The sequence below is a fragment of the Humulus lupulus genome, chromosome 7 (assembly GCF_963169125.1).
Source record: "Humulus lupulus chromosome 7, drHumLupu1.1, whole genome shotgun sequence".
NCBI classification, from domain to species: domain Eukaryota; kingdom Viridiplantae; phylum Streptophyta; class Magnoliopsida; order Rosales; family Cannabaceae; genus Humulus; species Humulus lupulus.
Window position 1 is genome coordinate 208,723,374 of NC_084799.1, and position 144,179 is coordinate 208,867,552.

General features: G+C 36.2%; 8 protein-coding genes and 1 long non-coding RNA gene across 11 annotated transcripts; 5 read left to right on the forward strand and 4 right to left on the reverse strand.

Annotated features, from left to right (window-relative positions):
• The first annotated feature begins 4,700 nt into the window (after positions 1-4,700).
• LOC133792700 (probable linoleate 9S-lipoxygenase 5) lies at positions 4,701-12,732 on the forward strand. Its single transcript, XM_062230603.1, has 8 exons — positions 4,701-4,715; positions 9,553-9,793; positions 10,048-10,413; positions 10,501-10,586; positions 10,673-10,780; positions 10,896-11,287; positions 11,390-11,653; positions 11,822-12,732. The coding sequence occupies exons 1-8, from the start codon at positions 4,701-4,703 to the stop codon at positions 12,573-12,575; spliced, it is 2,226 nt and encodes a 741-aa protein (XP_062086587.1). The 3' UTR covers positions 12,576-12,732.
• A 6,171-nt stretch (positions 12,733-18,903) lies between these two features.
• LOC133792701 (uncharacterized) lies at positions 18,904-20,070 on the reverse strand. The gene has a single exon (XM_062230604.1). It carries the CDS (start codon positions 20,068-20,070, stop codon positions 18,904-18,906), a length of 1,167 nt encoding a protein of 388 aa, XP_062086588.1.
• Positions 20,071-26,365: 6,295 nt separating this feature from the next.
• LOC133789343 (agglutinin-1-like) lies at positions 26,366-28,810 on the reverse strand. The gene is made up of 2 exons (XM_062227198.1): positions 28,700-28,810; positions 26,366-27,362 (listed from the first exon to the last, which is right to left on the reverse strand). Exon 2 carries the CDS (start codon positions 27,335-27,337, stop codon positions 26,546-26,548), a length of 792 nt encoding a protein of 263 aa, XP_062083182.1. The 5' UTR covers positions 27,338-27,362; positions 28,700-28,810; the 3' UTR covers positions 26,366-26,545.
• A 2,574-nt stretch (positions 28,811-31,384) lies between these two features.
• On the forward strand, positions 31,385-35,382 carry LOC133792702 (uncharacterized). The gene is made up of 7 exons (XM_062230605.1): positions 31,385-31,843; positions 33,535-33,983; positions 34,051-34,192; positions 34,272-34,487; positions 34,553-34,645; positions 34,728-34,832; positions 34,911-35,382. Exons 2-7 carry the CDS (start codon positions 33,550-33,552, stop codon positions 35,253-35,255), a joined length of 1,335 nt encoding a protein of 444 aa, XP_062086589.1. The 5' UTR covers positions 31,385-31,843; positions 33,535-33,549; the 3' UTR covers positions 35,256-35,382.
• Positions 35,383-45,707: 10,325 nt separating this feature from the next.
• Positions 45,708-46,493, forward strand: LOC133792703 (ribosome-inactivating protein gelonin-like). Its single transcript, XM_062230606.1, has one exon. The coding sequence runs from the start codon at positions 45,708-45,710 to the stop codon at positions 46,491-46,493; it is 786 nt and encodes a 261-aa protein (XP_062086590.1).
• A 1,520-nt stretch (positions 46,494-48,013) lies between these two features.
• LOC133789344 (thionin-like) lies at positions 48,014-48,986 on the reverse strand. The gene is made up of 3 exons (XM_062227199.1): positions 48,591-48,986; positions 48,420-48,497; positions 48,014-48,290 (listed from the first exon to the last, which is right to left on the reverse strand). Exons 1-3 carry the CDS (start codon positions 48,814-48,816, stop codon positions 48,199-48,201), a joined length of 396 nt encoding a protein of 131 aa, XP_062083183.1. The 5' UTR covers positions 48,817-48,986; the 3' UTR covers positions 48,014-48,198.
• A 37,194-nt stretch (positions 48,987-86,180) lies between these two features.
• LOC133792705 (ribosome-inactivating protein gelonin-like) lies at positions 86,181-86,969 on the forward strand. Its single transcript, XM_062230607.1, has one exon. It carries the CDS (start codon positions 86,181-86,183, stop codon positions 86,967-86,969), a length of 789 nt encoding a protein of 262 aa, XP_062086591.1.
• A 7,646-nt stretch (positions 86,970-94,615) lies between these two features.
• On the reverse strand, positions 94,616-97,000 carry LOC133790188 (uncharacterized). Of its 3 annotated transcripts, none has more exons than XR_009873948.1 (4): positions 96,849-96,996; positions 95,333-95,386; positions 94,956-95,180; positions 94,616-94,869 (listed from the first exon to the last, which is right to left on the reverse strand). It is a non-coding gene; the product is annotated as an uncharacterized LOC133790188 (long non-coding RNA). The 3 variants fall into 3 exon arrangements; XR_009873949.1 differs by lacking the exon at positions 95,333-95,386 and adding an exon at positions 95,606-95,648; XR_009873947.1 differs by lacking the exon at positions 95,333-95,386 and having other exon boundaries at positions 96,849-97,000.
• Positions 97,001-131,882: 34,882 nt separating this feature from the next.
• LOC133792706 (ATP-dependent 6-phosphofructokinase 5, chloroplastic-like) lies at positions 131,883-142,607 on the forward strand. The gene is made up of 9 exons (XM_062230608.1): positions 131,883-132,234; positions 132,322-132,409; positions 132,487-132,690; positions 138,166-138,215; positions 141,200-141,341; positions 141,426-141,500; positions 141,943-142,083; positions 142,217-142,333; positions 142,406-142,607. Exons 1-9 carry the CDS (start codon positions 131,909-131,911, stop codon positions 142,541-142,543), a joined length of 1,281 nt encoding a protein of 426 aa, XP_062086592.1. The 5' UTR covers positions 131,883-131,908; the 3' UTR covers positions 142,544-142,607.
• The last annotated feature ends 1,572 nt before the right edge of the window (positions 142,608-144,179 follow it).

Sequence of the window (144,179 nt, forward strand, 5' to 3'; positions counted from 1 at the left end):
CGATCACTCTCTCAATCTCAAGCTCTCATCGGCATGGGTATGTACTTCGAATCTTCACTTTTGCGATCTCCACTCATATTTTTTCCCAATTATAACCCTAATTCTCACTCTACTTATCATCTTTCCTTCAATTTCTCTTTCTGTTTTGTTTATCACTGAATCATTGATTTCGTTTCATTAGTTTTATCATTGCAAATATGATAATAATAATATGTGATATGGTGTGTTTCAGAATAAAAATGAGTAGGCTATTGATATTGTGGTTTGAGTATTTATTTTTTTATTTGAGCAGTAATCTAATTTGATTTGAATCAATAATTTTTGTGCTCTGTCTTGTTACATTGCCTTATTTAAGCTCTGTTTTCTTATAATCATAATTCTGTTTCATCAGCTTTTTTATGTGATATGGTGTGCTTAACCTATGCATAATAACTGTTTTGATTTCTTATTATTTTTCTTGACCCTGTTATTATTTTTGTTACCTTTTGGGGAACTGAGGCATTTATAAAGGGATCTTATATTTTCATCTCAGCTAGGTTTGGTTCATTTGGCTATTTTTTCACTTTCAAGGTATTCATTATTGTAGAGAAAATGCTCAAGATAGAACAAACTTTCATGGATTCTTTCTATGTGTGTTGTGTCTGCTTTTCTTTTTATTGTTGGTTTTATTTCAAACTGTTGCATTATTGTTGGCCTTTGCTATTAGTTTTTTTGCTTCTTTTGCTGCCTCTTGTCGTTGTATTTAAGATTTTTGTTGTTCTTTTTATATTGTGAGCTCTAGTTTCCAAGGACTCTATAGTGGGTTTGGATAGTTTCTTGGTTGTAAGAGTTGTAATTTTTTTTAATGATGACTCCTAATTAAAGGTCGAATGATGTTGATAGTTTATTAATTGGTATGTAATTTTTCTTTCATTTTAGTGGCTTCATTGGATTTCAAATTGGAGGGAACTTTATTTGCAGCATTTTGCAAGAGGTATGTTATCTTTTATTTTTGTTAAAATACTTTGCAAATGTTAGAGGAGTTTGAATATCTTAGATATTCATCCATAGTGAAGTAGGTTCTGAGATTATTATTATTGTGTGCTGCGGTGATAACGGAAGGTTGAGAACTTGTGTGTATTAGTGAAGTAGGTTCTGAGAAATTTGTGTGCTGCGGTGAGATAAGGAAGAAAACTTGTGTGTTGTTTGAATATTTTGAATTGATAATGATTGATGGTTGATTAATAAATATGGTTGGAATGTTTTCTGATTTTCTGTTAGTTATTTGATGTATATCTAATAAACTTCAAAAGATTAGTATCCCTTTTGTATACACCTATAAAAGATTAGAGGATCAATATTATTACCCTATGTTAATTATCCATTTTCTTAAACCTCTGTAAACATGAAAGATTTAATGTAATATGCTTCATAAGATGTAATGTAATAACCAATATTCACGAGTTCATGAGTAGGTGACAAGCCAAAAACATCAAACAGTGCAAATAAATCTTCTAAAGTACCTGTATACGTAGTTTATCAACTTCAATCATTAACAGAGATCCTAAATTCCCAGTGAGAATTTCTAAAGCATCCACATACTTTGCTTGTTGCTCCAATATAGAAATGTATACCATCGTAAAAGCAATGTATGATCTCCCTCATTCTACAACTATTTCGTTGATCAATAAATGTTGTGTTTGTGTCCTAGGTAGGCATGTTCATTCCTCAAATACATATTGCTGGATACATGCATATATGGACTTTGTGTTGAAAACATATACCCACAAATACAAATACTTTACATTTATAGCACATTCCTAAAGGTGTTTGATATACAAATGTATGCCTTTTTGGGCAAAAGATAGTCCTCCTCAGTGGCCGCTTGAACCTCTGGTCCTTCATATTGCTCATCAAAGTCTTCATAATCAATAACATCTTCAGCCTTCTCATCATAATCTATGTGTGAGATAAACACAATGAACATAATCAGAAAGTTTGACAAAATGAAATGAGCTAAACCATAGACTTTAGAAAACATATTATTTATACATTATTTTATTTTGTTTAATAAGAACTAGACCCTACTATTGTCAAAAACAAAATATAAAGGAGATGAAAAGTCCATTGAAATCCAAATAACAAAAAATGCTCAATCTCTTGATAAACCAAAAATACAATTCCTGAATTCTTTTTAAACAAATCACTGAGATGCCTACTTTAGCCCAAATAATATCAATCTCTTTTTCAATATTAAAAAATTTATCTTGTCCCTTTCTAAGCACAATGACCAACAAATAGCCATCACAGCAGAATCCCACAGCTACTTTCTATTTTTGTTACCCACTCCTAAAAATTGAAACTTAACAAATTTACAGAGTACTGTAAAGTAATCCAAAAAGCCTCCAACTATAAATAGTTTTACATTTATCCACAATCTTTCAGAAAAAGGCAATGAATAAATAAATGATTGACTGTCTCATTGCTGGTTTTGTGCAAAACACCAGCTTTGAGATAGAGCTGAATGATCCTTTCCAATAGACATAGTGAGTTCCATTCATGTAGAAAGTAAACAGCTAAAATCTTAGAATTTAAAGTTGTCCTTTAAAAGTACTTCCTCAATTTCACAATCGTCCCAAAATCCAAGTCTTTCTTCTATTTCTATCTTAACCCTCACCTGAATATGCAAATATTGTACAGTGAAGAATCATGTTGCTTCTAGGTTCTCCAAGCAAGAGTTTTCTATGACAGCTATTGTGATGTAATACTAGTGATCTACTTATGGGTTCAAATCAAACCATTACACTAAAGAAACTGAGAAATGCCAGGGTCCTCCAAAAGTATAAAGAAACTCTTCAAGAGGAGTATAGCAATTTGGCATTCTATACTTGTTAGATATACACTTATAGGAACCAAAAATTCTACAAAGAAGTACATAGGATATGTAAAGCTACCTCACATATATATATATATTCTCTTAGTCACTAAGTAGACTAAGTGCTGGCACTAAGAATATTCTCTTAGTTAACTTATGTCTTTTATTTATTTATTTTTTGCTGGTAGTGGCTACTAAAACAGTCGTATGTAATGTAAAAATTCTACATTTTTATGGAGTGGAAAAAGTAAATATAAAATAATATGAGGATAAAACTGGCAAAAATGGACCAAGAGATGCTTATTCGCTCTTTTACTATTAGTATGACACTTTGAATTTTTATTTCTTTGATGCCAAGAATGACTGTTTATTTCTGACTTTTATTATAAGTTTTTTTTGTGATAATTGATAATATGTTGTTATATATGATTTTTGTAACTCATCAAAATTCGTACTAATTATAGAAACGGTTGATCAGAAACTAGTCAAAGAGTTTGCCAAGTACAAGATATGTCATCTCCATCTACAAAAGGAAAGAGGCCAAAACACATATCTACAGGAAAATTAGTTAAACTCAATGAAAGGAGGAAGAGCTTTAGACTAAATTTGGAAATGGATAAGGTTGTCGAAGAGAGATATGGAGCAAGTGCACAGAGGATGATGAATTGAAGGATGGAGCAAGTTTCACGCATGGTTTACTTTTGTGTATCTTGTAATTTTTCTATTTTTCATTTTTGAAGTAAAAATTGTTCAAGATTATAAAACTTTATTATATTATGCTTTCAAACTTAAGTTAGAACTAAGATCTCGTGAAGTAGACACATTCATGGTTTGAATTAGTTATTGTTTAATGTAATACTTATGGTTTATCAATCTATTGAGAATTACATTTTATGATTAATTTTAAAAAATTTTTTATCAAAATACAATAATGAAAATCTTTTAATTAAAAAAAAACCATATAAGTATACTTATCAAAATAAAATTTAAAATTTTATTACTATATGTTATGATTTAAAAACATATTATAAGCGTAAAAAATCGTTATGGTTTATATAATATAACAAACTAAAAATGTTATCAAAACAATCAAATGTAACAGTTGAAAAGTGTTATGAAAAAAGTACAAGATTAAATTTCAAATTTATAACCAAAAACTCTATCTAAATGTTATTATTTGAATATTATAGCACCTAAAAATGTGTCATTGAATAGTTTAAGATAACACCGAACATAACATTCAAAAACTGTTATAGAAAAGACTGGACTTTTAATAACAGGGGCTATGTTAGCATTTTCAAAAGTGCTATCAATAGTCCCGGTTAGCAGTTTTTAAGTGTTATGAATACTGTTTTTTCTTGTAGTGTTATATTTTATAGTGGGTTTCTATACTTAGAAAAACAAGTCATCTTTATTTTCTAAGTGTGTTTCTAATCATCCTATATGACTTAATTCTCAGGCTTGAAACTTATCTTTGTTCCAAAGTTAACCATATTGAGGGAGGGCTGGGATTAGTAAAATCGTTCCCACTACTATGGCCCACTAACTCTCAATAAGGAAACTTGGTTCATTGATTTGTATCCACCCTCACCGAACTTAGTCATTATTCATTTTATTTATTACTTATTATGATTGCGAAAAATAGAATCAAACTCATACATGAAAATAAAATAGCATGTTATTCATTTGGAAAAAAAACAATTTTCACTTATTACAATCATAAAAAGAGTAAATAAAACAAACAATAAAAACTATTAATCTAAAAATCAGGATCTTCTACATCCGATCCATCATCTAACATATCATCATCTATCTCCTCATAATCATCATTATCATGAGCATCAAAATGCCCTCTAGGAAGGTTTGTAAGAATTCTATGGTTTTGCTCATTTGTGAACTGAAACTCGAATTTTGCGGTGAACCTAACTAAGAGGAAATAATATCTCATTGCAAATGGTAGTCCATCTTCATCATTCATATTTTCCCATATTTCTTCTAAGGCTGCTATTACAGTATGAAAATCTTTAAATAGCCTTATTACTAGTACATATTGTTCCGTTGATCTTAACATTATTTGCTTAGCCTCTTGAAGGCCACCTATCTCTTGGTGAAACAAGAGCAATCTTCGAGTGCTCCTACGGTGTTTCTTGGCTCCCTTATTCTTTTTAAGGCCTTAATGGCTCGGATATCTTGGTAGGTTAAAGCTCCGTTCATACTTAACTGAAAACATAAACACTAAGGTTGTTAGCTATACACATAAGCAAAATAACTTGTAACTTAAACACTTACTTGGCGGTTAGATTCGGAGCTTTGAGCGTGTGTATCTAGGAGAACTTCATGCGAAGGAACCGTTTTCTCTGATACCAACTGTAATGACCCACTACTCTAGACTCTTGGACCATTAACGAAACTATAAATACAAATTCTTGCTAAAACTTACATTTGCGAGAATACCATAGTTTTATTAGAAAACTTATAGAAAATGAGAGTTACTTACAAAATAAATACCAAGAAGGATATGGGATCCCATTGTCTTAAAAACAAAACATAATTTAAAATAAAAAGACATTACATAAATAGTGCGGAAAATACATGTAAAAAGACATAAACAAAACTACATCCTCGAATCGAATAACGCTCGGCTCCTTGACTTCATTCACCATCGATACACAATCCCAAGCATCCACGAACCTGATCGCCTCTAAAGCTATTTTCCTGCACATAAAACAAAAAGGAATGAGCCTAATGCCCAGCAAGGAAAATCTAACACATAGTCATAAACATAAATTTCATAATAAACATAAAGACATATCATAACACTTATTACATACACTTATTATAATGGCCATTATTACTTGGGGTCCCATAGACTAAACAAGTCATATGCCCAAGAGATTAATGGGGTCCTACTAGCTAAGTAGGTCATATGCCCATAATCTATTTGGGGTCTTGTTAGCCTTATGGGTCATATGCCCAAGCCTACAAACATACATATTCATAACATATTTCATAACATAACACATAAGATAACATAAGCATAAAACATATAGATTCTATCCTATTTTCCTTACCAAAGTTACCGGGATAAGAGGACAGCGTTGGGACTTTTTGGAACACTCCTAAAACCATATATAACAGGGTGAGTCTAATGAAGAAAAAGAGATGAAATGAAAGGAATGGAAAGACTAAACCATTGAAAGTCACAATTACCAAAACTTATGTGCTCAAGAACTTAGATTCCCTAACCAAAATAAGAATGAGGTTAGAAGACTGAGTAGAAGACTAAGAGAAGGGAAACATAACATTAAACCAATGAACTAGAGTGTTTTGAATACCTTGAGGACTTGTAGATCAATCTAACCCTCGAACCGAAATACTATGAAATCTTACTTCCCAAAGTGTTTGATAAGCTTAAGATGATTAAGCTTATGATTTCCCCACCCAAGTGTTTAACTCTCACACTCTCCTAGCACTTGCAGCTTCTGAAGTTAGAGTAAAAGGTGAATAATGGCTGGGTACTAGGTCCTATTTATAGAGTTTGGGAATGAAGGAATCTTAATTTTACTTGAATAAAAATAATAGCTTTTTAGGTGAAAATAATTTGAATAATCGTTCAGCAGAGGCTGAAGACTCGTTCAAAAGATGTTGGATTTATGAAGAAGTTGAATGGCTGAAAGGAAAAAGAATTCAAAAACATTTGAATTATGCTGAAGGAGGTGATATATTGCCCCCTGTAGGCGATATATCGCCTGAGCCAGTATGCCCGAGGCGACCGTTCATCGTTTCGTGTTTTCCGTATCTACGTGCTGCGATATATCGGCACACGCTGAATATTTGAACACGAAATTACACATTTTTAGCTAAGTTTGAATGGAGTAAACAGCCTTGACTAAGCCCTCAGCGTATTCAAAGCTGCTGACTGACCCTATTGCATTCAAACTTTACTCCTTATTAAATTAAATCCTCAAAATACTTAATCCTTAATCACCCATTCATAACATGTGCTTAAAATCCTATTGGTCCTCATCTAAACCTTATAGTATAACAAATATTATCCTTAATATCAGTCATATAATCAAACCTTAGGTTATACTTAATATTCTTAAACTATAGGTTAAACTTAGAAAATCTATAAGTACTACTATGAGTGTCCAAATAATTCTCGGTCTGAACCAAAAATCCACAGTTACCAAGATAACACTATACATACTATAATACTACTAAATAATTAGCTAAGTAAAGTTCTTGGACTCTACAGTCACCGTCGGAGCGCCGGCGAGAGCTTTGGCTACCACTAAATTTTCTAAAAATTAAAAACAAAACTTTTCAGGACTCACAATGCGGGCTCTAAAATCATTCTTTTAGGGCTCGCAACGTGATTCCTAAAAAACCTATTTTTCAAGCTCTAAAATAGAGAGCTCATGCCTCACGAGTCCTAAAACTTTGCGAGCCCTAAAAAAACATTTTTTGTAGTAGTGAGTGAGACTCTGTGAAAACATTGAACATTTTCGCCACCAAAATCCCAAATAATAATAATAGTCGTCTCTACCCTTTGTGAACTAATAATATAGAACTGCGCCAAGGTTATGCGATATTTTTTTTATTTTAGTTTGTATACCGAGAACACTATACCCTATACCAACATGTTTTCGGTATAAGTCGTCAACATAATTAAAAAAGCTGAACCTTCTTCTTCCTCCAGCAAAAACGAAAAATACCCACTTCTCTCTAAAAAACTCCATTTTCTCCAACTTTTCTCTAAAACTCTCCCACTCTACCATTATAAATAACCAATTTAAGCCCGATTTATGCTCTCCCATGAGTTGATTTTGAGTCTCCACATCTGTTTTTGAGGTATTTTTGTATTTTCCATGGTATTTATTTTTTAATTTTTTGGGTTTAGTTTAATCCGAAATTATTGTTTTTTTTTTCTATGAAGATCTTGGCTTGATTTAGTGTCTAGAAGCATATATTTGAGGTTACACAGCTTCTATTTGTAAGGTTTTTATTTTTTTCTATTTTACCCATTTTTTTAAATGGGTTTTCCTCCATTTTTGTAGCTGCCATAGCCTTAACCGCCCTTCTGCTCACCTTAGCCTCGATTCCGTTGGTGTCTCTATTGCTCGGTATATATATGTATGATGGCCATTGTAATAGATGTTTTTGTAGCCATATGTTTTATAGTGTATGCTTATGATATATGCTATATGTTTTAGATAGTCTTATGTTCTTTTATAGTATTTGATATAGTCTTATGCTTATGTTTACGATGTACATTTTTTTTTTAGTAGATTTTCCTTGCTGAGCATTAGGCTCATTCCTTTATTTTAGTGTGATGCAGGAAAATGATTATGGAGGCGGAAGGATTCTTGGTAGCATGACATGTGTGTTGAGGATGAATGGAATGGATGGACTGCGTGTCGATCAAGGATGACATTTATTTTAGTCTTTTGAAATATGTCTCTTTTGTAATTCCGCATTCAATTTTTTTTTAACTTGTTTTTAAAGATATGTCTTATGTTTTGTAAACAATGGGATCCTTGTTGGGGTTTTATGCCCTAATTAAAACCCAAATTCTTTGTAATCTCATTTTATTATCAATAAAAGAATAGAAATCATTTTTTGACTTGGTCAATCACTTTGCTCACATGTTTTATTTTCATGATTATTTGTTTAATATAAACTTCTATTAAATCCCGAGCATATAGCTGATCTTATTTATAGTGACGTAATCATAGTGGAATATAAATATGATTATATGTTCAAAATAAGTTAGTCCTAAGATTAGTCAGTGCACAGGATTTACACTGACTTGCCAATCTAAGATATGATCTACTTACACATTATAGTATTATGTTATTTCCAGAATATTAGAAAAGTAGATAAGATCGGATGTATATGTTACATCGGACTAGACCGATATTGACAGTTGATAAGATAAGTAAATATACTATTATTATCTATTCTAGTCATATCATATAGTTTACCATAGGTCCATTCAATCTCAATTCTGAGTGGTTAGTATTCTAACTGATTGTATTATTTGAGTTCTTTGACTTGTTCGTTACCAGCTTACCCTACAGACTAGCCCATACTTACATCTTGGGAACTCGGTAATATAATTGAGTGGGAGTGTTAATCATAGATATGAACATCTATAGCTTCTGATGAAGAAGTGAAACGATGGTTTCCTTTTAGTTTGGTTCAAGGTGTTAAATGATAGAGATCTCATTTTAGTAATTAAATTAGTTTACTGAAATATCATTTACAAGGAACTAAGTGTTTTAAGGATAAAATACAATGAGGGGTAAAACAGTATTTTAGTCCTATCTCATTGTAGACCGTCTATAGAGGATTGATTGAAAATTATGGTTGTAACAATGGATAATTAATAGCGTATCTATATTTGTTATAGAGCGTTCTATGAATTCAAGAGTGCAATTCTGAGTCTATAGTGGAGTCACGAGGAATTAATAAGTTAATAAATTTATTTGTTAGATTTATGATAACTTATTGGAGCTCGATTTCATAGGCCCATGGTCCCCATTGTACCTTGGATAAAATCATCTAGATAGTCTCAATTAATTGATTTAATCATCAATTAGAATTATCAAAGTTGATCAGGTACCCTGTAATTTGAAATTGTACACATTTGGTAGTAAATCACCTTCAAATTTGATTGGGATTATGCTTTGTAGTCATATCTTCCAAGTGAAACACCAGCACCATTGCTTAAGTACAGAAGGGAAGAGCTTGAGAATTTGAGAGGAAATGGAAAAGGAGAGCGGAATGAGTGGGACAGAGTTTATGACTATGATGTCTACAACGATTTGGGCGAACCTGACAGAGGCTTGTCCTTTGCTCGTAAAATTCTCGGAAGGAATAGTGAATTCCCTTACCCTCGCAGAGGAAGAACTGGTAGACCACCCACCAAAACAGGTGATGATGCATTTGTGTTTGTAAGCTATGTACTTACGATTTGTTCACTTGAAGACGTGAAACTCGTTTTGATCAGACTCAAAACGAGTTTCACAACTTCAAAGACATACGTGATTTGTATGAAAGAGGATTAAAGCTACCAGCACTAGTAGTTGATGATGCTATGTACTTACGAATTGCAGATTTGGGATTTAGGGTCTTCTCTTTCAAACACTAATTATTATTTTTTTTCTTTCTTAAATTATGCTTCATAGATTCTAGAAGTGAGAGTAGGCTGAAAAAAGTGAATCTTTCGAAACCACTGGATCTTGTCGAATCTTTAGACATTTACGTTCCACGAGATGAACGATTTGGTCACTTGAAGAAGTCAGATTTTGTTGGGTATGCAATTAAGTCTTTATCTCATGCCGTATTACCTGCTCTACAAATTTTCTTTGATCAGACTCAAAGCGAGTTTCACAAGTTCAAAGAAATACATGATTTGTATGAAAGAGGATTAAAGCTACCAGCACTAGCAGTTGATTTTATCAGAAAAGTTGTTCCTAACGACATTTTAAAGGAATTATTCCGATTAGACGGTGAAAAATTCGTTCGATTCCCCAAACCAGATGTTATTAAAGGTATTGGACATATTTTATCAAACAATCATACAGTAACTATTTTATTACATTTAATATCTTCATATATTTAATTTTAATGACTTGTAGATAATAAATCTGCATGGAGGACTGATGAAGAATTCGGAAGAGAAATGGTCGCGGGTGTTCATCCTATCCTCATTCGTCGCCTCCAAGTAATTTTGTTATTGTTGCAAGTGATTTCAAATAAATAGTTTTGTTTCATCTTTACTCATATAGTTTGGCCTAATTTTGCCTATAGGAATTCCCACCGGCCAGTAAGCTAGACCCTAAATTGTATGGTGATCAAACTAGCAAAATTACTGAAGAGCACATTCAAAAAAACCTGGAGGGGCTGGATGTCGTTATGGTAAGGTTCTTTGCAAGATTATGTTTTATACAATAAGACTGCAAACGTAGCTTGTTATAAATTAATATATCTTCTCAACTAATTTTATATAAATGTTGAACAACCTCATATATAGGCAGTCAATCAAAAGAAATTATTTATATTGGATCACCATGATTCATTTATGCCATACCTAAGGAGGATAAACGAAACTGATGCAAACGAAGCCAATAAAAATAAATCATTCTTATTGGAAATCAAAGATTCAATTGCACAACGCCTGAAGAAGAAAAAAGCACCTGATAGAAAGGCATATGCAACTCGAACTCTCCTGTTTTTGACTAATGACGGCAGTTTGAAGCCTGTTGCCATCGAATTAAGCCTACCCCATCCAGATGGTGATGAGTATGGTGCAGTTAGTAAAGTATATACTCCAGCTGAAGAAGGTGTTGAAGGAACCATTTGGCAACTGGCTAAAGCTTATGTAGCTGTAAATGATTCTGGCTACCACCAGGTCAATAGTCATTGGTATGAAACTATAAAAGATTTTTACTCAAATAATTATGCTTGATTCATTTTAAAGTATATATGTTCATAATAATAATGCCTTGAATTTCGGTTTTTCTAAAGGTTGAATACACATGCTGTGATGGAGCCTTTTGTGATAGCAACAAACAGGCAGCTAAGTGTACTCCACCCAATTTACAAGCTTTTGCAGCCCCATTATCGTGATACTATGAACATTAATGCACTTGCTAGGCAGACTCTTGTGAATGTTGATGGCCTTATAGAGCAAACATTTTTTCAAGGAAAGTATGCTTTGGAATCATCATCATTAATTTATAAGGATTGGGTTTTTACTGAGCAAGCACTCCCAGAAGATCTCCTTAAAAGGCAAGTATATTTAGCATAGGACGTTGAGAAAATTGTTTTAATTTGACATAATGGGAAAGATATTAAGTTGGTTCAAGAGTAGTTTAGAAAATGTTTTTTGATAATCAAACATTATTGTGATACATTCATTTATTTTAGAAGTATAATATTCTATGGCTCTATATGTAGAGGAGTAGCAGAAAAAGATCAGAATTCTCCTCACGGGCTTCGATTGCTGATAGAGGACTATCCTTATGCTGTTGATGGACTAGACATCTGGTCTGCAATTTATTCCTGGGTTGAAGAATACTGCTCTTTCTATTACAAGACTGACGCCACCGTCCAAAATGATACAGAGCTTCAAGCATGGTGGAAGGAAGTTAGGGAAGTGGGTCATGGTGACAAGAAAGACGAAGCTTGGTGGCCGAAAATGCAAACTTGCGAGGAGCTAGTTGAATCATGCACCATAATCATATGGATATCTTCTGCACTTCATGCAGCTGTCAACTTTGGCCAATACTCTTTTGCAGGATACCCTCTAAACCGCCCCACAATCAGCCGACGGTTCATGCCAGAAAAGGGTACTCCAGAATATGAGCAGCTTGAATCTGATCCTGAAAAGGGTTTCTTATTGACTATCACTCCAAAATTGCAGAGTCTTATTGGAATTTCCCTTGTTGAAATTTTGTCTAGACATGCTTCTGATGAGATCTATCTTGGTCAAAGAGAAAATCCTGACTGGACATCAGATTCGGAGCCCTTGCTGGCTTTCGAAAGATTTGGAAGAAAACTTGCTCAAATTGAAGACAAAATTACAAGTAGGAATAAAGATAAGAATAGGAGGAACCGTGTTGGGCCGGTCAATTTCCCATATTCTTTCCTCATGCCTACGGGGGAAAAAGGGCTCGCTGCCAGGGGAATTCCAAACAGCATCTCAATCTAAAACATATTTCATTGTGTTGTTGCTTTTCTAGTCTTTTTGTCTTTTATTTCCCGTCTTTCCTAGAATTGTGTGACCAATTGTCTTGTATTTGTGTGTTCGTATGAAATAATTTTTTAGCATAGTGTCTCTTCTTGGACGGAGGAATTAATTGTTGGTAGCAGGGCTTTGTGAATTTATAGCACTAACTCCGAATTAAATATGTTAGACAATTGGATATATACTATATTATATAATATAATATTCTCCCACTTAAATTAAATAATTATTTTTTTAATACTTATTTAATTAATCAAACATTATATTAAAATATAATATTAAAAATTGATATAATATTAATAAAATAATTAAGAGAAGATACGTACATACCTCTGTCAATGCTCGATAATGTACAACAAGTCAATCCACAACCTAAATTAATATTAAATTCAATACCAAAACATGCATATCAGTCACTATTAATATTGTTATAGTGGTAGTAGTGCATGGAGAATATATGGCAGCTATCTTAAATAAAATTTAATTAAATTTAATCTCATTTATTAGAATAATATAATATTAAACATATAATATAATTTATTGTGAATTAACAACAATTTTTTTTTAAAAAAAAAACTAGTAAAAACTTAAATATAAAATCTACTTACAATATTTAATATTACATCAAATATGTAATATATAATCTCTTGTTGTCACTCCTAAATTAAAAAACTAAAACAAACATAAATTTAAACAAAAATAAATAAATTATTTATTTAAGATAAAATATTTATTTAAAAAATTATATGATATTCATATAAATTTAATAAAATTAATTAATATATTCTATAAATAAAAAAACATGCAGTATCTAGTATATATATATATATCTGTCACAAAATTTATATTTGAAGTTGCAATATTTTTGCTATAAATAAATACGTAACAAACAAATACATTAATAAGTGAATCAAGAATATATTTTTCATTCACGTGTAGTAGTTGAAATGTGTTCAGGATGATGTGAGAAATAGATCATTCTGTTGGTGTCATCAAAAAGTATTTATTATATACCTATATTCTAATAGTGACATTTGATAAGATTCATTTGCAGTACTGTTGTGTTGCACGTGGAAGTATAGCTTTGGTTATCTGCACAGAAAGTCTATGGATCCACACTTAATACATATATATATATATATATATAAATATCCAAGCTACCTACCGTACGCAATGGGCCCAGCTGTACCGTTCGTACGAAAAAGTGATGGTTTATTGTCAAATTGGTAAAAAATATGTTCTCTTTTGGATTAATTCAACCTTAGGGTAACATATACAACCTTATGTAATAAGATTAGGGCCTAAGCCCATATTAAACATATACAAAATTAGCCCATATACAAGAATTTCTTAATACTCCCTCAAGTTGGAGCATGGAGATCACAAATGCTCAACTTGCGAAGTAAATACAAAAACTTGCATTTTCCTAACACTACAGGAAAAACAGTTATTACCGGCGGAGAAAATCGCCGGCAATAGTCAGGAAAGCCGCCGGTAATACTTTTACCGGCGGGCTTCGCCAGCAAAAATCCGCTGGTAAAATCCGGTCGGTAAAGGTCGTTATTGCCGGCGAAACTAGCCTCCCGGCGGCAATAATATTATTACCGGCGGATAATTACCGGTAGAGCCCGCCGGCAATAATTTGGTCAGGATTCACGTCTGACACATTATTACCGGCGGTTTCCACCGGTAATAATCCGCCGGTAATTGTAAAACATATTTAAAAAAATAATTAATTTTTATAAATTATATATAATTAATATTAAATAACTAAACTTATAATTAAAAAAAACATTAATAAAATTTAGAAATAAAATCAATATTATTTAAATTAATATCCAAATTAAAAATACAACTTTAAAATACTAAAATTGTCTTTTCAAAATAAAAAAACATACACTTAAATTTAATAATAAATAATAAAACCAAAACTAATTATTATTGTCTTCATCAAAAGATTCATTTAAAAAATCTTCAACATTCGTGCTTCGACTCAAACCTTCATGAGACTGTGGTACTGGCGGCGAAGGATAATATGGCCGAGGCTGTGGGCGAATCAAAGGAGACTGCTGCTGTTATTGATTCGGAGAAGTGTAGTACTGCTGATTATAAACGGGCTGCTGTGTCGATCCTCCATAATGAGGATATACCGGTTGTTGCTGCATGAACGACCCAAATTGACCATACATAGGTTGTTGTTGTTGCTGCTGCGGTAATCCTCCAAACTGACTTCCCATAGGTTGTGTCTGAGGAAACTAGGAAGAAAGTCCAAACATATAATTAAAAAGTGGCGACTGAGAGGAACCACCAGATATGTTTTGAGAATTTTGTTGTGGTGGTTGTGGCATCGACGACGTCCCCGGGCTTTGATTAGATGTACTACCTTGTTGTTGAGAAGGTAAGAACTGCTGCAATAAACTTTCATAGCGTGGGTCATGGAGGGAAGAATCAGTCTGAAAATTTCCTGACTCAACCTTATCACGCATCTTAACCCACATCTCAGCCAAAACTCCCATCATCTCTGGAGTCACATTAGTAAGAACTTGTGACTGAGTTTGGCTTGGACTTTGACTTGTGGAGCTAGATGCTGATTTCTTCCCTTTGCATTTAGGCCTGTATCCCACTCCTATTTGATAATCAGACCTCGAGCCAAGAACTTTATCCATAACCTGATACTGTATTGATTTAGCAGTAGAAATTTCACTAGAAGCAGATTCAGAACCTGACCGACTACTTTGAATATTTTGCCTCTCCATCTCTTGGGCCATTTGATCCTGCCAAAAGAAAATGTTAAAAAACCAATATTACTATAATTTAAGATCAATAAAGAAAGAAAAAACTTTAACTTACATGTAGTTCTTTGCAAGTTTCGCTAACCCAAGTCTTCGTAGATTTTTTTATATGAGTATCTCTCCAAGCATCAATAGCATGCTCATCAGGTTCATCCTACAAAATAATAGTGTTAGTTTAATTAATAATATAATAATATCAAATAAAGTTAAGTATTTTACTTACATATTCGTTACGGATTGCTGCCATTGATTTAGAGCCTTGCGTCGACAAATACTTCATTTCCTTTCTATTTTTCTTGTTCTGCGTGGATCGCGCTATAAACTTTGGGCTCAGAAACAAATCAACGATTTCTTTCCTGCTCTCCTTCGAGCACAAGTCAGGAATAGCATTGAGAGCACTATCCAAATCATTCGGATTTCCATAATAATATTTTAGGAAATGAGTATGCCTAATATTCTTTCTCTCTGAATATCTTTTGCGCATCTCCGTATACAGAGTTCCCATAACTCTTTCAGGTTCTAGATGCCCATCGATATTATAGTAATGATAAAAAAAAATTGTTAGTTTATATTTTTATAGACTAAAATGTATAATATAAAAAAATTAGATATTTTTTTTACCTTCATCTTTTGAACGACCTGGTCCTTATATTGCTGAGGAACATCTTTAAAATCTAAATAATGTCCCGGCAATAGTAATGTAACTTCAGTACTCAATTGACGAACAAAAGCTTGGTGCTCAGTACCAACCACTTTGTCTGTCGCCAGATCAAGTTGCAATTCAAGTGGTTTGCCAGCATCCCGCCTTTGTTTTTCAATATTAATATTACTGGCAGGGCCACGTCCCCTCCTTACAGGACGATCTATTAATTTGTTTAATACATAAAAATAAAAATATTAGTAAATCTTAAACATTTAAACAGATTACGATTAAAATATATCACATAACTAAAATTTAGATATTAACCTGACTCGCAAGTTGAGGGTATCCTGCTAGGATCTGTGGGGTCTTGACCACCACCATCTCCACCGTGATATGATACTATATCAGCTGACATTTCTCTTGTATTCATAAATATTTAAGATTTAATAATAAGAATAGAAATCCAATTTAAGATTTAATACCATCAAATTTAATTAAGTAATGAAATAATATTAAACAAAATCAATATCAACATAAATTGGAAAATACAAATCAAATTCAAATTTTTGTGTTTGTTACAAAGGTAATCATTACATAAAACTAATAATCACTATCACTTTCATCATTAACTAAATTAGCATTAACATCATCTTCACAAAAATCAATTAATAAATCATCTTCTTCATCTAATTCTTCATCTGCTTCTTCATCGCCTAACTCATGATCCTCTTGACTAACATTTAAATTTTGTACTGTACTAATGTCAATTGAATTTTGAGTAGGTAGCATAACCAACTCGCCGAGATCCACAGTCAGCACAAAATTTGATGAGCTAATATCATGTACCACATCAACGTCTGAATTAGCTTCACAGTTCTCGACGTCCCAAATTTGTCGATGGTTTACACCCTCAACAACTTTCCACTGATTTCCTCTAAGTAAATCATCGAGATAAAATACTTGATTCGCTTGATTTGCAAGTAGATATGGGTCATCCTTGTACCATTCCCCGCTAGTGTTTATACTAGTAATATTATTCTCTATAATTATTTTTTTCCTTCTTGGATCTGTATTAAACCACTTACACTTGAACAATGTCACAGAATATGAGCCAGTAAATGTTAACTTTAATACTTCTTCAAGTATTCCATAATAGTTAAAATCTTCTGTTCCAGCAACAAATACTCCACTGTTTTGAGTGCTCCTCTTTAAATCTCGTTTGGTTGACATAAATCAAACACCATTCAATATACAACCTTCGTAATAAGGTCCTAAATGATCTGATCCAGGTGCTAAAGCTAGCAACTCGTCACCATTATCTAACGATCCAAGCTTATGTAAGTCGTATATCTAAAAGAATAAATAAAATTATTAGAGAATTGAAAAAAATACTTAAAAGGATGAAAGAATATAGGGTAGGTTTTTTTTTTCACCTTCTTATGAAACCATCGCTGAAAATATTTCTTATGTAAAATGTTATGATCTCCATCCTGATATTTCTGTTTGATTTCTTCTAGTGTTCACTATAAATAAGAACAAAAATTTTGAATCAGTTGAAAGCATTTTCAATGAAATAAAAGCAACTTTTTGGGAAGAAACTTACTCCAAATATTTCTGAATTTCAGGTGAATTGTTGTATATGTACCACTCTGCTTGTTCACGAGTCGCACGATCAAGAGGCTTTAGAGTTTCTTTTGTTATAGGTCGACATTGCGATTGAAATACAAAAAGATTTCTTGGTGTCACCTCATCCTCATTGCGATCAAGACAATTAAATCTTGTTTCAACACCTTTGAAATACATCGAACAAAATGTCAAAGCCTCATCTGCAACATAACCCTCGACTATCGACCCTTCAGGACGAGCTTTATTACCAACGTAATTCTTCAATTTTTTCATGTATCTTTCAAAAGGATACATCCAACGCATAAATACCGGTCCACCCAGAATTGCTTCTTCAGGCAAATGTAAAATCAAATGCACCATTATATCAAAAAAGGCTGGAGGAAATATGAGTTCCATTTTACATAATATTAGAATAAGATTTTTTTGTGCTTCCTCCATATCGCTAACCTTTATAGTTCTTGCACAAATTTGCCTGAAAAAGTTACATAACTCAGAAATGGTAGTCGATATACTCTTTGAAAGAAACTTGTGAACACCCACTGATAGTAATCGTTGCATTATTACATGACTGTCGTGGGACTTTAAACCGCTGATATTTGTTAAATCAGCATTTACTTTCTTCTTTAAATTGGAACAAAATTATTTGGAAATTTCACATCTCGAATAAATTTACAAAACTGCATTCTTTGATCAGATGTGAGAACATAAGGGGCATGAGGCTTCATTAACTTTCTGCTGTCATCTTCATATATCCAAATAATTCCCTTACTCCAAACTTTTTCAAATCATGTCTTGCATTAGTGGTGTCCTTGGATTTATCATTATCCAAAATTGTGCCTAACAAACTATCACACACATTCTTCTCCACATGCATGACATCAATGTTGTGTTTTAAAGTGTTCGAAGACCAATAATCAAGCTCATAAAATATGCTTTTCTTCCTCCAATTTTGATCTTCTGCAATACACCTACGTTTGACACCTCCAAACATCTCGTGTTTTCCAGGAACTTGTGGTACAAGTTTGTTTACTTGTTCTAATATTTCCTCACAAGTAAAACGTCTTGGTGGACGTCTTCTCTCGATTTGTCTGTCAAACTGAGTGTCTCTTCTCATTCGATGGTTACTTGGAAGGAATCTTCTATGACCAATGTAGGATGTCTTACCGATCACTCGAACAGAAGTTGTGTCTTCATTACACGTCGGACAAGCTTTGTATCCCTGACCACTCCATCAAGATAAATAGCTACGAGCAGGAAAATCGTTAATTGTCCACAATAAGGCTGCACGCAACTTGAACATAGTGTTGGTTATACTATCTCTTGTATCGACACCATTAACCCACAACTCCTTTAACTCATCCACTAATGGTCTCAAGAATATATCCATGTCCTTTCCCGGTGATTTTGGTCCAGGAATAAGAATGGGTAATATGAAATTATTATCTTTCATACACATCCAAGGTGGAAGATTGTAGTTAGCCAACACCACAGGCCACATACTATATGCTTGACTCATGTTGCCAAACGGATTGAAACCATCTGCAGCTAAACCTAAACGAACATTCCGAGGTTCACTAGCAAAATCAGGATGTTTGGCATCGAAATCCTTCCACGCTAACCCATCCACTGGGTGTCTCATTATCCCATCGTCTTTTGATTTCCCAGTATAGTGCCATAACATTTGCTTTGCTGTAAGTCTTGAACTGTACAGTATTTTTAATCGAGGAGTTAATGGAAAGTAACACATCACCTTATGTGGTACCTTTTTTCTATCAATTTTTTCAGGAGAAATCCATCTACTACTTCCGCAAATTGGACAAGTCTCTTTAGTTGAATGCTCTTTGTAAAACAAACAACAATCATGTTCACATACATGAATTGACTCGTACCCTAACCCTAATTTCTGTAATCTTTTTTTAGCCTCGTAGTACGTTGATGGAATTTTATTTCCCTTCGGAAATGCAAACTTTAGTAATTTCAGTAATTCATCGAAGATTTTATTGGGAATCTTGCCTCTAACTTTCAAATGCAATAATTTTGCCAAAAAGTTAAGAGAAGATATCCAATTACAACCAGGATATAACTCAACCTCAATCTCGTCAAACAGATCGTCATAAAATTGTCCCGCCGCAGGATTATTTTCTACTTCTTTGGTTGTAGGTAGAAGGAAGTCTTCGACCATCGGAATCATCTCATCAACATCATCATCGTTGGCATCCACCACATTGGCAACATCTGCTTCTGCTTCACCGTGATATATCCACTTCTCATAACCTCGATGAAAACCCCAATCGAATACGTGTGCTTTCACCATAGGTAAAGTTTCAAGCCTATTATTTATGCATCTAACACACGGACACCTAATTCTACCAGAGGAATCCTTATATTCCGACGCCATCATCAAAAAAGCTTGTAGACCGTTCCAATATTCTCGACAAGCACGATTTCTCAATGTCGCCCAAGTCTTGTCGATCGCCTTCTAAAGTCTTATAGAAGTATATAAGTTTACGATATGAGAATAGTCTTATATTTTAAAATGATTTATAATATAATTGTTATATCATATTATAAACATTTAATAGTTTTAAACTACTTTAAAATGTTTTATAATATAAACAATTATAATTGTTATATTATATCATAAAACATTTAATAGTTTTATGCTACTTTATAATGCTTTTATAATATAATTGTTATATTATATTATAAAACATTTAATAATTTTATATTATATTATAACACATTTAATAATTTTATGCTATTTTATGTTTTATCATAATATTTTATGCTATTTTATCTAATTTATCCTAAAATTATTTATTTGTTTATTTAATTAGTAAATAATTAATTATTTAATTAAGTACTTATCTATCATCTAATTTTTCCTTTACTAAAATATTAATTATTTAATTAATACTTAATTGTTTATTTATTTATTTAATTATTTATCATATTATTAATTTAAATGTTTACTTATTATTTAATTAATTAGTTAATTATTATCTAATTTTTCCTTTATTTAAATAAATTATTAAATTAAGTTCTTTTAGTCGTTGAAAAAACCAATTAAGTTCTTTTAGCCAATTTTTTGACAAAATTCTAAATTTTTATGTATATTTTTCACCTTTAAAGAATTTTACACGTATAATGAAATATATAAAAAAACTAAATTAGTGAAGATATTTAAGAATTTTTAGGGACTGGATTATTAAATAGGAAAAAGCTCAAGAAATATTTATACTAAACATTATTTTTAGTATTATTATTGTTGTTTTGTTGTTTATTATTGTAATTTAATTTAAGTGTATGTACGGACATTATGAATGTAAATTTCAATTATTATTCTTTAAAACTAAATGAACAAAATAAAAATGTATGAAATAGAAAATTAATTACCTGCTGTACAACAATAGCAAGATTCAGTACTCCCAATGAAAGCCCTGAAATATATACATATATATATATTAGTTATAAATTAATGGAATAATTAAATTCAATATATAATTAAGAAAATAAATATTACCTTGGCCAGCACCAGAAGTGCTCGAAAATATGGATGCCAAAGCGAAGGGGATACTGTAAGTAACCTATACATAAAAAGATAAATTGTTCATAACCAAATATTAACTCAACCGTACATATCAGAACCAGACCTTCTTATTATATATGTATTTGATGAAAAATACTGTTAGCAAAGAAATTATGAAAAGAAATAGATGAATTTATTCATGAAACAGAGCATGATAGTAGAAACATGATGCATAGAAGAACAAAGATTATAATCAGAACCCAACTCTAAAATATTACTCAAACAACAATCCCATCAGAAAAAACTAATTGATTACAACAAAAATAGATCAACAATTGTATATTATATATTTATATTAGCATATAACTACATACCCAAAAACTGGTTTTGATGAAACAAAGTTGACTACCGGCCCAGAAAGCTTTTGAAAAGTGACTAAATATTATTGCGTCTGGTTTGCGTGAGGGAGATTTGGACATGAACGGTCGCGCAAGGGAGAAGAGGAATGGGGTTGAAGATATAGATTATTATTGCCGGTGGAGGTCCGCCAGTAATAGTATATAACGGTTATATTTAATTATTATTACCGGCAGAGCCCCCCGGTAATAATCGAAATATTAATTGGGCGGCAAGAAACACAATCCAACTAGTAAGAGACCGACGAGTCAAATGACAGGTGACCTAATCAGAATCACACCAACCTATCAGAAATAACTTACAATTAGTCCGAAGAAGCATTCCTTGACCCAGACATCCTTTTAAGTAGCAAATTTACGAAGCGCTGCATCCCAAATGATCTTGACGAGGTTGTTGCCACTACAACAAAAAAGGTCATTTGCGTCAGTTTCTAACTGCCACAATTGGGTTTTTGCGTCAGTTTTATATGTGACGCGGAATCCCATGACGCAAACCAGGCTGGCGTTTGCATCAGTGGGGCACTGCCACAAATGCCAATTTGTGACAGTGCCCCCCTTATGCAAATGCTAGCATGGCTTGCATCAGTGTGGCATTGCCACAAATGTTAGAAAACAAGTATTTTTTGCGTCAGTTGGGAACTGTCACATAAGGTATTAACTAGGGAAATTGCAAATGTTTATGCCAATTTCCCTGGCCTATTTTGATAAAAGAAAAACAACAACAGAAATAGAAAAATAGCAGCAGAAACAGAAAAACAGCAGTATAAACAGAAAAACAACAGTATATATTTTTTAAACATTTATCTAAAGTTAACATTTATGATCAAACCTACAAAAGTAATTCAGATTTCAAAGTTAATCTATGTATATAGGTACTCTTGTGTTCTAAAATTTCTAAGTGTTAAACCTACTTAAACTAAATTTTCTTCACCGACTTGCTCATTTGCTAACTGAGATACGCTATAATTGATTCAGTCCACTCATCCTGTATCTCGTTGATTTCGTGAGCCGAATATGGTGTCGTATTCGTAAACTAATTAGAAAATATGTAAAATGATATGTTAGAAATCATGTGAATAAAATCATGAACGATAGTGTAAATTAAAATTAAAAGGTAAAACAATACCTCGTTTTTCAACTCTCTAGCAAACTTCATAATGTAAAAGCCACACTTGGTTGGCCCAGTTTGTTTTTGACACTATTACAACATAGTTATCCAAATTTAAGTATTATATTTAGCAAGTTATTATAATATGACAAAAACTTGAATACGATAAGTAATATAATTTACTTACCTTTGGAACACAAACTTTTAGATTGATTGAATCTTTTTATCTTCGATGTGTATCATATTGATCCAATGCCATGCAGAAAATATTAATATTTACCGAGTTATGAGTTTGAAATGAAATCATGAATTAATTAAGTAATATGTATAACTTACATGATAATTATCTCCTTGATTTCTGGACGAAAATGTGAGTTTACATGATCCAAAAAAGCTACCGAATGACTGTGTGGATGAATTATTACTAACATCCAATGATATCTATAATAGAAAAACTTGTGTAAGATATTTATCAATAAACAAAATATATTAATATAAAATTAAATTGACTTGTTGTTCCAATGACAAATTAGAAACTGTGTCTCTAGCTCCATCTGTAGAAACCGATCAAAGATATTTTTAGCACAAATTTCATTGGTTCTTGCATTAGTGGACACTAAAGTGGGATGCTTGAAAGTGGAGGGGCACGGGTGTGGAGGGCTCGGGTGGAGGGGCTCTGATGGGGGTGTCTTGGGTTTGGAGGGGCTCGGGAGAGGGGTACCGTGGGTGTGGAGGGGCTCGGGTGGGGGGGTTTCATGGATGTGGAGGGGCTCAGGTGTAAGAGGGTGGGTAGATGATGGAGAATGGGGAGAAGAACAGGGACTCGGGGGCAGAGAAGACAGAGAGAAATGGAAGAAATGGGAAAAGGGAAACTGATGAAAAAAGTGTCGAGATCTTTTATATAGAAGATTATTAGAGGCGGGGGTCCGCCGCTAATAATGGGTTCCCCCCGCTATTAAAAAAATGGTCAGAATTACACATTATTAGTAGCGGAAAGTCCGCCGCTAATAATGTGTTGGACCCTCCGTTTTAATGTATTAGTGGCGGGCAGTCCGCCGGTAATAATTTGGGGGTCCACCGCTAATACGCATTCAAATGAATGCCAGGGAAAATTGCCGCACTTTTCTTCTTTTTTATAAGTGGTGGACCCTCCGCTGCTAATATTTTTTTGTCTGCCGCTAATGCTTTTTTTAAATAAAAAAAATTAAAAAAATCTTTATTAGCGGTCGACTACTGGGTCCGCTGCTAATAGCCCTCTTATTGGAGGCGGATTCAGGCCCGCCTCTAATTCATCCACCCCTGGCCTAATATTGACATTTCTTGTAGTGATTGCAACAACCTTGTTGTACTTCTCTTTTTTAATCTTGTTTTGTTGAAACACTGACTTTGGTCTTGAACTCCCTTTAAAGGTTAGTCAGTGCTCTTCTCTTCTCATAGTGAGTCTTGGATAAATATCTTCTCGACTCCTTTGGGTTTAACTTCGCTCTTACACACATTATGCTCCAATTCAAATTTTGTGTGCTTGTGAGTTGATATAAGTATATAAAACATACCCGCTTTTGGATCTATCAGATGTCCCAATTTCTTAAGACAATTCATACGTCCAGCGTTCACCTATGGGAGTTTGACTATTGAATAAATTTTTTGTTGCCTTTTTTATGAATTATGTATAAGCCATGGTCGATACCTCATAAACTGTGAAATCGATAACCGATGGTACTTGGTGTTCGTCGAATCATATGCTGGCGAAAGATGTATTTGAGATCACCCTGGTTGGGCCATAAGGAAGATTTATTTTTTCAAAATAGAGTCCCTTTAATTATAACGATAAATATTGGCATCGCACTTATGTTATAACTGGATCGTTCCCAATAGCTCTGATGAAATTAACAACTCACTTTTCCTTATTGAGCCACTACTCCGTGACCAGGCCAATTATTTGGTGCAGTTATTTTCTTGGCTTTCCACTACCAGATTTCGAATGAGGATGGACAAGTCCCGGATTATCTAATTTCCAATGATTGAGCAGAATAAGGCCCATGCCGTGGTGCTGGACATGGTGCCCATACAAGTATGAAACAGTTTGAAAAGATAAAAAAATAAAATTAAAGGCTGAAAAAATAACTATTGATGAATATTACATTTTCCTGTTCACCAAAATAAAGAGCAAAGCCTATTTTATTTATATTACAATGTAGAATTCTTTGGAATACAGAGTAAAATAAATTTTTGTTATGACAGCTGTATAAAAGTTGTACAAACGAAATTTTACGAAAGGAATAATACATAAAAAAGGAATAATTTTGTAATAAAAAAGTTTCTTCGCATTGTGGTGTCATCAATGTTCCTCACACATGGAAATCAAATTTGGTATGCAGGGAAATTCACCACCTTTCTCAACACGCCCCCTCAAGCTGATGTGGGGAGTTGACACCACGAGAAACTTGTCCTTGAGAAAGGTATGTTGCGATATGGAGAGGGCCTTGGTCAATATATCAGTTGTTTGATGATCCGTTGGAATGTATCTCATATCCAATTCTTTGTTTTCAACTTTGTCCCTTAAAAATTGAATATCCAACTCTATGTGCTTGGTTCTGGCATAAAAAACATGATTGTTAGCTAATTGTTTTGCCCCTGAATTATCACATTAAATAATAGGCTCTCCTTGAGTCTTGACATCAACCTCGGTGGATAAGGATTGAAGCCATGCAATTTCAGTTGCGCTTTGTTCTAGTGCACGGTACTTAGCTTCTGTACTTGATATTGCAATTCCCTTTTATTTTTTATGAACACCAAGAAATCAGATCTCCTCCAAAATAGACTGCATACCCAATTGTAGACATGCGATCATTGAGTGACTGAGTGCCTAATCTGAGTCACAAAATACTTCCAAAGCTAATTGTTGAGCTGGTTTGAACACTAACCCATGTTTGATGGTCCCTTTAATGTACCCCAAGATTCTTTTGCAAGCAGACCAATGATTCTGAGTAGGAGTGTGCATAAAATGGCTTAGTTTATTGACTGAAAAGGCAATATCAGATCTGCTTAGAGAAAGATATTGAAGACCTCCAATAACACTCTGAAATAGAGTACTGTTTTCAAAAGAGTTGCTGTCTTGAAGAGATAATTTTTCCCCTTGGCACAATGGTGTAGGAGTTGGTTTGCAATCTATCATGTTGCTTCGTCTAAGGAGATCTAGTGTGGATTTGGTTTGAGATAGATGTAGCTCTTGTTGCGCCCTCACTATCTCAAAACCAAGAAAGTAGGTGACAGAACCAAGACTTTTGAGAGCAAATTTGTCATAGAGGGCAGCAATAACTTTGGCAACTTCAAATTGATGGCTACTAGTCAAGAGAATGTGGTTGACATAGACAGACAGCGGAACCATGCTTGTAAACGAACAAGGAGGAGTCGGCAAGGGCTACTCATTAGGGCTTAATTAGCCGCTCCTTGTGCATTCTTAATAATACAAGTAATGCTGAAAGTTTTTGATAAAATAAAAACGGAACAAAAAAATTGCAAGAATGATCTTATATATTATATTTCGATCGATTTGGAAATTGGAAATTTGTTGACTGTTGAACAAAAGATTGTTTAGTAAGGGAGTTATCATGCAAGAAATAATTAATTAGAAAGAGACTTGTGTTGTGTACCGAACTTATTATTATAACACAGGATGATTTTATTCCTCATATTAAAACATTATTACAAACATATATATATTTATAATAGGAAGATGATAAAAGGGAAACATTATGATTAAAATATCATACAGTACACATCCTGATAAGGGCTTCATTAGTAAGTAGCAGTTGATAACTCACTCGATCAAGATCAATGTGGCCACATTCAGCAAGAGTCCCATGTCGTTTTTCACTTCTGCAACCGTGGACACATTGCGTGGACTATAGTCTTCGTTTTGTAATTGAATTGTTGCAGGAAATTTTCCATGTTGAGACTTCTGGATTGCTCTGGAAAGATCTTCCCATTTATTCTCATAGCTAATAATATCACCTTTTGGGAAAAAGCCTGAATCAAACCCATTCCATTCCAGTTTCTGCTGAATATATTTGAATCTTGTAGCCTCTGCAACCATTTGGATAACAACTAGAAGATTTTGACGAAGCTCGTTTGTGGGATCCTTGCTATCAAATTTGTGAAAAGCTTCGAGGGATTTGTCTAATGCCTTGAATCCCAAAACTGTTTTCTCTCTGTTTCCTAAGCTGACATAATTAGTTGCCAGATTAACACTGACCCTTTTAGTAGATTGTTTGAAAAGTAAAGTTTTCGATTCGGGAGGAGCTTCTTTGAAGAAGTAGCAACGCTTTTCTTTGTCAACTTGATATGCTATCACATATGAGTTGAGAGCAGATATTGCAAATGTAATGGAGACAGTTTTGTTGAAAAGTCTTACATAGACAAACTGTTTGTCTTTGACCGCTGTGGATTTTGTACGCAACACTGGAATGCCATGGCTCTCGGTTCCACTAGACAGCTCTCTTCGTAGAGATCCCATGAACATCTGGTATGATCCCACACTCACATCTTTGAATTCAGTGTTGAAACTCACAGTTTTGTAGCTTGCTGTTTGAGGGAACAAACTTGCTTCCATTTTCAAAGTGATGAGACTTTATACCCTAGATTAAGTATATACAATGTTATATAAATTTATAAATAGGATCAAATAATTATAAAACAATTAATTGTGACACTACTTCATTTAGAATAAACAAGAAATTGGCAATATATATATTTACTTAGAATAATTAAATTTTAACTTGTATGTGATATAATCAATTTATTAAGTATCTTACTATTCTTAGTAAAGTAATTCAAAATATCACACCAACAATATTCTATTTATGTCATATAAATGTATCGACTTGTAAATACTACATGACGTTTCACTATAGAGCTTGACTAGCATGAGTAATCTACTATATACCAAGTCTAGAATTTTATAGTCTGACCAAACTTATAGATCAAAACTCGACTATACATAATAAAATTTTTAAAGCCTTGACGGACTTGTAGTATAGAGCTCGACTGGCATGAGTAAAGTTCAACTATACACCGTCGATATTTTAAAGATTGAATGGAATTATAGTCTAGAGCTCCATTGGTGATCATATCTGAAACCTGTAGTATAAAGCTTGACTGACATGATCTTAACTATACATAATCGAGATTTTAAAGACGGAACGGACTTGTAGTATAAAGTTCAACTATAAATAGTAGAGTTCGACTAGCATGAGTAGAACTTGTAGTATAAAGCTCGATTATAAATAGTTGAGATTTTAAAGACTGAACGAACTTGTAGTACAGAGATCAACTATACATAGGAGAGCTTGACTGGTATGAGTAGAACTTGTAGTATAGAGCTCGACTATACATAATCGAGATTTTAAAGACTGAACGGACTTGTAGTATAAAGCTCAACTATACATAGTAGAGTTCGACTAGCATGAGTACGACTTGTAGTATAAAGCTCGACTATACATAGTCGAGATTTTAAAAACTGAGTGAACTTGTAGTATGGAGATCAACTATACATAGGAGAGCTTGACTGGTATGAGTAGAACTTGTAGTATGGAGCTCGACTATACATACTCAAGATTTTAAGGATTGAACGAACTTGTAGTATGGACTATATACATCCTCAGTATTTATAGGTCATTTTAGAAACCTCTTTTAGAACTAAATGAAATGATAAAGTTATTTACGCATAGATTCATATTTAGTGTAGAAATAAATAGAGATTTTGAAATTTTAACTCGTAGATAAGATAATTTTTAGGAGAAAGCTTCATTGACCAGAAGAGAAGTACATGGAAGTATGAAACAAGCTAAATAAACGAAACAAGATTTTTCTAATGTGCAATATTATAAAGCTAGGTTTACATATATATATAGACTGGGTTTCTAACAAACATATTTAATAATATATATATATTTAAATATAGTACTTTGCTTACCTTAATTAGACGAAAACTTGATGTCTTTCTTCACAGGCCTCTCTCCTTGATATCCACGTCGGATCTGTTATTGAGGAAATGAGAGTGCTATTTATTGTAGTATGTTTGCTTGTATATACTATCTTGTTGATAAGGGTAGGGGAATCTATCTTTATACTAGGAAGAATTAGAGATAGCTTAATTGACTTGATTCCCTTCTCCACTATATATATACCTTTAATAAAGTTGTAGATTATTCGATTGAGAATTTACACTGAAGACAAAAATTACAAATAAAGAGGCATCTCTAGTCACTCTTAAAGATTCCCATTATTGATCTGACTTCACTTGCTTTTCCTTATTATATGATAAAAAATCACTTATGAAACACATGCCGATTAGCATGCAATATACTCCTTGCTTTTATTAAAGTGGTTACTTACTCCACTAGGTGACTGATCATTTTTCGATTGCTTCCTAACACAGCTAATTTCGAATACTAGTTTACATCCATCTTTTGATACCCAGTTGCATCCACCTGGTCCCCACCACTCGTGCATGTACTCACCCAAACACATACCTAACTCTCGTTGAATGATATTTATGAAATCTTGTGAACGGAGAAAAAAACTTCACCTTCACCTTTCTCAGAATTGCGAATTCCCTTATACATATTAGGAAAGCATTAGTTGAAACTACTATAGGCTTTTTTTATTATTTTTTTCAACCATCAATAAGAAGTGCACAGAAAATATTTGGATGACTCTCAAATATCATAATTAATATCTGCCTAAAAAAAATATTATGCTATTGTGGTTTAAAAAAACACAGTGTAAAATGGTAGGAGTGGGGAGGCATAGACTTTTCTCAGTAATTTTTTCAAAATAATTGCGGAGAAAAATCTCATTCCCTTTATTTAGATAATAATTTATAAAATTACTTGTATATAAGAATATCTTATAAGTTATATTATTATATAAATTTATTTATAAAAAATATGGTATTTTATATTAAAAACTTTAAATATAATTTTGTATTGAATATAGTATCAATAATATAATTTTATTGATATTAAAAAAATTAATCTGAAATTAAATTATATATGAAAAGAAAAAAAATAATTATATATTAAAAAAACTCTTTCTCTGATGATTTTGTTTTAAAAAACCGTAGAGAAAAGAGCTAATTGTTTTAAAAAAATTATACAGGGGTTGGGGTAGTTAATACTAATCATTTGTAATTAATACACATTTTTCCCGCTATTGGGGGATTAATACCACTTTAATGCATTGGGCTGCTTTGAATAGAGACCGCAACCTAAGTTAGATCCATGGGGCCCACTGTAGAAAGTTGCCTACTTTATGGGGAATATGCCCCAGGTACTGTCAGGGCGTGCTGCGTGTATCTCTGTGCCAGACGACGTAGTAGGAGTGTGAATTTTCGAGTGGTACACTCAACAACAATGTAGACGTATTACCAAAAGGTTGTCAGATGATCTTCTGACACTGCAAACATGCATTGATTGACACCTGGCTAGTCCTCTAGGTCCCGAGGACAAGATCCTTAACCTAGAGGATAAATGCTTGTAAAGAACTCAATGACTACTAACTGGTTCTCGGAGCATGGCCTCAGGCAGATGTTCGAACCATGTCTTTATCCGAGGGACGTGACCCTTCTTTTTGAGATGTCCACCCTCCGAGAACTGATCATGGGGTGTGGCCTTCTTTGGAGACGTCCACCCCTCATTCTCGGGGCATGGCCTCACTTAGAGAGACACGTGTCTCTGCCACGTGCCCTGCTCACATTGGTTTTCGATTGCCACATGTCCTCTGGTGAAAACCCGAACAATAAATGTCATCCCTGTTTGGTAATATATTCTTTTGAGAAATATTCTTTTGGCAATCAATCAAGTCGAAGAGCCCCATTTGATCAAAGGAACTCATGTGATGTGAACATTTATTTATTACTTACCGGCCACTTGAATCCTAATCCACAATTAAAAGAGATGTAATATAATTCCAATTGTATTTTTCTATTGAGACGACTTAAATTTTTTTGATCAATATTAACTACAGCAGCACATGGAAAGTGGAAACACCTTCTAATTAAGCATATATATATATATATATATATATATAAAAGACCTGTATACATTAAAAAAAAATAAAGTTTGTAGAATTAAAAAAAAAAAAGAAAAACTTTGACCTAGGACATTAAAAGGTTGAGCATTTTAAGGTTTAGCGGTGGGTGAGGTCGTACTCCCCACATACGTCATTAAATTCCTTTTAAAAATACATGTACGTCCACTAGCTAGATTGCTCCAGATTGGATCCAATCTAACCTCCTCGTTCTTCGTCTTCTTCTTCTTATTATTATTTTAAAATTGTGTCCATAAGTTGTAGCTCTATAAATAGACAATCTCTTATACCAAGTAAAAATATATGTTTACTATAACATTTGAAAAATGAAGCATTATCATAAACTGATTATGTATTACACTAAAATAAACAATATTATTATAATTATAATCTAACTAGTAATTATAATTAATCTACCTAACATATATAATTAACAATTATAATAACAAAAGAGTTGAGAAAATTAACTGTTTGTTAAAAAAATTATAATTATTTATCTTAGACAATGTTAAGAACTTTTGGTTCTTGTGCTGCTGAGGCACAGCTGCCCAAGAATCGTAATATCACTACAAAAAAAAGGTTCAATACCGAGAACATTATACCGACAACATGTCCTCGGTATAGACATTTCATATGCGCGGGACATTTTCGCGGTTCTGAATAGGTTTAGTTGCTATACCGAGGACCTATACCGAGAACATGTTCTCGGTATAGGGTTTATAAATATCACACTCAGCCGCGAAGCCCCTTCTCCTTCCTCTCTGGTTTCTCTGGGTTTTCTCCGAAACCTCCGCCTCCCTCCGCCGATTATAGTCGTTTTCCTCCATAAAAGCTCGGTTTTAAGCCCCAAAATTGCCAAGGGTGAAGGAATTTCTGTGTATTTGTTGAAGGTATGGTTTATTTATTCATTTTATATATATATATATTTATGAAATTGTATAATGATATTTTCTAATTTTTGTTTGAAGGTTGGGTATTCGGTTTTTGTTGGATTATAGGGATTGCTAGCAAGATATTGAAGGCATTGGTAAGTTTTTTTTAATTTTTCTGTATTTTTTTAATTTTTTTTTCAATTTTTGAATAATTTATGTTTTTTTATATAAATAATATAATATTAATTTTAATAAAAATCTGAAATAATTATATTAGATAGAATGTATTTATTTTTAGGTTTTCAAAATAAGTATTAGTAAAAATGATATTAGGAATTAGAAAATTGTTAAATGATTAATTAGTATTTTTTTTAAATAAATTCTATGTTGTGTTTGGTGAATTTTATGTGTATTAAACATATTAGTAAACATATTAAATATTTGAGTGTTAATTTGAAAATTTTGGTGGTAATGTTAGTATGTTGTTGTTGTCAATTTTAATTTTTTTGCTTATGTTAGTAGTAAAAATTCAGATTTTATGAATATTGATGATTAATTTGTTGTTGTTAATTTTTAGTAGAATTTTAATATTTTGGTTAGAAAATTGAATAATTAATAAAATTTAGACTAATAATTATAAATTATATAGTTATTTAAAATGAATTTGTAATGCTCTCTGCATGATCTGGGTCTGGATATTTTTTATGTGTTATTTGCAGGATTTTAAATTTTGGGATAGATGAAAATATAGTCGTTATGCTGCCGAATTTTTTATAGAATTGTAAAATTTAGAGATATTGTGAATATTAGTAGAAGTACTCAATAAAATTTCTAATTTAATAAATAGTGAATTGATAAGTAAAATCATTTATTTTAAAATTAAGATTAAAAAAATTAACATTAACATTATGCAACTAAATTTTAATAAAAATAAACATTAATTAAATAATTTAAGTAATAATTAAATCCTAAAGTAGTTAAATAAATTTTAAACAAATCTTAGAATTTTTTTTTAAATTAATCAAACTATTCAATAAAGCATAAGTAAAATATGTAATTTAATAAATACTAAATTAATATGTAAAAAAATAATATGTGTTAGTTCTGATTAAATAAAATTAACAAATATATTATTAGAAAACCATTATTAAAATTAAAATTAAAATTAAAAAAATTAAATTTAATATTTGTTAGTTTTAATCATTATTAAAATTAAAATTAAAAAAATATGTTTTTAATATTATTTGTTAGTTGTTTTTAATTTTTCTGTATTTTTTTTAATATTTTTTTTCAATTTTTGAATAATTTATGTTTTTTATATAAATAATATATTTTAAAATTAAGAATAAAAAAAATTAACATTAACATTATGCAACTAAATTTTAATAAAAATAAAAATTAATCCTAAAGTAGTTAAATAAATTTTAAACAAATTTTAGAAATTTTGTTTAAATTAATCAAACTATTCAATAAAGCATAAGTAAAATATGTAATTTAATAAATACTAAATTAATATGTCAAATTTAAATAAGTTTAATAATATTTACACTGAAATATATTATAGTTAGATATCATAAAACAACATAATTAACTTCAAAAAGCATAAGACATTAAAAAAACATATTTAATTATATTTGCTTTTTTCTTTGGTAATAAGAAATTATTACCAAAGATATAATAGTATTATTATCACATAGTGATAATATTATATTTTTTTAGTGTTCATCACAAGAAGCCTTAGACCCGTTTAGAGAGGGTGAGTCATTGAAGACTCTTACATTTGCCTCTCTCTGAATTAGGACACACACAAATTGATTGTAAGTTTGATGATTAGTGTTCCGTGCAGTGCTACATTCATACAATGTCGATCGACAAGAGTTGGATTAATTTGACAGATCGATTATCCGATGAGTATGAGGCTGGTGTGATGGATTTTCTCCAGAGAGCCCGGCAGTGCGTTGACTCAAGGGGATTGGTGAAATGTCCGTGTAGGAGGTGTGTCAACGTTGAATTTCAGACAATTGATGTATTAGAAAATCATCTTTTTGTAAATGGTTTTCTACGGAAATATACCAATTGGCATTGGCATGGAGAGGATGAAATAATACCAATGAGAGCTCGGATAGATCAAAATGATGAAGATGAGATGATGGATGTTCTCACTGATCTTATGCAAAATGACAATGACGAACAAGCGGAGAATGAGCGCGGTCAAGAGATACCTACAACTGACTACAGGAGTGGGCAACATTATAACGATTTGTTTGCTGAGATCGAGGCTCCATTATTCCCCGGGTGTCAAAATTACACTTCATTGAATTTTGGGGCGTCCTCTCCCTCTCGAGTGGGATGTGCGGGGGAGAACATATAAAGAGATCGGAGAGTACAGCTCAAATTTCTCAAGAGAGCTCGGATTACTTGTTCGACAGTACACAGATCCGGACTGTCCTCAATGGTCAAAAGTACCAAATGCCTCGAAAGAAAGAATACTTGCACATTTGGAAGTAAGTAGTTTATGTATTTTTATCTTAATTCTTATTTTATGTTATATATGATATTTACTAATAAATGTTTGTAAATTAGGATGATTTGTTTGATATTGGGCGTACTAGATATGGAGAAGGGCATATGCCTGGGATCTTGAGAGGCATTGATACTTCGTGTGCTAAAAAGTATTCTGACTGGAAGTACGATATTAAAGAGCACTTAACGATTAATGGGCCACAAAATCGTTATGGTGGTTGCACGGATACGCAGTGGCAAAAAGCAATTGATTTTTTCCGTCGCCCAGAAATTACGGTATTAATTTCTTGCTAAACTTAACTATCTTAATTAAATATATTACTAACGATAACTTTTTGCAGAAACGTTCTGTGGTCAACAAGGAAAATAGAAAGAAATTGAAAGAGCTTAGCTATGGAGGTTCTCAGTCAATCCCAGCCTTACGCTATAAAAAGGTTAGTTAATTAATTATTTTTTAGTTTATTTTTCTTATTTACGTTTAATTATTAATTTTATAAAAATATATGTACGTGACAGCGCAATTTAGAGACTGGGCAACTTGAGTCCATCCCGGATAGCTGGATGGATACTCACCATAAATCAGGCACAGGGTGGGTGACAGAGACAGCAAAAAATACTTGGGTACGTTAAGTTTTTTTAAACATTTTTCAAATTTTTAATTGTTTCAAAATTTTAATTACATTATACATTGTATCACAGGAGGAATTGCGTGCATACCGCGACACACAGCAGACACAGGCAACTGATACTGAGAGTTCCACACCAGTTTCGAGTGCGCCTGAAGATGAAGACATATCTTTGGTACAAAATGTCTTCGGAAAACGACGGGGCCACCAGAAAGGATATGGACGTATCCTTAACATAAGGGACCGAACTCCATTTGATTTTCGTCCTTCACAAACTAGAGATGAAGAGTTGTCTGAGATGAGAGAGCGTCTTCGACAGTTAGAGGAGCATGTCCGGACTCATTGTATCACCCCGGGATCTCAATCTGCCCCACCACCACCACCCGATGATCCTGATGTTGGAGCACCGACTCAGTAGGACTTATGTATGAATTTTATTACAATTGACTATTACATTATCATGTTTAAGACAAGTCTTTATTTTAATTCAACGAATACACTCTTATGTTTTTTTTTATATCTTTAATATAAGTGTTTTAATTTTATTCTATTTTCTTATATTTAATTCAAAATAAATAAATAAATAAGGGAATAACAAATATAAAAAAAAATTGGGGACAAGTCTATACCGAGGACATTGTCCTCGGTATATACCACCAAGATGTCGGTATGTACCAGTACGATGAGAAATTGAGGTTTGTTGTACCGAGGACATTTGTCACTTTCTACCGAGGACATTATCCTCGGTAAAACGTATACCGAGAACATTTTGAATGTCGTCGGTAGACGTTTTGTTTTTACCGACGCGGCTGTACCGACAACTTTATACCGACGACATTGTCTCGGTATAAGATATACCGAGGACATTTCGGCTTATACCGAGGACATTTGTTCTCGGTATAGGCCCTGATTTTTGTAGTGTATTCAAGAACCCTTGAACTCACCGTAGTGCCAATGAGGCGAACAAAATGGTCTTCCTCATCTCCCACAACTTTGTATGAGCGAGGGTCAAACACTACGGGCAGTGGTGCACTATGTTCTCGGCTTTTCTTATCCAGATCTTTCTCAGTAGCAGTCCCACGACCATGAGTCTTCTTTGGTTGTGTGAATTCTGATCACCGTGGTGGTAGTAAATAACAAAGAATCTTCAAGATTATTAAGTGAAATAGTTAGTGTTGTGGTGGCAGAACGATAGCTTGGGGTCTAGGGGAGGTGGGGGCAGTGGTTAGGGTTTGGGGTCAAGAGTGAAAAGAAATAATTCTGGTGAATGCCAAAATATTTCTTGCGAAGATTATCTTAGTATTATTGTTAAAAATGTCGTCGCTATAGAATTTTTTATTTTTTTTAAGTGATGGGTCTCTTGCTGTATGAATAATCAGCATCTACCCCATTATGATCCATGTGTATTACCATTCATAATCTAATAGAAATAACCAATTAGTCATTATCAAATTATCGATAATGGCTGTTAGTTCAGTTGACATTGAATTGAGCTGCAAATTATTATTATTCTACTCCACATAAAATTTTTAAACATTTTTCCATTAATATGTGTTCCCATTGTGTATTTTTATTGAGATATATAACTTCAGAAATTTGAACAATTAATAGCAAACAAATCGTGGGGAACACGCGATTTCAGTTCTAAGCCTAAGTTTTATTTATTTTCTAATTAGTCAACTAAAAAGGCCATTGAAAATCAGTAAAATAATATATAGTATTAAAGTTTGTGGATGTAATATAATGATCCATTATTTAGCAACTTGAGTTACTCGATCGATAATGTAATTAAATATATTTGAAAAAAATGCAAGTAATTATAGATTAAATTTTTATTCCTTGAATGAAAGAACAGTATATATGTATGCAGGCCTATATTTAATATATGTTTATAAGCCACAAATTGAGAACGTTATGCTGAAATTAAACTTTAAAATTATTTTTAACATTTTTTCTTAGTATTTTTTTTTTACTTTTCTATTTTATCCTATTTTCATAATTTTTTCAAATAATGTATAATTTTTTTCAGAAAAAAACTCTTACTTTAACATGCTACTAGATTCCATGAGTCATTACACGTGCATCCAATATGTACACAAATATTGTGACTGATTTTTCAACCAAGCACATTTATCTAAACTACATCTCATATTGTTTTAAAATGTAGTATCTAATATCCTCTATTTATTATTGAAAATTCTTGTTATGTAAAATAGAAGTTAACCTGTACTAATTATTATAATATATTCGAAGCTATTATAGCAGTACTCCCATCATGAATTAATTTTGTTATAAAAAGAGCTTTGGTCCTATCTTGGTTTGACACACCAACAAGCTATAGCAGCCCACAAAAAAAAGAAAAACATATGATGAAACGGCCAAACGTGATGGTGCAGATTGTGGTGGCAACATGGATATGCAGCTGGTCGAGTGGTATTTGGATTGCGATTGGGAATTAAATACAGCAATGTGAGTTTCAACACGGAATATGCGAAGGATATCACTGAGAAACGTTACGAGAGTTTCATTCAATCTCTACGAGAAGAGTTGTCTAGTGGAAGAAAGAGCCATGACATTCCAGTGTTGCGTGCAGAGATCAAACCGGACGGAGACAAAGAATTTGTGTATGCCTCAGCATCACATTTGCAATAACTTCTCTCAACGCATATGTGGGGGCCTATCAAGTTAACGGTGGAGAAAATCGTTGCAACTTCTTTAAGGAATTTCCTGCCAAAACCAAAGCCTTGGTTTTCGATAAATGTCTTAAAACTGGTGCTAGTCTCCCATCTAGTTATGGCGAATTAGGAAGCAGAGAAAAAACCCAGTTGGGATTCGTGCCATTATCCCTATGCCTCAATAGTTTTGAAAATTTTGATGGCACAGGGAATACTAAAGATGTTCGTAAATGTCTTCTAGTTGTCATACAAATGGTTGCAGAGGCTGCAAGATTCAAATTTTGATGGCACAGGGAATACTAAAGATGTTCGTAAATGTCTTTAGTGTTCATAACAAAATTTGATTGATAATCCTCTAGCAACTAATAATCAAGCTCAAAAGTATATATATATAAGTTTAACTACTATTGCATTATTTATTAAACTGTATTTGTGTGTGCCTGATAAATATTTGTGTGTGCATGATAAATTGGAATGTTGGAACATGTATATTAAGGTTTAGCGGTGACATGTGCATTAATTACATATATACATTTTTTTAAAGTGACGTCACATGCCCAACAGCCCACATATACCTCATTAATTTCCTTTTAAATCTACCTAGTTTTAATATATTAAAAAAAAAGTCGTCACTGTCTTTAGGGGACAATGGATAATTGATCACTAAAAATAATAATAATAATATAATAATAATAATAATTTATTTTAATTTTATATATATAGAAGAATAATTGAAAAATAAGTTTAATTACCAAGAATGAACACGCGCGAGTTATATATGATATAACAGATCGAAGACTAAAGTTGATTTATCAATTATAATGTAAAGTAAGACTGAAGTATAAAAAAAAACTCGATAATTCGAACATTTTAAGGTTTAAAACCTTAAAACGAGTGCATGTGTGGCTAAGTTTTTTACATGTTTATAAAACACAGTGAGGAAAAAGAACTGGACAATTCGAACATTTTAAGGTTTACCCTACGTCATCAAATTTCCTTTTAATTAAATCGTCTCTTTCTGTATTCTTTTGGGAACAATTATTAGTGGATAGTATCTCTTTTAAATTAATTAATGTTGTGAATATTTTGGTTATAATTAATAGAAAGTTGTTTAACTTTAAATACTAAAATATGATCATGATCCAATACACACCTACCTAGACAGCTACTGGTATATATATATATATATATAATTCATGTATATATATATATATATATGTATATATGTATGATCATGATCCAATATTACAAGTAGGTGACATACTGGTATTGATGTAATGCAATATCGGTTCCTATTTATTTGAATTTAATAAAAATTATAGGGTATCGTTAACCAATAATAAGCTGACATCTCATATAGTGTTGAGCACTTTAAGCTGTCAAATAACAACACTCATATGTACGTCCACTAGATTCTAACACAATTATTACTAAAGTATTCTAATTCATTACTACTGAATTGGATCCATTCTTATTTTAAAATTGAATGAGTAATTGTAAGTACGAAGCTCTATAAATACACAATTTGTCATAGATATATATATTATAAATATGAATTTATATTAATGAAACAAAGAAGATAAAAATAAATTAATATATTTTTTTAAATAAAATTAAGTAAATGTTTATATCTAATATTTATATATATATTAAAAAAAAGAATTCTAATATACGGCCGTTGTCCGTACAGCATAATTGCATATTTCTGACCAATCATGCTTAAGTATTGTGTAGGCATAGTGTAAGTACCGTGTGTTGTCCTCCATCTAATATAATTATATTTATATATATTTTTTAAAAAAAAAGACTTTTAGACAGTTTGAGACATGATAGGGTGAGGTGACAAGCTTTGTCTTGTATGAAAACAAGAATGCAATTAGTTATTTTCATCATTCTTTATAATTGCTATTTTTCAAACATGCTAAATGCAAAAAAAATATATATATATATAAATATATATAGCGTAATTTTTCTATAGGAGCTTCATTTTAAGTCTTATAGGGCTCTCAGTATTCTCAATCCATTAATAGTTTTCGACACGATTTTTTTTATGACCATGTATATTGTAGTTATTTAGAGCATCCTACAAATTTTCAGAAAATTCATAATAGTTTACAGTACCGAAAATTAGGTTCAAACATGTTGTTGCACGCATGACTAATTTTTTTTTATGTGCGTGAAAAACAAGATGTTTGAACATAGTTTTTGGTACTGTAAACTATTCGGAGTTTTCTGAAAATTTGCAGGATGCCCTAAATAGATACAATATACACGGTTATAAAAAAAAAATCGCGTCGAAAACTATTCACGGGTTGAGAAACACTGAAAGCCCTACCGGTAGGGCTTAAAGTGAAGCCCCTATATAGAAGAATTGTCCTATATTTATATGATTTGGTGTAGAAGGGTGTTGTATTTTCACCATTTTTAATGATTTAATGTAATAATAAGATAATATATAGGTCTTTGTTTACTAAATAATAATAATAATATAGTCGTCTCTAGCCCTTGTGAACTAATAATATAGTCAATATTTTGCTTATAAATAATAATAAGTTGTTTAACTTTAAACAATATTAATGATAAATATGCTTATGTACCTACTATGTTAATGGCGTATTCTCTCATATATATAATTATACCGAAACTTTGGAAGTTCTTTATATAAGTCATCATCATCATGTGGGAAGAGAATCTCACCTAAGTCTTCTATAAATAGGACAAGTCAATTATAATGTTTTAAAGATAATTTATAAAATAGTTCAAAATACAAAAAATAATTTTCATAAATGAATTATTGTCTTATTTATTTCACGCACATACGTACATTTTTATAGTGATCATGACTTATGCCAAATGCCTAGTTACGTCATTTCCTTTTAAATCTACTAATAATAATAAAAATAAAAATAAAAAGTCGTCTCTCTGTTTTTGGGACTATATGGTTAGTTTAATTAAGCTAATATTATTTTGATTAATAATCTGTTTAACTTTAAATATTAATATATGATGAAAGCTAACCTTCTTGTTGCAGATTGTGCAACTAACGCATAACTTTAATTGATCAATAAAGATCAGTTGCACAAATGTGCATTCACGTTTAACCATTTTTTTATCCAAAAAAATAAAAAAAGTTGATTGATCATTTGATCAATATATGTACACGCATGACTATGATATTTGCTAGGATACAGAAGAACTCATTTTTGAATCTCAACACATGAAAGTGTTTTTCTCACAATTCAGATAAAGTTATCTATTTTTCTCTCTTGACAAATAACGTGAAAATGCATCTGATATCTATTTCTCATTATGTTATATCTTATTAATATAATAATCAAAAGAAGACCTAGCCCTAATTACATTGGGTTTATGAGTGGGCCACAGTCCATTTGGACTGTGGTTGGCGCCAACTGCAGGATTGTGGGCCTTGTTGTAGAGTCCAAGAACTTTACTTAGCTAATTGTTTAGTAGTATTATAGTATGTTTAGTGTTATCATTGTTACTTTGGATTTTTGGTTCAGACCGGGAGTTATTTGGACACTCATAGTAGTACTTATAGATTTTCTAAGTTTAACCTATAGTTTAAGAATATTAAGTATAACCTAAGGTTTGATTAATGTGTCTGATATTAAGGAATATATTATTATATTATAAGGTTTAGACATCAACCAATAGGATTTTAAGCACATGTTTTGAATGGTAATTAAGGATTTAGTATTTTTGAGGATTAAATTAAATAAGGGTAAAAGTTTGAATGTATAGGGTCAGTCAGCAGCTTTGAGCACGTTGAGGGCTTAGTCAAGGCTGTTTACTCCATTCAAACTCAGCTAAAAATGTGTAAATTCGTGTTTAAATATTCAGCGTATGCCGATATATCGCAGCTATGGGGGGCGATATGTCGCAGCACGTAGATACGGAAAACACGAATCGATGCACGGTCGCCTCGGGAACAAAGGTCCAGGCGATATATCGCCTATAGGGGGCGATATATCGCCTCCACCAGCATGAATTCAAATACATTTGAATTCTTTTCCCTTCAGCCATTCAAACTCCTTCAACAGTCCAGCATCTTCTGAACGAGTCTTCAGCCTCTGCTGAACGATTATTCAAATGATTTTCACCTAAAAAGCCATTATTTTTATTCAAGTAAAATCAAGATATTTTCATTCCCAAACTCTATAAATAGGACCTAGTACCCAGCCATTATTCACCATTTGCTCTAAGTTCAGAGGCTGCTAGTGTTAAGTGAGTGAGAGAGTGTAAACACTTGGTTTGGGGAAAAACTATAAGCTTAAACATCATAAGCTTATCAAACACTTGGGAAGTAAGTGAGTGCTATAGTATTTCGGTGGATGTTAGATTGATCTTGCAATCTTTGAGGTAAACCCAAAACTCTAGTCCTTTCTGTATTCTATGTTATTTCTTTTCTCAAAACCTTCTACTCAGTCCCCTAACCTTATTCTTATTTTTGGTTAGGGAATCCAAGTTCTTAAGCACTTAAGTGGTGGTAAGCATATTTTCGTTTAATGGTTTAGTCTTCCTATTCTCTTTCATTTCATCTCCTTTCTTTAGACTCACCCTTGTTCATTGTGGTTTTAGGAGTGTTCCAAAAGTCCTAACTCAGTCCATTTTATCCCGGTAACTTTGGTAAGGAAAATAGGCTAGAATTAATATGTTATGTGCTTATGTTATCTATATGTTTATGTTATTAAAAGTGTTATGATATGTATATGTGTATGTAGGCTTGGGCATATGACCCATATGACTAACAAGACCCCAAATGGGTTATGGGCATATGACCTACTTAGCTAGTAGGACCCCATTAACCCCATGGGCATATGCTTGTTTAGTCTATGGGACCCCAAGTAATAATGGCCATTATAATAAGTGTATGTTATATGTATTGTGTTAAGTCCTTATGTTTTCTTATGAAATTATGTATGTGACTTTGTGTTAGATTTTCCTTACTGGGCATTAGGCTCACTCCTTTTTGTTTATGTGCAGGAAAATAAGTTTAGAGGTGGTAAGATTCGTGACGCTTGGAGGATGTGTATCGATGATGAATGGAGTCAAGGGGCCGAGCGTTATCGATTCGAGGATGTAGTCTCCTTTTATGTTTTTTTTTATGGTTTTACATGTATTTTCCGCATTATTATGTAATGTCTTTTATTTTAAATCTTATTTTATTTTAAAGACAATGGGATCCCAAAATCCTTCTTAGTATTCGTTTTTTGTAAATAACTCTTATTTTCAAGTTACTCAATAAATTATGGTATTTTCGTAAAATGTAAGTTTTTATGTATAGTTTCGATAATGGTCCAATTTGTCTAGATTAGTGGGTCATTACACTTGTGGTATTTTATTTCTATAAAATATTATTTATTGGGTCTTTATCATATTATTTTATGTAGTATACAATTATACCACAAAATTAAATATGATTAAATTAATTTTTTTTAAAAAATAATTTTACAAAATATTCACCAGGACTTGGGTTTATTCTTGACAAGGCCTATTCCCAGACTAGTGAGCATGCTACCTCTATTAGCATCTCGAAGGATATGGGTAGGTTGGGATCGGGAAGATGAGTCGAACTTGTATCTTGGTCTCGGTTCCCTGGTTATGGTCGCACCCATCGAATGTTGTTGGGCTCATTGATGATTGGGCTATCAGGACATCATTCTTCCATGTTCATCGGGCTCAGGATGGGCCTGAATCTCTTTGAGGGAGCCCATGGACCCATTATGTCATGCCACGTGTCCCGGGGGAAAACAAGAATAACAATTACTTATCTAATTTTTTAATTTAATAGTGAGTTATTATTAATTAATTTGATCTATTGTTTAATTTAGTGCTCTAACAACACTAACAAGATTCAAATTCACATATTAAATAAACCTATACAAATTTTTTAACTGAAATGAATACACATATACAAAAATTTTAATTAAAATGAATACACATATTGAGCCAAAAAAGACACTCTAATAGATAGACACAGACCTAAGTTCCACCTCAGAAAAATTGATAAACACGGAAGAAAATCAATATTTATATATAAAAACATGTAATATTGTCTTAAAGTTGAGAAGTTAAAACACAACAAAATTTTCTAACCAAACTCACATAGATGCACATTTAATAATAGTTCAAACTAGTTTTATACTCCACCAAATTATTATTATTATTATTGAACTCTAAAACAAGAATTGGCACCTATAAAAACACAAAATTACTTTCAATATTTTCATCAATTGAACAAGCTTTTTGAGCTAAAAGTTTACTCTCCTTATTTGTTTGTACATTTTAATCATAAAATTATGGCTTCTAAAGGTGAACTATTCACATACATATATATATATATACATACACACCACCACCTATATACACATGCGATCACATATATCCACACATACATACACGACCACATATATACACATATATATATAAACACATATATACATACATATACACGGCAAAAAAAAAATCAAAATTAAAACTAACTAACCTATGTAAATACATATATATATTTAAATAAAAGCAAATATTTATATTAAATAAAACAGTTATTAATATTAAAAAAAATAATAAATATAAACTGAAAAATAAAATATATATACCTATATATGGTAGTGGCCGGGGCATGGTGGTGGTGGCAGCGGCAACGTCGTAGAGAGGACGGTCGGAGAAAGGATGGCTGACGTCGGAGAGAGATAAAGGAGAGAGGAGAGATAAGAGAGAGAGGACAGAGAAAGGAGAGAGAGGAGAGATCGGAGAAAGAGAGGGCAGATCTAAGGAAGGTGGTCAAAGAGAGGGGCTGGGGTAAGAGAGATTGAGGAGAGAGGCCTAAAAGTTGATATGTGTCCAAAAAGTTCGAATTTTTTCTAAAAGTTCCTCAACTTTTTAGGACACTCATTGAGATTCCTTAAAGAATTTCATTTAGGACACGCAGTGAGAGCCCTAAAAGCTTATGTGTCATGAATAAATTTTTTTAAACAAAAGATTTATTATATTTTAAATCAGAAAAGAAAAAAAACACTGAGTCCATTCTCTCTCTCGTTCTCTCAACTTGCTGCCATCCACAAATGGTGGCTCTTCGGCCACCCCCGTCTACATGCGCCTCCCAGGCGTCTTCCCCGGTCCCCGAAACCCTAAGTCCCGTGAGCCCCTAGTTGCACACGCCCCCAAGCTCTCTCAACAGAGCCTCCAAAGTTCAGTGACTATGTGGGTTTCTGAAACATTTTGGGCATTCTCCGACCACCTCGAGAAAAATAACCACCACCACTGCATTCCTTGTGCTTTGGGCTTCAAAACCCACTAAAGGATCGAACTCAATAGTCGTCGAAATTGGAATCGACGTTCGCCGGAATCCATGGAGATTCGAGAATTCATGACTCTAATTCGACCATTCTAGGCCTTTCCAAGAGAAACCACCACCACCATGACCTTCCTCGAGCTTTGTGCTTCGAAGCCCAGTCATTTTTTTCCCGAACCACCACCATGGAGTGGTGGCACAGCTGTCATCGTTTGAGCTCCGGCGAGAGCTTTGGCTACTACTATATTTTCTAAAAATTAAAAACAAAACTTTTCAGGACTCACAATGCGGGCCCTAAAATCATTCTTTTAGGGCTCGCAACGTGAGTCCTAAAAAACCTATTTTTCAGGCTCTAAAAAAGAGAGCTCACGCCTCGCGAGTCCTAAAACTTTGCGAGCCCTAAAAGAACATTTTTTCTAGTAGTGAGTGAGACTCTCTGAAAACATTGAACATTTTCGCCACCAAATTCCCAAATAATAATAATAGTCGTCTCTACCCTTTGTGAACTAATAATATAGTCAATATTTTGCTTATAAATAATAATAAGTTGTTCAACCTTAAACAATATTAATGATCAATATACTTATGTACACCTACTACGTACCCACTACGTTGGCGTATTCTCTCATATATAGTCCTATTATATGTTTGGGGGTATGAATTAGTATTATATGCCTAGTACTCAAATTTACATTTGAGAAATATATGGGGGTTGGTTTGCAAAGAATACGAAAATTGAGATGTTTCTTAGCAAATTAATTTATATTAAATAGCAAACGCAGATCCCTAATTCCCTTCACCCCTTCTTTCTTCCCATTTCTTACTTTCTCTAGATCGATCTCCTCGACCATCTCAGCCATCTCTCACTGTGAGATTGAAAATGGAATCAGTAAGCTACAACACTGTGAGTTTCAACACTGAAATAGATTTGACTGTGTCATCATACCAGAGGTTCATCCAAGCTCTACGAGCAGAATTGTATGGTGGAACCGAGGAGCATGGCATTGCAGTGTTGCGTACAAAATCCGATGCGGTCAGAGACAAACAGTTTGTGTATGTGAATCTTCACAATCCAAGTGTCTCCATCACATTCGCAGTACTTACTCTCAACACATATGTGGTGGCCTATCAAGTCGATGGCGAAGAAAAGCGTTGCTACTTCTTCAAAGAAGCTCCTACCGATTCCAAAACCTCACTTTTCCCTCAATCTCCTGAGAAAAAAAGGATTGATGTTGAACTCTCAACTAATTATAATAGCTTAGGAACGAAACTAAGAGAGGAAACTAACTTGGGATTCAAGCCATTAAACGAATCCCTTGAAAAGTTCAAAAGTTTTGATAGCAACAAGCCTACCGAAGATCTTCGTAGGAGTCTTCTAATTGTTATCCAAATGGTTTCAGAGGCTGCAAGATTCAAATATATTCAGCAGAAACTGGAATTCCATGGCTTTCAATCAGAGTTTCCCCCAAAAGGTGATATTATCAGCTATGAGAAAAATTGGAGCGCTCTTTCCATAGCAATCCAGAAATCTAAAGATGGAAAATTTCCAGAAACAATTACATTGCAGAATGAAGACTATAGTCAACGCAAGGTGTCCACGGTTGCAGAAGTGAAAGACGACATGAAACTCTTGCTGAATGTAGCCACAGCCACAGCCATGGCCTAATAAATATCTGTTGATGCCCCCAGTACGTACGACTGTATGCTATTTTCAATATTATGTTTCCCTTTTTATCATCTTCCTACTATATCATATTTGTGATAATAATGTTTTAATATGAGGAATAAAAGCATCAATTTGGGCTTCATTAATTAATAACTTAGTTGTCCAATTTCTTGCTTGGTGTATTAGAAAAGTGAGCATAGTTGACATCGTGTGTATTAGAATGTTTGGTTGCTCTATTTTAATAAGATACGTAAGACTTGGAAAGAGGTGCTGGTTAATTTAGAACCAAGTTTATGTTTTAATTATGAGTGTTGTTATTTGGTACCTTAAGATGTCCAACATCACATTAAGTGGCACCCTATAATTGGTTATTGATACTGCATAATACTTATAAAATTCAAATAAGTGAGACTATATTGGATTGCACAAATAATGCTATGCCAAAATAATAAGATAATAGCCCAAAATAATTAAAGCAAATGCAATTGCCATAATTAACCCGTGTATGTTATTGGAAATAGTAACAGCTAAGAAGTGATCGAATTCAATCAACACATTAGGGAAAAGTTTTGAATACTAAAGGACATCAAGTAAGTCAACATTTTGATTTACGTAGCTACAACATGAAATGACTTGTGATGTGTTTGATAGATAGTAGGACACAAGCACATGCATACACAACTACTGTAGAAAGTCTAAGAGACGCTTATCCTAGCGGACGCTAGTTGTGAATGAAGCTCCAATTGAGCTTATTATTCGATAATATATTGCTTTGTACTTTTAATCCTATCTCTATTTGATAAATATAATATCGGTATTACTCAAAGCCTGTGCGGATATGTGTGATAATTATACTAGTAATGCCCAAAGCCTGTCCGGATCTGTATTAAAATTATACTTACATTGTCTTGGGCAGGCATGCATTCGTTGCGCATAACAAATTCGCTAGAATTGTGTAGAGGACCTGATACCAACAGGATGTTTCGATTTCTTAAGATAGTCATTTGTCCAGTGTTCATTTCATCGAGAGTCACTGTGGAATTTTATTAGAATGGCGTAATAACTCTTATTTTGTAGTGTCATGAAAAAAACATATATACAATGGATGAGATATCAACACTGTGCGTGAGGAATGGGTGGACTACTTCACTGAGTATATGTTGGCATGACTATTGTACTTAGCTAGACTTTCAGATAGCTTATTAGTTTATAGCTAGGCTAATAACTACTAACTTGCAACATATATTCACTATATCTATATACATTTTTTATGAGTTTTTGAGTAATATTTAGATATTATTTCATCATGTATATATATATATATATATATATATTCTACAATATGTCCATCTGCAGTAAATTGTGTAAATACATGATACAATTTATGAAATATAGCAGGGGGAAATAGAAAAAAACTGTTAATAAGTTGTGTTGTCATGAGCTGCTTATATAATTAAAAAAAATTATGAATAGGATGTGTGGAATATAAATGGAAACGTGCAAAGTAGTCGAGAAGAAGATTAAAAAAGACACATTACTCTTTATTTAGATAAGAGCTAGCAAGTAGAAGGATAGACAATCTATGATCGATAGCCTTCTACGACACAGGCAGCTAGCAGTAGAGTCTAACATATTGTTGTCACATACACATGACAATTGAAAGCCTTATATAACTACCCCCTTCACTTTTACAGAATATGCTTGTTTAGGCAGTGCTAATAGAATACTTGCTGCAGAGAGCAGAACATGCCATGGTACATTTTTCAACAGCTCCATTCACAACTTCACCTGCGTCGTCTAGTCACCGAAACAATAGTTGCATAATTAAAATGGAATCTATTGTCTATATAAAAAATGTAAAAGATCGAATAATAATAATAATAACAATAATAATAATGAGCTTGGGGAGTAGGGAGTAGGCTTTACCAAGGTTTTTTAGAGTGGTTATGGCACCGCACACGGAGAATGCACACCCCAACTTGCAGTATTCATTGATAGCATCACCTTGAGTCAAATTACATGCAACTTGCGTCAAAATGAAATCACTTGCAGCAAGTTAACTAAAGAAGCACAATAGAACAAATGAGTTTATTTTACCAGTGTTTTGGAGAGTGTCGTTTGTATAACCAGGGGGACATGTCCCAGAAACGATTTTGCATCCACTTAATGATGCACAACGTTCCCTGGAGCCTCCCGTGAAACGGCAGACATTATAGACATTTCTCGCAGTGGTGTTTGGGCAGCAGCTCTTTGCCTCAACTTGAATTTGTCCCACAACAAGGCTCAGTAAGAGAACAGTCATCATAACAGTTTTGCCTTCCATCGTCTCTTGATTAGCTCACTATCTTCTTAAAAATGTAGTGAATACAAGTAGTTTATATTGATGGAACTAGACTTAGAGATCCCCAACTTAAATAGTAGGTGTTCTACCATTCAAGCTTCACTTGCCACCGCAAACATCACCAGTCATCCTTATCTCAAGCTCCACACACTGGCTACCACAAGCTTCGCCTCCTAGTGCTACTGTCATATTCATAGTTTACATAAACTATCTCACAGGGTTAACACCGACAATATACCTGTAGAGTTCACGAGACTCCCGACAAGTTTTATTACTCATCTCATCACGGATGTAAAGTAATAGTAGTCTAAACGAAGGGTGACTTGTGTCCATTACAGACACATGTGTTGGGCTTAATACATAAACGTTATTTTTATTCCCAACTACGTTGTGTTGTTTGAGTTTGTTCTACGTGACAACGATGGCATATATATATGGGTCTCTTGTTAAAATAGTCTACTTTTATAGTGTAATTTTATATAGATTTTAGGTAAATGATCTCATTTATTAATAAAACTTTGTTATTATCATTTTTGCCCTTAATATAAAATAATACTAACATAAATCAAAAACCTAAAACTATCACCTTCTTCCTCACTCCTATCATTCACCCATCCACAATTACCCACCCCACCCCGCCGCTGCTACTACTATCGCCTCGCCGCTGGTGACCACTACCCATCACCGGCCGCCAGCCACATTCTCAAATATTTAGAAGGTTAGTCTATATTGCTTTTTAATTATTAAAAATGAGATTTGATGTTGTTTTTGTAGATTAAAAATGCAAAATGATTGTTTTATTGGTAGATTGAAAGTATTAGTAATTATACACAATATTGGTCATTGCATTGAGTTTTGTTATACTTAAAAATACAAAATTAGTAAAGTAATCTATATTTATATGTATGAATACAAATGCAATAATTTCATTTATAGTAAAATGGCCGAATTTTAAAATCAATGGTTAATAAGACAATAAATAAATTATGCAATATTTGGCAAATTAATAAATAATTGCACTAAAATACAATTGTAAAACATTAAATGTAATTGCATACCCAAATTAGCATAGTTATTATAATTTCACCAAATTATGCAATATTTGAAGACTCACTGATGTGAATGGCTGTGATGTAATCTATACAAATATGAGATAAATTAAATAATGATTCTCTTAAGGGTTATATTATCCTTACTTTAATTATGAACCATTAACAGAGGATTGAATTATAGGTATTGATAAAATCAATGGATGTCTTTTACATTTAAAAAGTACTTTGTAAATATGTGTTTATAATTGCAAAAATGATGTCTCATATTCTTAGTAGAATAATATTGAGAATAATAAATTAAGAGTACTGAGATGACTCTATCCATAGTATTCAAGGTAAGAGTTGAAATCGGGAAAAATCAATGAAATGACATATTTGGAAGAAATTTGTTCTTTGGGGGCAAAGATGTAATAAAGATAAATTAATTATTTTTTAAAAAGAATCATTTAATTTTAATTATAATTTTTTAAATTTGTATTTAAATAATAAAAATAATTTTATTTTAATTAAATATATTTATTTATTTAAATAATGTTAAAGATAATTAAGATAATCTTTGATAAAATACACTTAATTAATAATTAATAACTGGTTAATAATTTGAATTTTTTATTCAATTATAAAACTATATGTTGAAAAGAGTTTCTCTAGACTTCTTCCCAAGTTTTACGTGTTCACATCGAGAGAAAAAGATAAAATATTTTTTCCCTATACCTTAAAATTCATCACAGACCTGAAAATTTCAAGATCTTATGTATTGAGAATATATTATACAATTATATTCTATCATTAAAATAAATAGAGTTACAATATATTCATATTTCAAAAATACTAAAAATAACTATAGATTAGTGATTTAAAACATTCATTAGTATTGTTATCCAAAAAACAGGCATGGATGACGTGGCAGGCGATTTTAAACACGTGGCTGACACCTGGCAGAGTTCTGTTCGAATATCGACCAGTAAGACATTCCAGGCATGGCAGTTGAGTTTTTCTTACGACCAGCATGGTCGTACATTCTGCATATTTCAAGATGATCTTGTGAAGATCATAATCAATTCCGAGATTGTCTCCAATGACTCCTGATTATCCGATTAATTAGGAGAGAATATCTCTAATCCTCCTTGAGCCTATAAATAGAGAAAGATAGCTTAAGGAAGGGACTTTTGGCTTTTGCTTAATTAAAATTACACACTGACGAAAGAATTAAAGCTATTATATTACGATTGTACTATTTATCTCTCTCAGGTTTGTGAAACTCAGAGAGTCCTTGTTCTTTGATCACTCCTTTGAGATCTCAGATCAATAATAGCTTAAGTGGACGTAGGTCATTACCAGTTCTTAGGGCCGAACCACTATAATTTCTTGTGTCCTTTACTGTTTTTGTCATTATACTCATTCCAACACATTTATCCACATCAAGCGTTTTGACTCTGTGTCAGTTGACCAAAACGAGGGTCAACATTCTGGTGCTTTCATTAAGAGCTTGATACGAAATCGTTGAAACAGTACTGGCGAAAACAACAAAGAAAACTGGGCAAACGGCTGGCGCTGCACCATCTCAACTGCCTCATCCTCCAAACATGGCAGAAAATGAGCTACATTTGGAATTTGATGAGGAAGAACTGGATTCTGAGACGCTGAGAAATACCCTGGGGGTATTGCAGGACGAACTGGCCAATCTGAGGGCCAACCAAGAAAATGCTGCGGAGATTATGGCGTGGCAGCAACAAGAAATAGAGCGACAACGCCAGGAGCTAAGTGAAAGACAGGTGGAGATGGACCGTCGTCAGAGGGAAGCCATGGCAACCCTCAAAGTAGTTATGCAATTGGCTAAGAATCAAGCTGCACCTGCCTAACAGCCTGATCAACCCGCAAATGGGCCACCCCAAAGGGGTCCCAATCCTAACCCGCTGATCCAGCCGTCGAGCCCCCAAAGGCCCGAGCAGCCGCCAATGCCTGAAGAGGATGTCCCACCAAGGGATCCTGAAGCGCAGCCTCCATCCAAGGCCGGTCGAGGCAATCCCTCGCAGCCAAGGCAGAATAGGGTCGAGCAGTAGCCCCAAAGTTCTAGACTCCATAGAGGCGAAGAGCCGAACCCACCAAGCAGGGGGCAGCGTCCTTCTGGCAACAGAAGGAACTCCGAGATAAGCTCTGCGGTCCGGGGCCATATCTTCGGTAAGTAATTAAAGTAGTTCATCATTTCATTGCATGTTTATTATAACACTTATTAGTAGCTCTTAAATTGGTTGTTTTTGTTTGTTGCAGAGAGCATGGGGAAATTCTACAGACTAGAGGTGTTGAAAACCTAGACCAATTACATAGAGAGGAATTTCCTAATTGGTTTTATAATAAGATTTATCATGTTCGACAAACAGGATCTTTGGAAGTACATGAAGAATTAATCTCTTTAGCAAACGGTTCTTCAACTCATGTTGCGTCGTACCCTGGGTGTGTTGTAAATGGAGTAAGATTTTTGTGTTATGACAGGGACAAGAATCGCAAAACTCAAAATAGTGGAGTCTCCGTAGCGGGTGTTGAAAATAGTACTTATTACGGCCAGTTGGAAGAAGTTTTAGTGATGTCATATCTTTCTGGTTGTTCTGTTGTATTATTTAAGTGCAAATGGTTTGACACTAATCGGTCTTCAGGATTAAAGTTTGAGCAAAATATAACGAGTATCAAAACCAGTTCGAAGGCCTTCAAAGATGATAAGTTTATCTTAGCAACTCAGGCTAACCAAGTTTTCTACATTGAAGACCTTAAAAATAAATCTCATTGGAAAGTCGTCCAAGAAGTGCATCATAGAAATGTGTGGGACATCCCACTAGTTGAAGAACAAGCGGAGGATGTAGAAGTAGATGTTATGCATGACACTAGTTCCTCTAATTTCCAATTATTCGATGATCTTGGACCATTGCCACAAATCAGCTTTGAACGTACGGGGGCTCCATTACAATTTGTTGAGATAGATAATGTTGCAATTGAGGAGGAGAGGGAGGAGGAAAAAGAAGAAGAAGAGGAGGAGGAGGAAGAGGAAGTGGAGGAGGAGGAAGTTGAATATGAAGATGATGAAGAGGAAGATGAACACATAGAAACCGATGATGATAGTGAAGATTATTATAGTGATAATTAAGTGGTAATTTTATAATATGTTGAAGTTATTATTTTTAACAATAAATAATTTTATATAGTCATTTTTAACCGATAAATGTAATTTTAATATCGATTAATTTGACAGATATGGCTGATGTTATTGCTCGATCTCACGGGGGTGATGGTGGAGGATGCGATCCTCCACGTGGACCATCAGATATCCCAGCTGATTGTGAACGAGGTAATACTTTACACATTGATATACTCCTTAAATTTTAACAATTAATCCATATTAATTTTAAAATATTGAATTTGCATACAATAGCGCTTCCAAACAAACGTGGACACCATAAAGGATTGAACACGCGGGAAAAAAGGGAACAGTTGGGGCGTCCTCTCCCTCTAGAGTGGGATGTGCGGGGGAGAACATATAAAGAGATCGGAGATTACAGCTCAAATTTCTCAAGAGAGCTCGGATTACTTGTTCGACAGTACACAGATCCGGACTGTACTCAATGGTCAAAAGTATCAAATGCCTCGAAAGAAAGAATACTTGCACATTTGGAAGTAAGTAGTTTATGTATTTTTATGTTAATTCTCATTTTATGTTATATATCATATTTACTAATAAATTTTTGTAAATTAGGATGATTTGTATGATATTGGGTGTACTAGATATGAAGAAGGGCATATGCCTGGGATCTTGAGAGGCATTGATACTTCGTGTGCTAAAAAGTATTTTGACTGGAAGTACAATATTAAAGAGCATTTAACAATTAATGGACCACAAAATCGTTATGGTGGTTGCACGGATACGCAGTGGCAAAAAGCCATTGAATTTTTCCGACGCCCAGAAATTATGGTATTAATTTCTTGCTAAACTTAACTATCTTAATTAAATATATTACTAACGATAACTTTTTGCAGAAACGTTCTGTGGTCAACAAGGAAAATAGGAAGAAACTGAAAGAGCTTAGCTATGGAGGTTCTCAATCAATCCCAGCCCTGCGCTATAAAAAGTTAGTTAATTAATTATTTTTTAGTTTGTTTTTCTTATTTAAATTTAATTATTAATTTTATAAAAATATATGTACGTGACAGTGCAATTTATAGACTGGGGAACTTGAGCCCATCCCGGATAGCTGGATGGATACTCACCATAAATCAGGCACAGGGTGGGTGACAGAGACAGCCAAAAATACTTGGGTACGTTAAGTTTTTTTAAACATTTTTCAAAATTTTAATTGTTTGTTTACAAAACATAATTACATTATACATTGTATCATAGGAGGAATTGCGTGCATATCGCGACATACAGCAGACACAAACAACTGATACTGAGAGTTCCACACCAGTTTCGAGTGCGCCTGAAGATGAAGACATATCTTTGGTACAAACTGTCTTCGGAAAACGACAGGGCCACCAGAAAGGATATGGACGTATCCTTAACATAAGGGACCGAACTCCATTTGATTTTCGTCCTTCACAAACTAGAGATGAAGAGATGTCTGAGATGAGAGAGCGTCTTCGAAAGTTAGAGGAGCATGTCCGGACTCATTGTATCACCCCGGGATCTCAATGTTTCCCACCACCATCCGATGATCCCGATGTTGGAGCACCGACTCAGTAGGAGTTATGTATGAATTTTATTATAATGGACTATTACATTATCATGTTTAAGACAACTCTTTATTTTGATTTAGCAAACATACTCTTATGTTTTTTTATTTATATGTTTAATATAAGTGTTTTAATTTTATTCTATTTTTTTATATTTAATTCAAATTAGATAAATAAATAAGGGAATAAATATTACAAATTAAAAAAAATTCTGGTTTAGTCTATATCGAGGACATTGTCCTCGGTATATACCATTAAGATGACAAATCGGAGTTGGTTGTGCCGAGGACATTTTTCACTCTATACCGAGGACAATGTCCTCGGTAAAACCTATACCAAGAACATCTTGATTGTCGTCGGTAGAAGTTTTGTTCTACCGACGCGGATGTACCGAGGACTTTCTACCGACGACATGGTCTCGGTATAGGCTATACCGAGAACATTTGGGTTTCTACCGATGACATTTGTTCTCGGTATAGGCCTTGTTTTTTGTAGTGCTATAATATATTATTAAATTAATGGTTAGAACAAATAAATAAGTAATTTCTCATTTAAAAAAACTATATAGCAAAATAAGAATAAAAATATATATTTATATTATATTTCATTATTACATATATATATTTGAAAAAACAAAATAATTTAAATGACAAAGTAAATAATTAATAAAAAAAATAAAAAAATAAATTAAATCACATAAATATTTTTAGTGCATATTTTTGCAAACATAATTGATGACTTTTTTATATCACTTTATTTTTATATAAGAGAACATTAAAGTTTTGTCAATAATGTAAATTTAGACTAATTAAATTTAATCCCTTAAATCGAAAATGTAAGATATTTGTATATATATAATGTAGACATACATTTTAATATATAATGCAACAGTAGTTAAACTTATATATATAATTCTAATAAAAAATAAAAAATAAAAAATAAAAAATAAAAAATAAAAAATTTATTTATAAAACCTTCAATCGAGTGTGTGCATGACACTACTACAAAAAATGTATTTCTCTGCGGTTTTTTTACTCAATACACTGCGGTTTTCGAGAGTATTGAAAAGCGCAGTGTATTCGACCGCAGAGAAAAGTGATACGCAAACCGCGGAGAAAAGCTACACTTTTCTCTGCGGTTGTAGTAAGCCAACCGCGGAGAAAAGAGAGCTTTCTCTGCAGTTCTAGTAAGCAAACCGCGGAGAAAAGAGAGCTTTCTCTGCGGTTTTCTTACTAGAACCGCAGAGAAAGCTCTCTTTTCTCCGCGGTTGGCTTACTACAACCGCAGAGAAAAGTGCTTTCTCAATAAAAAAAAAAAATTAATTTCGGTTGAAAACCGAGCATTTTTAATAAAAAAAAATTAATTTTCAATTTTAATAAATAATTATTTTCAATAGTATAACTAATTTGTTAAATTATTATATATACATTTCATATCTAATACAAAATAAATGGCTAGTAATGAATTAAAGACTTTAATCATTCTAACCAATATAAGTTAGCACTTTAATCTTACATACATACAAAAATTTAGTTTTCATAAACAAATGGCATTAATCTGGCTAACCAATCACTTTGTAGTGGTAGTAGATCCTCTTTGACATTGAATTGATTTTTGTCAAACCACTGCAAAATTGAAAAGTTAATATAGATTAGATAATTAAATACAATATCTAGTTTTTCTTAAGCAAAAAAGAGTTTAAAATATAACATACTTTCTTCTTGATAACTTCTGCTGGATTCGGTGCATTTACAAGATCATAAATGTATCTTAGTACATAATAACCACATTCATGACTTTCAGGTTGTTTTGGACAAGAACCTCTCACCAATTTTGTAAATGTGCCGATGTATTCATTTTCCAAACATTGTGCGTATGCTCTACAAAAATTAAAATTAATTAAATACATATTATGCTCTCAACTTTTAAAAATTAATAATGCATACATTACAAATGAAGAACTTACTTTTCCATAACCTCCGTAATTATTGGTGGAGATTTATGATTTTTTAAAGCGTCCAAAATTATGGTCATCCCCCGCATCATCACGAGCACCAACATCCAATGTCGACTAAAATAATAATAAAATATGATTATTATAAAATTAAAATTCAACCATAGTAGTGATAATGTTTAAGTAGTTCGTTCTTACTCAACAATCCAAGGAATGAAATATATTTGGCCTCGTCTATCCATAGTCATCATCCATTTGGCTATAAGATCCACCGTATAGTTTTTACTTTCATCATTGCCAATAGAAAGATGTTCGGTGTCAAAAAATTTATATAATTGTCGTGAATTTGGGTGCATGCTTTCCCAAATGCATCTGTAGAGAATCAATCATTCATATTACATTTTCAATTAATAAATTAATATCGTAAAAAAAAAATTGGGCAGAGTTTCCTCTGTTTCTATAGCATATCCAAAATTAGTAGAACCTATAAATTCAATTCAGACAAAGCATACAACAAACAACATGCATGTTCTCAACCATAAGCCACCGTAGCACACAAAATTCGCAGAACCTACTTCACTAAGACACACATGTTCTCAACCTTCTGTTATCTCCGCAGCACACAATTTCATCTCAGAACTTACTTCACTACGGATGAATATCTAATATATTCAAACTCCTCTAATAGTTTGTAATGACATAACGGATTGATACATACCTCATACCAAACAGCATAGCTGAGGATCCAATATTATCCATGGAGGCTGCTTGATAAACGTCTTCCGAAGTGATGAAGATAGCCTCGCGTTCTCCTATAAACTCCGGGTCAACGGGAACTTGTACAACCCCATCTATTCCTTTATTGGAATAATACTCCTTCACTATGAATTTTAGACTCATATCAATTTTGTCCCATTGGTTATCTGTTAACCAATTTGAAGGTTCTGGTTGAGTTATTTCAGCGGGGATGACTACGTGAGATCCAACTGATGATAAATGTGGGCTTCGAGATAGGGATTTGTGATTAGATGAAGATGGACCCTACATAATAGCATTAAACATATCAGTATAGTGTACCCATTTAAAAATAAAATTTAAATATCTAAGCAAATAATTTTATACCTGACAAGCCACAATTAAATTTTTAGGCCAAGGCAAGAATGTGTCTCGTGCGTCCCCAACATATCGTACGTTACCAAAGGGAATAGGGATCTCAGCTTCTTCTTGTAAGACATCTATAAGCCAAACCCTCGCAACTGAATCATCAAGTACATTTCCATGGACGGTAATTTGGCTACCCATGTTTGGTACAATGAGTACACCTTTAGCCACCACATTGTCAATATTATCAGAACACAAATAAACTTCATAGGTCGGTGGTGGCGGAGACTCATAAATTGATGATCCATCATCTTCATCAAAAGGATAGTCTTCGGTTTGATGAAAATGATCATCTGCGTTGGGGGCAGGTCGATAGACTTCATCACTTGTATTCTCATAATATTGTCCCTCATCAAATTGCCCTTCATCGTTGTATCCACACTCATCGTTTTCCTCATTATATTCTTCATTTTGAGCTAATTCCTCTTCTGTGCTAAATTTATGTCTTTTTAGCTCTTCAATCTCAGCTTTTAGTCGAGCAATCTCCTCTCTTGCAGTCATTGTTTTATGTTTTTTTCCAAACATTTTGGAAACGGTCGCAGTGAACCTACAAAAAAAATCAATAAAGTCCATCAACAAACCAATCTAAATCATTCTTAAAAGAAAACAACTATTATAAATTATCATACCCGCCAGCTCGAACACGACCTGGGTGTTCTGGTGTCCCTAATGCTTGAGTCAAGATGTCATCTCGACCCTGAGCTGTAATTTCGCCACGAATCACTTTTTCTTTGACGTCCTCCTACTCAAGATATTATTTGGTTAAATTAGTTTATATAAATAAAAACAATATATTGATTCTGAAACCTTAGAAAACTTACTATCTTTTCGGCAATTTGTCGGTCTAGCTCTGTCACAAGAACTTTATTTTTTTCACGCGATCTAAGCCAAACTTGATACCTCTCTGGATTTTGAATATTTCGTTCTTTTTTCTGCATTGTACAAGATAATTATAGTTATATGTTGCGATAATATCAACCATTATTTAAACTATAATATCAAATATACTTACCAAATCTTCTCTTATATTAGCCATTCCTCTACGAGAGGTTCGATGCCTTGACTTCATTAGTAATGCACGGTTTTTTTGTTCTTGATGCACTATTTGAAACTCTGGACTTAGACGACTAGTTACAAATTGTAACCATTCTCTCTCGTCAATTATATCGCTATACCTCTTTGGGGGAAATTTGAGTTCTTCCATCATACCCATTTCAGCCAAAGGTTTGATGTACTCGGTAGTGAGTTCACTTTTAAAATCTCTCATTATTTGGCCAGATTTTTTCAAAATCTCACGTTTGAAGGCTTGAGGAATGTTGTGACCACCCTGAGAATATAATTAAGAAAAGTAATTATTAAATTTAGATATCACACATAAATAAATAAATAAATATCATAATGATAATTTCTTACAATGATATCCTCCCATAGACCATCTTTCAAATCTTGTGGGACCTTCCTCCAATCACCTGAGTTGATAGAAATCGTGGCTCGTACTCTAGATCCAAGATATGATATCATGTTTGTATACACATCACCTATTGGTTGTCCCAAATCGTTCCATTGAAGATTTTTCTTGATTCCTTTGGCTTTTTGTTGGGTCATGTAACTCATTCTTGTTTTACCACGACCTTGTTGTTTCTCTTTGTCATCTCTTTTATCCGCCATCTGCATCACACAAATACAAGTGTTAATGCATTATACAAATAAATAATCACAAGTGTTAATGCATTATACAAATAAATAATCACAAGTATTAATGAATTATATAACTTACTAAACATGTTTTCTTCTTTTTCTTATTTTATTTCTGGTCGATTCACAATCGACCCATATTCCTTCTTCGATGTCGGTTCTAAGATAATCACGATCATCGCTATCACTTTCATTATCATGTTCCTGAATATTCTCAACTTGTTCATGTATCGGTTGTCCAACAATGAAACAGTCATGATATAAATCATAATTTTCATCGTACTCTTCTTTTTCTGAGAACTTCCGCTCGGGAACTGATAAAACAATGGACCATTTATCATTAACTGGATCAAGAATGTAAAACACTTGTTTCGCTTGGGAAGCCATGATAAAAGGATCGTTCTTGCTTCCCTTCTTGCTTAAATCAACCAGACTGAATCCAAGTTCGTCAGTTTTAACTCCAGTATTGTTGTCCACCCAAGAACATTTAAGAAGAGGAATACGAAATAATGAATAATCTAGCTCCCATATTTCTTCAACAACCCCGTAGTATGTCATTGTGCCTGAAATTGGGTTTTTATCTTTTGCACTGGCAAAATGCATAGCTTCTGCGACTACACTTACTCCACTATTTTGAACCAGACGCGCATCATCTCTTGACTTAGTATGAAATCGTTTCCCTTCAACAATGTAAGCTTGATGCTTTATTACATCAATGCTTGCTCCAAGAGATATGCGCTTCAACTCAGTCGACAGTCCATGATTTTTTTTCTCCCAACTTCGTCAAAATTGTATTCTTCAGCCACTGGCAAAACGCTTTATTATGCTCATCTATAACCCATTTTTGTTTATTTTTAATCTTGTTTGGAATCATCGACCGTAATAACTCTATGTGATCACTGAAACATAAAAGAAATAACAAAAAGTTTAAACAACAAAAAGAAAAACACTACTCTAATATATATGATTGAAATATATTTTCTACTTATATTATATATGATTGAATCTCGGGATTATTTTGCAACACAACTAATTGAGCTTGATCTAATTCTGCCCTAGACACGGTGGTCACTGTTCCATTCCCTCGTAGTCCTTTATCAACTCCATCTGAGTTATTTCGTGGTTTGCTGATTCCGATTGCTTCAACCCCACTCATGTATTCTGAGCAAAATTCTACTGCCTCTTCCGATATATAACATTCAACCATACTAGCTTCAGGACGATAATGATTACGCACATAACTTTTCAACACCTTCATACTTCTTTCAAATGGATACATCCATCTCGCCCAAACTGGTCCACACAACTTGGTTTCCCTTACTAGATGAACCATTAAATGAATCATAATGTCAAAGAAGGATGGCGGAAAAAACATTTCAAGGTTGCATAGAGTTTCCACTATCTTATAATGCAATTCATCCAATTTTTTCATTTCTAATTCTTTTCCGCATAAATGATTGAAGAATATGCAAACGTTCGTTAAACAATCTCGAACTTTTTTCGGTAATACTGACCAAATAGCAATCGGAAGTAATTGTTGCATCAACATATGACAGTCATGTGATTTCATACCCATCAGCCTCAAATCTCCCATGGATACCAAGTTTCGAATGTTGGATGAATAGCCATCAGGCATTTTCATCTCTGCAAATGATTTACATACAACTTTTTTCTCTTCTCTGGACAACGTGAAACAAGCAGGAGGTAAATATGTGCGTTTACCTTTCTGTTCAGGTGCTAAATCAGTTCGTATACCCATTTCAACAAGATCTAAACCACTAGTTAAACCATCCTTAGTTTTACCGGGAATATCAAGTAATGTACCTATAATACTTTCGCACACATTTTTTTCTATATGCATGACATCCAAACAATGTCGAACAAGTAAATCTTTCCAGTAAGGGAGACGAAAAAAAATTGATTTCCTTTGGAAACATCCACTTACTTTCTTATTTTTCTGCATTTTTCCATACTTGAAATCAATTTTCTCTACTTCTTTAAGAATTTGTTGCCCCGAAAGTGGCAAAGGAGAAACACCTTGTTCTTTATCACCATCAAATGCTTTTTTTTTGTCCCTATAATGATGATTTAGGGGCAAATATCGTCTATGACCCATATAACAAATTTTGTGCCCATTAGACAGACGAATAGCCTTTGTGTTAGTGCAACATATTGGACATCCCTGGTAACCTTTTGTGCTTAACCCTGATAGATTACCATAAGCTGGGAAATCATTAACAGTCCACAACAAAACAGCTTTTAAGTTAAAGACTTCTTTCTTAAAACCGTCATATGCCTCAACACCATTTTCATACAAATCTTTCAAATCATCAATTAATGGTGCCAAATAAACATCTATATCGTGTCCCGGTTGTTTTGGGCCTGAAATCATTAACGTGAGCATCAAAAACTTTCTTCTCATCACTAACCACGGAGGAAGATTGTACATAACAAGGAAGACAGGCCACGAACTATGCCTACTACTTAGAGATTTATGTGGATTTACACCATTGGCAGCTAGACCTAGACGAAGATGTCTTGCTTCAGTTTTAAATTCTGGATTTAAGTTATTAACTTTTTTCCAAGCCTGCGAATCTGCAGGATGTCGAAGTTTACCATCTTTCACTCGCCTAGTCTCATGCCATATTAAGTTTTCAGAGTGTTCTGCACTTCGATATAATCGCTTTAGCCGCGGAATTAAGGGCAAGTACCACATCACTTTTTGAGGAATAAGTTTCCTGATCTCCTTACTCTTGTTAGGTTTGTAGCGGGGTGAATCACATTCTGGGCAAGTGTCCATGTCTGCATACTCTTTACGATATAACACACAATCATTCGGACATGCATGGATCTTCTCATACTTCAAGCCTATGCAATTTAAAGTTTTCTTCACTTCATACGTAGACTCAGGGAAGCAATTATCTAACGGCAAAATCTCTTTAAAAGCAGCTAAAAATTGACTAAAACATTTATCACTAACTCCATTTTCTGCTTTTATGTTGTAAAATTTTACCATCGTTGGTAATCTTTGTTTCAGACAACCATTGAATAATGGTTTATCTGCATCTCTAACCAATTTATCAAATTTTGAAGGATCATCAACAAACTCTTCTTGTGCTTCATCGAGCAATTCCATAGGATGATCGTCAAAATCACTATAACCCAAATCATCAACCCCTCGCCTCCCGAATGGATATGGATTATTATTTTTCAAAGATTCCCCATGCCAATACCATGTACGATAACTTGTATCAAATCACCCGACAAAATACATGATTTTTTATCATGGTAATATTTCCTTTTGTTCCATTACCACAATCTATACATGGACAATGAATTCTTTCCGGATCACTACAATTTGTTTGGCAAAATTCTAAAAATTGGTTGAATCTGTCTTGAAATTGTTGTGTTTCTCTATTCTCAAGAATCCATGACTTATCCATAATGATAATATCTACCTAATTCCTAAGTTGATAATGAAAATAAAATTAGTATAGTAATACTCTAAAATTATGTTCAATTATTAAATTATAAAATGAAATGGACAGAGTTTCATTTATTTCTATGACATATCCAAAATTCATATGTATTTAAAATTTCAACAAAAATAAAAACATTATTATTATATATAGTAACTTATAAAACATGTTCAACTAATATCATCAAAAAAAAAAAATTGGGCAGAGTTTCCTCTGTATTTATAGCATCTCCAAAGTTATCTACCTATAAATTCACATCAAACAAAACATATAACAAACAACATGCATGTTCTCAACCATAAGTCACCGCAGCACACAGAAAATTCACAGATCCTACTTCACTAAGGCACACATGTTCTCAACCTTCTGTTATCTCCGCAGCACACAATTTTATCTCAGAACCTACTTCACTATGGATGAATATCTAATATATTCAAACTCCTCTAACAATAGTTTGTAAATATATAAAATAAATAAAAAAAAATTAAGTAGTAATTACTACTTACCTTAAAAATTAATATTCACCAATTTCAACCTCGAACAAATATTTCAACCTTGAGTGGGAGCTCACACTCAAACAAATATTTCCTACAATAAAAAGTTAAGCATTAGTAAATATATGGTAATTGAATTTATCCTAAAATAATATAATCAACAAAAATATACTTTAAAAAAATGATTACCTAAATAATATACAAAATTATGCAAGAGCACTAATTTTTAATATAAAAAATTATGTAAACAACATTATTCTAATAAAATAATACAAAAATACCCTAAACCGAAATATACATTAAAGAAATCAAGTTTTAGTGATCAATACACGTTTTAAACAATAAAAATGTCCTCCAATCCTATATAAAATTTCAAAAATATTACAAAAAATAACCATATGATCATACATAGAAACCACCATTAAACCCACACAATATTTCTTCATTTTTACCCTAAAACTTCAAAATAACTCAAGATTAACTATATATACATGATTTCAAGCATTAATATGCAAAGAAATGGAAAAAAAACAAAAAGAAATAGCCAATGTGGGTACCGTGGTTGGGTTCGGCGTGGGGAGTGAGCTCTCGGCCGTGACCTTCAACAAAGAAGAAGATGGGAAAAATGAGTGGGAAAAATATGTTTTTGGGCTTTAGTGGGTGGAGACCACCTTTCTCCGCGGTTTTATACCCAAAACCGCAGAGAAATGTCCACTTTTCTCTGCGGTTTTGGGTATAAAACCGCGGAGAAAGGTGGTACACTTTTCTCTGCGGTTTTATACCCAAAACCGCGGAGAAAAGTGTCCCGTTCAAACCTTTCACTGCGTTTTTTTAAAAAACCGCAATAAAATAGGGCGCGGACATTAAATATACATTTTTTGACTCTTTCAAACATTTTCACTGCGCTTTTTATTTATTGTTTAAAAAAAACCGCAGAGAAAGGCTATATTTGTAGTAGTGTGATAAATTGGAACATGTATATTAAGGTTTAGCGGTGACATGTGCATTAATTACTTATATACATTTTTTTAAAGTGAAGTCACATGCCCAACTGCCCACTTATACCTCATTAATTTCCTTTTAAATCTATCTAGTTTTAATATATTAAAAAAAAAAGTCGTCACTGTCTTTAGGGGACAATGGATATAAATTGATCACTAAAAATAATAATAATTTATTTTAATTTTATATAGAAGAATAATTGAAAAATAAGTGTAATTACCAAGAATGAACACGCGCGAGTTATATATGATATAACAGATCGAAGACTATAAAGTTGGTTTATCAATTATAATGTAAAGTAAGACTAAATTTGGAAAAAAAAAAAAAACTCGATAATTCGAACATTTTAAGGTTTAAAACTAAATTTGACTAAATTAAATCGTCTCTATCTGTATTCTTTTGGGAACAATAATTAGTAGATAATATCCCCTTTAAATTAATTACTGTTGTGAATATTTTGGTTATAATTAATAGAAAGGTGTTTAACTTTAAATACCAAAATATGATCCAATACACACCTACCTAGACAGCTACTAGATTATATATATAATTAATGTATATGTGTACGTCCACTAGGTTCCAACACAATTATTACTAAAGTATTCTAATTCATTTCTACCGAATTGGATCCATTCTTATTTTAAAATTGAGTGAGTAGTTGTGAGTACGTAGCTCCATAAATGCACAATCTGTCGTTTATCTATATATATATTATAAATTTATATAACAACGAAAAAATATATAATAAAAATAAATTAATACATTTTCCTGACAAATCAATTTTAAGAAATGTGTAGGAATAGTAAGTACCGTGTGCTGTCCTTCATCAAATATAATTATATATATTTAAAAAAAAAACTTTTAGCAAACAAAGAATGTGGAGACATGACAGGGTGCGGTGACAAGTTTTTTCACACTTTGGGCAGTTTCAACCGGACGTCAAAACAATAAATATAGTGTTAAAAAAAAAAAAAGCACAAAATCAAAGCCAACCTAATTTTATTTAACCCACTATTATGCTGTTAAATTTCAGTACCCCACCAAATAGCAACAACAAAAACAAAAAATAATACTATCTTGCTTTTTATATTAGTATTTAATAATAAATATATATGTATATTATTTTATATATAAGATAAAATAATAAAGAATATATTTTATGTTGTGGTTGAAATGGAAAAAAAATATGGTACTTAAATTTATTAGTTTTGTTGTTGGTGTAACACCATATATAATGTTTTGAGTTGGAGATGACCTAAGTTTATGACGTTTTTTGTGTGAGAGAGAAAAAGTGGGTTTGTGTAGATTTGTGGAGATTGACAGTGTATTTCTGGCATTTATTTTGAGAGAGAGAAAAGAGTGGGTTTGAGTTTGTTTCACATTTTTGAGTTCCCTTTAGGCGTTTTAGATATATAACAAAGCGAGTTTGAGTTATTAATTTTTGGCATGAGTTAAGGGAATGACATCTATTTTCCGGTGGGTTTTTTCTGGATAGTGAAAAGTGGGTTCCATTTATGAAGTTGTCGATGTTCATGGTAGTTGGGTAACTTTTTTTTGGTGGTTGTGGAGGCTGTGTTTTGGTATTTTGTCGGCCCTGTTAGGCGGATACTGCAGGGGTAAGATAATTGTTTTTCTTTTATTTTTTGAGAGATTGAAAAGTGGGTTTGAGTCATGAAGTTTTGGTAGTGACTTCTGGGTATGACAAATACTTTTCGACAAATACTTTTCAGTGGTTGTAGAGGTTGATGTTTGCTCTTTTCGAGCTTATGTTCGGCGGATACGTTAGGCAGATTAGATATGCAGTGAAATTTTGTTAATAGACGCTATCTGTGTAGAGGAGGAATTCATACGGGCTTGGGACGTGTAGAGATACCATGTCTTCCAATTCTAGAGTGGAATCATTAACAAGTATTTTTGTGTTAAATTAATGTAGTCTGTATCCCAAATTCCATTGATTGTATATGTACAAATCGTAAAGGATACAAAAGCATATTTTAAGATAATTTATGAGCGGGTTGACTTATAATGTAGTCATTTTAACATTATCTTTTTGGGTCTAAAATATTTTTTCTGAGTATATAAGAGTACTCCAAAAGTTTAGAGACATTTGAAGATATTTTGGGGCGATGTACGGGGTGACTGTTGGAGGTGACGCATCGCTCGATCTGGAAAACCCACAAAAAGCGATGCATCGCATCCTAGGCAGTCCCTACAGGGTCGTACAATTACGTGATTTTAGCTCTAAAACTTATTTAAAAATACTTTTATCACATTGGTTACACTAACGATGGCTCCTGTTCTATTTAAGGGATTCATTTGTGACTTTGCAGATGAGAAGCACTTGGTATATATATATATAAAGCAAGGGAACCAGCAATCATCAAAACATTTGATGTTGGAACAAAGCATGATCGATGACCAGACAAGTGGATAACACAAACCCAAAAAATTAAAGAGGGACTCTTGTTATTGAAAAGCAAAGTAAAGCAAATAAAACCAAAAGCATCAAGAAACTGCAACCCCAGCTAGGACGTAGGTACGTACCAATAAGTATCCATATATATATATGGAAATTACTCTAAGCATTTTTCAAAGAAAATAAGTATCCATCCCAAATCCATCCCACGTTATACACATCAATATGATCTGAATATAATACATATTTGAGGTTCATATCTAAACAGAATCTAGTAGTTACCGATGGATGAATAGTAGAATTGTTTGGAGTTTCTAGATAAATTCTGTGAACACCTTGAACAACTCCAGTTGAATACCAGTCCCATGTGTGTGCCTCGTATAGCTTCGTCTTAATGGAGACACCTTCTTCCTTAGTAGGACCAAGTAAGCGACCGATTAATTTTTTTTCATTGTCTGAAATATTTATGGTGACATCATGATCACCTGGACCCTTGTAATCAACCCTACAAGATTCACCTGTTTTATTTTCCACATAGTAACAAATGCGGAAAATATCAGTATCTGCTGAAGACATATATGATTATATTAATTATAATTTGCTATATAAACTTACTGAACAATGCATGGCTCCATCGACTTATATAAATATATATATATAGCTAGCCCTAGCAAACATGAAAACCCTTGTATTAATAAGTAATATACACATTGACTACATTATAATATGTTAGCTGCCGACTTTATATAATATGATCTAGAGTATACATTGGATCTTCATGAATTAGTCAGCATGTGGGCCATGATGACTAAAACATCTTGAATAAGATGATTAAAATTAATATATATATAGTTTATTAGTTGAGTACGTTCTTGGAATAATGCAAAGAGGTGACTTTTATAATGCCTAGTTAAGTCATATCCTTTTAAATCTACTAAATTTTAATATAATACTAATTGTATGCCCTCATTTTCTCACGGGCTGATTAGCGAGCTGAGGTACGGCCTAATCATGATTACCAGGCAGACATCCCCAGGACCGGAGCTGCCATCGTAAGGTCCTACCTCCTTAACTCGGGGTAATCTAGGTGTTCGCCAAGATTGCCTAAGGATTGAGTCTGGACTCGAACGGCCGCAGGTCGAGCGAAGATCCAGCTCGTGATACGAGCTGGAGTTGGAGGCTGTGATCCCTTATAAAGTCAACCATGCAAGGTAAACGTGCATATATCAGACATCGCGTGTTTGATATATCCCTGACTTCTCGGACACGCAGCAAGAACGTGCGTATTCAGACACCCACGACTGGGTTGGGTCATGCGGCCCATTATCTCCTTACCTATTGATTTGACCACACTTATGTGTCAGGTTTAGGAATTAATCATGAATGTCACAGAGTTGACATGATAGGTAAGAAGGTCACGGGATGACCTTCTTACCAACTCCCATGTGCCTTCTCCTATAAATATGGAGACCTTGGGAGTTAATAGAGGTTGGATTCTCGAGTGTAAGAAATACCCTGTAATCAAATATCCAGTATATAGCAATAATACTGACTAGTGGAGTAGAAGGATTTTAACCTTTGAACCACTCAAAAAACGTATTTTGAGTCACCATTTCATTTTCTAAGATCATATATCTGTTTTGGTTTAACTTAAGCACTAATCCCTTTCTCTTCTTTTCTTAATTACCTGTTGGCGAAGAACCGCGTCAACAACAACATTATATAACTATCTCACACAATGTAGTCACATTACATTACGATTCATTGTTCGTCCCTCATAAAATTGTAAAATAATAAATTGATGGATGATAGGACAACCATTTACCCTCACTTGAAATAATACAACTTGAATAAAAGGTCAATTACTATAGACAAGACATACCATATAAGTGCATATATTAGGGGTTGGTTTGGTGAGTCTATAGACAAATAATACCCAACACATCAAATGAACAATCGGCGCCCCAGCCACCTAATCCGAACCCGTGTTATTACACTACGGTGGAGATGGAGAATGCTCAGCTGAGGAGCCAGCTAGCAATAGCTAGCCAGCAAATCAAGGATGTGCTGGCCCAACTACCCCCTCTCACAACTGACGCTAACGTCGGAGAGAGGCAAGGCGAGGCTCCTAAGCCTCGCCGGGGTAATCGGTCCAGGCATAGCCGCTCGGACAGACTTCCGACAGCCAACTCCACTCCTTCATCACACCATCGAGAGGCAGACTTCAGAGGAATGCCTAGAGCCAGACAACAGCAGTACAGTCGTTCAGTCAGAACTTCGACTCCTAGCTCCCAACCAGCCTCGAGCGCGCCCAAGAGAGCTCGAGGAAATTCCAGAAGGAGGTCCAGGGAGGGCTCACAGTGTCAGCCCGTCCCCAACCGCCGTCCTGCGCCTCGTCCAGATTGCCAAGCGCGGGACCCGCTGGTTGGCAGGACCGAGAGGCCCCCACCTAATTTGATCCGTCCTGACGGAACTAGGATCGCCTCTCTGGCCAGGCACCCTCCGTCTCCAATCAGATATCCATCTCCTCCTCGACCCGTCTGAGATATTCCAGCCTATGGAAGTAGCAGGAGGAACCCGCCATTAGCCGGACCTCCCCGACATAGCAGGGCGCCGAGGGAAAGCCCAGATCCTCACCACCAAAGGCGAACTCCCAGCCTATCTAACAGGAGCTACTGGACCGGCAGTCGCCGGAGTGACCTTTCTGGCGGGGACCTGCGTCAGCGTCTAAGTTCGGCAGAAAGTCCACAAGCCACCCAGGGGGGGACCTGCGAGATCGCCTTAACTCTCATAGAGGGGAGCCAGTAGGAGGAGACAGTCATGCTCGCTCGGGGGGGGGGGGGGGGGGGCTTGTCCGAAGTACGTAACGACGGGAATGCCCCAAACAACCTATCTCTAGATAGGATGGGCAATAACCCACCAAATATGTACAATGGATCCGGAGTTGTTAAACAGCCCCGGAATAACCAAGGACATCAGGACCAAACCCTCGAGCGCCTGGCCCAGATGGTGGAGTTGATGAGGAAGCTCATGTCATAAAAAGAAAAAGATGAATATGATTCAGGGGACGAGATGGAGCTCTTTGCCCCCAGCATAGCAGAAACGGCTTACCCACCTGGTTTCCGTATGCCGCACCTGTCTAAGTTCAACGGAGACAGAGACCCGTCGGATCATCTGGGGATGTTCAACACCTTGATGATGGCTCACAACATCGGCCCCGAGCTGAGATGCTTGATATTCCCTTCCACACTGACTGGACCAGCCTAGCAGTGGTTCAAGCAAGGCAAAAGACAGTCAATCAACTCCTGGAAAACTTTCTCGGCTGATTTCAAAAGGGCATTCCGAGCCTCCCTGGCTGCCTGCGTTCAGGTCGACTCCATTGCTAACGTAAGGCAGTAGCCCGGCGAAACTCTGAAGGCCTACCTGAGCAGATTTGCGAACGTCGCTGCTCGGGCCAGAGACGCAGATGATAGCTCCAAGCTCATGGCCATGAGAACTGGAATCCTCGTCGGATGGGATCTCTGGAAAAATATACAAAGAAAGAGAGTCAGCTCAGTTAACGAATTCCTCAACAGGGCCCAGGAATGGATCAACTTGGAGGAAGTCGAAGCCTCAGCCGCAGGAACTAGCTAGGTCCCTGATCAGCCCGCTGGAGTGGGGACGGAGGTCATGGCAGCGACCCAAAACGTCACACAGAACAACCAGCTCGGTGGGGGCAAAAGAAAGAGGAATGGAGAAGGCAGCCAGCACGGCCAAAAGAAGAATAAGTCCGTGGACAAGTTCATGCCCGTCTACGCGACTTATACAGAGCTCACCCAGTCTAGGGAGAATACTTTCCTAGCTAATTCTACTCGCCTCCCCTGGAAGAGGCCCGAGCCGTTGAAGCACCAAAAGGGGAAGAGAGACACCTCCAAGGTCTGCCGCTTTCACAACGATGTTGGCCACAACACTGACGACTGTAGGCATCTGAAAGATGAGATCGAGACTCTCATCCGAGCTAGCTCCTTGGCTCAGTACGCGCGAAATAGGGTCCCAGCAAGTCGACCTGCTCCGGAAGGCCCAGCCAGTCAGCCCGGGTCTCGGATAGATCAGGACGTCCCTCCTCCCGTGGTAGGGGGAGATATCCACCATCTCTGGAGGCCCGCATATGGCTGGCACGAGCAGGGGTGCCCAGAAGAGGTATGTGAATGAACTTAAGGCGCACAATGGAGAAGAGTTCGTCCCGGGGCAGCGCCTGCCAAAGCAACAACGATTGGAGAAGCAGCCAATCATTTTTACAGAAGATGATACGGGCGATGTCCAGTTCCCGCACAATGACCCTCTGGTCGTAACAGTTCAGCTCTCTAATCGGAGGGTTAGGAGGGTGCTAGTCGACAATGGGAGCTCGGTGAACCTCCTATTTCGGTCCACTTTAGAAAAAATGGGTTTGACTGTCGCCGAGCTGAAGGCGACCTCCATGATGCTGTATGGTTTTTCGGGAGAAGGATCGGCGGCCATAGGGACGATCGAGCTGGTGATCACCCTGGGAGAAGGATCCCGGACAGTCTCCAAACTCTTCGAGTTTGTGGTCATCGACTGCTCCGCTGCATACAACGCAATTTTGGGACGACCTACGCTCATAGATTTTGAGGCCGTCACTTCCATTCACCACCTCGCGATGAAATTCCCTACTTCCACGGGAATATGCACTGTCCATGGCGATCAGCTCGCTGCCAAGGAATGCTACAGCATTTCCATGAAGGGAAAATCTAAACCCGGGCAGCTGGCAATGGCCATCCAAGGTGGTGAAGAGGAATCTCAGGAACCCTTAGCTGATCCTGAGATTGAAAAACCTCAAAGCGCCGAAAGGGATAATATCGTCTTAAGTGAGGATATTGACCCCCGAATAGGCGAGGACAGATCCGAGCTCCAAGCTATTGAGGAGCTCGAGGAAGTAAACATTGATCCACAGAATCCATCACGGATGGTCAAGCTCGGAAAAAACCTCTGTAGCGAGAGGAAGTCGGAGCTGGTCAGATTTCTGCAGAATAACCTGGATGTGTTTGCGTGGTCTCACGAGGACATGGTGGGAATCAGCCCGAGTGTCATCATGCACACACTTCATCTTGATAAAAGCATTCCTGCGAAGTCCCAGAAGCAGAGACGCCTAGGAACAACCCGGGCTGAAGCCTTGGAGGAAGAGGTAGCCCGGCTCAAAAAATGTGGCTTTATCCGTGAAGCCAAGTTTCCAATATGGGTCGCCAACCCCGTGCTGGTCCCAAAGCCCAACGGGAAATGGCGGACCTGCATAGACTTCTCCGACCTGAATAAAGCCTGCGCCAAGGATTGTTTTCCACTGCCAAGGATTGACCAGTTGGTGGATGCCACGGCGGGGCACGAGCTCATGTCCTTTATAGACGCGTACTCTGGCTACAATCAGATCGCCATGAATCCAGCAAATCAGGAGCACACCAGTTTCATGACCCCGACTAACGTGTATTGTTACAAGGTCATGCCCTTTGGGCTGAAGAACGCCGGAGCTACCTATCAAAGGTTGGTGAATAGAATGTTCGTAGACCAGATCGGAAAAAACATGGAAGTGTACGTCGATGACATGCTAGTCAAGTCAAGGACTGCCGATAACCATGTTTCCGACCTGGAAGAATGCTTTAAGATCCTTCGGGAGTATGGCATGAGGCTAAATCCACAGAAGTGCACTTTTGGAGTTGCATCGGGAAAATTCCTGGGTTTTATCGTCAATACACGAGGAATCGAGGCAAACCCCGACAAGATCAGATCACTGCTCGAGCTTCCCTCACCCAGGTCGCGCAAAGATGTCCAAGGCCTAACAGGAAGAGTGGCAGCCCTCAATCGGTTTATTTCCAAGTTCGCCGATAAGTGTTTGCCCTTCTACAACCCACTCAATACACGTCATGATCGATCAGCCTTTAAGGCAGGTTTTGCAAAAACCTGAAGCATCGGGACGCTTGTTAAAGTGGGCAATTGAACTCAGTCAGTTCTAGATTTTGTACACTCCGCGAACTGCTATAAAGAGTCAGGCCCTAGCCGATTTTGAAGCCGAGTGCACAAGATTTCGGGGGGATCCTGAAGAAGACTCACCCCAGGTAACCTCGGCCCAGGCATCGTGGAGGATATTTGTGGATGGTTCATCCAACGAGAACGGCTCTGGAGCTGGGATCATTTTGATATCCCCTGAAGGACATCGATTCCACTCGGCGCTGAGGATCAGGTTCAAGGCCTCCAACAATGAAGCCGAATACGAAGCTTTGCTGGCCGGGCTAAGGATAGCTCAGGAGCTGAAGGCGAGCTCGATCCAGTGCTTCAGTGACTCCCAGCTCGTGGTTAACCAGGTTCTGGGAGAATATCAAGCACGAGGGCCCAAGATGGCTGCCTATCTAGCAAAGGTAAAGGTTGAGCTGTCCGCGTTCGGGAGGGGCTCGATCGAGCAGATACCTCGGGAGCAGAATGCTAACGCAGACGCTCTCGCCAAGCTCACCACCTCTGGGGAGACGGAGACCTTGGGGCTAGTGCTAGTAGAATTCTTGGAGAAACCAAGTATTGAGGAAGCCAGGGCGGAGGTGGAGATGATTGACGCCAGGCCGACCAGGATGACCCCCATCCTTGAGTATCTCGTCGAGGGAAAGCTACCTGAAGGGCGTAATGATGCACGACAAGTTCTGTATCAAGCTCCCAGGTACACTGTAGTAGATGGGGTGTTATACCGACGTGGGCACTCCCTACCTCTCCTGCGATGTGTTCTCCCAGGTGAAGCAAGGGCCATCCTGCAGGAGGTGCATGAGGGTTTTTGCGGAGATCACACTGGGGGCAAAGTTTGGCCTTAAAGGTCCTGAGGCAAGGTTATTACTGGCCAACTCTGTCCAAATACTCGATCTCATATGTGGAGAAGTGCGACAAGTGCCAGCGATTCGCCACAGTCGCCCGAGCTCCTCCAGTCGAGCTGAAGATGATCTCTTCCCCATGGCCGTTTGCAGTTTGGGGAATCGACTTGGTTGGCGCCCTCCCTACTGGAAAGGGCGGGGTCCGTTACGCCGTGGTGGCCATCGACTACTTTACGAAGTGGGCTGAAGCAGAACCTCTGGCAACGATAACTTCCAAAAAAGTCCTTGACTTCGTGGTTAAGAACATTATCTGCCGATTCGGGCTGCCCAAGAAGATTGTCTCCGACAATGGGACTCAGTTCGACAGCGACCTGTTTACCGAATTTTGCGAAAGGTACGGAATTGTGAAAAGTTTCTCCTCCGTGGCCTATCCTTAGGCGAACGGCCAGGTCGAGGCTGTCAACAAAACTCTCAAGGCAAGTCTTAAGAAGAGACTGGATGAAGCGAAGGGGGTCTGGCTGGAACAGCTCCCCCAGGTCCTATAGGCATATCAGACCTCGCATCGGACTCCTACGGGTCATACTCCTTTCTCCCTGACTTTTGGGAGTGAGGCAGTCCTCCCTGTAGAAATTAAGGTGCTTTCGCATAGGGTCCAATCGTATGACCATGACCGCAACCACGAGCTTCTTTGCACCTCTTTAGACTTGATTGATGAAAGGAGAGAAGATTCGCAGCTCCATCTCGAACATTATCAGTAGAAGATCACTCGCTATTTCAACTCAAAAGTCAAGAATCGCGCCTTTAGCGTTGGCGATCTGGTCCTCGGGAGAGTTTTCTTGGCCAGTAAGGACCCCAAAGACGGAGTCTTGGGACCGAACTAGGAAGGACCATATCAAGTCATCGAGGTCATTAAGGAGGGAACTTTTAAGTTAGCTCAGCTTGATGGAGGGGCAGTCCCACGGACTTGGAACGCCATCCATTTGAAGAGATACTATCAATGATTCACTTGTAAGGCCTAAAAGGTCATATTCTATGTATTAAGCAATAAGAATCAACTTTTTGTTTATATTTGTACCTGTTTTCAAGTGTAATCTAAAGTAACCATGAAAGACCCTTTCCCAATTACTTGGGGGGCATATGGTACCTGGATATAACCAGGTCACCTTAATGACTTAGAAGTTGATTCATATCGATTGATCGTTGTTTTTCTTAAAAAACGCGAGATATTGGTAAGGATTAACGCGAACTAAGTCCTATCCTGGATTTAACCAGGTCATAAAACTTAGAAGTTGATTCATATCGATTGATCGTTGTTCTTCTTAAAGAGCTCGAGATATTGATCAAAATTAACACGAACTAAGTTTTCAAATTAAGTTCCTGGATTTAACCAGGTCATAAAACTTAGAAGTTGATTCATATCGATTGATCGTTGTTCTTCTTAAAGAGCTCGAGATATTGATAAAAATTAACACGAACTAAGTTTTCAAATTAAGTTCCTGGATTTAACCAGGTCATAAAACTTAGAAGTTGATTTAAATCTATTGATCATTGTTCTTCTTAAAGAGCTCGATATATTGATAAAAATTAACACGAACTAAGTTTTCAAATTAAGTTCCTGAATATAACCAGGTCATAAAACTTAGAAGTTGATTCATATCGATTGATCGTTGTTCTTCCTAAAGAGCTCGAGATATTGATAAAAATTAACACGAACTAAGTTTTCAAATTAAGTTCCTGGATGTAACCAGGTCCAAAAACTTAGAAGTTAATTTAAATCTATCGATCATTGTTCTTCCTAAGAGCTCGAGATATAGATAAAGATTAACGCGGACTAAGTTTTTCAAAATAGTAACAAATGCGTAGAGGCAAAGGGCAGTAAATCAATTAAAAATAAAATTGATAGTTAAATTGTCTCGAGGTGTAAGCACCTCATGCAAAGGTTACACAAAAAAAAATTAAGAATATTGAAGGAAAGGGCACGAGAGGGAAAGGCCCTAAGCTCCATCAGGTGGCCCCTTGGAGGTCGCTGTCTCGCCCTGCTCAGCTGCGCTGGAGCCTTCCCCGACCTCGGAAGGCGCTTCTTTATCAAGGCGAGCTTGGAACTTCACCAGCAAGTGCTCCCAGATGTTCGCTGCCAGGAAGGAGAAGTCGACATCCTGATTATAAGCCCAGCAATGGTAGAACATGTCTTCCATGACGGCCTCTGAAGTTGCCCGCTCGGTCGCCAGCTCGGCCTTGGCCTCCGCCTTCGCGGCATCTAGGTCTGCCCGTGCAGTGGCGAGGGCGGTCTCGAGCTCTTGAAGCTTCGGGCGAGTCTCTCCCAGCTGGGCTTGGGATGCCGCCAGGGCATCCTTAGCCGCCTGTAGAGAAGCCTGGTGGGTGGCCACGGCCGCCTGGTCCTCGTTCCTCATCTCCTCGAGCTGAGTTTTGGTCCTGGCGATGCTCCGATGAAGGGCAACGGCGCTCTGCGAAAGTGGAGAGAAGGAAGAAAGAAAAAATAGGGTAAGGTGTAATAATCAAAACCCATGAAAATTTTAGGTTAGCTTACCGTTAGGGCCATGCCCAGTGAAGACTCCAGCATGCCCACCGGGCTCCTGGTTTCGATGGCCTTGAGCTCCTTCTCGTTGAACTTGTATATGTGGCTGACGGTGTAGTTCGCCGACTCATAGACCATTCCCCGGAAGGCTTCTGGAATCTTCTCCAGGTCCTGGGGATTGACTGGGATGCGTACCTCGGAGGGGCCGGAGGCTCCGCCCCTTCGTCCCGGGCAGGGGCCGGAGCTCGCAGAGGGGGTGGGGGCATGTTGCTTCCCCCTGCAGCAGGAGGAACAGTTCCCGCGACCTGGGCGGTGGGGGGCTGCTCTTTCTCCTTTGCAAGAGACTTAGTTGGGGTTCCGGCAGCCTTTTTCGATATCCAGAGCTTCTTCATTCTTGGCCCGGAGGCCCCAGCTGAGGGGTTCCCCCCGGCGAACGCACCTCGCAAACTCTCTTCGGGCTGAGACATCTCTTCTGTGAAAACAAAGATACGGTTAGTACAAGAGTTAACAGTCATTCATAAAAAAAAGCAGAGAGAGATTCAAGTATGTGTATATACTAAAAGGGATCCTACCCCCCGAGCTAGAAGAAGAACATATGGTTACGACCATCGGCCCCGGAGCTCCTGCGGGAGAATCTAAGTCGATTATTTCCCGAGCTGGTGCATGTTCTGGATCCGACTCTGGTTCCGGGCTAGATTCTTCTACATACTGCCTAAGTCCCGGAGCTACAGCACCTCTCCGGAGTGATGGTCATGACCGATGATTGGTCCCATACTCCTCAAATAAGATCGACCTAAAGGCTAGGGTGTTATCTATGACTACGGTACCCCTAGGTCGGCTATCTTGGTAATCCAGCACGAGCTGGTCGACACAGTGGAGCAGGGTTGTATCCAGGTCCGGATCTCTTCGGAGACGTTGGACGATCTGTTTGGGATTGAACCTAGCTAGCTGGGGGTCGGCAATGGCCCTATCTAAATTCCTAAACATATAACGGTTACCTTGGCCAGAAGGACCCGCGGCTGCTCCAGACCGGATCCTCTTCTCGTCCGTCCTCTGGGCGACCTCCAACGCCCGCTTCCTGTTTCTCACAAGGGGAACTTCGTCGTCATCGTCTTCCTCATCTCCATCCCCCGCTACCTCCTCTACGATGGTAGGTCTGGTGTCGCGAGCTGGAGGAAGCCCCCGGGGCTTCCTTAGGTTGAAAGTCTGATTTGGGAAAATCAGCTTGCAGGCCACCATCATCTCATCTGTTACGAGCACGTGGTAATCCTTTTCACTGGGGGGCAAGCCCGCCAGTGTCTCGTATTGAGCCTCGAGGGTCACAGATTTCTCTGTCCTCGCGAAGATGGCTGTAGAATAAATCAAAGTCAGAAAGGGATACAGGAGGAGCTAAACGATACTTCACTTACGAGCTAAGGATTGATCTTTAAAGTCGTTGGGGTGGCTGGGCACCTCGATGATTGTAGCCGTGTTGGGGAATCGGGTTAAGTAGTAAAACCCGTCGCCTCGCCCCCGCTGCTCCGAGCTAGCCTTGAGGCAGAAAAAGTACAAAATGTCTGCAGGAGTGGGGACCTCCCACTCCCGTTTCAAGAATAAATATCTCAACCCCGCCAACAGCCGATAAGAGTTGGGGGGGGGGGGGAGCTGGAAGGGGGCCAACTTCACATAATTGAGGAAGTCAGCAAAATACTGATCCAGTGGGAGGAAGGCCCCCGCCTTAAAGTGCTCGTCACTCCAGGCCGCGAATGCCTCGTCAAGTGGCGCCCAGCTCCGCTCGCCCTCTGCGGGAGGTCGAGCAATCACTGATGCTCTCCCTAGCCCGATATTATGGGAGAGGAAGATTTTGTTGACCTTCGTCTGGTCGGTAATCTTTGAGACGATCCTCTCCGCCTCAAAGAACGCGTCAGGAGCCACCTCGAGCTCCTGCTCCACCGCGGGCCCAAAGCTGGGGATTGGGGATTTGGGCATCACCGCTTTTCCTTTGTCTTGCTGGGAGGCCGAACTGCCAGCGGTCTTCTTTGGAGCATTCTTCTTCGGTGCCATCTGGTCGCCTAGCGAACAAAAGAAAAGATTTCAAAAAAGGCGGTCCAAGCATAAGGAAGAATAAAAAAAAAGTGTTCTTTGCACGAGCTGAGGTAAGCCCAGCCCGTGGAGAGTGAGACCACGCGGTTCTATGAAAACGCGCCTGTGCTCCCAACAGATCCCCGATTACTCGGAATTTGTGTGTCAGGAGGGTCAGGTTAAAATGTTGCCTTGGAGGGAAAGTTCCAATAGGCATGAAAGGCAAAACCGCCTGTGAAGCGTGTCCCCTAAGCTACCCGGTTTTGCACCCAAAATACCAAAAATCTTGCCCAGAAATTTTCCCCAAGAAAGGCATCCTGTGAATCATACTCCTAAGTGATTTCCTACTGCAAAAAAAAAATATCATAACCTAAAAGGCTTTCACCCTTCATACCCACAAAAACCAGTAAAACCTTGCATGCGACTACAGTAAATATTTACCTAAGCTACAGTGAAAAATATGTTCAAAACATGCACAGTCAGGAGACTTACAGAGTGTTTGGCTGGAAAGTGGGTGTAGGAGTCGCCTAGGTTGGAGCTTCGCCGGAGTAGTTGTTTCCAAAGCTTCGAAGGAGTCCTTACGCCTGAGATTCTTGAACGCTGAGGGTGGCAGACGGAAAGAAGAGGGTTTTTCTTCTGAGATGAAGAGAGAAGAAGAAGAGAATTTCTGAGAAATTTCAAATGAAAGGGTGGCCCATGCGTAGGGTGGCCACCCCTTTTATATACGTGAAGGGTCACATAAAGAGGGCTGTTGGATGGCCTTGATGTGGGATCTAAGGCCCTCCACTCGAAAGATGAAATGACAAGTGGGCATAGGCTAGGCCATTTAATGCGGTTCTCGGAAGACGTACCGTCACCAACCACGATGCTCCACGTACTAGGCGCCTGCGTAAAATGTGGAATGTGAAGAGTTCATGGGGAAGCCTAAAAACCCCTACTGTGGCCTTACACAACGTCGTGTACCACGAGCAGGGGCTTGGGGGGCAGATGTACGCCCTGATTTTCCCACGGGCTGATTAGCGAGCTGAGGTACGGCCTAATCATGATTACCAGGCAGACATCCCCAGGACCAGAGCTGCCATCGTAAGGTCCTACCTCCTTAGCTCGGGGTAACCTAGGTGTTCGCCAAGATTGCCTAAGGATTGAGTCTGGACTCGAAAGGTCGCAGGTCGAGCGAAGATCCAGCTCGTGATACGAGCTGGAGTTGGAGGTTGTGACCCCTTATAAAGTCAACCACGCAAGGTAAACGCGCATATATCAGACATCACATGTTTGATATATCCCTGACTTCTCGGACACGGAGCAGGAACGTGCGTATTCAGACACCCACGACTGGGTTGGGCCGTGCGGCCCATTATCTCCTTACCTATTGATTTGACCACACTTATGTGTCAGGTTTAGGAGTTAATCATGAATGTCACAGAGTTGACATGATAGGTAAGAAGGTCACGGGATGACCTTCTTACCAACTCCCAGGTGCATTCTCCTATAAATATGGAGACCTTGGGAGTTAATAGAGGTTGGATTCTCGAGTGTAAGAAATACCCTGTAATCAAATATCCAGTATATAGCAATAATACTGACTAGTGGAGTAGAATGATTTTAACCTTTAAACCACTCAAAAAGCGTATTTTGAGTCACCATTTCATTTTCTAAGATCATATATCTATTTCGGTTCAACTTAAGCACTAATCCCTTTCTCTTCTTTTCTTAATTACCTGTTGGCGAAGAACCGCGTCAACACTAATAAAAATAAATAAAAAGTCATCTCTCTGTTTTGGGGACTATAGGTTAATTTAATTAAGCCAATATTATTTTGATTAATAAAATGTTTACACACCTAAGTTAATTAATACATTCCATGTTTACCGTGCAGTCCCCACTAGCCGTTTAGTCCATCTATAAAATATAAATAAATTATTAGTAGTTTCGTAAATATGTATAACTAGTTTATTAATTGTGTAACTAATTTTTATTTCTTTTTGTTTGACTTTTTAACCAGGGCTGTCGATTTAGTGGCGAGTTTGGTGGTGACTTTGTGGTGATTTCAAGAGTAATATTGGAGATGAGTAATTTTTAATTTTATTTATTATTACTGCAACATTTATCTATATAGAGTTAGAATTACTTCATGCATGCATATTGGATTTAGTGATAATTATGTTCGGAAAATAGTAAAGTAGGCTCTGCACTGATATAAGGATTGAATCATAAGCTTTTAATCTAACCATCTAAAGTTGACCTCGAAATGGTTCAAGCATAATCTTTCGAGTTTTGTTTGTAAGTTTTTGGTCCAACCATCCAAAGTTGACATCGAAATGGTTTGAGCATAATATCCTTCGAGTTGTACTCATTTATTCTTGTTCGCCCCTTGTAAGAATGCATGGGCGAACAAGTTTCATGAAAAGGTTAAGTCAAGCCAACAAATCTTTTGAGCAAACAGATCTAACCATCTTTGCCTAACTCGAATTGTCCCTTGTGTGTGCGAACATGGTTTTATGACAACCTTGAAATGGTCCTAAGCCTAATCGTCGTTTCTTGTTCGTGTAACATGAGCTTTATTGAGCGGGCAGAATCTCGAAAACCAAGTCTTCTCAATTAGGCATTTATGTCATCTCGAAAACCACAAAATTGCTTGTCTACTTTTTTTACACAAGTATGATATAGACCATAAATTTCTATGTTATTGTTTTAACTCGAGTGATTACTGTCTTGGAGATGACCTTTGTGCCCAACTCGGTTGCAAACGGTAGTTTAGTTCGGAGATGAACTCCCTTTATGGCTCGAATCGTTCAGAGTAATGACTAGCTGGGGTATGGGTACCAAATACTACTCGGATGACTCGTGTAAAAAGGTGATAAGCTCGAATGAATCATATGGGTCAGCTCGAAGAAGAATTTTGATGGCTCGAATGGCTACAAATAATCGATTGATCATTGTTTACTGCTTCAACAAGTCACTACCATAGGTGGATCTTTTCTTGAACTATCGTGATCCATGTGAAATTATTTTTCATATAGATATGCTATTTGGCTTGGACGGATATGGTGTTTGTTTACAATTTGCAATTGCACTGCAAATGGCCTAGGTTCAAATGAACAAGTGGACTGATCAAGCTCTTGACGATGTTGGTGGTTTGCAAGAAATGATTTCAAAGTCTTTATTTGTAGACTTCATCAAGTTAAAATTCGTCCTCTTGAATTTGCTATCTTAATGAAAGCACTAAACTGCTGACACCATTTTTCGTCAATTTGAGAACGTAAGGGTGTGGATTCAAGAATAGGGATATTATAAATAAATAACACCATATTGTATAGTGGTTTGACCCCAAAAAGATGACCTTTGTCAACTATTAGTCACTTTTATTGATATTTAAGCTTGAAGAACTATAGTTTCAAGCGAACTTACGTTACTGGTTGTTCTACATTCCTCCTTCGCTTTTACATTATAAAAGGATTATTCATACAAGAACGGAGGCGGGGCCTAAGCTATTGGGCATGACCTATAAAATATACATTACAATTTTTTAATAAGACAAATATAATTGTATTTTGATGAATGAAGACTCTGTCAGCCGTCATGTGTGTTGAACAAACATGCATAAAATAGTCAATAGACACGAACACATGTCTCTGTTAGGGAACTACAACCTTCTTAAATGAATTGGAGTTGAAAAGAATATGTCTTAGGTGACCAGACCCCTTCTGTTAGCGCTTGGTAGTTTGCTTTGTGTTTTGTGAGAACAAAAATGCAATTAGTTCTTTTCATCATCCTTTATAATTACTATTTTTCAAACATCATAAATGAAAAACAAAAAACAAAAGTATAACAGGTATATATATATATGATTTGGTGTCGAAGGGTGTTGTATTTTCACCATTTTTAATGGTTTAATATAACAAGTTGTAATAAGAAGATAATATACAGGTCTTTATTTACTACACAATGAATTGAAGGTAGCTTTGGAAGTCAAAAAAAAAAAAAAATTAAAATTTTAAATATATATCTGAATAGCTTATTATAAGTTGAGTACGTTGTTCACTTGTTTGTTTGATTTTTTCTAATGCAATAATGTGGCATTACGTAATATGTACATACATTTTTAAAGTGAAATGATATGCCACTGCCCACTTTCGTCATTTCCTTTTTAAATAATAATAATATAGTCGACTCTAGCCCTTGTGAACTAATAATATAGTCAATATTTTGCTTATAAATAATAATAAGTTGTTTAGCTTTAAACAATATTAATGATCAATATACTAATGTACACCTACTACCTACTATGTTCATGGCGTATTCTCTCATATATAATTATACCGAAGCTCTGGAAATTCTTTATAAGTCATCATCATCATGTGGGAAGAGAATTTCACCTAAGTCTTCTATAAATAAGACAAGTCAATTATAAGGTTTTAAAGATAATTTATAAAATAGTTCAAAATACAAAAAATAATTTTCATAAATGAATTATTGTCTTATTAAAATTAATATATATAGTTTATTAGTTGAGCACGTTCTTGGAAGGTGACATTTATTTCACGCACATACATACATTTTTATAATGATGACTTGTGCCAATTGCCTAGTTACGTCATTTCCTTTTAAACCTACTAATACTAATTCATCAAAAAAAAAAAAAAAAAAAAACCTACTAATACTAATAAAAATAAATAAATAGTCGTCTCTCTGTTTTTGGGACTATATGGTTAGTTTAACTGAGCTAATATTACTTTGATTAATAAACTGTTTAACTTTAAATATTAATATATGATGAAATAGCTAACCTTCGTGTTGCAGATTGTGCAACTAACGCATAACTTTAATTGATCAATAAAGAGGAGTTGCATTCATTTGATCAATATATGTACACGTATGTCTATGTTTTTTTTGTAGGATACAGAAGAATACATTTTTCACAATCGAGAGAAAATTATCTATTTTTTTTTCTTGGCAAATAACGTAAAAATGCTTCTGATATCTATTTCTGATTATGTTATATTTTATTAATATAATAATAAAAAAAAGACATATCTCTAAGGGTTGTGAGCCTTTATCATATTATTTTATGTAGTATACAATTATACTACAAAATTAAAAATGATTAAATTAATTTTTTTTAAAAAAATAATTTTACCAAAATCTTCACTAGGACTTAGGTTCATTCTTGACAAGGCCTATTCCCAGACTAGTGAGCCTGCTACCTCTACTAGCATCCTGGAGGATATGGGTAGGTTGGGACCGGGAAGATGCGTCAGACTTGCATCTTCGTCCCAGTTCCCTGGTTATAGTCGCACTCATTGAACGTTGTTGGGCTCATTGATGATTGGGCTATCAGGACATTCTTCTTTCTTGTTTATCGGGCTCAAGATGAGCCTAGATCTCTTTGAAGGAGCCCATAGACCTATTATATCATGCCACGTGTCCCAGAAGAAAACAAGAATAACAATTACTTATCTAATTTTTTAATTTAATAGTGAGTTATTATTAATTAATTTGATCTATTGTTTAATTTAGTGCTCTAACACCACTAACAAGATTCAAGTTCACATATTAAAAAACATATACAAATTTTTTAATTGAAATGAATACACATATACAAAACTTTTAATTAAAATGAATACACATATTGAGCCAAGAAAGACACTCTAATCGATAGACACAGACCTAAGTTCCACTTCAGAAAAATTGATAAACACGGAAAAAAAATCAATATTTATATATAAAAACATGTAATATTGTCTTAAAGTTGAGAAGTTAAAACACAACAAAATTTACTAACCAAACTCACATAGATGCACATTTAATAATAGTTCAAACTAGTTTTATACTCCACCAAATTATTATTATTATTATTGAACTCTTAAACAAGAATTGGCACCTATAAAAACACAAAATCACTTTCAATATTTTCATCAATTGAACAAGCTTTTTGAGCTAAAAGTTTACTCTCCCTATTTGTTTGTACATTTTAATCATAAAATTATGGCTTCTACAGGTGAACTATTCACACACATATATATATCTATATATATACACACGACCACCCATATACACACGATCACATATATATATATTTCTATATATATACACACGACCACCCATATACACACACGATCACATATATCCACACATACATACACGACCACATATATACACATATGTAGGTACACACGGCAAACAAAAAAAATCAAAATTAAAACTAACTAACATATATAAATACATACATATACATATATATTTAAATAAAAACAAATATTTATATTAAATAAAACAGTCATTAATATTAAAAAAATAATAAATATAAACTGAAAAATAAAATATATATATCTATATATGGTAGTGGCCGGGGCGTGGTGGTGGTGGCAGCGGCAATGTCATAGAGTGGACGGTCGGAGAGATAAGAGAGAGAGGACAAAGAAAGGAGAGAGAGAGGAGAAATCGGAGAAAGAGAGGGCAGGTCTAAGGAAGGTGGTCGAAGAGAGGGGCTGTGGTCAGAGAGATCGAGGAGAGAGGGGCTGGGTTCTTTTGTTGCAGAAAAGAAAATGAAGGAGAAAAAGTCGAGGGATCGTGTTATCGGGCTCACTATTAGCGACGACGTGTTTCGTTCCTAATAATTTTTTTTTTAATTTTGTGGCGACTATTTGCGGCGACAAGTGTTGCCGCTAATAGTTGAGAAAAAAAATTAGGTAGGAAAATTCCCACGTTTTTTTCTGAAAAATTACAAACTTATTAGGGACGACTTAATATTACAAAAGTCAACGCTAATAATGTTCCATATTAAAAAAATGACCGAGATGATATTAGTAGTAAAAACGTGGCTTTGCCGCTAATAACGACATTATTAGTGGCGATTTTAAGTAGCCCCTAATATATAATGTCGCCCCTAAAAATCATTTTTCTTGTAGTGCATCATCGCCACCCCATCCCCTTGCTAGCCCTGACGCCAACCTTTGACGCAGTCAGGCTAGAAAAGCCCACTCGCGGAGCCCAGTTCCTCGCTAGTCCCGTTGTCTACCTCTGATGGAATCAGCCCAGCGCAGCCCAACCACTTGCGCAACCCTTCCCTTCGCCTCTTGAGCTCCGATGCAACCAGCCCAACGAAGCTCTTCCTCCGACCTTTGACTATGGAAGAAGAAGAAGACCTCTCATTGTGCGAGAAGATGAAGAATAAGAGGAGAAGAAAGTTATTTAGGGTTAAGTTTTTTTATTAGTTAAAAAGTTATTTTAGATTAGATAGTAGAAATACTTTATCTGATTTTAATTATAAATTATAATTTCTTAGTCATTTTTAAATTTATTAATTAATTCTTATTTAAAATTAAATATATATTTTTTTATTATAATTTTTTAAAATTTTAAATAATTACATGGGAATGAAGTGGCAATGACACCACATTTATGTCAAGTCACATCAATGCCACGTAAGTACTATTTAACAGTGTTAATGTGTGGGCTATAACAGAGAGACAATTTTAGTGGGTTTGGGTATTTTCAATTCCAAAAATAAATATTAGGAATAAAAGTGGGATTGTGCAAAAATATTGGGCATTTTCTCCAACAAAAACCCTAATAATAATAATAATAATAATAATAATAATAATATAGTCATCTCTAGCACTTGTGAACTAATAATATAATGAACATTTTGCTTATAAATAATAAGTTGTTTAACTTTAAACAATATTAATGATCAATATACTTATAGTCCTAGTGCCAGTATTATATGTAGGGGTGTATGAATTAGTATTATATGCCTAGTACTCAAATTTACATTTGAGAAATATATGGGGGTTGGTTTGCAAAGAATACGAAAATTGAGAGGTTTCTTAGCAAATTAATTTATATTAAATAGCAAACGCAGATCTCTAACTCCCTTCACCCCTTCTTTCTTCCCTATTCTTACCATCTCAGCCATCTCTCACTGTGAGTTTGAAAATGGGATCAATAAGCTACAACACTGTGAGTTTCAACACTCAAATAGATTTGACTGTGTCATCATACCAGAGGCTCATCCAAACTCTTCGAACAGAATTGCGTAGTGGAACCGAGGAGCATGGCATCCCAGTGTTGCGAACAAAATCCGCTGCGGTGGGAGACAAACAGTTTGTGTATGTGAATCTTCACAATCCAAGTGTCTCCATCACATTTGCAATAGAAGCTCTCAACGCATATGTGGTGGCCTATCAAGTAGATGGCTCAGAAAAGCGTTGCTACTTCTTCAAAGAAGCTCCTCCCAATTCCAAGACTCTGCTTTTCCCTCAATGTCCTAAGAAAAACAAGGTTGATGTTAATCTCGAAACCAATTATAATAGCTTGGGAACGAAACTAAGAGAGGAAACCAACTTGGGATTCAAGCCATTAAACGAATCCCTTGAAAAGTTTAAAAGTTTTGATAGCCAGAATCCTACCAAAGATCTTCGTGAGAGTCTTCTAATTGTTATCCAAATGGTTTCAGAGGCTGCAAGATTCAAATATATTCAGCAGAAACTGGAATTCCATGGCTTTCAATCAGAGTTTCCCCCAAAAGGTGATATTATCAGCTATGAGAGTAAGTGGAGCAAACTTTCCATAGCAATCCAGAAATCAAACGATGGAAAATTTCCAGAAACAATTACATTGCAAAATGAAGACTATAGTCAACGCAAGGTGTCCACGGTTGCAGAAGTGAAAGACGACATGAAACTCTTGCTGAATGTAGCCACAGCCACAGCCATGGCCGAATGATAATAAATATCTGTTGATGCCCCCAGTACGTACTGTATGCTATTTTCAATAATTATGTTTCCCTTTTTATCATCTTCCTACTATATCATATTTGTAATAATAATGTTTTGATATGAGGAATAAAAGCATCAGTTTGGGCTTCTTGAATGATTATTAATTATTGGTTTTAGATATAACAATAATATCAAATTAATAATTTAGCTATATATCGGATTCTTGAAATAACGTAATTGTCCAATTTCTTGCTTGTTTGTACATACAAGTTTTATGTATCATGTTTTAAAGAATTATATTGTTTGTATCCAAATGGTTTCCCATTCGCCTTCTCTATCATATTGTATTGAGAACATGTCCTCGGTACATGTATTTTGACAAAGGCGGGAGACGTTCGTGGGGTGGGAAATTATTAAGTTCCTATACCGAGAACAACATGTTCTCGGTATAGGGTCTTAACAAAAACCCAGCAAACAGACCCCTTCTTCTTCCCATTCTCGACAGACTCTCTCTCTCACTAAAATCTCATTTCCAAGTGCTAAATCCCTGACAAACTCAGTTTTCTACTCTTTTTCTGAAGGTAATATTTATTTCTCTATGTTATATATTTATATATATGTATATATATTTCTATAACTTTCTAACCCATTTTTTTGTTTTGGGGTTTTTATGTTTTAAGGTTTTCTAGGGGCCATTTTCTCATTCCAGTGGACGATTTGAAGTTTACAGCCATCTTCGGGAGGATTGAGATACATTTGAATGTATATTTTTATTTTTTCTTTGAAATTCAATTTTTTTATATAACTTTTAATCCAAATATTTGTTGTGGTTCTGTTTGTTTTTAGGGTTTTAAATTGGTATGTGGTGTTTACAAAACCATAAGAACAACTCTATTGGTAATTGTTTTGATTTTCTTCTATTTTTTATCTTTTCTCCTCCAATTGGTGATATATATATATATATTTATATTGTTAATTAAATAAAAATATGATTTTAGTTTAGTTATATTTGAGTGTTAATTTAGAATATTTGAAATAATAAAAATTAGATCTGAGTTTAGTTAGATTTGAATTATAACATTCGAGTGTTCATTTTTAAGATTTGGTTAAAAAATGTGTGTTAATTTTTGTGTGCTAAATTTAGTATGTTGTTGTTCTTAATTTTTTTTTGTTATATTAGTAGTAAAAAATTAGATTTTTTGAATATTGATGCTTTGCTGCTCTTGTTACTTTTTAGTAGAATTATGATATTTTGAATATAAAATTGAAAATTAATAAAATTCAGACTAATAATTATAAATTATATAGTCGTTTACAATGTATTTGTATTGCTTTGTGTATGTTCTGGGACTAGATATTTTTTTTATGTGTTATTTGCAGGTTTTTAAATTTTGGGATACAGGAAAATACAGTCCTATTGTTGCCAAATTTTTATAGAATTAAAAGTACTCAATAAAAATTTTAATTTAATAAATAGTGAATTAATAAGTAATATAATATATTTTTAATTAGGATTAGATAAAATTAATAATAACATTATGCAACCAAATTTTAATAAAAATAAACATTAATATTGAATATTAATTAAATAAGTAATAAATCCTAAAGTAATTAAATAACTTTTAACAAAATCTTAGAAATTTTGTGTAAATTAATAAAACTATTCAATAAAGCATAAGTAAAATATGTAATTTAATAAATGCTGAACTAATATGTAAAAAAAAATATATTTGTTAGTTCTGATTAAATAAAATTAATAAATTTATTATTAAAAAAGCAATTTTAAACATAATCTTAATAATTATTAAAATTAATTTAATTGTAAAAGATTATGTTGACGCCGTTTTTCGTCAACAGTGAAACAAGAGCACGAAAACAATAAATAGTTATGGCCAGAAAAATACAATAAAACAAATGAGATTTTTTACGTGGTTCAGCAGTTAACTCTGCCTAGTCCACGACTCTTTGTTATTAGAACTTAAGATGATTTTTGGAAATTTTTCAAGAATGAATTCTCCATAATTTATCTCAAGATCACAAAAATTCGGTCATTTTCAATGGTGCATGATCCCTCTATTTATAGAGGAGATTTCAGAATACTATCCCACACATTTCGGGAAGTTATTCTGTATATGTAAATAAATTTAATGGCATTAAAAGCCTGTAATCCTATATACAAGGAAACGTCCCCTGAAGATCAGGGGCGTATAACTGAATAATAAATACCCATTTATTATAGGGGATTTACAATAATGAATGTAGACCGCGTCTCTCCAAAATGACTCACTGGGATATTCAAAGTTATCAATCTACATTACCAGTGCCGTGCCCACCCAGGTCTCTTACTGACTTTCGAGCTATAGCATTTTCCCCGAGATCATGTGGCTTCGAGCTCATACTTATGTCAGGCTCGGAGCCCCTGATTCGAGGTCATCCAAGAACAGACGTACTTCGATGTCTGCCTTTCGGGCTTGTGAGGATTTCGAGGCTACCATCTTCGAGGTTGCCTCTGCTTTGTAGGTTCAATGCCTAGGTGTCGGACATGTGTTCCAGACATTACAAGCCCATTCCTGACAAATCCAGCTTTCGAGATCACAATTCTTAAGGCTCGAAATCTGGGTGTAACATTTTTCCCCCTCAAAAGTATTTGTTCGAATCCTTATGAGAATGAAACTTTTGAACTACTTTCTTCGGGAACCGCACCGTCACACATACTTGAGGGTGGACATGTGTCAGTCGGGTATTGCTCATCCAAGGTACTCAAGTACATTGGAAATTCGCCCACGATCGTTCGCCTGCCACCTTTTCGGTGCCATTATGTCATTTGTCCCTGGCTGTCAGATTTTATAAGGATTCTGGCCAATGGCTCAGATTAATCCCTTTTTACCACTTTTTACTATCTATATATAAGGCCCTGGGCATCTTCTTCCTCTCATTTTACACTCATCAGAGAAAAAAGAAAAGAGACAAAACCAGAAGTCATCCCAGAGAGCTTTTGCATGTTCTCCCAGCCAAAGAAACAAAGGACTACCAGTTTGTTCGAGACCGTAAGGTTATACCTGCATCCTCTCCTTCAATCAACGATTTCTCTGCAATCGCCATCATTGTGTAAGTATCTGGTGATCTTTTCGTTTTCCTTTATGCCGGTTTCTGTCTGTGTTGTTCTTTTATTTTTGGGAATGTACTGGTTTATTTTTTAGTTTGACATGCTAGGAAGCTCTGGCCGATAGGCATTCAAGTTTAAGTCTCCACGTTAGGTTTATGTCACTGGTTCCAAATCCAGTTTTGATGTAGAACAGGGTCTCTTTTTTCTGGGTTTTCAAAATTTAAAAGACATATCTTGCACACCAAGATATCGGGTACAAAATCTTGGTTTTAAAGAATGCACGATACCAAAGACTACCATTTCTGAATAACCGTCACCTTTTTCCCTGATATTTCGGGATTCTAAAAAATTTGATCCGCTCCCCTCCCTTTTCTCGTTGAATACACGTTTCGACTCTCAATCAGGTTTCTAGTATCAAGCTCGTTTTGTACCCAAGCACTCTCCGAGTTTGTCTTGCCAAGCTCGTAATTCTTGAATCCTTGCATGCATGGCCCTCACCATTTTCTCTTTCTCACTAGATGTCACAGAATCTGGAAAGACGATGGGGGTCGCTGCTGGCAATTCCGTATTCGCCAAAAAATTCGAGCCCAGAATCGTTGTTTGCTTGGAACCAACGTCTGATTCGCGAATACGATCTCGCGCGCGAACAGGAAGAAACCCGATCTCACTATCGCCGCCAAATCGTCGAGGTCATAGAAAAGAAGAGGAGAACCCTTCGAGAGGCTCTTTATCCGGAATCTGATTCAGGGCCCAGGCCGATCCCCCTCGACCCTAGGTTAAAAGTGACCATCGCGTACAACCCGGGAGAGCTCCAATTCTCACTGATGGGGGAGCCCTCTACCTCGCAACCGAGGAGGGAGTTCTTCGAGGCCGAGCACTAATGAAGCTCGGTTACCTCGCTAGGCCAGATAACTGATATCCTCGCCTTCCACGGTCTTAGGCTGTTAGGCTCCTTAAGGTGTCGACCTCCTACTTCTAGCGAGCGGAGCTGCTATGCTCCAAGGGATGGGAATCCTGATAACAAGCTGAGGTATGCGGCTTGGAGTCAGGAGCATATGAAGGCAGGAGTGTTACTGCCTTTGAAGTCTTTCTTCAAGGACTTCACGGACTTTGCTGGGTTGGCTCCATTCCAGCTCAACACTAATTCTTACAGGGTTCTGTCTGCCCTGAGGTCGTTATACCACGAGTTGAAGTGGGAAGGACCTTCACCAAAGGAGATCCTGTATCTCTTCTGTTTGAAAAGCAATCCCTCCCGAGCTTGGGGAGGAGACGGCTTCTAGTATCTTTCGAGCTACCCCAAGGAGAAAAAGGTGTTCGAGGACCTTCCCAACCATCCTCCTGATTTTAAGAAGGCCTTCTTCTGGACAGATGGCCTATCCCCGTCTCGATACTATTCATTCAGACGAATTCGTAAGTACCCTAACCTTCTTTATCTCTGTGCTCAGACTTTTGTCTGTAGGCTCGTACTTAGTTGAAATGTGTTTTATTTTCCAACCAACTATCACCGTCCTACTCCCACTGACGTGATGAAGGAGCATAGAGAGACTCTGCTCCAACTTCCTTACGGCAGGAGGTCCCTTTCGTATCTTTTGCATGAGGGTAAGCTCCGAGCTTGCAGGCTCTTGGGAGAGGGCCAGTCCACCTCTGATTGGTCCAACAAAAAGTACGACCCCTGGGAGCTCGTGCCTCTGCCAACAGGCATCCTCCCTCCAAGGAGGGAGGTGAGGCTCCCGCCCCCAGTTCGCCGAAAGAGCCCGCAGTTAGGGAACGAGGCCAACGACGAAGCCTCGAGCTCGGTCTCAAATGATCAAGGTACAGTCATTCTAAGCTCGAAAATGTGGTCCCCCACTCTGTTAAAGCACAAACCCGATAGGCTAGTTCTGTGCGAAGACGATAGGAACCACTTTTACGTGTGGACTTGGGTAGATGAGCGGGTTCATAGGTTCGATAGCTGGCTCGGGCAATACGATACTATGTATATCCTGAACGAGGTATGGAACGGAATAGCCGTCCAATACTGGACCAATGATTATAGGGACCTTTCGAGGTTGACATCCACATATAGGGAAGGTACTCCCCCGCCTCCTCTGAAGATGGGGAAATTTCATGGTCTCCGAGCTCAAGCTCAGGGGAGAGTTCCAGTTAGGTCTTTCTCTACTTGTTTGTTTTTTTATCTTCCAAGTTTGTTAGCACTGTGCTTAACTTCGATTGGTACTGTGCAGGTGCTATGGATTCCAACCTTGACGTTGTGCTCTTCAGCGATGAGGGAGCTCAAAAGAGTAAGCGCCCGAGAGGCTCGCGGAAATTAGATCGGCCATCTAAAGTCCCCAGGCGCACTGAGAAGACCCCAACGGCTCAAACTGCTGCGAGTACAGCTGAGGATCCGAATGCCCAGGTCGATGCATCTGTCTCGACCGCGCCAGCTGAGGATCCGAATGCCCAGGTCCCCCACTCTCCTAACAATCGGCTGACCTCCTAAGAAACCCTCAATCTTCAAGGCACTCATGCCGTCAGCCCGGCCTCATGTTGAAGAGTTCATGCTTGATGGTACTGCTGGGACCCACGCAGCTGTACTTGGCTCGGACGCCCTTTTTCGAGTAGGTCAGAGTTTTTCAGGATTCGACGCTGACCACTGGGATTTTGTGCATAAAGCCCCAGACTGTAATACTTGTGACAGTCAGAATCCCGTGATCCGTAAGGGGAAAGACCGGGTAAGCTGTGCAATCCCACACCGCTTGGGGAAGGTCAAGTGTGATGATTCTAAGACTGTGTAGGTATGGGACTACACAGTTGAAGATGGCTTAAATGGATTGATGGGTACTACCTATATCAGGAAGGTGCATCTTCTTTTCGGTAGCCCATCACTTGAGAACTCCATGGTTAAGCGTGCTTGGCCTGGAGTAATCTAGGGATGGGTGACCTCCTGGGAAGTTTTCCCAGGAAGTGTGCGAGTGAGGACAAAGCACGCTGGAAAGACTTGTCTTGGTTTGTAGGGTCAGTCGTCATTCCAGAAAGCAGCCATGGTGACGTGGGGCGTCACAATACTCTTTATGATAAGAGTATTGAACTTACTGCTTATGTCTTGGCTTGTGCTCTAATTCAATCTTTGTGTTTCAGACCCTTGTCGTCTCGGCACAGCTTAATTATAGGCTGACCAATGAGGTGCACACGAGCATGTCGCTGGCCCAAGAGTCGAGGGATCTCCAGCTTAAAACGGCTAATGAACTCAAAGACTCGAAGGCCGAGCTTGAAAAGGTGAAGACTCGTCTTGCGGAGCTGGAGAAGGCTAATGCCAAACTCGAGGAGGAGAAAGCTGCCACTTTCGAGATAATGGAAAATGAGAAGGCCTACCTCCTTAATGAGTTCAAAGAGAAGAAGGAAAAAGCGATCGACCAAGCCATGTACAAAATCTGGGTCGATAATGTCGACCTCGACACCAGCTTCCTAGGACCTCTTGAGGCGAAGTTTGTAGAGCGGTGGAATGCCCGACTTGAGGCGGATGAGGCTACTCGGGAGGCTGCTCAGGGAGCTGCTTAGAAGGATAGTCATGCTATTCGTCCTGAGGGGTCTAGTGCCGCTGATGCTGAGAAGGCCAAGGAAGCTGCTCCTTCCTAAACCTCACCTCGGGGCTGCGTCCTTTTCTTTTTGTAACTGCTTTAATTTATGCCCGTAGGGCTGATACAATTTCTACATATGCTTTACATTTCTTGGTTTGAAATATTTTGCACATTTTATACTAAAGAACCGCGTATGTTTATTTATTCGTACAAACATAGTTTGGATTTTAGGCTCGAGGCCCAATGCATTCATGCATCGTTTGCTCGAATTATCCGCTTCCGATCTTGTTATTCATCAAGATCGGATATTACTTTAACCATGAACCCGAAGGTACTTGTATGGTGTGTAACACAAACGGTTTAGTTATATCTTATTGTTTAGTTACTTTTTCTCGTCCTCGGTTATTTCTCCAAAGTTATGAGTTCGAAACTATTTTTCTATAAGATACTCCAGCCTCGATCTCGACTTATCTCGAAGTAGGTTTAGGTTCCAACTTATCGTCGATTAGTTCTAGCTGGTTTGCTCCAAACACTACTACAAAAATTACATGATAAGTCGGTTAAAAACCGACTTCTGAAAGTTCATAAGTCGGTTAGGAACCGACTTCCCATGCAGCGACTTATGATGTAAAAACACGGTAGGTCAGTTGGCGCCAAACCGACCTATGGTGTAAGACATGGTAGGTCGGTTGCACACCGACCTCTGGTGTAAGACATGGTAGGTCGGTTATATACCGACCTCTGGTGTAAGACATGGTAGGTCGGTCAGAAACCGACCTTTGGTGAAAATCATGGTAGGTCAGTGTGGCACACCGACCTCTGGTGTAAAACATGATAAGTTGGTTCCCCACCGACTTATGGTGTAGACATCCAATGGTGTTTTTTTTATTAAAAAGTGTATTATACCCAAAACAAATCTTGCTTTTTATACAAACAAACCGAACAAAACAAAATAGATATCATAGTAATATAAAATACTAGAATTTGAACTAAGTATCCAAAATAACGAGTCTAAAGTTAATTACAAAATTACTCATATAAGCATTGTAAACTATAGTTAGACAACAAAAGTATGTATATCTTCAAGAAAGTCTAAGTTAACATTGTAAGTGTATCTCCTTAAAAGTCTAAGTTAACAAAAGTGACTAGACCTATGTAGTACTAATCAAATTCATGACGCATTGTGCCCATTCTTCACGCACTTCGTTGATCTCATCCTTTGTGTAAGAGTTCTTCCCGCCACACTAAAAATAATTCATTGCATGAGTTGAATTAATATACTTAATCTTGAGTTAAAGCTAGAACTTTAATAATGAATATTTTCACTTACGTTACTAGTTAGCCATCGCATTGAAAACTCCTTTGTCACGAAGTCTTTCATCATCCTCATAACATAGAATCCACATTGTACTGATTGTAATGGTTGACGAGGAAAATAAAGTTGTCAACTCCCTCTTCATACTCTTTTGAAAGCATGTCCTTTGTTATCAAACTCTTGTCCATTTCCTAGAAAAAAATTCGACAGAGGTTTCCCTAAAATTCGACTAAAATCCTCCTGCATGTAGAAAATTCCCATAACAAATTTTTAACGTTGTCATATTCCCATTAATATACTATCTTTTTAACTTAAATTTTGACAGAGCTTCCCAATACCAATCAAAGAAGAACAATGCAAGCACAACATAATTTAAATATAAGAAAAAAAACCATAATTCTAGATGAATTCGAGCAACATTTTCCTTATAATAGTGACCTAACCATCTGTCAACAAAGAATCAAACAATTCAAATAACACACAATAAGTTTCTTCCTTATATCTCCACAGCACACAAATAAATTTCTCATAACCTACTTCACTAAAACACACAAGTTCTCAATCTTCCATTATCACCGCAACACACAATTTTAATCTCATAACCTACTTCACTATGGATGAATATTTAAGATATTCAAACTCCTCTAATAAAAGAACATACGTACCTCTTGCAATTAACAATAATCAAGAAAAATAATTAACTAGAGCCTGCAGGAACATTACGATTAATGATACATTAGTTAAGTATCGTCAGACTGTATATATATATAATCTATTATATATAAAAAGAAAGCTAAGATTGTCATCCCACATCTTAGGAACTCTACTTTGGGTGATCTACAATTCCTTTAAAATCCAAGTGACTTCAGCTAGTTGTTAGTCTTAGCTTTCAATTAGTTAGTTTTATTACTTTTGATTACTATTTGTTACATGATGTAGCAATATATACATCTCTTTGTAATATTCTTCATCAATCAATAATAAAACTTCTCATTTCATTCATTTTCCTCTATTTTACACTATGATTTGTAAAACAAAGCCTCTGAAGGATTTTATCAGAGGTGATAATATGGTAGTTTATCTACATTGATTAACGACAAAGTTTATACATGTAGAACTAAGAGATTATGTAGTTATTTTCAATTCCCATTCTGTACTATTAGAAAGTGATTAAGAAATGGTCCTAGAGGAAAGAATATGGTATTATTGTCTACATTGATACCATCTTTAAAGTAGTGAGAGTAAAACAGAGAAGAATGAAAACAAAAAGATGAAGTCTAATTGATTGCTATATCTATATGAGCTCATAAGCTTCTAACTATATATCATCAAAGACAAACCAGCAATTTCAAAGTGATTCTTCTTTCAGCAATTTCAAAGTTGGTTTTGTCATCTTGTTTTGTTATTTCCATATTATCCAAACCAAAAGTTCTACTCTGAATTCTATAAAATCTTTTCTATTGAAAAAAGTAACTTTTGTTACAGAAGGGATCTCCTTTATGATATATAGCTTTGAAACTACCATCAGTTTAGTTAAATTTACAATTTTCGATAATAGTGCTTTAAGTGATTTTAAATTAGTCTCAATATTTTGTTTTGTTTTCTCATATATGGGCCCTATGTTAATCTAAATATAAAGCATTCAAATTACTATTGTAATCTGACGTTGCTCTAATAATAATGCCTTACCCTTTATCACACTGATTATTTTTCAACATAAGATCTTGATGATGTGAAGTTAAAGGGGGTATATCACTATCAATTAATTCTGCCAATATTTCTCCTATCTATATATATATATTGTATATGGTTTCGTTATAAGTTCAGCAACTGTTGTGAAAACTTCCAACTTTTTTTTATTTTTAAATTTTTGAAAACAAAAACAGAAGTCATTTGAAAAAATGTCACCTTAATAGGTGTAGCAGCTACTAGTATCTGTTCAACTCCACCAAAAGCCTTGCCAATTTCTGAATCAGCCAATAAAACATTCAACAATGTTCCTATACCAAAATTTTCAGATCTATGATCTTCATCAAGCTCAACTGTCCATGTCAGAGATAGAATCTTAAACAGACCCTGCAAGAAAACAAAATTAATATTATTGTGATTAAATAAACATAAATACAAATTAAAAATTAAAAATAAAAAGAAAATCATTTTTCTCATTGATTTCTTGAGTCAAGAAAGGGAGTAGGGACCTTGCCAGAAACCCTCTGACTTTGTCATAGTCAGCACAAATGTCTATCATAGATGCTGAGCCATTAGCAGAAAGAATAGTCAACATTGCGTACATACTGAATTGACAACTTTGCACAACTAATTCTTTACTACTTTTCCTTCTCTTTCGCATCATAATTGTTTTTTCATTTTTTATAAATAAATATAATTTTATTACTACATATTATTTTTAAGTTCATGGTTTCTCATCAGGAATATTGGAAGACGATCTTGATGTGAGGGAAGGCCTCATCTGGACAATCTGTTCTTCATCAACACCCAGAGATCTACCCCGATATATATATATTAAATAGACTTGTGTTAAACGACTTACCTGACCAGAGACCGCTGGTGAACGATGGAAGGAGGATGTCGCTGTCGTGATCGGAGTTGAGGAGGGAGAGCTGCTGTCGTTTGGGTCGCTGGCGGAATGAAGAAGAAGACTCTCACGCGAGGTGTACAGTGAAGAAGATAATTGTGCGCGGGTACTTCAAATTTATTTAGGCTTTTATTGTATGTGCCCTAATTTTAACATGGTAAGAGAGTCCATTAGCAACCGACCTATGATGCAACAAGATAAATCTGCTCTAGAACCGACCTATGATGTTAAAATTAAAAAATATATAATTTTAATATATTGATATTTTATTTTAAAATTATAAATCTCCAACTTATTTAATTTAATTTTTTCTAATATTTATAAATATGTATTTATTCAATTTAATTTTTAAATGTATAATTTAATTAAAATTTTAATTTATTCTATGATGCTTATATGATAAGTCTGTTCCCACACAACCGACCTGCCATGTCACATGAGAAGTCATTTCCCACACAACCGACCTACCATGTCACATGAGAAGTCATTTCCCACACAACCGACCTATCATGTCATCTAAAAAATTATTAAAGAGATACTCTAAATTATTTTATAAAGTTTTTTTATTTTACATTATATATACTATTAAATTAAAATATTTTCTTATTTATAAAAATTAAATTAATTTTTTTAATTATTAATAATTTATTAATATTTCAAAAATTATAATATATATAATATTAATAAGTATATATTTTTTTAATACTTATTCCACACCCAAATAAATTATATACATATATATATGTATTTTTTAAATAAATTAATATATTTTAAAATTCCAATAATCTAAAAAAAAATTAAAGTATCTTTAATAATATATTTTTATAATGACATGGTGGGTCTGTTCCCACACAACCGACCTACCATGTCACATGAGAAGTCATTTCCCACACAACCGACCTACCATGTCATCTAAAAAATTATTAAAGAGATACTCTAAATTATTTTATAAAGTTTTTTTATTTTAATTAATAAATACTATTAAATTAAAATATTTTCTTGTTTATAAAAAATTAAATTTATTTGTTTTAATTACAAATAATTTATTAATTTATTTATATTTAAAAAATTATAATATATGTAATATTAATAAGTATATTGTTTTATACTTATTTCATACTTAAATAATTATATATTTGTATTGTTTAAATAAATTAATATATTTAAAATTTAAATAATGTAAAATTTATATTTGTTAAAATTACAATATAATTATATTTTATAAATAAAAAATATTTTAATTTAATAACATTTATAATTTAAAATAAATAAATAAAAATTTGATAAAAGAATAGTGTCTTAAATATTTTTTTAAAGGACATGTTAGTTCGATTCTATCTCATTATACAAATATATTATTAAAGATAGTGTAATTTATTTTTACATTATTAAAATTTTAAAATATATTAATTTTATTTAATCCATTTATTTATTATCTATACTTCAAAACATTATAATGTAATATTAATAAATATAAATTTCTTACATTTATTTCATACACTAATAGCTTACACACATATATATATTTATAGTTTAAATAAATTAATATATTTTAAAATTCTTATAATGTGATATGATAAGTCGGTTCACATAGTAGCGACCTACCATGTCACCAAGGTAGTACATGGTAGGTCGGTCCACATAGAACTGACTTACCATGACAACATGGTAGGTCGGCTTTGCAGGAACCGACCTATTATGTCTTCTACAAGCATGGAAGGTCGGTTCACACAGAACCGACCTACCATGTCCACATGGTAGGTCGGTTCCCACGCAACCGACATCTCATGCTTACCTTTGACATACATGATAAGTCGGTTCTGTATAAACCGACTTATGAACATGTGTTAAGTCGGTTTAAGCGGAACCGACCTCTCATGGGCGATGACTGATGTCCAAATTGTAGTAGTGAAACCTTTTAAGGTTGTGATTGGTTTGTAATCCATACACTTATATGTTTTTAATAATTTGGTTATATCCAAATTACCCTAGCTCGCGCATTTGGTTACATCCAAACACTTGTACGTTTTTGACAGCTTGGTTATATCCAAACCGTCCCAACTGGCGCATTTGGTTATCTCCAAACGCTTGCATGCATTTCGTGTATGTTATTTTATATTTCAAGCTGATGGTATATATACCAATGATGCCCCCTTAATATCCTATGAGTGTGACCATAGGTTATTAAATTAAGAGAGATTGCAAAAATAAAGAAAGACATAACATATTGAACGAAATAGATCTCTATTTGATGAAATCCAAAAGTAGACAAAACAGTACAGATAAACAGACATGGTTACAGGCAAAATCTTTCCTATACTATTGGTAGTAAGGTCTTAGGTGTTCACCATTCCATGCTCGCGGTACCAGGCTCCCATCCAATCTCGCTAGCTTATAAACGCTGGGCCGGATGACTGATTCTATCTGGTAAGGTCCTTCCCAATTTGGCCCGAGCACTCCAGCTGTTGGATCTCGTGTTGCCAAAAATACACGCCTTAGCACCAGATCTCCCACACCGAACTTTCGATCTCGAACCCTCTTGTTGAAGTACCTGGTAGCTCGTTGCTGGTAAGCCGCATTCCTCAACTGAGCTTTGTTTCTTCTTTCTTCGATCAAGTCTAGGGTTTCTTCAAGCTGAGTGTGGTTCGAGCTTTGGTCATAAATGTGAGTTCGCATCGTTGAGATTTCGACCTCGATAGGAAACATAGCTTCACAACCGTATGCTATAGAGAATGGGGTATGTCCTGTTGATGTTCGAGCTGTAGTCCTATATCCCCATAGGACTTGGGGCAACTCTTCGGGCCATCGTCCCTTTGCTTCCTCCAACTTTTTCTTTAGCGAACTCTTGAGAGTTTTGTTTATAGCTTCGACCTGGCCATTCGCCTGAGGATGAGCTACTGATGAAAAACTCTTTATTATTCCATTCTTCTCGCAAAAGTTGGTGAACAAGTCGCTATCGAACTGGGTTCCGTTGTCGGATACAATTTTCCTCGGCATCCCATATCGGCATATGATGTTCTTTACTACGAAGTCAAGAACCTTTTTGGAGGTTATCGTTGCCAATGGTTCAGCCTCTGTCCACTTTGTGAAGTAATCTACGGCAACTACATCATACTTCACACCGCCCTTGCCAGTTCGGAGAGAGCCTATGAGGTCGATTCCCCATACCGCGAATGGCCATGGGGAAGTCATCATGGTCAGCTCGGATGGTGGAGCTCGAGGAATCGTGGCGAATCTCTGGCATTTATCGCATTTCTTTACGTACTCGAAAGAATCTGATTTAATGGTAGGCTAGAAATAACCTTGCGTATGATTTTCTTGGACAGGCTATGCCCCCCAGTATGGTCTCCACAGAACCCTTCATGAATTTCTTCAATGATCTTCTTTGCTTCGGGTGGAGTCACGCACCAAAGTAATGGCATGGAATATCCCCTTCTATACAGCTTTCAGTCCAAAATGGTGTAACAGGGAAGTTGATACATTAACTTTCGAGCCTGGTTCCGATCTTTTGGGGGGACTCCGGTCTCGAGATATTCGACTATCGGGGTCATCCAGGTAGGCTCGGACTCAATCATACACACGTCTTCCTCTTTCGGCTCGTTAATGCTAGGTGCCGAGAGGTGTTCAATGGGCACAACTTTTAGCTCATCATTCTCGGCGGAAGTAGCGAGCCGAGCTAAGGCATCTGCATTTGAGTTTTTCTCTCGGGGAACCTGTTCGATCGCATAAAACTCGAAATGTTCCAATACGGATTTTTCCTTCTCTAAGTAAGCTGCCATCTTTGTGCCACGAGCCTGGTATTCTCCCAAGATTTGATTAACCACAAGCTGGGAGTCGCTGTAGCAATGTATTGCTTTAGCTTTGAGCTCTTTGGCTATACGAAGTCCCGCCAGTAAAGTCTCGTATTCGGCCTCGTTATTCGATGCCTTGAAGTTGAATCTTAAGGCAAAATGAAATTTGCTCCCTGCGGGGGTATTCAAAATGACCCCTGCCCCTGATCCATTTTCGTTAGATGAACCATCGACGTAAATTTTCCACAGCTCGTGGGCCAGGGTTATAACTTCATCGTTGGTCATGCCAGCAAATTCCACTATAAAGTCTGCAAATGCCTGTGCCCTAATGGTCGTCCTCGGGTGGTAGGTGATCTCGAATTGTCCGAGTTCAACCGCCCATTTAAGAAGTCGACCTGAAGCCTCCAGTTTAGACAGGACTTGCCTAAGTGGTTGATCAGTCAACACATGGATGGGGTGCTCCTGAAAGTAGGGTCAAAGTTTACGAGATGAATGAATTAAGCTGACAGCCAGCTTTTCCATTAATGGGTTTCTCGACTCTGCCCCCAGTAACCTTTTGTTGATGTAATAGATGGGTCTCTGAACCTTTTCTTCTTCTCGCATGAGCACTGCACTTGTTGCGTGTTCGCTGGTGGAAAGATATAAGTACAGTACTTCTCCCGTAATAGGTTTTGATAAGATGGGGGGTTCTGCGAGGTGCTTTTTAAGCTCCTGGAAGGCCAGCTCGCACTCCTCCGTCCATTCAAATTTCTTGCCTTCCCTCAAAAGGTTGAAAAATGGAAGACATCGGTTTGTAGATTTCGATATAAACCTACTTAGTGCCGCCGTCCTACCGGTCAAACTTTTGACATCCTTGTGTCTTCGAGGTGAGGGCATGTCGATCAGGGCCTGGATCTTGTCAGGGTTGGCTTCTATTCCACGAGCGTTTACAATAAAGCCCAGGAATTTTCTTGATGATACCCCGAAGGTGCACTTCTGAGGATTTAGTTTCAGGTTATACTTTCGGAGCACGCCAAAGCATTCTTTGAGGTCGTCAACATGGTTATCGTTAAGTTGAGACTTGACTAGCATGTCATCAACATAAACTTCCATGTTGTTCCCTATTTGCTCTGAAAACATCATATTCACGAGCCGCTGGTATGTGGCCCCAGCATTTTGAGCCCGAATGGCATGACATTATAACAGTATAGCCTCTTATCCGTTATGAAGCTCGTATGTTCCTGGTCGGGGGCATGCATGGGAATCTGGTTATATCCAGAATAGGCATCCATGAATGACATCAGTCCATGCCCCGCCGTGGCATCCACAAGCTGATCAATCCTCGGTAAGGGAAAACAGTCCTTCAGGCAAGCTTTGTTGAGGTCCGAATAGTCGATATAGGTTCGCCACGTCCCATTAGGTTTCAGGACCAACACCGGATTGGCTACCCAGTCAGGGTAAAAAGCATCCCTAATGAATCAGTTTGCTTTTAACCTGTCGACCTCCTCCTTCAGCGCCTTCTTTCTGTCATCATCCAGCTGTCTTCGCTTTTGTTGCTTCGGAGGGAAGCTTTTATCAATATTTAGCGCGTGGCTTGCTATGTTCGGACTTATTCCTACCATGTCCGAATGTGACCATGCGAAGACATCTTGGTTTCTCTTCAAAAAGCAAATTAGCTGCTATTTGGTTTCTTCCTGGAGGTGTTTTCCAACCTTTACCTTTTTCGAGGGATCGGACTCTTCGAGCTGAATCTCTTCGAGCCCTTCTAAGGGTTCGAGGTCAACCTTCTCCTCAACCCTTGGATCGATTTCTTCATCAATCTCCAAGACCGTCCCGTCTTTATTCTGAACAATGACGAGTGCTTGTGCGCTCGTCTGTTTCTTTCCTCTTAAGGAGATGTTGTAGCATTCCCTTCCAGCTAACTGATCTCCCTTCAACGTCCCGATGCCACTAGGGGTCGGGAACTTAATGGCCAGATGCCTTACGGACGAGACTGCCCCCAGCCCAACCAGAGCGGGTCTCCCGAGCAGCACATTCTAGGCTGAAGGTAGATCTACTACTACGAACTCCATCATCTTGGTTGTTGAGACTGGGTAGTCTCCCAAGGTCACGGGGAGTTCGATGGATCCCATGCAGGCGGTTCCTTCTCCTGAAAAGCCGTATAGTGTAGTCGCACATGCTTTCAGGTCGCGAAGGGAGAGTCCCATCTTTTCTAGGGTTGCCTTATAGAGAATGTTGACTGAGCTCCCATTGTCTATGAGAACCCGGTGAACTCTCTTATTTGCAAGTTGGAGAGTGATGACCAATGGGTCATGGTGAGGAAACTGGACATGAGATGCATAGTCCTCAGTGAAGGTTATTGGCTGGGATTTAATTCTTTGATTTTTTGGAGCTCTAGGTTCGGGTTCATAAGGAGACCCGTCCCCAGTTTTTAGCTCGTTAACGTATCTTTTTTGGGCATTTTTGCCCATACCCGCGGGATGAGGCCCTCCCGAGATGGTTATCACATCTTCTCCATCAATTGGAGGGGGCCTATCTTCTTCCCTAGCTCGGGAATTGTTGTTTTGTGTGGGTTGTGGCGCAGCTGCTCTCTGGCTCGCGGACGCTTGATTAGTATTCTAGTTCTTGACATATTGTCTGAAATAACCTCTCGAGATCAATCCTTCGATCTCATTTTTCAACTATCGTCCTTCATCAGTCGTATGCCCGGTGTCTCTGTGAAATTTACAATATTTGCTGGAGTCCCTTTTGGACTTTTGATTCCTCATTGGGTCTGGACGCCTGAAGGGGACCTGGTTTTCATTAGCCAGGTATATGTTCTCTCGAGACTCGTTGAGCTCGGTGTACACTCTGTACACAGAGAAATATCTCTCCTCCTTCTTTTTCTTTCCTCCCTCGACCTTGGGGTTACTCCCTTCATTCTTTTTTCTCTTGGAAGAGTTGATGATTATTGTCATTTAGTGGTGACAGTATTAGCGGTGACTTAATAATGCCAATATCAGTGGCAACAAAGCATGTTCGCGCGCTGATATCACAATGATTTTTTTTTTAATTTACAACATTATTAGCGGCGATTATTTTATATTAGCGGTGAAAATAAATTAAAAAATACACAAAAAAAAGACGGGGGAATTTCCTCACCAGAATTTTTCAATTGATTATTAGCAGCGACATGTGTCGCCACTAATAATTGCCACGTGTTTAAAAAACATCAGCAACGACTATTAGCGGGGACACGTGTCGCTGCTAATAATCCCCACAATAAGCCCCTTCTCAGTCCTTCTTCTTCATTTCTCCCAAGCCCATTTTCTTAGTCGCCACTTCCCTAGGCCCCAACCCACCCGTAGCACCTCCCTAGCCACCGACCCCGTCGCTGATGAGCCACACTGAGCAGCCCCGACCCACCCGCAGCGCCTCCTCGGAGCCGCCTCGTCCCCCCCACTATCTCCCGCCCACATCACGTCCCTAGAGCCACCCCGAGCAGCCCCGTCCTCCCCCCTCCCCCCTCTCTCCCACGGTCTTCCTCTCTCTCTCTCTCTCCCCGAGGCCACATGCCCCATCGCTGCACCACCCACCCCGAAGCCACCCCGTCACCGCGCCACCCCGGAACCACCCTGTAGCCACCACGCGCCACCTCGAAGCCACCTCTGCAGTGTATATATATATGTTTTTATTTTTTTATTTTTTTAGTTTATATATACATATATGTTTTTATAAATAGACATATGTTTGTTTTTTTAATTATATATATATATGTGTTTATATGTATGTATATATGTGTATATGTATATAAATAAATATACATATGTGTGGTTGTGTGTTTATATGTACTGTGTATATGTATGTTTATAAAATTATATATTTATATATATGTTTATATGTGCGTGAATAAATGTATATTTGTTTATATATAAATATTTAAGTAGAGATCGATATATATTTATATGTTTGTGTATGTTTTTATATATTTTTTTGTATGTTTATATATATATGTATATAAGTATATAAATATATACATGTGTGTGCGTGTATGTATAAGTATATAAATATATATATATGTGTGTGTGGTGTATATGTATATGTTATATGTGTTATAAATTTTTTTTTACTAATTTTGTTTTCTTTTTTGGAGAAAATAAATAGGAGTAAATTTTGGAGTCTTTTCATTTAGAACATTTTCTTGTGGATCCTTTTATAAATTGGTATCTGTCTCTTATTTATTGTTTTATTATAATAATAATAATAATAATAATAATAATATACTATTGTTAGAGGAGTTTGAATATCCTAAATATTCATCCATAGTGAAGTAGGTCATGAGATACATATTATGTGTTGTGGTGATATGGGGAGGTTAGGAACTTATATGTATTAGTGAAGTAGGTTATGTGAAATTTTTGTATGATGTGGAGATATAAGGAAGAAAATTATTGTTTGTTGTTTGAATTGTTTTTTAAACTGTTTACAGATGGCTACGTAATTAGTATAAGGGAGATGCTGCCCATTTTTTTGTTGATTTATAGGGTCAGGAGAGGGTCGCGGTCGAGATAAGATCTTTTGTATGGTCAGGGGACAGGATAGAGTTTTTATAGGGTTGGGGGTCGGGATAGTGTCTTTATAGGGTTGGGGTCGAGTTTGGATTGGGATAGGGTATTTATAGGGCCGAGGGTCGAGATCTGCTCTTTATAGGGCCGGGGGTCGGGATAAGGTCTTTATAGGGTTGGGGTTCAGGATAAGGTCTTTTAAGGGTTGAGATAGGGTCTTTATAGGGTCGGGGTTGGGATAGGGTCGAGGGTCGTGATAGGGTCTTTGTCGAGGGTCGGGATAGTGTCTTTATAGGGTCGGGATAGGGTCTTTATAGGGTCAGGGGTCGTGATAGTGTCTTTATAGGGTCGGGATAAGTTCGGAGGTTGAGATAGGATCTTTATAGGGTCGGGGGTCGGGATAAGGTCTTTATAAGGTCGAGGGTCGGGATAGGATCTTTATAGGGTCGGGATAGAGTCTTTATAGCAAACATTTTTTTATTATTTCTTATAACAAAAAAATTGTTATTATTTGTAATAACAAAAAAAATATGTTATTATTTCTTATAACAAAAAAATGTTATTATTTCTAATAACAAAAAAAATGTTAATGTTTTTTATAACAAAAAATTATTATTATTTCTAATAACAATTTTTTTTTATTATTTACCATTGATGGTAATTGATAAAAGTTGGACGAAATTGAGAAATCGTGCATGTATGAGATGTTTGCTCATCTTCAGTATATATATTCGAGTGAGTCTCACCAGTAGAGGTTGAGCTCTTCATTTACACAATTCATTTCTCTGTTTTTGTTCTTCACTTTCTGCCATTGTTCTCTGGCTCTTTCTTGTGTTTTTCTAAACTCTTACAAATGTTTGTATATTTGAATCCAAATAATAAAAACATTCTAATAATATTATACCATAGTAGTTAAGGAAAGTTAATACCAAATATTTAAAAGGGTATGTAATCGTTCGGTACTCTGTTTTGATCGAGTACAACTTTGGTACCCTCTATTACAAATATTTATCATCGGGTACTCTGTAATTGTAAAATAAATAAAAAATCGTACCTTTTGCTTGACTTTGGACATAAATTTTTTCGTACTACCTTAATTACCTCTACTATAAATCCTCAACTAATTAGAATATATAGGGAATATGCGCATTTGGTACTCTGTGATAATTTTTTTAATCATGTACTATAATGTTTATTTGATCAAATTTTAATTATTGAATTTAAAAATTTTTAATGCCAACAAAAAAATTATTTATAGATATATTATTAAATTAATGGTTAGAACAATTAAAATAAGTAATTTCTCATTTTAAAAAAACTAAATAGGAAAATAAGAAAAAATATGTATATTTATATCATATTTCATTATTACATATATATATTTGAAAAAATAAAATACTTGACAAAGTAAATAATTAATAAAAAAAGAAAAATATAAATTTAATCACATAAATATTTTTAGTGCATAATTTTGCAAAGATGGCTTTTTTAGATCACTTTATTATTATATAAGAGAACATTAAAGTTTTGTGAATAATGTAATTTTAGACTAATTAAATTTAATCCCTTAAATCGAAAATGTAAAATATTTGTATATATATATAATGTGGACATACATTTTAATATATAATGCAATATTAGTTAAACTTATATATATAATTCAAATAAAAATAAAAAATTTATAAATCTACCTAGTTTTAATATATTAAAAAAAAAGTCTTCTTTAGGGGACAATGGATAATTGATCACTAAAAATAATAATAATTTATTTTAATTTTATATAGAAGAATAATTGAAAAATAAGTTTAATTACCAAGAATGAACACGCGCGAGTTATATATGATTTAACAGATCGAAGACTATAAAGTTGGTTTATCAATTATAATGTAAAGTAAGACTAAATTTGAAGAAAAAAAAACAAAACGCGATAATTCGAACATTTTAAGGTTTAAAATTAAATTTGACTAAATTAAATCGTCTCTATCTGTATTCTTTTGGGAACAATAATTAGTAGATAATATCCCTTTTAAATTAATTAATGTTGTGAATATTTTCGTTATATTAATTAATAGAAAGATGTTTAACTTTAAATACTAATACACACCTACCTAGACAGCTACTAGATTATATAAATATATATATATATATAATTCATGTATATGTGTACGTCCACTAGGTTCCACCACAATTATTACTAAAGTATTCTAATTCATTACTACTGAATTGGATCCATTCTTATTTTAAAATTGAGTGAGTATATAGTTGTAAGCACGAAGCTTTATAAATAGACAATCTGTCGTATATCTATGTATATATATATATATTATAAATGTGAATTTATATCACAATGAAACAAACAAGATAAAAAATAAATTAATATATTTTTTAAATAAAATTAAAATTAAGTAAATGTGTATTATACGTTGTTTATACTTATTATATATATATATATATATATATATGAATTCTAATGTCTGTATAGCATAAGTGCATATTTCTGACCAATTATGCTTAAGTAATGTGTAGGCATAGTGTAAGTACCGTGTGTTGTCCTCCATCTAGTATAATTATATATATATATATAAAGACATTTATGTCATCTCGAAAACCACAAAATTACTTGTCTGCTTGTTTTACACAAGTACGATATAGACCATAAATTTCTATGTTATTGTTTTAGCTCGTGTGATTACTGTCTAGGAGATGACCTTTGTGCTCAACTTGGTTGCAAAATGTAGTTTAGTTCGGAGATGAACTCCCTTTATGGCTCAAACTTGTTCAGAGTAATGACTAGCTGGGGTATGGGTACCAAATACCACTCGGATAACTTGTGTAGAAGGTGATAAGCTCGAACGAATCATATGGGTCAGCTCGAAGAAGAATTTTGATGGCTCGAATGTCTCCAAATAATCGATTGATCATTGTTTACTTCTTCAAAAAATCGCTGCTATAGGTGGATCTTTTCTTGAACTGTCATGTCACATGTGATACTATTTTTCACATAGATATGCTATTTGTCTTGGACGGATATGGTGTTTGTTTACAATTTGCAATTGTACTGCAGATGGCCTAGGTTCAATCGAACAAGTGGAATGATCAAGCCCTTGACGATGTTGGGGGTTTGCTAGAAATGATTTCATCAAAGTCTTTATTTGTAGACTTCATCAAGTTAAAATTCACCCTCTTGAATCTACTATTTTAATGAAAGCACCAGACTGTTGACACCATTTTTCGTCAACTTGAGAACATAAGAGCATGGATTCAAGAATAGGGATATTATAAATAAAAAACACTATATTTTATGGTGGTTTGACCAAAAAAAAGAGACCTACGTCCACTATTAGTCACTTTTATTAATATTTAAGCTTAAAGAACTATAGTTTCAAGCGAAGTTACGTTGCTGGTTGTTCTACAATCCTCCTTCGCTTTTACATTATATAAGGATTGTTCATACAAGAACGGAGCCCAGGCCTAAGCTATTGGGCATGGCCTATAAAATATACATTACAACATTTTAATAACACAAATATAATTGTATTTTGATAAATAAAGACTCTGTCACCCATCATGTGTGTTGAACGAACATGCATAAAATAGCCAATAGGCACGAACACATGTCTCTGTTAGGGAACTACAACCTTCTTAAACGAATGGGAGTTGAAAAGAATATGTCTTAGGCGACCAGATCCCTTCTGTTAGCACTTGGTAGTTTGCTTTGTGTTTTGTGAGAATAAGAATGCAATTAGTTATGTTCATTGTCCTTTATAATTGCTATTTTTCAAACATCATAAATGCAAAAAAAAAAAAAAAGCCGTATAACAGGTGAATATATATATATGATTTGGTGTAGAAGGGTGTTGTATTTTCACCATTTTTAATTGTTTAATAGAACAAGTCGTAATAAGAAGATATAGATCTTTATTTACTACACAATGAATTGAAGGTAGCTTTGGAAGTCAAAAAATTTTAAGCTGAGTACGTTGTTCACTTGTTTGTTTGATTTTTTCTAATGCAATAATGTGGCATTACGTAATATGCCACTGCCCACTTTCGTAATTTCCTTTTTAAATATATTAAATAGTAATAATAATACTAATAATAATAATAATAATATAGTCGTCTCTAGCCCTTGTGAACTAATAATATAGTCAATATTTTGCTTATAAATAATAATAAGTTGTTTAACTTTAAACAATATTAATGATAAATATGCTTATGTACCTACTATGTTAATGGCGTATTCTCTCATATATATAATTATACCGAAACTTTGGAAGTTCTTTATATAAGTCATCATCATCATGTGGGAAGAGAATCTCACCTAAGTCTTCTATAAATAGGACAAGTCAATTATAATGTTTTAAAGATAATTTATAAAATAGTTCAAAATACAAAAAATAATTTTCATAAATGAATTATTGTCTTATTTATTTCACGCACATACGTACATTTTTATAGTGATCATGACTTATGCCAAATGCCTAGTTACGTCATTTCCTTTTAAATCTACTAATAATAATAAAAATAAAAATAAAAAGTCGTCTCTCTGTTTTTGGGACTATATGGTTAGTTTAATTAAGCTAATATTATTTTGATTAATAATCTGTTTAACTTTAAATATTAATATATGATGAAAGCTAACCTTCTTGTTGCAGATTGTGCAACTAACGCATAACTTTAATTGATCAACAAAGATCAGTTGCACAAATGTGCATTCACCCATACCGAAAACTTTTTATCGAGAATATTAGGGTTTCTACCGATGACTTTTATTCTTTGTATAACCCTTATCTTATTTTTTTTTGTAGGGTGTATATTTTTAAATACTATTCATATATATGTCCCTTTAATTTTTAGAAATGACTTGTAAAATTGACACCTAATCTTATTATGTAGTACAATAAAAATTAATCAATTTTCATTTTTTTTTTGTTTTGTTAGAATGTAAAGTGTTAAAATGACAATCTAATGAAATAGCTTTCCATTTAGCGATTCCTTCCAAAAATGAAAGGAAAGATCACTATTTTAATAATTAATAAAAAATGATTTTTGATGATTTTTTTTTATTAATATTAAATCTTGTTCTATTCCCATTTTCATTTTCCTGTTTTCCTTACTTTTAACCAAACGGAAGATAACTTCAGTACTTGTAAATGTGCAACAAATATAATTAAAATAGATAAAAGAATAAATAAATTATTATATGAGAAAGTAGTCTATATAATTAATCAAGTATAAATCATGGCCATAAACAATATAATAATAATATTAAAAAAATGTACAAATTACAGAAAGTGTCCAGTTTTAGAGATATCATTTTATTTTTAGCTACTTTTTAAAAAAATTAATTTTATACCAAATATTTATTTGAATCTACGAATTATATCCTTTAGTCATACCTAAGTTATATGTGTATAAGCAATGATACTATGTGAAATATCATTATAATAATGGGTAAAATTTAACTAAATTTATTTAATAGTTAATTTTAGTTAATTAATCCTAAAACTCGGTACTTATCAAGTAATTAAAGTTTGTCCACTAAATATAATAATGATCCATGCATTATTAATTAAGCAGCTTGCGTTATTCTAATATATATATATATATTTATTTTTTATAAAACAATTAATATTTTAAAAAGTTGATAGAGAAATTAAGTATGAACACAAGTTATATATTTGATAAGTGTACGCCCTAAATATCCACGCATATTGGCGAGGTAGAAAAATGCCTAATTCGATCTGACACGTGTAGATCGTCCACCTGGAGCTGTATGTTACGAGCCTCCTTCTGTCCAGCCCGAGCTGATTAGAGAGTTAACTTCTACACGGAGGCATCGTGTAGCAGAAGTATGAGTGTCACGAGCTAGCGTCACATTAAGCTTGTGAGGCAACAGGGATCTGACATCCGAACCCTTGTAAGTCAACCACGCAATATAAACTTGCACATATTAGACATCACGTGTGTATTCTATTCCTGAATTCTCGGACACGCAGTATAAACGTGCGTATTCAGGCGTCCGAGGCCTGATTTGGGCCATGCGGCCCATTATCCCTCCTTACCTATTGATTAGACCACACTTCACTGCAAAGTTTAGCAATTAATCATCAGTGTCACAGACATGACGTGAAGGATAAAGAGATCACGGATGACTCCATTGCCAACCCAGATATCTTCTTCCTATAAATACCGAGACCCTGGGTAGTGCAAGGGGTTGACATATTTTTGTAAAGAAACACTCTGTAAGAAAGTCAAGAGATATTAATAATATCGCCTGGTGGACTAGAGAGATTTTAACCTTCGAACCATCTAAAAAGAAATTAGTGATCATCTATAGTTATTTCATATTCTGGTTCACCAATTAGCACTAATTCATCCCATTTGTTCGTTTAATTACCTGTTGGCAAAGAACCACGTCAACAGATTGGTGCTTTCATTGAGTGGATTTAGATTTGTGCTGCTGCAAAAACTTGATCATGGTAGTTACTCGTTCGAGACATGGCAACGAGGCGGATCAACATGATGGGCAGGAGACCCACCATGCCACCGCATCCGATGAACAAAACCCCAAAATCCAACAGCGATCGAGAAAGCAGCTAATGGGCCAGGACGACACCGGGAGTTCGGCGCCCCGACCGCCAAATCCAAACCCGAGATTTCTGACGACAATAGAGATGGAAAACATACAGTTGAGGAGTCAGCTGTCCAAAGCAAGCAATCAAATCGAAAAAGTCTTGGCCCGGCTACCCCCTCTTACGACCAACGTTAACGTTGGAAAGAGACAAAGTGGGACTCACAAGTCCCACAGGGATAATTGGTCCAGGCCCAGTCGATCGGTCAGAACCTCAACCCCAAGTTCTGCACCCACATCACGCCACAACTAGAAAACTGTGTTTGAGGAGTTGCCCAGGGCCAATCAGCAAGTCAGCCGATCAGTCCGGACCTCAACTCCTAGCTCGATTCCATCGTCGAACGTTCATAGAAGAGCTCGAGGCAGCTCGCGAAGGAGATCCGGGGAAGGCTTACGAAGACAGCCTTCTCCAGCCAGCCCTCCCGTGCTGCAGTCAGATCATCGAGCTAATTTGATCTGCCCGGACAGGACTAGGATTGCGTCACCAGTTAGGCATCCCCCATTGGTGATAAGATACCCTCCCCGTCCAGTTCGAGACATTCCGACACACGGGAGCAATAGAAGAAATCCTCCTCCCGCTGGTCCTTCCCATCGCAACCGAACACGCGAGGAGGTCCTGAATCCTCAACCCCAGTAGCGGGCCCCAAGCTTTTCCAACTGGAGTTACTGGACTGGGAACCACCGAAGTGGCAGATCCGGGGGAGACTTGTGTAATCGCTTAAGTTTGGCGCAAAGCCCTCGGGCCACCTCGAGGGCTGACCTTCGAGATCGCCTCAACTCGCAGAGGGGAGATCTGGCTAGGAATGAAAGTCATCCTCACCAAGGGGATGGTCCTTCCGAAGTACGTGGCAGTGGGAATGTCCCGCCTAACCAAGCTCGAGCTTGGAGGGACAGTAACCCGCCTAACGCGTACAATGGAGCTGGAGCTGTTGAACAGCCCCAGAACAACCAGGGGATTAAGGACTAGACCCTAGAGCGTTTAGCTTAGATGGAGGAGTTGATGAAGAAGCTCTTGACAGCAAAGGAGAAAGGCGAGTATGACTCGGGGGACGAACTCGAGCTTTTCGCCCTCAGCATACCCACCAAGTTTCGGCATGCCCCACCTATCTAAGTTCGATGGAGACGGAGACTCGTCGGATCATTTGGGTATGTTCAAACACCCTGATGATGGCCCATAACATCGGCCCCGAGCTGAAGTGCTTGATATTCCCTTCCACCTTAACTGGGCCAGCTAGGTAATGGTTCAAGCAGTGTAAAAAGCATTCCATCAGCTCGTGGAAGAATTTTTCGGCCGACTTCAAGAGGGCGTTCCGAGCTTTTTAAGCTACCCTCATCAAAGCTGACACCATGGCGAATGTGAAGCAACAACCCGGGGAATCTTTGAAAGCTTACCTGAGCAGGTTCGTAAATGTCGCGGCTCAAGCCAGGGACGCAGACGATAGTTCCAAGCTTATGGACTTGAGGACTGAAATCCTCTTTGGAGGCGGGCTATGGAAAGAGATACAGAGAAGAGGTTTCAGCACCGTAGATGAATTCCTGAACAAGGCCCAGGAATGGATAAACCTGGAAGAGGCGCGATCGTCGATCGCAGGAACCAGCCAAGCCCTTGATCAGCCCGTTGGAGTGGAAACGGATGTCGTAAAAACAACTCAAACCGTTGCACAGAATAACCAAGGGGGTGGAGGTAAGAGAAAATGGAGCAGCGAGGGCGGCTAGCACGGTCCGAAGAAGAACAAGCCCGTGGAAAAATTTAAGCAAGTCTACGCGGCTTATACCGAGCTCACAAACACTAGGGAACACATTTTCCTAGCAAACTCTGCCCGCCTCCCCTGGAAAAAGCCGGAGCCTTTGAAACACCAGAAGGCTAAGAGGGATCCTTCCATGTTCTATCGATTCCACAACGACATTGGCCACAACGCTAACGATTGTAGGCATTTAAAAGATGAGATCGAGACACTCATCAGAGCCGGACCTTTGGCTCAATATGCGCGGAACTGAGTTCCTACTAGTCAGCCAGCTCCGGAAGCTCAGGTAAATCAGCCCGGGCCCCGGATAAATCAGTATACCCCGCCTCCTGTAATAGGAGGAGAGATATCCACAATCTCCGAAGGCCCCCATCTGGCCAGCATGAGTAGAGGTGCCCAGAAGAGATATGTCAATGAGTTAAAGGCTCATAACAGAGTGGAATTCATCCCAGAGCAGCATCTACCCAAACATCAGCGATTGGAGAGGCAACCAATCATTTTTACCGAGGAAGACGTTAGTCACGTCCAGTTCCCCCATAACGATCCTCTAGTCATAACTGCCCAACTCGCTAACTGGAGAGTTAGGAGGATACCAGTCGATAATGGAAGTTCGGTGAACTTGCTATTCCGATCAACACTGGAGAAAATGGGATTGTCTGTCACCGAGATGAAGGCCACGTCCATGATGTTGTATGGTTTTTCTGGAGAAGGGTCGGCAGTGATAGGAACAATCAAGCTAGTAATAACCTTGGGAGAGGGGCCTCGAACTGTCTCTAAGCTCCTCGAATTCATGGTTATCGACTGTCCCACCGCCTACAACGCTATTCTAGGTCGACCTACGTTGATGGCATTTGAGGCCATAACCTCTATCCGCCATCTCGCAGTCAAATTCCCCTCCTCTATGGGAATATGTACGGTCCGAGGTGATCACCTCACTGCCAATGAATGCTATAGCATTTTCATGAAGGGAAAATCAAGACCCGGGCAGCAAACGATGACCGTTGAAAGCGGGGATGAGGAATCTCAGCTAACAGGACCTACTCCTGAAATAGAAAAACCTCAAGAAGCCGATGGGTAGGGGATCACCTTGAATGACGATTTCGACCCTAGGATAGGCGAAGATAGATCCGAGCTCCAAGTCATCGAAGAACTCGAACAGGTGAACATCGACCCAAGAGACCCCTCGAAGGTGGTGAAGCTTGGGAAAAACCTGTGTAATAAGAGGAAGGCGGAGTTGCTGAGCTTTCTATGGGGGAATCTAGATGTGTTTGCCTGGTCTCATGAAGACATAATAGGGATCAACCCAAGCGTCATCATGCACACCCTCAGCCTGGACAAAAGCATGCCTGCGAAGTCCCAGAAATAAAGGAGCCTGGGAACGGCGCGAGCTGAGGCCCTAGAAGAGGAAGTAGCTCGACTTTTAAAGTGTGGCATTATTCACGAGGCAAGATACCCGATTTTGGTCGCCAATCCTGTTTTGGTCCTGAAGCCCAACGGGAAATGCCAGACTTGTATCGACTTTTCCGATCTGAATAAAGCCTGCCCCAAAGATTACTTCCCCTTGCCAAGGATTGATCAACTGGTGGATGCCACTTCGGGCATATGTCCTGGCTACGACTAGGTCCTAAAACTTAGAAGTTAGTTAAATTGACTAACCAATGTTTTTCCTAAAGAGCACGAGGTGTCGATAAAATTAACGCATACTAAGTTTTTTAAAATCAAATATGTCCTGGATACGACCAGGTCCTAAAACTTAGAAGTTAGTTAAATTAACTAACCAGTGTTTTTCCTAAAGAGCACGAGGTGTCGATAAAATTAACGCGAACTAAGTTTTTAAAATCAAATATGTCATGGATACAACCAGGTCCTAAAACTTAGAAGTTAGTTAAATTGACTAACCAGTGTTTTTCCTAAAGAGCACGAGGTGTCGATAAAATTAACGCGAACAAAGTTCTTAAAATCAAATATGTCTTGGATACGACCAGGTCCTAGAATTTAGAAGTTGATTCAAATTTGTTAATCGATGCTTTTCTTAAAAATCACGAGGTATCAATAACAATTCACACGGACTAAGTTCTTAGTTAACCGTCCTGGATGTAACTAGGTCCTAAAAACTTAGAAGTTTGTTAAAATTGACTGGAAATACTTTGTAATTTCAAAGAAAAAGTCAATAGACTGATGCAAACTAAGTTTTTACCAAACATAAAAAATATATATAAATAATAACAACTATTAAAAATAAATTGAAATGAAAGTCAAGGAAACCAATTGTCTCGAGGAGGAAAAAACTCATGGTAAAAGACTACAAATAAGTAAAGAAGACAAAACCCTTGGCCCCCCCAGGCCGCTCCGATGAGATCACCCCTTCGGTTTCCTGCTCGCCGGCAGCAGAAGTCTCCCCAGTCTCAGAAGGCTGCTCCTGTTGAAGGCGGGCCTTGAACTTCTCGAGAAATGGCTCCCACACCTCAAGCGCCAGGAAGGAGAAGTCGCCATCTTGGTTGAAGGCCCAGCAGTGATAGAGCATGGCCTCCATGGAGGAGCTCGAAGATGCCCTCTCTGCCACAGTGGCGGCCTCGGCGTCCAACTGCTTAGCCTTGGCCTCCTCGAACTCGGCCTTCATAGCAGCCAAGGCGACCTGTGCAGCCTTGGCCTCCAATTGCTTAGCCCTGGCCACCTCCAGATCGGCCTCCGCAGCGGCCAAGGCGACCTGTACGAACTTTTCGCTTTCTTTGGCGGCCGTCAGGGCAGCCATGGCATTTTGCTGCTGCTGTTGTGCAGACGCGAGGGCAGCCTGAGCAGTCAGGAACTCGCCCTGATCTCGTCAAATCTGGCCCTGGACCGGGATATGCAACGATGTAGAGCCAAAGTCGCCTGCAAAGACATAGGAAGTAAGGCAAAGAAGTAGATGCTGGGAAGAAAACAAAGAAAGTTAACTAAATAAACTTACCGTGAGAGTCATCCCCAGCGAAGACTCCATAACATTCTTGGGGCTCCTCGTCTCGATCTCCTGCATGTCCCTCAGAGTGTCATTGTAGTAATGGTCCACCGTATAGCTTGCGGTCTCATAGATTTTCGCTCGGAAGGCCTCGAGAATTTTCTCCAGGGCCTGAGTGTTAACCGGGATGCGCACGGTGGGAGTGGGAGCTGGCAGGGTTCCAGCTGGTGCCTCCTGTTCCCGAGAAGGGACTGGAGGTCACGGGGGAGGTGGGGGCATGTTCTCTGCGGTAGCAGGGACCTAGCCCCTCCCCTTAGCGGGAGACTTGGAGGTGGTCCCGGGGGGATAAGCCTTCTTGGTCAGCCGGGGTTTCTTGACCAGTGGCCCGGATGATCCGGAGGAAGGATTCCCCCATTGGAAGATGGAACGCAGGACGCTGTCACCGGGTTGGGCAATCTCTTCGCCTGAAAAAAAGGGAGCGTTAGTATACATGTAAGGTTATTTCATTATAAGAGAAGTCTAAAGATGTATTGCAAAGGTCCTACCCTACGACCTGGAGGAGGAATCTAATGCCACGACCTCCGGCCTCGGAGCTTCTATGGGGGAGCCTAAGTTTATAACTTCGCGAATGAGAGGGGGTTCTGGGTCTGGATCCGCCTCATGACTGGACTCCTCTACATACTGCCTCAGCCCTAGAGCGACTACACCCTCCAGAAGGGAGGGCCATGACCTAAGGGTGGTCCCGTACTCCTCAAAAAAGGCCGACCTAAAAGCCAATTTTTTGTCTACTACTACAGTTCCCCCAAGGTGGCCGATATCATGGCGCAACACTAATTGATCTACACACTGGAGTAGGGTTATGTTAAGGTTTAGGTCATCTCAATGACGATGAATGAGCTGGTTTGGGTTAAACCTAGCCAGCCTTAGGTCTGCGGCAGCCCTGTCTAAGTCCCTAAACAGTTATGGGTTACCTTGGCCGAAAGGGCCGGCTGCTGCCCCAGACTGAATTTGTTCTATGTCGAGGCTCTGAGCAACCTCGAGAGCCTGCTTTCGTCACACGAGCGACACCTCATCTTCCTCGTCCTGCTCGTCACTGTCTGCATCATCCAACTCGGGGACAGCACCAGTTCGCGAGCTACTGGGATAGCCCGCGACCTCCTCAAGGCCCGGAGAAATCAACTTACATGCCAGCATCGTCTCATCAGATACGAGCTGGCGGTAGTCTTTTTCACTTGGTGGGAGCCCCGCCAAGGTGTCGTATTGACCCCTAAGGGTAACCGATTTGGCCGTCCTTGCAAAAATAGCGGCACGATGTTGTTCAAGTCAACACGCATGAAAATAAATAAAGTAATGTGGTGATTTTGCGAGCTAAGAATAGAGAGAACTTACGAGGATGGTTGAAGTAATGGTACTCGCAGTTGCGAAACCCCGTCGACATGAAGAACTGGTCCTTGAAGTTGTTGGGGTGGCTGGGCAGCTCGATCACTGCGAGAGGGTTGGGAAAACGAGTCAAGTAGTAGAACCCGTCGCCTCAGCCCCGTTAATCTGGGCTGGCTTTGAGGCAGAAGAAGAAAAGAATGTCCATTGGGGTCGGGACCTCCCACGCATGCCTCAGGAAGAGGTACCTCAGCCTCTCTAGGAAACGGTTGGAGTTAGGGGCAGTTGGAAGGGAGCCAACTTCACGTAATTCAGAAAATCTGTGAAGTACTGGTCCAGAGGTAGAAAGGCCCCGGCCTTGAGGTGTTCGTCGCTCCAAGCTGCGAACTCTTCGTCGAGGGGCGTGCAGCTCCTCTCGCCCTCAAGGGGAGGTCGGGCAACATGAGCGCCTGTCCCGATTTCGATGTTATGGGACAGAAGGATCTTGTTGACCCTCTCTTGGGTCGTAATCTTCAAGACTATCCTCTCTGCCTCGAAGAAAGCACCAGGTCCCACCTGGACCTCTTTCTCCACTGTGGGGCCGAAGTGAGGGATGGGAGAATCCATAGCAATCCCTTTCCCCTTGCTGGCTTGCTGGGATGACGATCCAGCCGTGCTCTTCTTGGGTACATTTTTCCTGGGTCCCATCTGGTCGCCTAATGAACAAGAATTAATAAATGTTTAAATAGGCGACCTAAAAATAGAAAAGGGAATATAGTGCGAGAAGTGATTTTTGTACACGGGCTGAGGTAATCTCAGCCCGCGGTGCATGAGGCCACGCGATGCCATGGTCACACACCTACGTTTCCAACGGATCCGCGATTGCTCGGGATCTGTGTGTCAGGAGGGTCGGGGTAATGCTTGCCTTGGAGGGAAATTTTTAGAAAAGCAAAACCGCATAGGGAGCGTGACCCCTAAGCTACCCGGTTTTGTACCCTAGAAACCTCTCACCTTCCCCTTTCCAAACAGGCATTCCCTAAAGCTACCTAGAAAAGCTGCCCAGAAAAATTACCCTGAATTTATATTGTCCTAAACATCACGTTGCTAGACATGTTCTCATATAGTCGATATATCTTGGATCAAAACCTATGCACCAAAAGCCATCCGAAAATAACCTACAGTGTGCGGCTAAGAAAGAGGTTTACCTAACAGAAAAACAGAAAGATCAAACACATGCAACAGGCAGAGGACTTACAGTGTATTTTCCGTATGGAAGTCGCAAAAAAGCGTAGGAATCGAAGTCCTGGTGGAGTCTTTAAAGCTAGACTGGTGCAAAAACTCCTATAGCGATTGCGTAGGAATCTCTGGAATGATAACCGAAATAAGAGAAGCTTCTGAAACTAAAAAGAAGAGAAAATGGGAAAAAATTTCAAATGAAGGGTGGCCAAAATGGAAAATGGCCAACCATATATATACGTAAGAGGCATAAAGGAACGAGGACCATTCGATCAAATTATTGCGAGATACGAGGGTCATAGCTCGAGAGGCGAAACGACGGCCGAAAGCAGGCTAGGCCATTTAATGCAATTCTCGAAAGCCGAACGGTCGCCAACCACGACGCTCCACGTGTCCGATGCCCACGCAGTGGGCGGGACATGAAGAGTCGAAAGGGATACTTAAAAGCCCCCGCTGTGAAGACCACGGATGACGTCATGGGTCACGAGCAAGGACTTGGGGGGCAAATGTATGCCCTAAATATCCACGCATATTGGCGAGCTAGAAAATGGCCTAATTCGATCTCACACATGTAGATCGTCGACCCGGAGCTGTGTGTTACAAGCCTCCTTTTGTCCAGCCCGATCTGATTAGAGAGTTAACTTCTACACGAAGGCATCGTGCAGCAGAAGTATAAGTGTCACGAGCTGGCGCCACATTAAGCTCGTGAGGCAACAGGGATCTGACATCCGAACCCTTGTAAAGTTAACCACGCAAACGTGCATAAATCAGACATCACGTGTGTATTCTATTCCTGAATTCTCGGACACTCAGTATAAACGTGCGTGTTCAGGCGTCCCACGCCTGATTTGGGCCATGCCGCCCATTATCCCTCCTTACCTATTGATTAGACCACATTTCACTGCAAAGTTTAGGAATTAATCATCAGTGTCACAGACATGACGTGAATGATAAAGAGATCACGGGATGACCCAATATCCAACCCAGATATCTTCTTTCTATAAATACTGAGACCCTGGGTAGTGCAAGAGGTTGGCATATTTTTGTAAAGAAACACTCTATAAAAAAGTCAAGAGATATCAATAATATCGCCTAGTGGACTAGAGGGATTTTAACCTTCGAACCACCTAAAAAGAAAGGAGTGATCATCTATAGTTATTTTCATATTCCGGTTCACCAATTAGCACTAATCTATCCAATTTATTCGTTTAATTACCTGTTGGTGAAGAACCACGTTAACAATAAGCAAGACTAAATTTGGTCTATCAAGAACTTAAATTATGACTAAATTTATTCCCTTAATTAATTAATTGTACTAAATATTAATATATTAAGGTAAAAACAAAGCCGTCTCTGTCTTTAGGGGACAATGAATAATTTAGTGAATATTTTGGTTATAAATAATAATAATAAGATGCTTAACGTGAAATATTAATTACTATATGATCCATAGTACACAACTATATTATAATTATATAAAAATAACATGCATGTTGGATAATATTGGTCTATAGTAATTTTTTTTTTCATAAAATTCTCACATGGTGTAGAAATCATTGTGAGTGTAAATGTTGGTTTATAATATTGGAGGAAGCACAAAAGGACATACGATCAGAAAGAGAGGAAGGTGAGGATGAAGTCATTAATATATATTTGTTCATATAAGTTTGGGATTCATGGAGTTCTTACTATTCTACCACAGATCCCTAATTGCTCGGCAATTTCACGTTTGTTTTTTTTTAATTTATTTAATTACTTACATATGAAATCATGGCATCCTTTTTGTGGATAAAATACAGGTTCATGATCACTAGATATTATCTACAAAAAGTAAAAAAAAAAAAAAAGTTTGAAAGCTGGCTCATTATCCCATCATTATGTGGTTGTAGCCCTAAAACTTGGATTTGTCTCTTACTTTTAAAGGTTGACTAAAACCTATATATAAAGACACACTTTCTTTTAGTTATTTCCCATCATAACCAAACTTACTACATTAACCTTTGTCTGACCATCCATCAAGACGATGACGCCGGTCGCAATTTTTCAAGGCTATGTGAGCACCACTGGCGCCAGTCGCTCGACCGCAGTGACGGGAGAAAGCAAGACCGACGGCGTTCAAAGCGAGGCTACGTACACGATTTGCAAGGGTCTACACTCGCTGATGGACACGATCGATATCAGTCAATCGCTGTCGGTTGGATTTGGCCCCCTAGCATCAGTTGATGAGAAGATGAAGTTTGTCAGGGAGCTGAAGATCACCAGCGAGAGCTTGGCAATTGTCGTGCACGCTCGACATGTGGAAGGAAAGCAGGTTCAGACCGGCGCTCGATTGGCATCTGATATCGTTCCGCCCCTCGGTGACAGCGCTCTGCGCGACTTCTTTCTCAACTACGGAGACACATACGTTTCCTCGATCACCACCGGGGGGGAATATATTGGAGTGTACTCATTCCACACAGAAACCAAAAGCGACCAGATCAAGTTGGAAGCGCAGCTGAAGGGCCAGGGAATATTCGAATTCGGCACGCTCCAGGCCGATTTTCAAACGAAACTGGAGCGAGCCGTGGTGGATTCTCAGACACAGGTTTCGTTCAAGCAAATGATGTTGGGACTAGACTGTGAGTTCCCCAGCCAGGACGACATGGTTGAGTTTGCGCGCAAGTTTCCGACCCAGAAACTCTCTGCGCCCAAGGTTCTTGCATTTGAAACCACTGAATATGAACACATTGTCGGCGTTCCCAACGGTTTCAACCCCGTCGCATCGAATCGGAATATATTAGTGGGCACGGGACATGGAGATCGTGGCCTGGCAGGGGATTTGGCCAAGATATCGGAAATGATCGACCAAATCAGCATAATACAATCCATCTATGATTTTTACGGTGGATACAGTGACGGTGAGCTAAGAGCCGTCGCCGTCGAAGCAAACCAGGACTTGGTGTCGCTGCAGAAAACATTTTCCGCTTTTGATAGCGATCCGATCACGGTTCCCAGCAAGCCGCAGCTGCCGTCCCTCTCCAAGGGTACGCCGCAGATCCAATACTCGATCAGTTTCTCCAGCACGTATGGTAGACGAGGCCAAGGCGACAAGACCCCATTTGACTTGTTCACGGGGGTCGATGCGTACATCCAGACTAAAACCAGGATTACCGGCATTCAGATGCGAAGCAGTTCTCGTGTAAACCATATCACCGTCGATTTCGAGTCGACCGTGGGGGGAAGCCGAACGGAGAGTTATGGCCGAGGCGAAGGAGACTTGAGTAACAAGCTGGTGTTCGGAGATAACCATTTTATCAACAAAATCTGCGCCCGATCCGGAGCCGACCTTGATCGCCTCGGCATTTTTCTCGATGATGGAAGATCGCTTGTCGCTGGTGGCGATGGTGGAGATGATTACTGGTTTCCGGTGAACTCCGAGGCACTCCCCAATGGTAGTTTCATTATGGGATTCAGGGGATTTTATTCAGACATCATTGACCAGATCCAGGTCGTCTATGCGGCATTTCGGCCAGCCAAATGGTCAGGAGGGTCGTCTCCTTAAAAATACTCTACATATAATAAAGAGTACTGTTAGATACTCAAGTTAATGGCACACATTAAAAATAAAAATAAATGTGAGTTTTGATTTATTTGCGTGTATTTGGACTCTAGTGATTTTTGTATTTAATTTAAATATGTTGTATTTAAATTAATTGTGATTTTTGGTTAATTTTATTTTGCGTTTCTCAAATTTTAAGTGTTATTTTCACTATCCTAGTGTCATTTGTTGTTGCTACTTTTTTTTTTGTATTAGTTTACTGCTACATTATTTTATTGTTTGTATAATTGTTGCTGTTATTACTAGTGTTTTTATCAGGTTATTTACTAATGATGTTTAAGATTTTTTATTTTTATTTTTAATTGATCCTTGGAACATAAATAGTATTTGAGAAGAAATTCTAATGTTCGTATTGTTCTAAAGGATATAATTTTTACTACAAAAAATGATGTTTTCACCGAGAACACTATACCGACAACATGTTCTCGGTAGAAACATTTTAGAACCGCGCCAAGACTATGCGGTATTTATTTTTATTTTTTTTTAGTTTGTATACCGAGAACACTATACCCTATACCAACATGTTTTCGGTATAAGTCGTCAACATAATTAAAAAAGCTGAACCTTCTTCTTCCTCCAGTAGAAACGAAAAAACCCACTTCTCTCTAAAAAACTCAATTTTCTCCGACTTCTTTCTAAAACTCTCCCACTATATCATTATAAATAACTCATTTAAGCCCGATTTTTGCTCTCCCATGGGTTGATTTTGAGTCTCCTTATCTGATTTTGAGGTATTTTTGTATTTTCCATGGTTTTTATTTTATAATTTTTTGGGTTTAGTTTAATCCGAAATTATTGTTTTTTTTTTCTAGGAAGATCTTGGCTTGATTTAGTGTCTAGAAGCATATATTTGAGGTTACACAACTTCCATTAGTAAGGTTTTTATTTTTTATGTTTTTTTCTATTTTACCCATTTTTTTAAATAGGGTTTCCTCTATTTTTGTAGCTCCCATAGCCTTAGCCGCCCCTCCGCTCATCTTAGCCTAGATTCTGGTGTCTCTATTGCATAATTTTGTTAATTAAATAATTATTCAGGCATGTCTTTTGTCCGTATAGCATATGGCCATATTTATGACCAATCATGCTTAAGAAATGTGTAGGGGCATAGTAAGTACAGTGTGCTGTACTCCATCTAATATAATTGTATATATATATATTAAAAAAAAAAACTTTTAGCAAACATACACTGTGGAGACATGATAGGGTGAGGTGACAAGCTTTTTCACAGTGAATTTATGGCATTTTTTGTGTGACATAAAAGTGAGTTTGAGTAGATTTGTGGAAATTGATACAGTGTATTTATGGGGATTATTTTGTGAGAGAGAAAATAGTGGGTTTGAGTTTGTTTATGAAGATTGGAAGTTTGCATTTTTGAGTTCCCTTTAGGCGTTTTAAATATATAAGAAAGTGAGTTTGAGTTATTAATTTTTGGCATGAGTTAAGGGAATGACATCTATTTTCCGGTTTGTTTTTTCTGGACAGTGAAAAGTGGGTTTCATTTATGAAACTGTTGATGTTCATGGTAGTTCGACATCCTTTTTTCAGGGGTTGTGGAGGCTATGCTTGGTATTTTGTCGGTCCCATTAGGCGGATATCGAGAGATTGAAAAGTGGGTTTGAGTCATGAAGTTTTGGTAGTGACTTCTGGGTATGACAATTACTTTTCAATGGTTGTAGAGATTGATGTTTGCTCTTCTCGAGTTTCTGTTTGGCGGATACATTAGGCTGATTAGATAGGTAGTGAAATTTTGTTAATAGACGCTATCTATTTAAGTAAAGGAGGAATTCATTCGGGCTTGGGACGTGTAGAGATACCTCTTGCAGTGGTCGGGTTTTGTTGTAAACCGATAACATCTCAATCTTGTGTATATTTTTAGTAGTTGATTTTCTAGAGTGGAATCATTAACAGCTATTTTTGTGTTAAATTAATGTAATCTGCATTCCATATTAATTTTGGGTTAGCGGGATACTGAGATATTCCATTGATTGTATATGTGAAAATAGTAAATGGTACAAAATTATCTTTTCATATTATCTAAAGTCAATACGAGCGGGTTGATTTATAGTGTAAGCATTTTAACATTATCTTTTTTGATCCAAAGTATTTCTTTGAAGTATATAAGAGTACCCAAACATTTTTGAGGCATTTGAATACATTTTGGGGGCGATGCATGGGGCGACTGTTGGAGGGGACACATCGCTCGGTCTGGAAAACTCACGACAAGCGATGCATCGCTTGGGAGGTCTCTACAAACGGTATAATTACGTGATTTTAACTCCAAAACTTATTTAAAAATGCTCTAATCTCATTGTTTAACATTAATGACGGCTCCTGCTCTATTTAAGGGATTTTTTTGCGACTTTGGGGTGTTAAGTTTTACCAAATGAAATGGGCAACTCAATTTTGCAGATGAGAAGCACTTGATATATAAAGCAAGGGAACCAGCAATCATCAAAACATTTGATGTTGGAACAAAGCATGATCGATCACCAGAGAAGTGGATAACATAAACCCATAAAATTAAAGAGGGGCCCTTATTATTGAAAAGCAAAGCAAAGCAAATAAACGCAAAAGCATCAAGGAAAAAACAAACGGACACTGCAACCCCAGCTAGGACGTAGGTACGTACCAATAAGTATCCATATATATATATATATATGGAAATTACTCTAAGCATTATTCAAAGAAAATAAGTATCCATCCCAAATCCATCCCACGTTATACACATCAATATGATCCGAATATAATACATATTTGAGGTTCATATCAAAACAGTATCTAGTAGTTACCGATGGATGAATAGTATAATTGTTTGGAGTTTCTAGATAAATTCTGTGAACACCTTGAACAACTCCAGTTGAATACCAGTCCCATGTGTGTGCCTCGTATTGCTTCGTCTTAATGGAGACACCTTCTTCCTTATTAGGACCAAGTAAGCGACCGATGTATTTTTTTTCATTGTCTGAAATATTTATGCTGACAACTTCAGCTTCATCACGATCACCTGGACCCTTGTAATCAACCGTACAAGATTCACCTGTTTTATTTTCCACATAGTAACAAATGCGGAAAATATCAGTATCTGCTGAAGACATATATGATTATATTAATTATAATTTGCTATATAAACTTACTTAACAATTAATGCATGGCTCCATCGACTTATATATATATATATATAGCTAGTCCTAGCAAACATGAAAACCCTTGTATTAATAAGTAATATACACATTGACTACATTATCATATGTTAGCTGCCGACTATATATAATATGATCTACAGTATACATTGGATCTTCATGAATTAGTCAGCATGTGGGCCATGATGACTAAAACATCTTCAATAAGATGATTAAAATTAATATATATATATATATACATAGTTTATTAGTTGAGTACGTTCTTGGAATAATGCAAAGAGGTGACTTTTATAATGCCTAGTTAAGTCATTTCCTTTTAAATCTACTAAATTTTAATATAATACTAATAAAAATAAATAAAAAGTCGTCTCTCTGTTTTGGGGACTATAGGTTAATTTAATTAAGCCAATATTATTTTGATTAATATAATGTTTAACTTTAAATATTAATATATGATTACACACCTAAGTTAATTAATACATTCCATGTTTACCGTGCGATCCCCACTAGCCGTTTAGTCCATCTATAAAATATAAATAAATTATTAGTAGTTTCGTACACTACAAGAAACCAGTTCTTTGCCGGCGTAATTCGTAATTGCGCCGGCAAAAATCACTTTCACCGGCGCAATTCATGAATTGCGCCGGCAAAAATCAAACCCTATGCCGGCGCAATTTAACGCCGGAAAAGATGACTTTTGCCGGCGCAAGTCGGGGTTGCGCCGGCAAAAGTAATGCCAGATTTTTCAAAATAAGCGTACAAACTTTTGCCGGCGCATTTCACCTAACGCGCCGGCAAAAGTCAACGTGTTTTTAAATTTTTACACGTTTGAAATAAAAAGTAGGTGGGCTTACTTTTGCCGGCGCGTTTCGTTGCGCCGGCAAAAGTGAACAAACGCGCCGGCAAAAGTCGAGATAATTAAAACGACATCGTTTTACTTTAGGGTTTACTTAAACACTTTTGCCGGCGCAGTTTTAGACTTTTGCCGGCGCAACGAAACGCGCCGGCAAAAGTCTTAACGATATATCTCAGCCACAGCCTCCTTCTTCCCCATTTCTGTTCTGAGTTTGTGAAAGCAAAGCTCTCTCTCTCTCCTCTGTGATAGTCTCCGACCACCGGTGTCCCATAATCCCACGCCGTGGCTCAAGTTATATATTGAAGCATCTCTCAAGGTTAGTAAAATGAGAAATTTTTTAACATTTTTGGATTTTTTTCTCAATATTATGTTTTGTAATTGTATTTTTTTTTTGTTATTCTCTCCCTATGAACAGGTGTGTTGTAACTCTCTCGGTGAAACAAATGCAAATGTTAGTTTATATATATATTTATATATGTTTATATATATTTCGGTTTATATATATATATTTATATATGTATATATTTATATATATTAGTTATATCCGAATATATATATGTATATATTTATATATATTAGTTATATCCGAATATATATATGTATCTATTTATATATATTAGTTTATATATATGTATATATTTATATATATTAGTTATATCCGAATATATATATATATTAGTTATATCTGAATATATATATACTTAAATTTGGTTTTTTTTTTTATATATATCTGTATATATGTTTGTATATGGATATATGTTTATGTATTTCTGTAAATGGGTGTGTATATATGTTTATTTAATGTTAAATTTTTGTAGAAATTGATTAATATAAATGTATGTGTGTGATATTTGTTATTATAATTATATTTTTCTGTTTATAAAATAAATAAATGTGTAGTTTTAAAAAAATGATATTAATAATGAAAAAGAAAATATAATTTTAGTATTTATTAAAAAAAATTTGATTTGAGAATGTATATTTTTTTAATTTTAATGCTTAATATGTATATTAAAAAATAGATTAGATTATGTATATTAAAAAAAATATATATTATATTTTTTATATTAAATATTATTTGTTTATAAATATTTACTAAATAAATTGTTTTGATGTTACTGATATAGAAAGATTTGATATATGTTATTAATCTTGGTTTATGTTGTGCATGTTATGAGAATGTTCTGTATATTGCTCTGGGACTATTCTGGTTATATATGTGTGTAATTTGTAGGTTTTTAAATTTTTGGGATAGTTTGAAATATAGTCGTTATGCTGCCCAATTTTTGTTGGAGTTAGTAAAATTAATAAAAGTTTAATAATTAATTAAATAAATATTTAAGTATAATTAAAAATTCATCAAAAAAATAATTTTTAACTATAATTTAAATAAAATAAAATTACCAATCATAATAATTAATAATTAATAATTAATTTTAACATTAATATTAGATGTTTTGTAATTGAAAAAGTTAAAAATATAAATGATTTAATAAAATATAAATATAATAAAATTATTATTGATTAAGTAAATAATCCAATACAAATTAAAGAATTTAATAAAAAATTACAAAATGGAGATTAATGTATAATTAAATTAATTTTAAATTAAAAGTAATAAATAAGTAAATGTTAAAGTAGACTAGTCAACGGACACGTGGCAGTACATGATTGATAAAATTTGTTATTATTCTTAAAATATTTTTTAATTTAACAAAAAAATAAAATTTACATTTTTTAAAAAAAAATTCAAAATTTTTTTCAACTTAAGATTAAGTATGAAAAATACATTTTTTTTAAAATTTAATTTTATATTGTTAATATCCTCAAAATTTTTAATTTATTATTATTAAAATCTTCCTATTTATCATTTTGTGTACTTGTTTTCAATTAAAGATTAAGTAATTTTGTTTAAAATCTAAGCAATAATTTAAGATTAAATATTTTTTTTACTTAATCCTAAATAATTGATTAAAAGCAGCAAATTTGATTTTTTTTTTGTAAAAAATGAAAAAAAAAATTATTTTTTGTTACCTTTAAATTGGAAAACAATAAATTGGATTTTTTAAAAAAAATAAAAAATATAAAATGTTTTTTTTTATGAAAAATTATTTAAAATAATAATAATAATAATGTGTACCAATCATGTGGTGTCACGTGTCATTTAAGTGTTAGTAAGTTGTAAGTTTGAGTAATTTAGCCGGAAATATCTCTATAAATAATTATTTTTGCCAGAGATAGGATATTATTATCAGTTAGTGATAATTAGGGAGACAAACAGTCATGAAATACTTTGACTATCATTTCCCTTATTTTAAGACAATTATTAATATTTTCTTAATTATTTCGCTTAAAGATGGCAAGCGACAGAAGCTGGATGAGTGCGAGGAATCGTTGGTCTCTGGAGTATAGAAATGGTGTTAAGGAGTTCTTCGATATCGCCAAAAATCAGTTGAACGATCGGGGTTTGGTTCGCTGTCCGTGCAAGAAATGTGGGAATGTTAAGTTCCAGCCTATAAATGCAATTTCGATGCATTTATTCAACAATGGCATCGTACAGTCCTACAAAGTGTGGCATTACCATGGAGAGGCGCTGCCGTCGCCACCAGCTGTGGTACGAGATCATGATAGAGATGAGATAGCGGATATCCTGGAGGATGTTTACGCTGAAGATGACGTTCCCCATGGAAACTATAATGATCCTCCCCAAGATGATCCTCAACATCGCGACAAGTATGACAATTTATTTAAGGAGATGTCAAGTGAACTGTACCCGGGTTGCCGAAAGTATTCCGCGTTGAACTTCTTGGTGAAGCTGATGCATCTCAAAGTAATTAACAAGTGCAGCAATCATTACTTTGATGGTTTGCTGGAATTGTTAGTCGACGCTATGCCTAACGGAACAATTTTACCTAAGTCTAACTATGAGGCGAAGGCAAAGTTGCGGAGTATTGGATTGGGATATGAGTCCATCGATGCTTGCAAGCATGACTGTGCACTGTTTTGGAAGGAGAATGCGAATTTGGAATTCTGTCCGGTTTGTGGTGAGTGTCGCTGGCAAGATAATCGTGGGAACGGGAAGAAAGTGGCCCATAAGGTCATGCGGTACTTTCCGTTGACGCCGAGATTGAAAAGGCTGTACAGTTCCAGATATACTGCAGAGGATATGAGATGGCACTATTCTAAAAGGCCAAGGGAAGATGGTGTGATGAGGCACCCCGCTGACAGTAAGGCGTGGAAGCACCTTGATGAGTTGTACCCATCTTTCGCAGCCGAACCTCGAAATGTTAGGCTTGGGTTGGCTACAGATGGTTTCAATCCTTTTGGGAACATGAGCAACTCTTACAGCATGTGGCCTGTAATACTTGTCCCATACAACTTGCCGCCGTGGAAGTGCATGAAACCACAGTCATTAATGTTGTCTATTCTTATTCCAGGTCCTTCTTCACCTGGAAAAGATATCGATGTCTATATGAGACCTTTGGTTGACGAGTTGAAGGAGTTATGGATGAATGGTGTCGAGACAAGAGATGCATACAATAGTACATTGTTCAATATGCGTGCAGCAGTCTTGTGGACCATTAACGACTACCCAGCTTATGCTATGATGTCTGGGTGGAGCACAAAAGGGTACAAGGCGTGTCCCACATGCAATGAAGAAACTCCCTCTGTAGGGATTAGAAGTAAAATTGCATACATTGGCCATAGGAGATTTCTTGATATGGATCATGAATGGAGGAGCAAACGAGCACTATTCGACGGTAACAGGGAACTCAGGCCACCACCGAAACATTACTCCGGTGATGATGTTTTGAAGCAATTAGAGAATTTGCTGATTAGACATCCTGGGAAACACAAAGAATTTGGTGGTGTGAAACGCAAAAGGGCTCCGATTGAACTTAATTGGTCGAAGAAGAGCATATTTTTCGAGCTTGATTATTGGAAGGAGTTATTGTTGAGGCATAATTTGGACGTAATGCACATTGAGAAGAATGTTTGCGACAGTGTCTTGGGAACTTTGTTGAACTTAGAGGTAAAATCTAAAGACACTGACAAGGCAAGACTTGATCTAGCAGACATGAAAATTAGGGAAAAACTCCACCTCCGCAAAGAGGGAAACAAGTGGAAGAAACCGCACGCCAGTTACACCCTCAGTGTCCCGGAGCGTCGAGTTTTCTGTGAATTTGTGAAGTCAGTTGAATTCCCGGACGGTTTTGCTGCAAACCTTTCGAAGAATGTCAATGTCAATGATGGCAAGATAACTGGGTTGAAATCACATGATTGCCACGTGTTGTTTCAGCAGTTGTTGCCCGCCGCACTTAGGTCGTTTTTGGTTCCAGAAGTTCGGAAGCCAATTATTGAGTTGTGCGGTTTTTTCAAAAAACTTTGTGCACGGACTTTGAATGTGAAAGACCTTGAGAAGATGGAGACAGACATTATCACCATTTTATGCAAGTTGGAAATGATATTTCCTCCAGCATTTTTCGATATTATGGTGCATTTGGTTTTGCACCTTCCGAAAGAGGCAATTCTTGGCGGTCCCGTGCACTTTAGGTGGATGTATCCCATTGAACGTTCGATGGGAGTTTATAAACAATATGTAAGAAATCGTGCACGTCCTGAAGGTTCAATCGCAGAAGCTTACGTGGTGAACGAGGCTTTAACCTTTTGCTCAATGTACCTGCGGGGGGTTGAGACTCGATTCAATCGACCTGAGAGGAATGACGATCGCGTTGAATCCCAACCAAATCGGGAATATTCTATTTATAAGGCTGTTGGTCGTCCATTTGGTAAGAAATCAAATATGCTCCTCAATCCGCAGTTAAAGCAAAAGGCTGAGTGGTATATCTTGAACAATTGTGCCGAAATTAAGGAGTACCTTAGGTGTGTTTTCTAGTATTTTTTCAATAATGATGTTTGGTTTATATACCGAGTAAATGCCAAAATCATAGTTTTTTTGTTCATTTGTAGTGAGCATATGGATGAATTAAGAAGACGGGGGGGCTTGAATCTTGAAGTTCAACAAAAAACTGATTTTCCTCAGTGGTTCAAAGAAAGAGTATGTATATTAGTCAATTCTTTTCTGAAACCCCAATTAGTCAATCCAAAACTAACTTTCAATGTTAATGTTGATAGGTGAACGGTTTGCATGAGTCAACACCTACTGAAGTGAATAATGAATTGTATGCTCTCGCAAACAAATCAAGCGGCACCGTGTATTCATATCCAGGGATGATAGTGAATGGTGTGAAATTTGTGACTCGTGGTCGTGATATGAAGCTTAAAACACAAAATTGCGGTGTAATGGTGCCAAGTGAGGAAGGAGTGAACTACTATGGAGTTTTGGAAGAAGTAATTGAATTGTCCTACTTGATGGGTTACAGTGTTGTCCTATTCAAGTGTAGATGGTTCAATACAAGTAGAATTAAAGTGGAATCCAATTTTACGAGCGTATATGTGAAAAAAGAATGTTATAAAGATGATCCTTTCGTTCTCGCATCTCAAGCGAAGTTGGTGTATTATCTTCGAGATGTGAAAAATGGGGATGATTGGAGGCTCGTTAATGAATACATTCCAAGGAATGTATGGGATTTCACAAATTCCGATGTTGATGATACTGAGACCACAAATGATATACCAATATTGCAAGAAGTTAATTCTTCTTCATTTCAGTTGTGGGTAGAACTTCCAATTTTTGATAATCTTCAGTATGATCGGGTTGATGTCAATGCCACTGAAGTGCACAACGTTGATGATTTGGTTGGCGAAGGTTCAGATGAATTTGTTGTCGATGATGAAGTTGAATTTGAAGACGACACGTTGGTCGAGTATGAAGACGATGAGGATGACGATAATGTTCTAGTCGATAGTGATAGTGATAGTGATGTTCGTAATGATGTTGTAGTTAGTGATGACGAGGACAGTGATATGTAATTTAAACAAGTGTATGTAACTTTTTATTTAATTCAATGAAAAGTTTATTTATTATCATTAATTAATGATAGTATTAGATATAGGTACACATGCACCTATTGGATGCTTTGGGGATAGTCAATGTATTCATGTACTGGTACTCATTTTTTCAATATATTTGATGAAATATGTTGAAAAAATGGGTAGTCGCACATGTCTGCTTACTATCTCCAAGGGATCTATTAGGTCGGAATAGGGTAGGTTGGGAAAGACAATAAGTAATAAAATGTTAATTCAATAACAAAAAATAATAGTGATGCACCTAGTGGATGCCTTGGGGATAGACAATGTATTCATGTACTGGTACTCATTTTTTCAATATATTTGATGAAATATGTTGAAAAAATGGGTAGTCGCACATGTCTGCTTACTATCTCCAAGGGATCTACTAGGTCGGAATATGGTAGGTTGGGAAAGACAATAAGTAATAAAATGTTAATTCAATAACAAAAAATAATAGCGATGCACCTAGTGGATGCCTTGGGGATAGTCAATGTATTCATGTACTGGTACTCATTTTTTCAATATATTTGATGAAATATGTTGAAAAAATGGGTAGTCGCACATGTCTGCTTACTATCTCCAAGGAATCTATTAGGTCGGAATAGGGTAGGTTGGGAAAGACAATAAGTAATAAAATGTTAATTCAATAACAAAAAATAATAGTGATGCACCTAGTGGATGCCTTGGGGATAGACAATGTATTCATGTACTGCTACTCATTTTTTCAAAATGTTTGATGAAATATTTTGAAAAAGTGTGTAGTCGCACATGTCAGCTTACTATCTCCAAGGGATCTACTAGGTCGGAATAGGGTAGGTTAGGAAAGACAATAAGTAATAAAATGTTAATTCAATAACAAAAAATAATAGTGATGCACCTAGTGGATGTCTTGGGGATAGACAATGTATTCATGTACTGCTCCTCATTTTTTTAAAATGTTTGATAAACATTTTAAAAAACTGAGGAGAAGTACATGACTTCTTACTATCTCCAAGGGATCCACTAGGTCGGAATAGGGTAGGTTTGGAAATACCATAATGAATAAATGTTAATTTTATAACAAAAAACAATAGACATACATAATTTGAATTAGTTAATTAATGAATATTTTAATGTAGAATGGCCGAAACAAGTAATGACACAGGTGGTGGCTCCAAGAGAGGCAGGGGAGCTTATTACGGTGCCAATATCGAGAAGGAGCTGGCCATCAAAAAAGTTACTCATTTGAAAGTAGAGTTTGATAAAGAAACTGGAAAAGCTATTCAAAAGTACGGCAAGTGGTTCAACAATTCTATGGCTCGTTATTTGCGTAGCACCGTACCCCCAACTACACTAGCTTGGGAACAAGTAAAACCAGCTGATATCGAAGTTATTCGAAAGAGACTATCTGTAAGCATTCTTTAAACCTTTAATAACTCATTATTAAATATTTTGTCTATCTTCAAAATATTTTAACAAATTCCAATTTTAATTGTGATTTTAGGAAAAATTCATTTATCCAGAAGACAATCCAGTAATCAACGATGCCATGGTAAGACAAATGCAAAAACATCTGACTGATTGGCGCCACACGATGAAGAAACACTGGGTAGATGTTGGAGGAGAGGTGGACAATGAGAGAGCGAAGTCAAAACCTTTTGTGTCGATCACTTCTTCTGATTGGGCAGTTCTGTGTGATTTTTGGGTTTCTGATTCTCACCAGGTATGCCGTACATTTTACATTAATTTTTAATTATAAAATTACAATTTAGATTAATGAGTACTGTTTTCTTTTTGAAGCGTATATCGAAGAAAAATAAAGAAGCTCGAGCTAAAATGACCATACCAGGAGGACACGGTTCCAAATCCATCGTTGCCCATGTTTATGATCACGTAAATTATAATAACTTATATCCTTACATTTACGAAAATATTATAAATGTCACAATGTTTAAATAATTTGCTTTTTTAGATGGACCCATCTACTGGCCAGCTCCCGAGCATGATCGACACATTCGAGCACCTGCACAAGAAGAAGGATAAGTGGATTAGTGATGCAGCGGCGACAAAACATGTAAGTTGCATAACCTTAACTAATTTATGATCATTTAACTTTAAAAAAGTTTAGTAAATAATTAATAAATATTAATTATTAATTGTTGTTGTCAATTAGTAATTATTTATTAATTATTAATTAAATTTTTAACAATGAAATCTTTATAATCTATGTGCCAATATTTTTATGATTAATGATTGTGGACTAAGATAAAAAAAGAATGTAATTAATGTTGTCCCCGTATCAGGGAGCTTGTGGACTAAAGTAAATTTAGTCATGAAAATCCATATCTGAATCAAAAACATGTAAATATAGTTGATGTATATGTTTGGAGACGTAAATTCCTCATTAATGGAATTAACTGCACTTACCGTATATATCAACAACATCTTCATGATTTTGATTCAGATATGGATTTTCATGACCAAATTTACTTTAGCCCACTTGCTCCCTGATACGGGAACAAAATTAATTACATTCTTTTTCAGTCACTGGTCTGCAGTCATTAATGATAGGATGTTGGCAGATAGATAATAAAGTTATATTTTATATGTTGTTATATTAAAAATTTATAAGTTAGGTTTTCAAATAATGTTATATTGGAATTCGAAATACGTGCTTTTTATTGTGCAAAATGAGATGACCGAACGCCGAGCATCGCAGAGTACGGCCCCTGCATCATCTGCTGCTTCTTGTGTCGGCGATAATGTCGACGGTCATTTCCCGCCTGATATGGATATTGTCACGGATGTCCTTGGACCCCGCTCGCGTTATAAGAAAGGGTTTGGGGGGTTGCCTAGGTTGAAGGCAATTGGCGCAAAGAGGGCAGCATCTTCGTCAACTTCTCAAATGTCCGGGCAATTGCCACCTGAAGTGGACACCATTTTGCAGCAAAATCAGGACATTATGCTAGAAAATCAGAACCTAAAGAAGCATACGACTAAACTTGAGAGTCGTCAACGGCGTCAAGATCTCCTGCTCAGTGCTTTGTTGAAGCAGGTTGGTCAATTGGCTCCTGGTTTTACTGTTGACTTACCAGACCAGGATTCGGACGAGGACGATGATGCTGATGGGGGCGGGAATGATGAGGCGGCCAATACTCATTTGTAGAACTTTTTTTCTATTTATTTAAAATTTAATTTATGAGACATTTATTTTACTAAATTACTTTTATATTTTAATGTTTGGTGGAGACAATAAATATTAATAGTTGTAATTTTTTGTTTATTTATTTATAAAATTTTAATTTTATTTTTATTTCTAATTAAATAATATTACTAAAAAATTAAATAATTATTAATATATTAAAATTGAAAATTATTAATTAATATTAATATATTGAAAATAATATTAATAATTTAATAAAAATTATTATTTTAAAAATACTTTTACCGGCGCAAAATTACGTCGGCAAAGAGTTTCAATCTTACCTTCACATATACACTTTTACCGGCGCAAAAATGCGCCACTAAAAAATTAAACTATTGCCGGCGCATTATTGCGCCGCTAAAAGTGTTTTCCACAATATCGTGACAGATTTTTTTACCGGCGCATTTATATTTTCACCGGCGTATTTTTTCGTCGCCAAAAAAGTCCATTGCCGGCGCATTATATTTGCGTCGGCAAAAGTGACATTAGCGACGGAGATACGACGCAATTCTTTGCCGGCGCAAAATTGCGTCGGCAAAAACTCCATAGTTTTTGCCGGCGCAAATTTGCGCCGGCAAAAGTCTCCTTTTTTGTAGTGGTAAATATGTATAACTAGTTGATTAATTGTGTACTAATTTTTATTTGTTTTTGTTTGACCTTTTAACTAGGGTTGTTGTTTTAGTGGCGAGTTTGGTGATGACTTTGGGGTGATTTCAAGAGTAATATTGAAGTTGAGTAATTTTTAATTTTATTTATTATTACCGCAACATTTATGTATATAGAGTTAGAATTACTTCGTGCATGCATATTAGATTTAGTGATAATTATGTTCGAAAATAGTAAAGTAGGCTTTGCAGTGATATAATGATGGAATCATAAGCTTTTAATCTAACAATCCAAAGTTGACCTCGAAATGATTCAAGCATAATCTTTCGAGTTTTGTTTGTAAGTTTTTGGTCCAACCATCCAAAGTTGACCTCGAGATGGTTTGAGCATAATATCATTCGAGTTGTATGCATGGGTGAAAGCGTTTAATGTAAAGGTTAAGTCGAGCGAACAAATCTCTTGAGCAAACAGATCTAACCATCTTTTCCTAACTCAAATTGTCCCTTGTGTGTGCGAACAAGGTTTTATGAAGACTTTCAAATGGTCCTGAGCCTAATCTTCGCTTCTTGTTCGTGTAACATGAGCTTTATTGAGCGGGCATAATATCGAAAACCAAGTCATCTCAATTAGCCATTTATGTCAACTTGAAAACCACAAAATTGCTTGTCTGCTTGTTTTACACAAGTACGATATAGACCATAGATTTCTATGTTATTCTTTTAGCTCGAGTCATTACTATCTAGGAGATGACTTTTGTGCCCAACTCGGTTGCAAAATGCAGTTTAGTTCGGAGATGAACTCCCTTTATGGCTCGAACTCGTTCAGAGTAATGACTAGCTGGGGTATGGGTACCAAATACTACTCGAATAACTCATGTAGAAAGGTGATAAGCTCTAATGAATCATATGGGTCAGCTCGAAGAAGAATTTTGATGGCTCGAATGGCTCCAAATAATCGATTAATCATTGTTTACTTCTTCAACAAGTCGCTGCCATAGGTGGATCTTTTCTTGAATTGTCGTGATCCATGTGAACTTATTTTTCACATAGATATGCTATTTGTCTTTGACGGATATGGTGTTTGTTTACAATTTGCAATTGTACTGCAGATGGCCTAGGTTAAATCGAACAAGTGGAATGATCAAGCCCTTGACGATGTTGGGGGTTTGCTAGAAATGATTTCATCAAAGTCTTTATTTGTAGACTTCATCAAGTTAAAATTCTTCCTCTTGAATCTGTTATCTTAATGAAAGCACCAAACTGTTGACCCAATTTTTCGTCAACTTGAGAACATAAGAGCATGGATTCAAGAATAGGAATATTATAATTAAATAACACCATATTTTATAGTGGTTTGATCCCAAAAAGGTGACCTACATCCACTATTAGTCACTTTTATTGATATTTAAGCTTGAAGAACTATAGTTTCAAGCGAACTTACGTTGCTGGTTGTTCTACGGTCCTTCTTCGCTTTTACATTATATAAAGATTGTTCATACAAGAACAGAGCCCGGGCCTAAGCTATTGGGTATGGCCTATAAAATATACATTACAACATTTTAATAACACAAATATAATTGTATTTTGATAAATGAAGACTCTGTCATCCGTCATGTGTGTTGACCAAACATGCATAAAATAGCCAATAGACAAAAACACATGTCTCTATTAGGGAACTACAACCTTCTTAAATGAATTGGAGTTGAAAAGAATATGTCTTAGGCGACCAGACTCCTTTTGTTAGCGCTTGGTAGTTTGCTTTGTCTTTTATGAGAACAAAAATGCAATTAGTTCTTTTCATCATCCTTTATAATTGCAAAAAAGAGTATAACAGGTGTATATATATATATTTATATGATTTGGTGTAGAAGGGTGTTGTATTTTCACCATTTTTATTGGTTTAATATAACAAGTCTTTACTTACTAATAAGATAATATACTAAATAAGATAATACAGGTCTTTATTTACTAATAATAAGATAATATATAGGTCTTTATTTACTAAATAATAATATAGTCGTCTCTGGCCCTTGTGAACAAATAATATAGTCAATATTTTGCTTATAAATAATAATAAGTTGTTTAACTTTAAACAATATTAATGATCAATATACTTATGTACACCTACTATGTTCATGGCGTATTCTCTCATATATAATTATACCGAAACTTTGGAAGTTCTTTATAAGTCATCATCATCATGTGGGAAGAGAATCTCACCAAGTCTTCTATCAATAGGACAAGTCAATTATAATGTTTTAAAGATAATTTATAAAATAGTTCAAAATACAAAAAATAATTTTCATAAATGAATTATTGTCTTATTAAAATTAATATATATAGTTTATTAGTTGAGCACGTTCTTGGAATAATGCAAAGAGGTGACATTTATTTCACGCACATACATACATTTTTATAGTGATGACTTATGCCAAATGCCTAGTGATGGCTTATGGTTAGTTTAATTAAGCAAATATTATTTTTATTAATAAAATGTTTGACTTTAAGTATTAATATATGTTGAAAACTAACCTTCTTGTTGTAGATTGTGCAACTAACGCATAACTTTAATTGATCAATATAGATCAGTTGCACAAATGTGCATTCACGTCTAACCATTTTTTTCTTTAAGAAATAAAAATAAAATTGATTAATCATTTGATCAATATATGTACACGCATGTGATCAATATATGCCTTATCGCAAATCATATATTTTTAGCCTCCTAACTAATTATCTTTCATACTATGACTTTCACACAAAGAAGAAGAAAGATGAATGTCTATGCTATTTGGTATGGTAGGATGTTGAAGAATACAGTTTTGAATCTCAACACATGAAAGTGGTTTTTTTCACAATTCAAAGAAAGTTATCTATTTTTCTCTCTTGGCAAATAACGTGAAAATGCATCTGATATCTATTTCTCGTTATGTTATATTTTATTAATATAATAATCAAAAGAATACCTAGCCCTAATTACATTAAGTCGATGCATGGGCCACAATCCATTTGGATCGTGGTTGGCGCCAACTGCAGGGTTGTGGGCCTTGTGATATTTTATTTCTATAAAATGCTATTTGTTGGGCCTTTATCATATTATTTTATGTAGTATACAATCATACCGCAAAATTTAATATGATTAAATTATTTTTTTAAAAGTTAATTTTACAAAATCTTCACCATGACTTGGGTTCATTCTTGACAAGGCCTATTCCCAGACTAGTGAGCCTGCTACCACTATTAGCATCCTGGGGGTTATGGGTAGGTCGGGACCGGGAATATGAGTCGGACTTGCATCTTGGTCCTGGTTCCCTGGTTATGGTCGCCCCCATATCGAATGTTGTTGGGCTCATTGATGATCGGGCTATCACGTCATTCTTCTTCCTTGTTCATTGGGCTCGGGATGGGCCTCTATCTCTTTGAGGGAGCCCATGGACTCATTATGTCATGCCACGTGTCCCGGCACTACATCAAATACCCATTTCCATAACACATAAATATAATACTAATAAAAAAGTATTATGCTAGAGTACAGGGCCACTTTATGAAAAAAGGGCGGTAATAATATACCATCCCGCGCCCTTAGCATTTTTTTTCATTTGTGACCTGAAAATTTGTGAGATCCGAGAGAGACCCAATTCCTTCAATATTTCAAAGCTCTCCTTCAACCTTTCCTCTCCTTCGACATACCCATTTCCTCTCCTTCAACATTTCTGAGACCCATCCTTTCCTTCAACATTTATGAGACCCATTTATTTTCCCCATTTCTTCGGCTTGGTACTACATCCGAACTCCTCACTCTCTCTCTCATCTTTCTATAGCCAACGTCTTTCTCGTCTTTCTTCAACATTTGGGTGTGCGACAAGGAGGTTGATGAGGTCCTCTCTACAGCCAACGTTTAAGAGATCCTGCCCTCCCAAACACGTCCTCACCACCAAACCTAGACCATCACCCGATTCAACCCCCATCTTCGTCTCCCTCCCTCCCTCTCTCTCTCTCTCTAAATATATATATATATATGTTTCACTTTACTTTCTCATCTCTCAAAATTTCCCAAACCCCTTTTGGTTTTTTGATTCTTAAGTTTTCTACTTTGTTTTTTGTTGTTGGATTGTGATTATCAGCTAACCCGAAAAGTGGTCCAAAACGTTCACCTATCCAGTGGAAGCTTGTTAGGAGTTTCACGTGGAGGACCAGGCATAAGTGAAATTGTGGACAGCATGGAGGTTTGTTGTTTCAGTTTCTTTAGAGTTAATCATTTTGCGAACCTATGATTCCTGACCTGAAAACATTTATTAATTTGATATCAGGAAAGAGGAATCAACATGCTTTTTGTGCTGGGTGGGAACGGAACTCATGCTGGGGCAAATGTAATTCACAAAGAGGTAGTTATGCGTGTATCTGTTTACATTCCTGTGTTTCTTATCTCATAATCTGGCATGCATTCTTAACTAAGGTCACTTTTGAACAGATTACTTAAAGCAGAAATCTTTTGGGATATAAATTGCTTTGGTACAAGTTGTTTAAAATTTGTAGATGTAAAGTGCTGTCTCAAGAATTAAAAGTTGATGCATTCCTGATGACTTGAATTCATCCTGCTTTTAGTTTAGGATTCATCACCATGTGTATATGTTCATGTTTTCGTATAAATTAGAAAGCACTTTACTGCCATATAGATGACCGTGCCACTAGAATCATCTTATTGGATATGTTTAACTACTTTTACTTAATTGCTGCATTTGTAAGCTCTTTCCCTTTATCTTGCCTCGACCTTGCCTGCCATTTCTATTTAGGTCTCATGTCCTACTTTTCCTATTTTCATTTCAGTGCTGTAGAAGAGGGGTAAAGGTAGCTGTTGTTGGGGTCCCCAAAACTATAGACAATGATATTTTGCTGATGGACAAAACTTTTGGGTTTGACACTGCTGTTGAGGAAGCACAACGAGCCATTAATTCAGCTTACATCGAGGTACAAATTTTCATTATATTTTGTGATTTGTTCGATTTCATTTTGATTGCTTAAGTTTCATGCATTATAATATCATTGTTAAAGAATTTAGTGGGAAAAACAGTCTTTGTTAACTTCTCAATCCTTATTACAGGCACATAGTGCATACCATGGTATAGGAATTGTAAAGTTGATGGGTCGTAGCAGTGGATTTATTGCTTTGCATGCATCCTTGGCTAGTGGACAATTCGATATATGCTTGATACCAGAGGTATTTGTGCGACTTACTAATTGGTTAGTTATTTTTTAGATTCTGTACTGATACTGGTTTTATACATTTAAGGTACCTTTCCATTTACATGGTCCTTATGGTGTTTTGCGGCATCTGAAATACCTCATTGAGACAAAAGGATCAGCAGTGGTCTGTGTTGCTGAGGGAGCAGGGCAGGTTAGTCATAGTATAACATCAGTTTTTCACTAGTTGAAACATGATCAACTGATTGGAACTAGTATATTTTTTTTCCTTCTGGATCTAAATATTATGAAACCCCTCGAAAATAAAATGCAGCCATATGTTGAGATTCAACTAGCTAAAAAGAAACAACAAATTCATGTTTATCTTTCTAAGGATCTAAGTTAGGTATGTTACATCAATGGTTTTGAAGATACAGTTGGATCATTAAATTTTGATAGCATGTTGAGTGTTTTGTTATGATTGGCCTAGGAATAGTGACTGTTTTTAGTTTAACACATTTTTGCTTGTTTTTCCAGCTTACTAATAGTTGTTCAAATATTGCCTTTCATATTTTGGAAAAGGCCTAAAGCAACAATTGTTTCAGATATATGATGTGGTTAGGCCAAAGAAGCATGAGATTGAGAATTTGTGAAACCACATTCTACATATCCTATATATAAATTTAAGCACAGTCCAATGCTGCTAAATTACTCCTTCTTTCCCCTTGTTGAATCTATTTATATACATCTATTTTATTCGTCACTTTATGCCATCTGAAATTTGTACTTATTTTGTTACTTTAGTTGTGCATTGCTTATATTGATACCATTTTGGTAAATATGCAGGAAGGATGCTTTCTCTTCAATCTTGTGATATTTGTGATTGTAGAGTTATTTTGACTGGATTTGGGTAGTATTCGGTGCTTTGCTTCTGTTGTGTTATTATTGTGATTGTTTCTTTTTTAAAGATCACATGAATTTTTTTGTTCATCCTGGTTTTTTCTTCACCCTGTTGAGGACATTTGTTTGTTTCCTTTTTTATTGCAGTTCCCATAGTATCTTTTATTTGATAATTTCTCTAGTCCAATAACCAATTTCATGAACCTTAATATTGCTGTCTTATTGGGTGTTCAGTGTATTATTATGCAGGAAATATTAATTTGTTATTGGATGTTCCTTGCCAGTTTTATTTTCATGTTATCTTATCCTGTCTTCATATCTATATGATCAATTTCTTGATGCATATGTCCAAACTTAATCTAATATGTTGAAAAAATAATTTCTTTAAGTTCTTACATGATTATGAGATTGGATTCATAGTTGAGTTGCTCATTTTAGTTTGAAACTTTATGAAGTTAAGAATAAGTTTTATACAACAATACTTATGTTTTAAGACAATTAAAAAAAAAACTGCACTCTATATGTTTTATATATTTCTCTAAAATGGCTGGATCCTTTTTCAGATTGGGGTTCTTGATTGAGTTTCTATCTCATGCTGCCATTGTTGGGTTTCATGGGAGGAGCTGCCATTACAATTGCCCTTCAGCAGCTCAAAGGATTGCTTGGCATAAAAAAGAATTTCACAAAGAAGACTGATATTGTCTCTGTTTTGCACTCAATGTTTAATTCAACCCACCATGTTGTAATATGATTTCTTAAGCCTAGACTAGTAGCCTAAATATTGTAATTACATTTGAGTAATTAATAAAAATATATTTATGTTACCTTATTTGGCTTCAACTTTCATATTTGATTTCCTAGTTTTGTGTAAGTAAAAAAGATTATGTTTCTCTAAGCTAATATAACACGTGTTATACTAAAGTGTAGTATAACACAAATAATCTGTTATACTAAAGTGTAGTATAATACAAAAAATGTGTTAT

What these genes read in the sequence shown, in the direction of transcription:
- LOC133792700 (XM_062230603.1), top strand. An exon ending in CAAACCAGATGTTATTAAAG is followed by an intron (nt 10,414 to 10,500) that starts GTATTGGACATA and finishes AATGACTTGTAG; the next exon opens with ATAATAAATCTGCATGGAGG. An exon ending in CCAGAAGATCTCCTTAAAAG is followed by an intron (nt 11,654 to 11,821) that starts GCAAGTATATTT and finishes CTCTATATGTAG; the next exon opens with AGGAGTAGCAGAAAAAGATC.
- LOC133792701 (XM_062230604.1), bottom strand. Translation starts at nt 20,070, where the DNA reads ATGGCGTCGGAATATAAGGATTCCTCTGGTAGAATTAGGTGTCCGTGT.
- LOC133789343 (XM_062227198.1), bottom strand. Translation starts at nt 27,337, where the DNA reads ATGGAAGCAAGTTTGTTCCCTCAAACAGCAAGCTACAAAACTGTGAGT.
- LOC133792702 (XM_062230605.1), top strand. Translation starts at nt 33,550, where the DNA reads ATGTCGATCGACAAGAGTTGGATTAATTTGACAGATCGATTATCCGAT. An exon ending in GAGGCTCCATTATTCCCCGG is followed by an intron (nt 33,984 to 34,050) that starts GTGTCAAAATTA and finishes TGTGCGGGGGAG; the next exon opens with AACATATAAAGAGATCGGAG. An exon ending in AGACAGCAAAAAATACTTGG is followed by an intron (nt 34,833 to 34,910) that starts GTACGTTAAGTT and finishes ATTGTATCACAG; the next exon opens with GAGGAATTGCGTGCATACCG.
- LOC133792703 (XM_062230606.1), top strand. Translation starts at nt 45,708, where the DNA reads ATGGAATCAGTAAGCTACAACACTGTGAGTTTCAACACTGAAATAGAT.
- LOC133789344 (XM_062227199.1), bottom strand. Translation starts at nt 48,816, where the DNA reads ATGGAAGGCAAAACTGTTATGATGACTGTTCTCTTACTGAGCCTTGTT. An exon ending in CGACACTCTCCAAAACACTG is followed by an intron (nt 48,498 to 48,590) that starts GTAAAATAAACT and finishes ATTTGACTCAAG; the next exon opens with GTGATGCTATCAATGAATAC. An exon ending in AACCACTCTAAAAAACCTTG is followed by an intron (nt 48,291 to 48,419) that starts GTAAAGCCTACT and finishes TTCGGTGACTAG; the next exon opens with ACGACGCAGGTGAAGTTGTG.
- LOC133792705 (XM_062230607.1), top strand. Translation starts at nt 86,181, where the DNA reads ATGGGATCAATAAGCTACAACACTGTGAGTTTCAACACTCAAATAGAT.
- LOC133792706 (XM_062230608.1), top strand. Translation starts at nt 131,909, where the DNA reads ATGTATCCCATTGAACGTTCGATGGGAGTTTATAAACAATATGTAAGA. An exon ending in AAATTGTGGACAGCATGGAG is followed by an intron (nt 141,342 to 141,425) that starts GTTTGTTGTTTC and finishes ATTTGATATCAG; the next exon opens with GAAAGAGGAATCAACATGCT. An exon ending in ATATATGCTTGATACCAGAG is followed by an intron (nt 142,334 to 142,405) that starts GTATTTGTGCGA and finishes TATACATTTAAG; the next exon opens with GTACCTTTCCATTTACATGG.